Source organism: Lucilia sericata, unplaced genomic scaffold (assembly GCF_015586225.1).
Source record: "Lucilia sericata isolate MDLA Ls3-8-SP2 unplaced genomic scaffold, ASM1558622v1 Contig000048F_arrow, whole genome shotgun sequence".
Lineage (NCBI taxonomy): Eukaryota > Metazoa > Arthropoda > Insecta > Diptera > Calliphoridae > Lucilia > Lucilia sericata.
In genome coordinates, this window is record NW_023994085.1 from 137517 (window position 1) to 260627 (window position 123111).

The 123111-nt window shown below is 32.4% G+C and overlaps 8 protein-coding genes across 12 annotated transcripts; 4 read left to right on the plus strand and 4 right to left on the minus strand.

Moving 5' to 3' along the window:
- Positions 1 to 7472: 7472 nt before the first annotated feature.
- LOC119615934 (protein suppressor 2 of zeste) lies at positions 7473 to 92436 on the minus strand. 2 transcript variants are annotated; one of them, XM_037971989.1, is made up of 5 exons: positions 92056 to 92436; positions 13451 to 13796; positions 12832 to 13346; positions 8724 to 12703; positions 7473 to 7650 (listed from the first exon to the last, which is right to left on the minus strand). In XM_037971989.1, the coding sequence occupies exons 2-4, from the start codon at positions 13668 to 13670 to the stop codon at positions 8738 to 8740; spliced, it is 4701 nt and encodes a 1566-aa protein (XP_037827917.1). In that variant the 5' UTR covers positions 13671 to 13796; positions 92056 to 92436; the 3' UTR covers positions 7473 to 7650; positions 8724 to 8737. The 2 variants fall into 2 exon arrangements, with proteins under 2 accessions (XP_037827917.1, XP_037827916.1); XM_037971988.1 differs by lacking the exon at positions 92056 to 92436 and adding an exon at positions 22180 to 22470.
- On the plus strand, positions 66265 to 76266 carry LOC119615935 (polycomb group protein Psc). Its single transcript, XM_037971990.1, has 5 exons — positions 66265 to 67575; positions 69302 to 70070; positions 70823 to 70913; positions 71798 to 72001; positions 72122 to 76266. Exons 2-5 carry the CDS (start codon positions 69413 to 69415, stop codon positions 75816 to 75818), a joined length of 4650 nt encoding a protein of 1549 aa, XP_037827918.1. The 5' UTR covers positions 66265 to 67575; positions 69302 to 69412; the 3' UTR covers positions 75819 to 76266.
- A 4315-nt stretch (positions 92437 to 96751) lies between the features above and the next one.
- LOC119615919 lies at positions 96752 to 100890 on the minus strand. Its single transcript, XM_037971957.1, has 3 exons — positions 100737 to 100890; positions 97578 to 97799; positions 96752 to 97510 (listed from the first exon to the last, which is right to left on the minus strand). The coding sequence occupies exons 1-3, from the start codon at positions 100738 to 100740 to the stop codon at positions 96879 to 96881; spliced, it is 858 nt and encodes a 285-aa protein (XP_037827885.1). The 5' UTR covers positions 100741 to 100890; the 3' UTR covers positions 96752 to 96878.
- A 1416-nt stretch (positions 100891 to 102306) lies between these two features.
- LOC119615916 lies at positions 102307 to 104861 on the plus strand. The gene is made up of 3 exons (XM_037971950.1): positions 102307 to 102463; positions 102700 to 103182; positions 103248 to 104861. The coding sequence occupies exons 1-3, from the start codon at positions 102460 to 102462 to the stop codon at positions 104531 to 104533; spliced, it is 1773 nt and encodes a 590-aa protein (XP_037827878.1). The 5' UTR covers positions 102307 to 102459; the 3' UTR covers positions 104534 to 104861.
- A 1762-nt stretch (positions 104862 to 106623) lies between these two features.
- On the plus strand, positions 106624 to 107995 carry LOC119615903. The gene is given in 3 exon segments (XM_037971901.1): positions 106624 to 106673; positions 106768 to 107036; positions 107039 to 107995. Coding segments are annotated over 3 exon segments (1146 nt in total). The 5' UTR covers positions 106624 to 106669; the 3' UTR covers positions 107912 to 107995.
- Positions 107996 to 109888: 1893 nt separating this feature from the next.
- Positions 109889 to 117938, plus strand: LOC119615625 (multidrug resistance protein homolog 49-like). Its single transcript, XM_037971637.1, has 11 exons — positions 109889 to 110183; positions 112962 to 113171; positions 113268 to 113461; positions 113529 to 113673; positions 113747 to 113847; positions 113915 to 115464; positions 115525 to 115703; positions 116013 to 116279; positions 116338 to 116783; positions 116848 to 117010; positions 117068 to 117938. The coding sequence occupies exons 2-11, from the start codon at positions 112995 to 112997 to the stop codon at positions 117815 to 117817; spliced, it is 3972 nt and encodes a 1323-aa protein (XP_037827565.1). The 5' UTR covers positions 109889 to 110183; positions 112962 to 112994; the 3' UTR covers positions 117818 to 117938.
- Positions 111946 to 112858, minus strand: LOC119615940 (multidrug resistance protein homolog 49-like). Its single transcript, XM_037971993.1, has 2 exons — positions 112850 to 112858; positions 111946 to 112302 (listed from the first exon to the last, which is right to left on the minus strand). The coding sequence occupies exons 1-2, from the start codon at positions 112856 to 112858 to the stop codon at positions 111946 to 111948; spliced, it is 366 nt and encodes a 121-aa protein (XP_037827921.1).
- Positions 117929 to 122203, minus strand: LOC119615637 (Usher syndrome type-1G protein homolog). Of its 4 annotated transcripts, none has more exons than XM_037971648.1 (6): positions 121797 to 122203; positions 120205 to 120342; positions 119787 to 119930; positions 119483 to 119704; positions 118450 to 119421; positions 117929 to 118387 (listed from the first exon to the last, which is right to left on the minus strand). In XM_037971648.1, the coding sequence occupies exons 2-6, from the start codon at positions 120225 to 120227 to the stop codon at positions 118222 to 118224; spliced, it is 1527 nt and encodes a 508-aa protein (XP_037827576.1). In that variant the 5' UTR covers positions 120228 to 120342; positions 121797 to 122203; the 3' UTR covers positions 117929 to 118221. The 4 variants fall into 4 exon arrangements, with proteins under 4 accessions (XP_037827576.1, XP_037827594.1, XP_037827582.1 ...); XM_037971666.1 differs by having other exon boundaries at positions 122101 to 122190; XM_037971654.1 differs by having other exon boundaries at positions 120205 to 120361; positions 121797 to 122186.
- Positions 122204 to 123111: the final 908 nt, after the last annotated feature.

The following is a 123111-nucleotide window of genomic DNA, read 5'->3' on the forward strand; positions in this document are numbered from 1 at the left end:
GCTTTGGACAAAAAGTGTAATATCAAACTACTACAGGGAGTTCAGCGTACATGCTGCTTGGGTATAAGTGGTGCCATGTGTACTACTTCAACCAAGGCTCTGGAAACGTTGCTAGATATTCCACCCATTGAAACATATATAAGATATGAGGCGGCGCTTACAGCCGAACGGCTCTCTACTTTAGGCGAACTGGCCAAAAACGGTTATAGGACACGTCATCAATGTATACTGGACACATTGGAAGGTTATACACATTCATCAGACGTGCCTGATCGCATACCAGACACTGAATATGTCGGAAACTTTGAAACGCTAATCCCAGATAGAATGTCTTGGTCAAGCGGAGCATTAGAGCAAATACCAGTAGGAATCCGTTGCTACACGGATGGCTCTAAATTAGGGGACAAAGTGGGCCTGGGGTTCTATATAGAAGACCCAGAAACAGAAATATACCACCGTTTACCTAATCATAACACAAGCTTCCAGGCAGAAGTACGAGCAATAACGGAATGTGTAAATTGGATTAGAATAAATATGGCGCCTACAGGGCTTAATATATTTACCGACAGCCAGAAGGCAATTTGTGCGATATCAGGTGATAGAATTAAATCTAAGACCGTATTGGATTGTAAGAAAGCTTTAACTGAATACTCTCCCAGAGGTAAGGTTCATATCATATGGGTACCAGGCCACTCGGTAGTAGTCGGCAACGAAAGGGCGAATGTAATAGCTTTAAAGGGAAGGGAGCTCGATGTAGTTAACCTGACAAACGCAAAACATTCGACGCAACAAAAGCTGAATTAAAAATATGGATGAGAGAATCCCATAAGGCCTCTTGGAATAATGAAACGGTGGGTAGAACCACAAAGATTCTATGGGGTGACCCTGATGAGAGCAAGACGAGAAATCTTCTCAAAACGAGCAAGTCTGAGGTTAGTATGATGGTACGTATTCTGAGTGGACACACAGGATTACGAGCACACCTATACAAAATTGGACGTGCGGATTCAGACGAATGTAGAGCATGTGGAGAGGACAGTGAAACTCTGGAGCACTTTCTTTGCCATTGTCAGGCATTCGTCGAAGTTAGATCCAAGTATCTTGGAAGTGATGTTATTCCGGAAATAACATTCTTAACCAACACCGATTGGAAGATTCTTAGGAATTACGTCCAGGAAACTGAGTTTCTGAACATGGAAAAATAATGCATTCAGTGAACAATTATTTTTTTTTTTTTTTTTTCTTGAATTGGAGCGCACAACAGGCCCGATAGTGGCCTAGGTGTATTTCTTCGGATTTGATGTAGTATACATCCTCCTATCAACCTAACCTAACCTAAGTAGAATTTTATTTGTTGTTTTTATGGACCACTTTATATTTAAATAAAAATTTTAACTAAAATGTTGATCTTAAAGAAAAACGAAATCGTTGTCAAATGTTTTAAAAAATAAATATATTTTCATTAAAAATACAAAATTACACAAATTTTTTTTATTTTCAGCCGGTTATTTTCAGTAAAAGGAATTGCAATCAAGCTTTAGATTGCAATTCCTTTTGCTCATTCAATTTTTAAAATTTTACTCCAGTTTATACAAACCTTTAAATTCCCATGACGCTACAAATTCGAATGGCGAATTCAATCTTCCATAATAGTAATAACAACAAATGTTTATTTATTTTGTATTTTAATTTTGTTTTTATTTGTGTTAAATATCGATAACTGTATTTTTTTTTTTCTAAAGAATAACATGTCAAATGATGCCATACTTTAGTTTTGTTTTTCATTAAATTTAAACATCTAAATTATATTTGATTTTCTGTTATTAATTTTGTATATTGTTTTTAAGTCTAAAGATTTACTAAGTTGGTTTTGTGTATTTATTTGTTTAAATATTTTATTTAAATTAAGTTTTAGAGTTTTTTTTTTTTAATTAAGTTACATACAACATAAATTGTGCTTAAAAAGTTTAAAACTGTGAATTGTTTTTTTTTAATTTTGTATTATTAATATTATTGTTATTGTTGTAAATAGCCTTGTGCTGATTTAATTAATTATAAATATATAGTAGTTATGGTGGAGAGTTTTTAAATAATATTTAAATTATTAAAATTAATAAACAAATTTTGTTAAAACTTAAACAAATTTTTTATATAATACATACATTTTGAAAAACATAGTTTTTTTTTAAAGAAATTTACAGTTTATAGTTAAATTTTATAACTAGAATCTAGATATTTTGGTCTAAAGTTTAAGAGAGAGTTTGAAACTAACAAAATTGCAACTTTCCAGATTTTTAAAATTAGCTTAAAAAAATTAAAACAGTTTTATAAATTAATAGTAATTATTGTTATTTTTTTAAGATATTAAATATTTACAAAATTATGTTGTTTTTCTATACAGGGTTGCCTACATACTATACATCGATATTATAAATACGTTTTAATTGTTTATTTTATATATTTAATGAATATCTTAATGAAATTCTATTTCATTTATTGTAATATTTTTTTAGTTTATTTTTCTCTTACATTTACTTTAGTTTATAATTTTACTTCTCTTTATGTTAATTTTCTACTATTTTTCCATTACAAATAAAATAAATAAAATCTTGAAGTTATAACAAACAAAAAAGTAACGTAAAAAAGTTGAAAAGTACAAAAAAAAACAAGTAATAATAAGAAAACAACCTCAAAACGGGTGGAAACCACGTCACGCACATCACGAAACGTCACGTCATTTCATTTCATTTATTTTTGTTTTATTTTTTTCTTCTTCTGCTTCTTCTACTCTCCATACAATTTCCTACTTTTCTACACTCTTCCTCTCGTCATTCTTTTTTTCTCCACTATTTTACACATAAACAAATAAACATTGGTATGTAAGAGTGTAAAAACAAAATTCAAAAACAAAAAAAAAAAGCAAAAATAATGAAAAAAAAAAACAACAAAAAAATGTTTATAAAAATGTTCATATCTATACCACAAGTGGCTGTGACGACAGCTTGGTGGATGGATATCGAATCAACATTTATTTTGTTTTTGTTTATGTATGGATTTTGCCAGTAGTGGATGAATGCTTCGATGGATGGATGGATGAATGTTGGTAGTGGAACTTTTATTTTCTGAATCTTTTGTTGTTGTAGTTTTTGTTGCTGATTTAAAAGATGTTGTTGATGATTTTAATGACGTCAAAAAAAAACAACAAAAATATTCAAATAATACAATAATACTATGGAAGATTGTGGAACGAGATACTATTGTTACACGTTTTGTGTTTGCATATTCCACAAATATTTCAAATACTTTTGTAGAGTATTTTGTAGTTTGTTTTTTTCTTATTTTTCATTTTAGAAATCATTGAAATCAGTGTTTGTAAACAAATCAATCCAATAAATATGTTAATTAAATTTTCATAATACATTTTAGACACGACATCCATTAGCACAATGGGTCAAAGGAAAGATAAATTGGAAAAAATTTTGTTTCTTTCTTAGAAATTTTTAAAAGAAAATACCTATTTGTTAAAAATTCTTTATAAATATGACAAATTTTGTTAACTACCCAGCAAAAACTTTCAGTGAAAAGCAAGGAATTAAATTTACTTAAACAATAGCATTTTAATTCATTATTTTAACACGCTAATGACAGGGGAGGCTAGTACTTAATGTGCTCGCTTACAAATAGGTAAGTAGTTACTACGATCGCCTATAAATAAGGAGTTTGATAAGTAGTTTTGTTTTTGAGAGAAGCAAATAGCCTATGAGGATACGTTCACTGTGTTTGCTATTAGTTTTTATTAATTTCAGTCATTACTAGACTCCTTATAAGTAATGCAGACTGTATGTAGTAGTGATAAGTAAGTTGTTGAGTAAGTACAAGTCATTAACATGTAGTAGTTATTGAAATTTAAACATTTTTAATAAATCTCAGAGTTTTCCTTAGTTCTGGGACTTTAAGGTGGAAGTAAACAACAAGCGTTATAGGCTTCTGTCAAAAGAAGTTGAAATAGTGTATATTAATTAAACAAGTTACACACTGTAGTTTATAACACGTCTGCCGCGAAAGGTTCAGCAACTTTAAACTTTTAACGCGTCGGCAGCTGATCAGAGTTGTATTTTGTTTTGTGTAGAATAAGAATTTTCACCAACAATGAAAGAAATCAATATTAAAATATAAACAAAAATTTTGACAGTAATAATCTTAAAAAAACATTAAAAGAAAGATGAAAATGACGTGTGTTGTGTAACCTGCAGCTTGTAAAGCGCGAAAAGTTTGAAGAGAGTAAAGCTGGAGGTTCACACTACGCGTTTTCGCGTCAAAGCATTGCATCAAGTTACATGCTACGCTTCTTAAGCGTCAATTTGTTGCTTTATTTATAAGAACTTCGCTTGGTATTAAGTTTCTATTTATATTTTCAAAATTTAACTCGTTTTAGTTTATTAAAATTGATAAATTGTCAATGTTCGTGCGCCGCTTATGACGCTTACACACGTAGAAAGTAGATCTACTTTAAGTATTCTACTCGTCGAGTTTTTGTAACTTGTAGCACACAACAACACTGATTCTACTTTTTGACAGCGGCGTACAATGCGAAGAACGTAGAACGCGTGGTGTGGACCTCCAGCTTTAGAAAGCATTCGAATATATTCAACTTGTCTTTTAAATTAGAGTGAATTCATTGAATTAATTCCCAAGAGAATTCTCTCTTTAGAAAAAGAATATAGAAAGAAAAATATATTTTTTCTAAAAAATCATCTAATTTCAACCCACTGTGTTTTAACTACATGGCAAATGTGAACACAACAACATTTCGCACAGACTCAACAAAAATGCTTCGTAACAAGGCGAAACAAAAAAATTCGTATAGAAAATTTTAACGAACTGTTTAAATAGCAACAAAAATTTTACAACAACACAGAGACAGTAGTACAAATTAAAAAAAAAAAATTAAAATTATATTACACCAACAACAACACAAATATTAAGTACTTGTGCAAGGGAAAATAAACAAAACACCCACTATGTAGTAGTTATAGAGTACACCATGGTAATTGTAAGTGTCGGTATGTTTATTAACTATGTATGTAAGCTATGTAAATATATATATTGTTGTTGTTTTTTCCTTTTTCTCTTTACTTTCATGTATTCTATATAAAAACGCCACTACCAGCAATACAACGTTTTTTTTTTTTTCAACTCAATTTACTGTGATTAACTGCATTTAAAAATTTACTCTATAGAATTTTATTTTCATTATCATTATTACAATTTCTCTTTTTTTCAATTTTATAAATGTTTTTCTCGTTTGGTAAATACAGTGTCTCTCATAAATATTCGAATTTGGGTTAACTATGAAAAGAAACCAAATTTAATAATATATTTTTTGTTGAAAATAAATAAATTAATTTGTTATATTGTCTAGATAGTCCTTAGTTTTGATATCACGCCCCTTAAATTTGAAAACTTTCTATTTACATAAATTAGTTGTGCTTTTTTTTTTTAATAGTCCATAAAACTACTTCACAAAAGTATGCGAATTTTTCCTGTATTTCATATATGATCATATTATACGATACACATATTCTAGAATCGCATGGTTTTATGCTCAATATTGTTTTAAGGGGTTACTATCAACCGCATGGATATATTTTTGACCCATTTGGTCCACAATTTTGGGGGATTTGTGCCCTCTTTTCATGTAATATCATTAAAATGGCGATTTTTGGCTATATTTGTAATGTTTTCACCCTTTTCCAGAGATAAAACCAAAAATTTAACATTGGAATTTAATAGAACCCATAGGGTATCTAAAAATAATATTTTTTGTTATAAGGATCTGTACTTAAACGTTCCAAGATGTATATTTGGTATCGTTTTTCAGTTTCTAATTGAATTATTTGGATCCTAAGTCCCTTTTCGTATCTCTAGGGACTATATTTTCCGACAAAGTTGTCTAGTGTATATTCATGTACATATTGGCACTAATATATTTCAAATTTTCAATATATTATAGCGGTATACAACCCCAAAACATGCCTTAACAAAACGTCATCCTGTATAGTAGATTTCAGTTTTTACTACTCGTAACTTTCACGCTTATGTTGCCCGTTACAATAACACTGTAAGTCCAAAATTTTGGTTTTAATTTGATCATAGTAAATAATATTTAAACACATATCAACATTTTTGAGTTAGATCATAATGATATCGTGCAATGCAGCATGGAGGCCATTGGTATATAAAAATAATTATTTTACTGTTTTGAATGGTGTTTCTTCGAGGCATGTTTTGGTGTTGTACACTTCCACAACACATTGAAAACTTAAAATGTATAAAACTGATATCTAAAATAATAAATACCAGAAAATTTCCTCGAAAATAGTTGATCCTAGTATTATAAAAATGGGCTTAAGTTCCAATATATTAGAATTATGAGAGACACTGTATGTATTTATGTATGGATAAGTTGTATGTGTGGGGTTAATATGCCATATGATGTTGTATGTAGATAAGTGTGTGCACATACTAAATGAATATTGATTGTATTTATTATTGCATTTACATTTTATACGAAGGCGGTATAAAAATGTTTTTTTGGTTTTTAGTTTTTTAAAACATATGGTTACATAATGACAACTGCTAACTGAAATTTTTTGCCCAAAGTGGTAATGATGATGCCAGATAAAATCTTAGTTATACCAAAGAATATTACGACCCGACATTGAAATCTTTTCATGTACGCACATTCTATGTATTAACTATTCTTTGGTTCTACTCAAGTAGTTTAAGAACTTGCGAGATGTTAATATGTGACCAATGATGTTTTAAACTTGATAAAACTATTGTCATAAACCAAATTATTGGCTAAATGTTAAATAAAATTAAAATTTTGAAAGACATTTTTAAACTGCCCTCGTATAGGTAAAGTATTATTGATAAATTTGACAAATTTATTTACATTTATTGATACGAATAAGTTTAGTTATTTACTAATTTGTGTGTGTGTGTGTGTATTTACGAATATGTTAAAAAACCATTTTAAATGATTTTTTCTATTGCACTTTCAATCTTCTTTTTTTGGAAAATTTTAGTTTAAATTCTTACCATTAAAACCATTCTTTGATTGCAATTATTTACTCTCCGGGCAATTTACTGCTGTTGTTGAGCTTATGCCCGTAGTTGCTTGATGTGATGAAATTGTCTGACAAAAATTCCGTTTTTCCATATTTATGCCGTCATTAAGGTAAATTTGCGTTTTTGTTTTCAACTCTCTTCTGTTTCTTTTTGTATTTCTTTATTTAATTTTAATAATAATGATGCTATTTTTCTTTCATACACACTATTGTTTTATCTTCTTTTTTCGTTCCCATAATTTTCTTATTTTTTTTCAGCTTATTTTAGCATATCTATCTGTCTGATGTCAATATGCTGTGGGAATTTATTTGCAAAATTATCGTTGCAATAATTTTTGTTTATGTTATTATTATGCATCTTCAGATGATGCCTGGTGGGGGTTACACACGGTTAGTTTCAACATTGATTCCATATAACATAAGCAAAGCATGAAAACATCGATCGAGTGGGTATTTTAGTTGTTGTTTAGAGGAGAATTACCAGAGTAGAACTTTCAGTAGAAGTAACAGACAGTAACTGTAATAAATGAAGGAGAAAGAGAACAAAAGAAACTGTTATTAAAATAAATTGACAAACCATGAATCGACATGATTAAAGTGATTAGACTTGTACAAGTCTCGCCCATGGCATATATACACACATGTTTCAATTGAATTAACTTCGATAAGAAATGAACTGTCTTGGGAATTAATTTAATGGAATGTAAAGCTAAAGAATGAAAACTTTAAATAACAAACCGACTGCTGCGCGAAATCTGAACCTGACCTCATAATTTTTTTAAAAAAAGAATACGTTTATGGCCATATTTGAGTCCTTATAACAGAACAGAGTTATGTCATTAGAAAGTCCTATGCAATGGCTTCAAAATTAAGTCTAAAACTCTATTCTATATAATGCATTCTTTGAGATATCTTAACCTAAAATTGGAAACAATTATTTTGAGATCAGTGCCCCATTTCTGTAATTCTCGCATCGAGAAAATCTGTCGAAAAATTCATGATCATCTTGTGTAAAACAGGGTGAATATAAGTGGCTCACATGGGTCCACTTAATTCCGCTCCCGTTGTGTTAACACAACGGGGTGAATACAATTTAAAAATTTCTTATTAAATTTTAATGAGTACAGTTTAAAAATAATCAGAGTCACACTGTTAAAAACTGGAAGACTATTATATTTTAAGTTTTTTCTCGATTCGAGAAAATTACAGAAACGAGATACAGATTCGGATTGTAGCTCAATTTATTTTTTAAATTTTGATTTTTTTTTTTTAATTTTTTCTTTTTGTTAAAAGAATGGAATATTCAAAAATTGTTCCAACATATTTTCGGATCTTTATGGTTATGAAGGCGTCAATTATTTTTCCTTCCGAAAAAATGTCGTATCAGTAAATATATATTTCTAAATTTCAATCAAAATCCCCCGATAAGTACAAATCGGTACTATTTATGTATGTGTTTTAATTAAAAATTCAAAGTGTAACCTTTGACCCCGGTATTGAAATGATTGCAGATTTTCGATTTCAGTGAAATATTTTTGTGCCTCCAGTAAAATCCCCACTACTAATACACCCCTTAATCTATCTACTTACCTTTAATAACTCCTTCAAAAACCAGCAGCCGTACCAGCGGTTAATAGAGTAGATGTGGACGTTGACACATTAATCACCGATGTCACTAAATTTTCAACCATTGAGGTCTTCTTAGTGGTTGCATTCATAAAAGCCGGTTTTATTTCAGACACTTCCTCCATCTTCTCTTCGGGTTCCTTTTTAATGTCAAGCACATTCACACTAAGGGGACACGAACTAACCGTAGACGAAGGTTGAGCAGCACTTGCCGCCTCACTTTGTGCTGGTATTTCTGTAGTTTCTTGTTTTATTTCTTTCTTGCTTTCCAACTTATCCGCCAGCGAAGATGAAGTGGATGTTACCAAGGATGTTTCATCGTTGTGTTTGGCTTTGGCTTCTGCTGCCGCTGAGGCCCGCTGATTTAAACTGGCTGCCACTTGATCGATGGAAGGATGTTTTTTGCTGGCATTGCGTGAAGGTGAAGTCGAGGAGGTAGAACAGTTGGGTGAGTGAGGTGATTTAGGTGGTGAAGGTGTTTTCAAAAGTAGAGGTTTATCGAGGTCGGTGAGAGATGTTGCCAAACCGGCAGCAATAGTGACCATGGGTGGAATGATTGTGGCTGGCTGTTGATTGCGAAAAGCCAATGCCGAAGGATTTGGTATATTACGCACTGAGGCGTTTTGTTGTCTGACCAAAGAATTCTGGGTTATTTTCGCCTTTTCATACAAAGACGTTGACGAGGAGGTGGTCGTGGTCGATGTACTAATGGCAATTTTCTCTCTGGCTGTAGCTGATTCCGACAGTAAATGCAAGTTTTGCAAATCATCGGAAATGGGTGAAAGCAGTTCCTGTTTTTTAATAACATGATCCATAGCATTTGCCGAGTTGCTGTTAGGGGAGTTTGTAGTAGTGGTGGTGCTGGTCATATTTTGTTTGATTTTATTTAAAGCCATTTCCAGGGTACTGCCTGATGTGGTTGCTGTAGTTGTATTGGTGGGTATGGGGGTTGTTGTTGCTTTGAAAGCTTGCTTTTCCGTCACACCATTTGTGGAGGTTTTTGTTGAGGCTGATAAATCCAGTATATCTTGGCCTGATTCCCTAGAGGGTAATCTAAATTGTCTTAGACTACTTTTAGCTTTTTCTGTTGCCAACCCATTTGTTGTGGCTACTGGTGTTTTTGTTGTCGCTGTTGCTGTGGCAGCTACTGTTGTCGCTGCTGCAGCTGCAGCCGCTACTGCAGTTGTAGTTGAAGTTGTTTTTTCTATTTTCATTTCTGGTAAATTCGTTGGTTTGACATGAGCCAAGAGAACCTTACTCTGTCGGTAATTCACCATGGAGAGTGGTGAAGAGAGGTAAGCTGTATTCAACATAGGAGTATGGTGTTGAGCTGTTGGTGTTAAGTTTAATGAGGATGAGGAGGATGACGATGATGTGGAGGCAAATGGCAGGACAGTACTGAGAGGAGGTGACTTCACTGCTGTGGGTACCACAGTTAAACTAGAGTTCAACTTGTGCATTGGCATAGGTGGGCCCATTAAAGTTGTCATTGATGTTGTTAACGTAGGTTTTGTTTTGTTGTTATTATTGGCCGTGGTGGCAGAAGGCTTAATATCATTAGTTGTGGCTTTTTTAACTTCCATATCGGTTTTGTTGGCTGCCGCAGTATTTGCGGTGAACGTGTGTTTGGCTGTTGGAACTGGTGTTGCACTGGAGGTCATTGGGTTTTGTAATGTAGACTTTGTTGTACTTTTAGCCGCTGCGGTCGTGGAGTTTACGCTAAATGAACATTTTGGATTGTAGGAGGCGGAGAGTGGAGAGTACAGAGGAATTTCATATGTGGCCTTTGCCGTGGAGGATGTTGGTGTGGCTGGTATTTCAACTTTGGTCATGTGTAGGTTACTGCCGTAGGCACTAACTGTAATTTGATTGGGCTTTTCTAATCTCTGCTGCTTGTTTAGAGGTCCTGAGTTTTTGTTGTCATCTAATGAAATGGACCTTTTGAGTAGATTACCCATGTGCTTGTTAGCCGCACTGGCGATTGAGGTTGGTGTTGAAAGGAACTTTGTTGTGTTTGAGGCCATAAAACGTGGAGGATTAGGAACTACAAAGTGTGGCGTTTTAAATGATGCTGTTGACGTTGATGATGATGTTGGTGGTGTGACTGGCTTTGCAGCTATGGGTTTAGGAGCTATTGGTTTCATATGAGGAGTTTTTGGCTTATCTTTAGAATCTTTTGGCATTGCAACTGGTTTAGGCTTGGCCACAGTCGTTACATTGGGAGAGAAAGTCGAAAAGGTCAGAGGTGTGGTTTTAAATAAACTTGGCGGCAATGGAGGAGAGTGTGGCAACGTTGTTTCCTTTATAGATGATAACGATTTGCTTAAGCCTAAAGAAGTTGAATCAGGTATTATCAAATCCTCATCATCATCGAACTCTTTTGTTAATGGCTTACTGGTGGTATTACTTAAAGCTATTTTGATTTCCAAAGGTTTAGATTTCGCTAAATCTTTTAATTTTTTGCTGTCTTGGGATAATTTGCCATCCAAAGATTTAGATTTTTTGCTTTCAGAAGAACGAGGCTTCGATTTGTCCTTTGAACGTTCATGGCTTTTACTTTCGGGTGACTTGGATTTTTCAAAGTCGTTTTTACTGCTGGGAGATTTGGGCTTCTCAAAGGCCAAAGGATCTGCTATGCGCTCCATACTAAAAGGTGGTGACTTTTTACTCTCCAATTTTAAGGACTTTAAATTTATGGAAGGTGTTAGTTTAACTTTCATTTTTAAACTCTCCTCTGCCGAATGAGATGATATTTCGGCATGCATTTTCTTTCTTTTCGAATCCTTGGATTCGCGAGAATCTTTGGAATGTTTTTTCTTGCGTTTCTTGTGCGAAGAAGACGACGAGGAGGAGGTAATATCTGCACTACAGTTAAAATTAAAATTACCCGTAGAAGAGGAGGTGGTAGATGAGCTTGAGGACATGGGCGAGGCATTTGGTGTGAATTTATCGGGAGTCTCCAGTGTACTGGTTGTTTGTACTTCTATGGGTTTCAAACCAATTTGTTTAACATACGTCTCCAAATCTACCTTATCCACTACGGGTTGAGGTTCATCTAGTGAGAATTTACGTGGACGATGTTGTTTCAACATTAATGTATCCAAACGTATATCAGCCGATTTAGGTTTTTCTATTAATTTCGTTTTTAAACTATTCAATTCAATTTTGAGTTTTGGTACATTTCGAACTTTCTTGGTGGGTGGTGGAGCGGCAGCAGCCATTTCTGTTGCCGAAGAATTCGGAGACTTTTTACTAGCTGTCTTTAGCTGAGACAAAGGTTTCGATTCCCATTCCTCCTGCATTTGATTGTGAGGAATACTTACTACAATATCACATTTTGACGGTTTCTCCTCCTTGATGGCCAGTGGCTTTTCTTTTTTTGTGGATTGTACGGAGTTATTAGCCAAAGTGGTATGGGTATTGGAATAGCTGGTGTTTGTGGTGGATGATGTTATAGCATAATCACAAAAACGTATATCATTGCTACGTAAACTCTTAAAATCACTGGTAGTGGTGGGCATTGCAAAATCATCTGCGGACGATGATTTTTTTGAAACCGATTTTTTACTATCCGTTGGTTTGCGTGATATTGTTACTTTTACAGGTACTTCTAGGCTTGATGATGTGGCATGTGACGTTGAGTGTTTGTTCGAAGAAGATTTCGAAGATTTTACTTTGGTCAGCTGGGTAGGAGATGATGTGGTGGGTGATGAGAGAATGTTAGCTTTCGCTTGCTCTTTATCACCATTCACGTTGATCTGTGTTTTATTTTCAGCAAATGAAACCGTTTTGCTAGAATTTAAAGTCGCCGATGGTGATTTTTCTAAACAAGATTTAGGAGATTTATCTAAAACTTTATCTTCTGATATGAAACTATTATCGGAATTCGAGTTTGTATCTTCATCATATATGAGAATTCTATAAGTAAGTTTTAAGGGTGCATGCTAAAGAAATCAAAGAAAGGGAAAGAATAAAGGCAAATTGTAGAGTGTAACACAAAATTTTTAAATTTTACAAATTATTAATTTATAAAGTTTAATTTCGATATTAAATTAAGGCTAAAGAAACTTACCCTTTGCCATTTATAACAGTAGCCAACATCCATTAAAGTAAAATCACTGGGTAGAACCTCATCCTCGTAAATGATATCGATGCCCACCCGACGATTACAGGGATCTATTTCGAATTTCGAGCATAAAAACCGTTTCAAATGCTGCACTTTAACACTAGCCGGACATTGCAAATAGCGTACTGGTGGCACTGAACCTTCGGGACACTGTTCCGCCAACACCGGATGAAATTCAAGTGACAAACTAATGGGATCGGTAGGTGAGAATAGCTCATCATCACTCTCCAGCAATTCATTTAAGCTCTGTTCTGTGGCCCCTATAAGTTTTCCCTCATTTTTCTTACTATTTACAAATTGCACTAAACGTTCGCGTTCCTTTTGATAGAGACCAGGTACCAGTTTATATATAATCGAACGCAAAACATCATCGGCTTGAAGATTCGCAGTGGTAATGGGTTTGCCACACTGCGGACAATAGCATTCGACAGCCAAATGCCGTGCTATACAACTGCGACAATCTATTTAGAATAACAATTTAGACAAATAATGGTTGTTATATTTGGAGTAGTTTTAAGGAAATTTTTATTAAAATTATTTGGTTTTTAAAGGCCGGACTACTTACAGGTATGAGCGCAAACATCTATAGTTGTGGGATTTATCATGTAACCTTGACACAAATAACAAGTGAACAACTCATTAAATGCGTTGATTTTCGGTTTTGGTGGATAGAATTTATCCATTTTGTATTGTGTTGCACTGGATGTCTGCTGTTTAACTTGTGTCACATTTGTTTGTTGTTGTTGTTGTGTGAAATTTTTACATTCATCTTCTAGAAGTTGCATTTTAGTTTTAAAAGATTTTTGTTGTATTTGTTTTTGGAATTATTTAACTAAAGCCTCTGTTTGGGGAATTGCACAGATCCGTTTTTAAAACGGTTTGTATTTTCTTATTGTATATATTGAGGAGTTCTAAAATTGTTGTAAAGAAAAATAAGGAATATATTCGTTATTTTAGTTTGCGTTTAGAAATATGTTTTTTTTTTATTAAAAATAATTTTTTCACCAAAAACTAGTTTTTCAATCAAAAATAATTTTTTCACCAAAAACTACTTTTTTAATCAAAAATACGCTTTTTCACTAAAAACTCGTTTTTTATCTAAAATCTTTACTTTTTTATTAAAAATTAATTTTTCACCCAATTTGTTTATTCATCAAAAACACTTTTTTTTCACTAAAAAGTAGTTTTCCATCAAAAAAAAAAAAAAAAAATTTATTTTTACCAAAAACTCAGATTTTTCTACCAAAACTATTTTCATCAAAAATTTTAATTTTTTCGCTAAAATTACCGCATTTTGTTTAAAAATCTAGTTTTTTTTACTAAAATTTTGTTTTTCTTTATAAAAATCTCGTTTTACCCAAAAACTAGATAATACTTATTTGAAAAGCTACAACAGGTTACTGATATCAGCAATATCACTGCTTCCATCTTGGAATCAACCTCTTAAGATCAAAAATATTCTGGTTCTTGGACTAAGATTTCGATTTTCGAGAATAAAAATCGTTTTTCATCAAAAGTTTCCTCCCTCTTTTTCATTAAAAGGAGCTCTATAATATATCAACAATATCACGGGAGTCAGCTTAAAATCGATCTCTTGAGACCCGAGCCATGTTGTTTTTGTTTGACTTCCTAATTATGGGAACTATAAAAATATATAAAAGACTGGTGATCGGGAATAATTGATTGTAATTTAATCGAAACATGTTTGAGGTTATGCGTTCCCTGATTTGAGACTGACTTCAGTACTACTTCCTTAAAATACTATTAAAATATAATTAAAACTTGTAATTTTAACTTTAGTGTTAAACCACTTAAAAATAAGTAGTACTTAAGTCCAAACTCTTATGAATTTTTAAAAAGTTTCCCACCAACTTTCAAATAGTATAAAATAACATGAAACAAAGTTATAATTAAGTCATAAATTAACAACAACAACAGCAACAAAAAATTATGTCAAAATGTCATTATTTTAACAACAACCTTTATGACACACGAAATTTTACTGGAAGATACAAATAAGAAAAACAACTCAAAGATAGAGAAAAAGAAACTGAAGATAAAAGAAAAACAACTTAAACTGTAAATCATGAAAAAACCAATTTTTAACAAATACAAACTACAAAGAAAATATTTAAGTAATAACAATTTAAATAAACAAAAAACAAACATTATAAACTGTTTGGAATAAAAAATGCTAATTTGAATTTAACCACCTTTTTGAAAACACACACACACATAAGAAGCTAATATTCTTATAATAATTGTAAACGTGTGTAAATATTCTACTTTTAGTTTAAATTCTCATTTAGTAAAAATAATGATGCAACCTAAATTATGTTAGATTTAAGCTTCCCCCCACAAAAAAAATCTCTTACTTTTTGCGAATTTCAGGTTTCACCAAAATAACGACAAAACCAACAACAACAGCAACAAAATAGAAATAAAAACCCTTTTTACTGCCCCATAAACTTAATGCATTATTACAACAACCACACACACACTTACTCTAACTGCCAAACGAAAATCATCCAAAATACCCCTGTAGTTCGGGGTGGCTGTCTCCAACAAGTAACTTTACCTTAGAAGCTTCACAAACTACAAATAATGCTGTTTTGACTCCAGCAACTGATATGAGTTAAATAACTAATGTAAATTATCTCTAGATTACTTTGGGACAAGTAAAGTGAAAATTAGCTACTCACTAGATTACTGGGGGACACAATATTCAATAGTCAAACACCCCATAAATATTAAAAGGTTACTTTGCCTTTCTTCAAAACTGCTGGTTCTCTATGTAAAACAAAAATATCCAAAAGTTTGCTTGTAACATCTACTAAAACTTTGGTTAGAGTGAGTAGTATTCCTACTATGTGTATATTTTTGGATGATGAGCACCCATAAATCTACCATGTGAGAGCCAAAAAAAAAATCAAAAACTGTAAGAGAGAGAGCGTGTAACATTAAAAGGTAAAACGTGATTTGAAAAATATATCATTTCTACACTTTGTTGAAGTTTTTTCATTTGTTTTACTTTTGCCGCTGACTTGGGCTTCCTCTTCTTTAGTTTCGACCTGTAGTTAGTTGCTGGTTTGAGGCATTATTTCTTTTTTGGGCATTATAGTTATGCTTAAAACAGATTCGCCAGTGTGTGAAATATGAAGAGAAAAAAAAACATGAAAATAAACAGAAATATTCACTGTACATACATCAGTTTAAATCTTCAGGGGAGTTTGGTGTAAGTAACCACTACAGTGGGTATACACAGACTAGGTCTTACTTTCAAAACGTAGGCTTACAGACATTATATCAACATGCATCTTCAAACATTTAAAAGTATTAATCGATCACAGTGTGATTCTCTGTGACCTGATATGATTGTAGAAAGTTATTTGGAGCAATAACTTTCCCAGATGCAAGCTGTTTCAAAATTATCTACTTTCCATGAGAGATCCGGCCAATTTCTCTTCTTTGCCTCAAGAAATAAAGTTGCGGCAAAATGTTCGATAACATAGTAAGATGGACTGAAGTTAGCGTAAACTGCCAGCAATATCTTTTTTCCATACGAGATCTCGACAATTTATTCTTCTTTGCCTCGAGAGATGAAGTTTCGCCATGACCCTAAGAACAAGGAAATTGGTTAAAACTTGTTACTGTGAACAACTCCATACAAAATCCATTAGTTCCTGAGCAGATAGACGCCACAATAGATTTCTGAAGCACTTTGAACTTGATCTGTAAGATATTTGTATAATAATTTCACGAATTTTGAAATGAATCTGCAGCAGAAGAAAGAGGAGTATATTGTGAACCAGGGACGCATATTTATCGAGTAACTTAAGCACAATCTTCCTATAATTTCCTCTGAGAATTCATATCAAAATTAGAGGTTTAAAGGCAAAAGTTCAAATAGTAAAACGATGATTCAGTTGCGACATTACGAATGGATATTTACAGTTTATATATAACCATTATAATCCCAGTCCCAGATAAGGGATTTGATATTGATTACATTGGAGTATGGGGCTCTTTACAGAGTTTGAATGTCTTCTGATTGCCACTAACTTCATGATGGCCAGAGCGATTCCTCTGTGAAAAGTTCAAGCAGATAGCTATGATTAAGTATTATCCGGGTCATGGCTTTAATGCTTCCATTTCAAGCTAGCCAGAGTTAGAAGGCGTCTCAGTCGTATATCCTGAATGATCTTACGGACGTCTCAGGAAATTAGGCAATAACCGCTGAATCATGACTAAAACCGCGGTACTGGGAAGAGCGTTAACAAACCATATCACCTGAAACTTGCTAACGAATCGCCCAGTGGGAGTTAGTGGAACTTATACACATATACATATGTATGAATGTATGTATATTGTTTACATTAAACTTTTTTACCAATAATTCAAACAATAAATTTGATTTTTAATTAATCGTCTAACTTATCAATTCACAATAATAAACAAACTAATATCAAACCTTTCAATACATCAATAATATTTCTATTTACAAAAGTAGCGCGCGCCCTTCTTCTGATTGTTGTTGTTGCTGTTGTTGTTTATTTGATTGTAAGTATTTTATGGTTGGCGCTGCAACACAAAGCAATTGCTATAAATTCCGACTTATAAAAACGTCAATTAAGTGTTGGGTGAGAGATACAATTATATTGTTTGTTGCTTTTGTACTTTGGTACTCTCCATCCATAGTCATACAAAAAACACAATATACAAACGTTTTATGGGCCCTGAGACCGAGACCATATAGAAAACGTGTATGGACAACACGTCACACACACTCACTCATTCATCACAACGTGTTCAATGCCGTGCGCTACGCGATATTCCGTGCTGCGAGTAATTTTTTGTATTAAATATTTGTTAAGCTGCTGGACGGACGGACTTACAGACAGACACTAAAGCGGATAGACAGACACACTGGCATGAATGTTGTTATTATTTTTGTTGACTTTTGGTTTAACACACGCATATTCTCAGTAACACATACACTAAAACACACATTTATTGATACGACAATACGATAATAAGTATCTGTATCTATAGACAACGTTTACACCGGCTTTTGTGGCCTCTTCTTTGGCTGCTTGCTTTAATACTCGCATAGCCGCACACAATAAGTAATGTGCGGATAAACAGCAAAAGAAAAACAATAACAAGAACAAGAACAACATAAACACTAACCGCGAGTCAGTCAAAACAGTGGCAAGAATCGACTATCTGCTTTGTACAAATGCCGACCATAAACAAAAGCAACAACATAAACGGACCGAACAAATGAACGACCAACCAATCTGTTGTAGCAGTAAGTATTTGTATCTTGTATCTGTATCTCTTCGTTGTGGTAGTAGTAGATTTGTGCGGCAGGCTGTTTGAATGGCAGCAGGCAAGTCAAGTGTATTTTGTTTTGTTTGTTACATTTCACATTTCGTTCGTTTCGCTTTAGTTTGTTTTGTTTTTATCGTAATTTTCTTTGATAAATATTTTACACACTTTTTTTTACAAACACGCTTTGATTTTGCATCCCTTTAAATTTTGTTTCATATTTTTTTATTTTCAAGATTTTTATTTGAAAATTTACATTCAAAAGTCAGTTACAATTTACTGGATACACATTTAGCCATTAGAGAGCTTTTTTATTTTTTCTATTTGCTGCGCTACAACAATATTTTGAAATGTGTTTGTTTCTCTTTTTTTTGCAATCTCTATTGCATGTAATACTTGTTTTTTTCGGTTTGCCTCATTTGAGCAAAAAAAAAAAAATATGAACCTCAAAGGTTCATCTCTTCTTTATTCCGAGTTTAATGTATCGTGGATGTCGACTACGGCAGCCACCAAAATTCAACTGAATTGGACAAAACTTAAAGTTTGCCAAAAAAGCGATTTATACACACTCTACATACAGCAAACCATCTGAACACCATCAGCACACAACATATACAATCTCTATTTTTCATATTACACACAAACACTTCCACACTCCCTGCACACTTACACAAAACCTATCCATCCATACATCTATTCATCCATCGAAACAGTTTCTGTGTATCTATTGTAGATTTTTGTATCTATCTGTATTTACGTTTTTTTTTTTTCATTCTATACGACAAACACTAAACAATAACGCGCGCGATTTTTCCTCTAAATTGAGTACTTGCTCCCTCAATTAATGTATTGAGGCAATAAGAGATATCTGAGTTTTCATTGAAAGAGAAAGAGAGAGTGTGCTGTACATTTAATAGAAATTTGTATTTGAAAAAGTGGAGAAGAGAGACAGACGGACAGATAGACAGAACGAGAGATACATTCAATATATATTTTGTAAAAGACCGAAAACTTTCTTCTCTATAAAAGGTTCGACGCACGATGTACTAAATGTGGAGTATTTAGCGTTGCCAGTTGTTGTAAGAGCTTTTGTAATGTGATTGTAAATGGAATTTCTTTTAAAATATCCAAAATTCCCTTGGAAATGCTTTATAGTATATTGGGTTATGTTTTAAAGGATGATGTGTATTACATCAGATCCGCAGCTTTTCAGGGAAAAGAAGTAGCTGGAAAACCCTTATATAGAGATCTGTGAAAATATTTATAATCCAATGTTCAAAAGCTCAGTTTCCTGGACGTAGTTCTTTAGAATTTTCCAAACAGTCTGCCTACAAAATTGTACGAAAATTGGATTTTAGACCCAACATACCGACGATACTCTGTTTTACTAATGTCTGTAGTGACAAGCTAATCAATGGAGAAAAAATCTCTAAAGAGTCTAAAGAAAGCATTTTATAATAGACAGTTATTGTTAGTATTTACAACATGACCCAGACGACATCGTTCATTATTAAAACTCACCGGGGACCTTGAACAATCAAAAACTTCGTGAAAAACCCAGTTGGCCGTAATATCTGCTAAAATGTTCAGTTAGTTGCACCCCTGTCGCGCGAATGTTTGTTTAATTTCGTTTTCTTTCATTAATGTATTGCCAAAAGGATTGGGTTCTAGAAAAATATAGCAATCTTTTAAATGATAGTTCCAAGATTTAAGGTATGATCTTCGAGCATAAGTATCCAGTGCATCGCATTACTTTGTGTAGCTTTCTATGTTATTACTCAGTAAACTTAAACTGATCGCCATGCTTTCCATCACCAAGTTTGATTTTATAACTGATAGCAACATAAATAGGGGTTGTTCACAAAGATTCCGAAACTTTGCAATTCTAACCCTGAAAAAATTATTGCAGTAATGATCGATTGAGGTAATCCCAAAACTACTCAATGGAAGTACATGATCCGTTTAGTAATTCTATGCAATGTAGACATGGAACATGTTTATTTTTTTGATAACAATAAGGTCCATAGCCTGCATTACATAGGACCATGTTGCGGATCATAAATTTCCATAATGCAAGGGAGTTAAATGGAGTATGGTTTTTTAAAATATTTCGATTAGTTTTGGACCAATCGAAGTCCTTTGACGAGTACTCTTTACAAACATGTCTGCAATTGTGCAATTTTTGCAGAGAAGTTGCCCGCAATGCGGTAGCTAATACAATCAGTTCAGTTTTTTAAGACTTTGTTGATGATTTCTGGTTCTTATGTGGATTGTTTCTCAAGTCTGAAAAATCAAGACGCAACTCAGATGCGGCTAATTGACATCGCCTACAGTTAATAACACGATTACCGATCTAATGATGAACATTTCAACGCTATTCTGAAACTTGGATATGGCCCTGTAGCGCCGAAATGACGTTTACATCATTGCACTCTTTCGTAGACCGATGAGTTGTCTATTAGCAAGACAGTCTCTTGAACTTTTTGCACTAACTTTCCAGTAGACGGATGAACCAGTATACAGGATATCGGACAGAGCAAAAGTACGGATGATGCCCCTGACCTTCGAAAGAATTTAAGTTATGTATATTATATAGCTTTGATCGTGGTTGGATGCGGCTCATCTATTTATGTATCGTTGCTTCCCATTTAGCCAGTTACCAAGTTTGTTCTTAAGCTTAAAAGCAGAGTTCCTGTTGATTACTCAGGCCAAAATGTGAACCCTTAAGTCTTGAGGTGCGTATCAGCATTTCCCCATCGGGTTTCCGTGATATCGTGTTCTGAAGATTGAAAAATTAAGTTTTTGGTCATATTTGACACGTTATATATTTTTACATTCAAAATCCGTTGAGTCATCTGAAAGTCCAAGCTGTCATCTTTAAAATAAAGGTTTAATGCGAAGGTCTTCGAAAATTCACTCTCATTGATTTACAAAAACTCATATATAGTTCTTAAAGCTTTAGATTAAGCTATTTCGGAAAGGGGATACAAACTTTATTTAAACCTTTATGGTAAAGTCAATAGATTGGACTTTCACATAATACATATAAAGATATCTTCGCCCTATTATAACGTCTCAAATATGTCTAAAAACGCGGATTTCGAAAATCTTCACATTGATGGAGAAATTCTGAGGTCAGATTCGAACACAATCCTTTAGAAGTTTATTTTGGTGTCTGGATTTCGATTCTGTTTAAATTTTGTTGGCCTGTGTTATCAAGATCATCGAATTTCTCTTTAAATTGTTTCCACACCAGAAAGTTTGTGTAGAATTTATATACTTCTCTTTATAACTGTTAATCCAAACCAAAACACCGGTTACTAGATGTTATACCAGCAACTCTATGGATCTGGCAACCTTAACAGTTTTTAAAGTTTAAATTCCAATACGATTTGACAAGCTACAAACGAAATAGTCCAACACTAATACACAGACAAAAACACTTATGTCACGTGTCTCTGTAATACGAGTACAAATCTTCTAACTCGACTCTCACTTGAAACCGAAGAAAAATAAGAAGAAGAAGAAGAAGGCGAAAACACAAAACAAAAACAACCACCCTAAACCTCCATTGTAAACAAGGCGAAAAACACTAATAATACTCTCGCAATAGAAAAATAAATAAAATTAAATGAAAAAAATTTTAAAAATAAAGTGAAATTTTTGTTAATTTTACTGCTCTCTTTCCAATGTTTTTGTTGTTTTCATGAACAAAATAACCACAAACAAATGTATAGCAAAAAGAACACTTTAAAAAAATTTGTTAATTTTTCAACAATATTGAAATGAATTTCGTTTTAAATTTCATTGTGAAGAAAAACAAGATTAATAGAATTTAAAAATAGAAATTTCTAATTAAAGCTTTAAATTTATTTTTGTTTAACATTTTAAGCCATTACCGGCTTTTGGCTAAAACAAAACTTGAACGTGGTGGGTATGTGAGGGCTTTTGATAAATACTAACTTTTTGATTTATTGATTTTTAACAAAATTCCATACTTTATTGTTGTTTGTTTTATAATTTTTTTATCAAAGCTTTTGTTTTTTATGTGTGTTGTTGCATTTATTATAAATTTGCTTTACTTTTTATTTTAATTTTTGCTCACTTCACTCTTTTTTTTTGGTATAGAAAAAAAAGTACGCAAAAAAATCGATCGGAGAACCACTATACAAAATCGAAACAAAAAAAACTGAGATTTTTGTCAAGTGGCAAAACAACCGAACGTTTTAATAACCGACCGTCAACCGCACATTAGCAGCTCTAGCAAAAGACTAACGGACAATTTGTGCTTTTTCGCCAGTTTGCCTCAATTCTTATTAGACTGACTCTCTCTCTGTTGCTTACGATTTTATTTTGTTTGTTTCATTTGCTCATCACCATTTAGGGGTCTCACCTTCTCTGTCTTTCATATTTCGTTGGATATTTGGTCTCTTGCTAAGAGCGAAATGTCGACAAAATCAAACATGCACACTGCGAAGCACACACACTCACGCTCGCAAACATACACAACGAAACACAACGAGTAAACGAACACACAAGTAATAATAAAAGTGGTGCCTCCCGCCATATCTTAAGCTACTAAGCCTACCCCTTGACATAAATCTACAGTATGATTGGCTGTTTACACACATGCCTTTAACAATCGTGTGTCGACGAAGTCGTAACGAATCGACACGAAATCATTAAGTGTTTTTATTCTTGTTGTTGTTGTTCTTCAACTTCTTCAGCAGGGTGTTGTCTGTCAGTCGTCATTTCGTTCGCATACAGTTTTGTGTGTGCGAGTGTGTGTGAGTATTTGTTTAGCAGTAAAAACGAAGTTGCGTGCATGTTTGTTGTTGTTGTCGTTTGTTTTGTTTTCTTCTTGTTGAAAACAGAGAGAGAGGTGTGGTTGATGTTTGTTCTACTGAAACAAAATGTTCATACGTACTGTTGGCGTTGTTGGAATTTTTTTCTGTATTGTTTTGGTTTTAATGCCCGTTTATTGTTGTTTATCATTAAATGGGCCTTTGGAAAACTACTTTACGTCCGTCTGTGCCTTGTAATAGCAGCCCCTTTTTTAGTGTGGCGTTTTAAATTTTTAATAACATACTGAATGAAAAGAGTTTGTTTCTATTTGCTTCCAACTAAATGAGAAACTAACATACACACTCTTCGTCTCTTTACACTTGGTCAACGAACTTCTAGATTGCTCTCTATATTACACTTTCTCTCCCTCTCTCTTTTGAATTTATTATTTTGTAAAGATTGCTTTTTTCGTAGTGTTTTTTTGTGTGTGTATATTGAAATTCATCGGACGCCTTTTCTGAATTTGCATTTTGTATAACGCAAATAAATGTTGTACGTCTGTTGTCTGGTATTGGCCTTGGCGTTAATTAAAAATATCAATTTTTATTGCTAATGTTGTTGTTGTTGTTTTTTTTTAATATTTTCTTCAAAGCTTGTATGCCTAGTTGTTTGGCTGGCTGGCTGGCTGACAAGCAGACTGCTTAGCTTTTTTGTAGCTCGTGCCAAAGCATACACTTCATATACAAACATGTTTACTTGTCGACTTATTATAGTTTTGATTAATGGATGGATGAATGAATAAATGGTCGAATGAATAAATGGTCGAATGAATAGCTGAGTGTCCAACTAAGCTGATTCATTTAAATATCAGTTCAACACAAATGACTTCTGTTACAAGTCTGTCCAAATGTCTATCTATCGTGCATTATAATTATTTTTTTGCCAGACTTGTTCCATTGGAGACATTAATTGAAAAGGTGCGGTTGTGGTTTAAATTATGCATTATTACTGCTGTTTGTTGTTGTTGTTTATTGTTTCTTTTAATTTCAAAAACTTGTCTCTAAAACAAAATGTATTGAATCGAAATTGTGATTTGAATATTAATATAAACATAAATACGATTTTTGCACAGCACGTGGACACTTCACAGTATGAGTTTAAGCCAAATATGCACATCTTAATGACAGCGTAATATTGTATCTAATAACTTGACTTGCTAGAAAATTAGTCATTTGTTAACGAGCGAGTTTGTTTTTAAGCCATAAAAGGTTGAGTAGCGTAAGGCTATTGGCTATTAATCTATTGCAAACCTTTACGGGAATTATATTAATTATAATTTATATATATAATTATAAATTTATATATATATAAATATATAATTTATAATTTTATAATTTTGTGATAGTAACATTTTTAAGCGTTTTTGCGTTATTTATCTTAGATGAGACAGTATATTAGTAAGAGCATATTTGTTAAAAATACTTTAGTCAGGATGACAGGTAGATTTCCATTTTTTCTCATGTCGTTACCTTCATTTGTCAACATTAGAAGAATTTCACAGGAAAGAATAATAAATGGCAAGATAAAGAATCTAAACATTCTTTACTAAATTATTTTCTTTAAATTCGCTTAATATTATTTAGTATATTTAAAATTTACGGGGGTGTTGAAAAACATGAGCGGGCATATTCAATGTATACAATACTTCATAAGTCATGCGCACTATACTGCAGTTCATTGATCCGTTGCGAGAAGCTTTCTTTTTTTAGTAAGATTCGTGGCATTAGAATTTCTTTTGAGTTTGATATACAGTTTTCTATTGGATCTATTGGAGAAAAACTGCTTATAACACTAGAAACACGTAATATCCTTTTCACTTTGCCGAATATCTAACATTGACTGAAATTCTCTTTTTGAGATCTATGACTGAACCCGAACACTAAGTTGGATACAACATTATCACATTATTTTAATTTTCTTTATATTCTTCCTTGTAGAGACTAGTTGGGTACATAGGCACTTGAAATATTATACAGTTTTTCTATTGCAATCTCAATATATTTTCTTCATAGTAAGGCGAAGGATTACGTCCCAATTAGTCTGTCATCTTTCCTATTGAAGACATTAAAGAGGATTTTGGACGATTACATAAGAACTTGTATGACGAACATGGTTTTTCCATGGATCAACATGCCAATATTAAAGTAAAATCGGTAGAAACCGCACTTCTTAGACTAACATTAATAATAGAGAAATCTCTTGTACAAGGAGAATATCCACTATCATGTTTCCTTGATATATCAGGCACTTATCAAGTCAGAAGCACAACATCAAGACAGTAGCAATTGAGAAGCACTTAATAATACTAGCAGCAATAAAGCTTGGATCATAAACGTACTAAAACATATTCAAGACGTTATGAATGAGGTACTCCTCAAGGTGGAGTTCATTCACCTACGTTATGGATTTTCGTTCTAAACGAGATATTAATATATCTTAAATGACGTGGTGTTGGGACAATGGGAAATAATGTTGTATTTCCAGACATACTCTGAGGTAATGGAATTGACCCTTAGTTACCAAACAAATAGGACTAAATGTGGACTTGATATCAATCCTCAGAAAACAGTGATGATGCTTTTTACAAGGAAAATAATACCTGTTTTGAACTGTCCGAAAATAAAAGGTGAAACTTTGCTTTATCAAAGCAAGCCAAATTTCTAGGAGTAGTTTTTTGGTTATAAACTTAAATAGATTAACCGAAAATACCTACGGTACGATATACTCATGTCAAAACCATATTGGAAAAACATGGGGTCTTTAACTACGTCTTATATATTGGATTTACAAAGCCATAGTCAGACTGATTCTGACATATGCTGATGTTGTTTAGTGGCCTATAATGAACACACGCACACAGGATCCACTTCATCTACACATTAAGGAAGACCTAACCAGAATGAACAACTAATGATACAGGGCACTCTTCACTAATAAGAGACTTTAATTATAATGATAATAATACAGACTATCAAGCTTCCCACATGTGTTGGTATAAAGAGATTATCTCAATCATTCCACCTAGTTATAACTGGCAGTATGGTATTGAGGTATATACAGAAAGTTCCAGAAAATAAAATCTACACGATACTGGAGGAATTGACACCGGCACCGTATTTCTCTGAGGGCTCAGCTGTTGGTCCTGTGAATACGCACATACTTTGGGGTACTTCTTTAAACCTAAACATATTATCTTGAGATAAATTTACCTGAGCGCGACCAGTATTATTTTTATTATACTACAACTCTTTGCGAACTAATACTAATTCTCAGCTATAAATTTTTTACAATTTATACGAAAATAATTTAAGAATTTTCTAAAATTAATCCAACTTGAAGAAAAAAGGAAATATATATTATACGTTTCCATGTACAAAATAATGATTATATTTTATATGTATGAGTATATCAAAAACTGACTTCGCTTAGAAGATTAGGTTAGATTTATCGGAGGATGTACATACCAACATCAAATCCGAAGAAAAACACCTAGTCAACTATCTAGCAACAACAAGAACCTTATCTAGTATTCACAGAATGTATAATCTCCCGATGTTCGGAAACTCGATTTCCTGAACATACATAATTCTTAAGAATTATCCAATTAGTGTTCGTGAGTGATGTTATATCCTGAGTAATATCACTTCGAAGATATTTGTATAAAATTTCGGCGAAAGTCTGACAATGACAAAGAAAGTTCTCCAAAGTATCACTCTACATGTTCTAAATTCGTCTGAAGCCGAATGTTCAATTTTGTATAGTGTTCCCGTAATTCTGTGTGACCATGATTTACAAGCTAAGACTAGCTAGGAATACAATACCATGAGATACGGTTTTCAGTTCTCGTCTACCAAATATAATTTATAAACTAAAACTAGCTAGGAATGAGATAAATTGTTCGGTTCTCGTCGACTTACTATGACTTAGATTAGATCGTTAGTTAGTCGTTTATAACAAATTGAGGGCAAATACGACTACGGATGCTATCTGGTTAGATACATTTATTCCGCCCACTTTAATAACTAATTATGAAAATACGCCATAAATTCATTAGTTCTCAATCGACTATGGCTATGATAGGTAGAAAGTACAATTTAGCGAGAGCTTCGGCTCTCGGTACGCTAACGACTAATTTTGAAGTCATAAGACAATGGATGCAATTCGACTTATTAGTTTAGGGTAGCTACGATCTACAATTCGGCAAGACAAAGTTTTGTCTCTCACTCGATTAACCATTGGTTTCGGCTACACTATTGCTATGAAGTAAAAATTGGACTTCGTCTAGTCATATATATTATACGAGAACAAAGTACATCGGTCCTTCGATTCGTCTTGCATGTTTTCTTTGATCTCTAATAGTAAAATTCACATAAATTATAATTGAAAATATAAACAGTGCTAAGAGGATAGATTGATTGAAATTTGATAACTATAAAAAAGATAGTCGAACAACTACATGTATTTTTGAAACTGAATAGAAGTTAATATTCATAACGAGGTCACTCTTATAATCTTTTAAAATTAACGCCATATAATATTCTAATATCAACTTTTCATATATATTATTTCTGTAATACCTATATAGGGCGGTAACAAAACTCTTCCAATCGTCTACCCAATCATACGCCTTATCTCACTCCAACTATAACCTGAAGATCTAACTTCATAGTCGAGCTGTCTTCTCCATGTATGGGCAGGTCTACCAATACGATAGCCATTGTGGTAATGTCATCTGATGGTTTTCTGAGTTTGTCAGAATGGAAATTTGTTGGGTGGTGTACCAGAGATCAGTGTTCCTTAATCTTTCGGGCCAAAATATGCGCAGGATTTTACGGAGGCAACTATTCACAAAAACCTGAATACTATTGGCGTCCATCTGCTCAGTATTCCACGATTCACAACCATAAAGTAATATGGACTTCACGTTGGAGTTGAAAATTCTATGTTTTGTATTAGTATATAGTTGGGAGGATCGCCACACTCGACTTAACATGCCAAATGCTTGCCTTGTCTTGTATAGGCGCACTTTATGTCCTGGGATGAACCACCGGTTGTCGTAATCGTGCAACCTAGATATACAAAGAAGGTTACATATTCTATTGGCTGATTTGATCACTCTTTCGGACATTTCTTTGACTATTCTAATTTTATCCTGCATATCAGAGTGTCTGTGTGCTAAGAGAAAAATATCGTTCGCGTAGTCGAGGTCCTCCAAACGTCCCTGTAAGCCCCAGCTTATGCCTTGATTGACGTTTGTGGCATTCAGCATAATAGAGTCGAGGACAATGTTTAATGGGGGAGGCGATAATACACAACCCTGTCTTACGTCCTTCTTAACAGCAATTCTGTCTCCCAATTTATTCCCATGTAGCTCTGGGCAAAATGCGTTGGTATAGAGTTTTGCAATAAGCGATATTATTTTAACGTAACGGTGGCCAAACTGCTGCAATACTTTTCATAATGAGAATAAAACTTTTTAAAAAATACACACTCGAATTTATTTAATTCCTTTCAATATACAATAAGAAAGAACAAATTAAATTCGCATTTACTGAAGCAGGCCCGTAATAAGACTTAAATGAATTAAATGAATATATGAACAAATATTTGTACTTGTGGGAGTATTTAAAAAACGTTTATTTCACAAATTCCACATATACATTCTAAAATTTATGTTTAAAACAATATCAGTCCTTGAACAAAATTTCTTTACCCTCCCTTTAAAGTTTTCGCCTTTTTTAGCAAATAATTTCATTTGCAATGTGGAATTTAAAATTAAGTGGCTGTTAAAAGAATTTGCACACCAACGAAAATAAAAAAAAACACAAAAAAAGTTTTTGAAAAATTTATTGCCATTTTTCAAGGGACCCCTCCTTAAAACGCGCATAACAGCCAGACAAATGAAACAACCAACAAACGAGCAACAAAAAAATACTTAGTCAATCGTCGCTTTCCGTTTATTCCATTCATTGTATATCGTTCAGTCATTTTGCTAATGAGGGTGAGTCGTGTTGTTGTTGTTGCCGTCTTTGGACTTTGTTTCGAGCCATAGAGGAGAATGGCGTCAACAAAAAATGCCTTCAATTTAACTTTATTATTATTCAATTATCCCTTAACGCGCTTTTTTATAAAATTTTCCGTGTTTTTATTTAAACTTTTTTGGCGAATTAATGTTCAAGTGCCCTTAATGAAACAATTTAAAATTTCAGTTTTTAGAAAAAAATACTTAAAGCAAAAATTTATTGGTGCTGTTGTAAGTTGTTTTTCATTTAAAATTTATTCGCCAACAGTTGTTTTGCTTTTCAAACTAATTAGATTTTCATTTTGTAGATTGTTGCACAAGTTTGTAGATGATATTGCTGTTGGTGTTGGTGTTGGTATGTTGCTTTGTGTGTTACTTGCTCTGATTAATGGTGTGACGATGAGGAATATTGTCGGTAATTTATGCGCTTTAATTTTTGTTTGCTTGAATGTGTCTGAGTGTGAAAAGCAACAAGATACAAACAAATAAAATTAAATTAAAATAATTAATACTATTCGTTTTTCTTTTAATAAATTGTAAATTAACATATTTACATCGTGTTTCTTTCTTTCTTTTTTGCTTTTGTTTCTTTAATTGAAATTTATACAATGAGAGAAATTTTAGTTTCTCTTTAAGTTGGATTTTCAAATAAGAAATATTTCAAAAGTTTTATATAAGAAACAAATAAATTTGGCAAAATATTTGTTCTGTAATTAGAGTAATCGAGTTTCTTTAATTTATCTCATAATAGATCAAACATTTCCTCAAAACAATTACAACTTTTTATAGATAGTAATATAATCTAGGTCCTTGTAAGATTCTAATACAATTTAGCTATGTCCATCCATCTTTCCACATACATAAGTTCTCTATAGATAAGATTTTGTCGTAATGGAAATGACCAATATATGTACATACATATGTCCAAGATTTGAACTAACATCTATACAAACGGCCTCCTTGGATACTGTATAAACATTCCACAGTGGTATAGAAAATATAAATGGGGAAAACAAAATTATGTATATCTGTAAGTTCCAAACGGATTTAATGGAAATTACCATGCGTAAAGAGGAAGAAATTTAGACCTCATGGGCCTACCGGAGTCGCCGCTAGTTTTTTTGTCTTTATTAAATTATTAAGAACACAGTGGGCATCTAAATAGATGATAGAGATTTTTATATAAATACAAGTAAGAATGTATAGTTGGGCATATGAAATCCCATACCCGTGAGTTTTTTAAAAGATGGATTATTTTTAATAATAAAGCATATAAGTTGTTCTTTAACGTAATTTCCAAATATTTTAATAATTTCTTGACAAAAAAGTTGTTTTCTGAAAGAGGGGTTATATGGGGTCAAGAGTAAATAATATGAATTTTGGGTTTTATGTTTATATTAAAGTTATTTATACAGAATTTCATCGTGATGTTTGATGATTATAAGTGAATTATTGACCTTTGTATGGGGCCTTATTTATACTTATGTATGTAGAACTAAGTTTTGCCGATGTAGAGATACTAGAACATTTAACATAACTATAAGCTCAAAAGCCCTATTTGTGTGTAAGGTTGTTGTAGGTGAAATTATGGATCGATTTGAACCATTTTCCATAGACTTCGTCTTTGACCCTATAGAAGAGTATGTCCCAAATATTGTCAAGGATAGTCGGAGTAAGCCCTATTCGGGAGGTACGGTTGTATGAGGCCTAGGTGAAATAATGTATCGATTTCAACAATTTTCAATAGATTTCGTCTTTGAGCTAATAGAAGAGTATGTGTCAAATTTTATCATATTATCTGGAAAATTTCCGACCTTTAACATGCGCATAAGGTTTACATGGACAGACAGATGGACGGACATAGGCTCCCCACTCTAGTTCGAATCGCACCACAAAAAAGAAATATAATCTTTATGAGAATGTTTACATACTCAATGTATCTTAATTTTGGGACCTTTGGCCACGCCACTAAGAATTATCCGGAATATCCTTAAACACTTCTTATCTTCATGTTTTTTTTTCTGCTTCTCAATTTGTTGTAATTGTAATTGAATAAGCAGATTCAATAAATATATAGATAAAAACTCTATTTAAAAGTCATTGACTAAGTCCCGATTTGTGGTACTAGTGGAATTTTTACTACATATTTCCTTCTAAACTTCTCGTTAATCATTCGTACATCTTTGCGAACTTTCAGTATAATACTTAGTATGGATCATATTTGGGAACTGTTGCTTTAACGAATGAATTAAAACTTTTGGAGGCACGTCATTCAATAAAGAAGGGATGCAGTTTTTTGTTATTGCAGATCGACATACATATTTCATTATAGAAATCCAGTAGCGTATAATTGAAAAAATTTCTGCAGCACTCTACCTTAACACCCGATTCATCTTTGTATCTTAAAGTTAGAAGGTTTAACAGAATAAGGATTATTATAGAAAACGTTTTGGAATGTTAGTAAACATCATTAATTAGAAACCCGTCGGAGGAATTTTATAGTATTTTAAAGCTTTAAACGGTTAATATTTTAAGTAAATTTATAGTACATATCATGAATAAATTCACGAAAATATGAGAAGTAGTGGAAACCAACACTTTATGGCAAATCATAGATATGAGTTTTTTAAAGCTATAGGTATTATCCTTAAAATAAAATCTAAACTAAAACCTTTATTGTTTAGCCACAATTTTGCCAGCCCTTATAAAAGTTCTTTTAAATAAAACTTTTAAATTTCTTAAAAAAATCTCTTCAAATAAATTGAAAACTAATCTTTTCTTATTATTTAAAAGCACAAACAAAAAGAAATAAATAAAAAATAATAATATATGTTAAATACAAGATCCATTAAAAACTCATAGTCAGCATAAAAATTTTGTATAAAAAGAATCAACAACAAATAAAATGTAAAAGAAACCAACAACATAAAATTTTGCTTTTATTTTTATGTTCAAAACCATGTTCTTCAACTCCATCCATCAGCAAAATACAAAAACATAATAAAAAAAAAAACAAAGAAACTTCAAATACACTCGACTCGAGTTCATATATGAATAAAATAAAACGGGAGGGGTACAAAAGGGGGGGGATGTATAAAACTGGCAGTATTGAGACACATGTTTGGCTCCAAAGAACTTAAACCATTTTTTTTCTATACTTATTTCTAAACTTCTGTGTGTATGTGTGAAGGTAAATATGTGTGAGTTTGAGGAAAATATGAAATCCAACCACTGGCAAAACACAAAACTAGATGAACAAACCGAAGTTGAAAAAAAAATACACAAAAGCGCCAAGAGAAATATTTGAGATTGAAGCCACGAAAACAACAAACCATCAGACAATGAAATCGTACGAAGAACAAGACCCAGTGCATAACTTAAGCGACATTTTATTTATACAATTCCAGAGTAACTTTTAAATTTCCTATTGGGTTTGTTTTGCCTTATTTTGAGTTTAAGGTTTAACTACAACAAAAATATATTATGTATTAGGGGGGCTGTGAGAAAAGTTCTGAATGTTTGTTCACCTTTGGCAAAACTGATTAGTTTAAGAATTGGAACACAAATGTGAATTTTGTTGAGTTCGGTTTATAATTAAGCTAAGACCCTATGAAAATCCCTGTTCCGAAAATCAACTTGTACTTATATTTCGGGGTCCGTGAGAACATGTCCTACATATGCCATTGGGGCTATTCTTTACATAACACACCTTTGGATATTCTTATTAAAGATGAGGCCTGTAAATCGGCAATTCGCCTACCGGAAATCGCCAGCCTAAGAACAGGTGACCTGGAAAGTCATATAAGTATTTATATTCAAATTATTCATCAGCGACCCATATACCCGCGTCCATGATTGTGGGTCACCAACAATGGGTTTTGACTGTTCCTTCGAGTATGGTCCTAATTTCTAGAAAGCAATCTCCATAGGAAAATATCCCTCAATCTTTCAGGCGGAAATCTACGCCATCTTCATCTGTGCTAGAGAGTGCGTGAGGAGAAGGTTAAGGGGTCTGAGAACATTTACATAATGTTAGACTGCCAAGCAACACTCAAGGTCTTACTTTCGTATGAAGTTAGGTCGGGTGTTGTGATGGACTGTGTGTCCTTATTGAACGAACTGGGTAAACACGACAAATTAACAATATGTTGGGTACCCCGCCATGAAGGGCATTTTGGCAACGTACGGGCGGACTGCTTAGCAAATAGAGGCACTCATTGCCTACTATTCTTTGGTATACCTCAAGGTTACGCCAGACAAAGATGCGTATCGTGAGTCGAATCGACATTTGCGGACAGACAAAGCGCTTAATCGCGCTATCAAGAGGAAAATCCCAAAAGTTGTTATCGCTTAACAAAAATGATCTCAGAATACTAACGGGACTATTCACGCCACATCGAAGCTATGCAGATTTTGTGGCTGTCCAAAGGAAACCTCAGAACACATATTGTGTAAATGAAGAATCTTAGTTGCTGCAACACTAGCCTCGAAGGATATATTCAAACTCTCACCAAACAAACCGGATATTTTCATACGTGAATAAACCTGCGCAAAAGATCCAAAACAGGGTCGCAGTGCTGGGGCTCTCTCCAATCTAATCATATCTGTACTCATATTAATATCGAGATAATACCATGCAGCAAACATTCAAAGAAGGAGTAAATCATTGTAATATTTCGGAAAGTATCGGTCCAAAATGGACTATGTCCACAAATCATGTTTTGATAGAGTTTATATAAGATTCGGTTTAGACGAAATTAATACGCTTACTTTTTGAAATCTATTTTTCGTTTCGTACAAACGAGGCCGCCCTACTAAACATACTTAAACAAGTATAAAAGTATGCACACTGGGACGAGTTGAGAATTCTGGGGAAACTATAATTTTAAATTAATTTACAGAAGTTTTTACTTTCGTAGTCTTAACAATATTCTTGACCTTATACATAATAATTTTTTAAAGGTTTATTAAACATAATTTCATGAAAAAAAAAACATGAAAAGTTCCAAAAACCTTTGATAAAAGATACGGAATAAGATCCTAAATAACTCCAATTCAACTCTTAGAAAATATATTTTTGTCAGTTTTAAATATCAAAACAATTCCCATCAAATTATAGTTTATTTCACACCATTGTGCAGTGTTTCATTTAATGCATTGTCCCCTCTTTCGACTTCTCTTCGCCCGCCTAAACTTTAGCCACCCATTGTGCATTTTTCTACAGTAGCAGCAGTAACAGTAAAAAATGTGCATAATTTTTTTCCATATATTCTTTATTGGAAAAATAGTACCCTGTGCTGTTAACAGCGCATAAACCCCACTTCTCTACTGGGGAGTCTACACACACACAGATACTCTATCTATGTAGCTGTGTAAGTTCGTAAGTAGTACAAGTAGTCTGCTCTTCATTCGATAGATTACAAAGTTTGTAAAACGGGGGTCTTGGGGATGGGGAAGGTAATGCTGTGTTGTTCAACAAAGTTTGAGGACAAGTATTTGCAAGAGCAAAATTGTTGCCACAATTTTATGGCCAAAGAGAGGAAGAATAGAGTGATAAGTGTAGAGAAAGAGCAACAAAAGTTTATTTTTATATTACATTTTTTCTATTTAATATTCAGTTTAATTTAGTTTTATTTTTTTTCATTTTTTTCTCGTTTCTATTTGTTTAAAATATTGTTGCTGTTTTGCGAAAAAAATATACATACAACAACATTTTATACAAAAGTACGGAAATGAGAACAACAAAACAAAAAAAAAACACTTTTTTGTTTATGAAAACAGATTTCTTTCTATGCGTGGGTCAGCATTAAAAAATGTTTTATTTTTGTGAATAAAATAAACAATTTCAATCTTTAAACAAAAAATTATGAAATTGAAAAATTTACAAAATTTTTTTTAGGTAATTATTTTGAAATTTCGACGTGATTGTCACCAAATCCATATGTAAATAAAATAGATTTAAGTACTTCAGCAATTAAATTCTATTTATTATTAATTAAATATTAAATAAATCCAATATTCCACAAACTGATCTGAATTCAAAAATCATCCTTTTTAAAACTTTTTAAAATGTTTTCTCGTGTTCAATTTTATATTTATATTAATTCTTTTTGGATTTAAACTTATTTAAAACACATTTGTAAATATGTATAAATGACTTTTTAGTCGAAATCCTTAACAAACTGAAATCGTTTGAGCTTTGAAACTTAACATTTTAGAGCCGTTGCGGCACATGTACCTTATCATGGATGATAGTTAAATGAATATAATATAAAAAGAAAACTTCATCGGATGATTGAGATACATAGGCCCGTGTTCAGAAAGAAGAATTTAAAACAATATTTAAAATTTTGTAAGAAAACCACTAACAAAAACTGAGTAATTTTCATTCAAACTTTTAAAAATTGTTTTCTTTGCTCTTAGTCTCCTACGCGTAATCCCTTAAAATTTTGAACATCGCTACCAAAGTGGATTCGAAATAAGAAAGAAAGTGTTACAGTGTTTCACTCTTCTCATCGCATACTCTGCATTTGTAAGATTTTGCTCGTCCTTGTATTACAGCCGTTACTGTAGCACAGGTAAACGAGACTGGAGATATTATACAAGTCAGCAAACACACAAAACATTTTATTTTATTTTTGGAAAATTCATGCAACTCCGGGTAGAGGCAACTGTAAAACGTTTTTTAAATCATTTCCGCTAATTCCAGTCACCCTGGGGGCATGTAACCTTAATGAGGAAAAGAGGTTCTACCAATACCTCTAGTCTGCCGGGACTATAAACTGATGATGATGAAATGTTTCCTGGGCCTTTAGGAATGATTTGATATGGAGTCGAAACAAAGAACCACATAATCTGGTACCATGGGAACCGAAACCCCGGAGGTCAGAGTGTCGGACTTTGTCTTGTCCTAGTTATTGGAGAGATCCCTTTGGGGTACACGTGGTAGCTGTGGTTTAAACCCAAATTCGCGGATACAGAATGTCGGTTAAAAGACTGATGCACGGTAAAGTCTATAATTCGGGATAAGTTCGGTGCTGTTGCCGAAATCAACAGTTACCCCATAGAGAAGCGTTGGCAATGAATTGGTGTTAAATGTATATGATACAAAATGGATGTTGGGTATGAGAACCTTACCCACCCGTACACGTAGAGTGTTTGGATGTTGTTCTCTATGAGTGTGTCGGATGAATGATAAGTGTGCTGGGTTAAATTGTGATGGATGTAAAGTATCTTATACAAACGATACCATTGACTTTTGCTTTCTTGTTCAGGTATGTTTAAGGTTTACTCTGTTCATATCAAATTTACCACAGTGTGTTCTCTGCGAGTAAGAACAAGTCCTCGGCTTATTCGATGGATTCTAGTTTCGGTCTACCAATTACAGGTCTTGTTATCGACTCAACAGAGGACATACAATCTGTAAACGGAAGTGATGTTTTTGCATTTCGAAAATTAAGCAGCATTGGTCAGAGATTAAATAGGTCGAGTGCATGGACTGGCAGAACCATGTACAAAAATTGCCACCGGCGTGTAAGATACACAAAGGGGCGGTGATGAGTCGTCAAGGCAGCTTACCCAGTGGTTGAAAAATTACCTTGGAATAAGGCCAACACGGCTAAAGTACTTGTTCACGTAAAGCACTTCGACATCTTGTCCACATTTGTGGGAAAACTCGTAAACTAATTTACAATAATCCACCTATGAATTTGGATGACTAGACTTAAAATACATATGTACATCGTCCCTGCATTGTTTCCAGAGGCTGTTTGTTTCAACCAAGGCTCTGGAAACTATGCTAGATATTCCAATAATTGAAAAAAATATACATATAAGATATGAGGCGGCACTTACAGCCGAAAGGCTCATAACTTTAAGCGAACTGGCCAAAAGCGGTTATAGGACAAGTCATCAATGTATACTGGACACATTGGAAGGCTATACACAATCATCGGACGTGTCCGATCGCATACCAGAGACAAATATGTCGGAAACTTTGAAACGCTGATCCCAGATAGAATGTCTTAGTCAAGCGGAACTTTAGAGCAAATACCAATAGGAATCCGTTGCCACACGGATGGTTTTAAATTGGAAGACAAAATGGGCATGGATTTTAGCTAATCACAACACTAGCTTCCAGGTAAATGTCCGAGCAATAACGGAATGCGTAAATTGAATTAGAATAAATATGGCGCCCACTGGGCTTAACATATTTACCGACAGCCAGAAGGCATTTAGGGCGATATCAGGTGATAAAGTTAAATCTAAAACCGTATTGGGTTGTAAAAAAGCTCTAACCGAATACTCTCCTAGAGGTAAGGTTCACATCATATGCTTACCAGGCCACTCGGCCTTTAAAGGGAAGGGAACTCGAAGTAGTTAACCTGACGAACGCAAAACCATTTGACGCAACGAGGGCAGTATTAAAATTATGGTTGAGAGAAACCCACAAAGCCTCTGGAATAATGAAACCGTAAAGATCCTATGGGGTGACCATAACGAGAGCAGGACGAAAAGCCTCCTCAAAATGAACAAGTCTGAGGATTACTGGCACACCTATACAAAATTGGACCTGCGGATTCAGACGAATGTAGAGAGGACAGTGAAACTCTGGAGCACTTTCTTTGCCATTGTCAGGCTTTCGCCGAAATTAGATACAAATATCTTGGAAGTGATATTATTCCGGATATAATATCCCTCACTAACACTGATTGGAAAATTCTTAGAAATTTCGTACAGGAATATCGGTCAAGAATACATTTAATGAATACTATATTAGGTTTTACGTTTTTACCAACAAACATTTTCCATGAGAAGGAGCACACAACAGGCCCGATACTGGCCTATGTGTATATCTTCGGATTTGATGTAGATACATCCTCCTATCAAGCTAACCTAACGTAATCACATCGTCCCTGCTCTGATATACATGTATAGTACAATATAGGTTTTAACAAAGGTTTCAGAAAAGCAGAAAACATTTTAATTTGGTTGTATATTTATGATATAGCGTTGCTTTAGGAAAACCTGTCTCTTCATGGACGGTCCATGGACGACCGCTTCTGAATTTATCGTAAAAGTTTAATTACAAATGTCTAAAGCTTCATATAAGTAATACATATCAAGTGCAGGGAAAACGACGTAAGAGTATACAGACTGCTACATACAATTATGTATGTAAATAATTTTTCAATTAGACTTGATGGAAAAATTACCACACTTCCTGTTGAATAATTTAACTTACAACAGAAACTTTAGTTTAAAAGTTGATGGCAGATAATTAGGTTTTACGAGAATATGAAAATAACTTAAATACGTATGTATGTATGTAGTATATTATATAACAGTCAGTAAGTTACAATATTTTTAACATGGAATTTAATAAATGAACACGAAAATTTATTAAAAAAAAAAAAAACGTTTAAAAAACACACACAGGTAAAGAAAGATAAGATTGCTGCCGTTTGAAAGTGTTTCTAAAAGTTTCTGTTTAACAACAAAAGAAAGTTTTTACATGTTGTTTTTTTAATTAATTCCTCCAACAACTTGATGGGTATTTAATTAAAAACATTTAACTATTTCCTATTAATTTACTAAATTTACAAGGGTTTTTTTTGGCTTTTAGTTAGAATCTTTTAAAGAAGTTAGAAATATTCTCAGATAAAATGTTTCCAGTTGGATATCAAACACCCAGACAAAAATAGTTAGTAAAAAAGACAATGAGTAAATTTGTTTTGTTGATACTATACAAACCATACAAAACGTTGCCACCTACTGTGACTGTGATGATGATGATAAAGATAATGGCGAATGATAATAATAAGGCGGCCGATAATGGAAAAAGTAAAAAGTTAAATATGACTATTTGTGTTAGTTCTTTTCGTTTATAAACAAAAAATCCTCTTCTAAACCCCTCAGTAATGATCTGGCGTTTAAAAAAAGTAAAACCCCTAAAAATGTAACTTGTTTTTTTTTCATAAATTTTATGAAGGGATAAATATATTAAATGACTTTAAATCGTTATTAAAGTTTTATTGGTAAACAGTAAAACATAAAAATAAAGCATCCTGTGGCGTAAGAAGATGAGAATGTCACCAACATGTTTGACAATTCTTGACATAACATGACATAGATGTGGGTGATAAAAACAAACAAATAAGTATGTATGTGTATCTATATGCACATAAATATGAATTTGTTAAATATTAAATGCCCTCAAAGAAAAGGGTGTAATATGATACGAAATTGATAATTTCATTACTATTGATTTCACAAAAGCGTTTGAAGGATAAAAAGCTACAATGTTTAGTCAAGCGAAAATTTTATATAAAATGTCTATACAATTTTTGGATTTTGTTTAAAAGTTATCTTAAGGAAATTGTTATGAAAATGGTAGAATGTTATCCTTATAGATAAGTATAAATTGTAAAATTCCGTTAGAAACTTAAACAAAATATTTTATTTAAAATTTTTAATGTAATTTTATCATTATCCTCTCGATGAGAATCGTCTTTAGCTCACCCTGAAGTTGAAAAAGAGAGTTTTGGCCGACAAGACAGATGACTTGATTTAGCCTCCACCTACAGTTATGATTTCTTCTATACACTAATTTTATATAAAAATAAGGAATTTTTTATATAAAATTTGGGACAACTGTTTCAGATAATATAACTTCTCAAATGAGTAAAAGCGATAACTTATACAAACAAAAGGCCATAATAGCGAAGATTATGGGTTCCTAGCTATAATATCATGAGTTTAAGTTAAGCCTGAAAAATGTCAAGAAAGACCTTCGTATAGATGAGAGTAACATTTATATACAAGAAAGATTTCATGAACGTAGAGAAATACGAGGTCATAGGATACCACAAAAATCTTATATTTGGAAGTTGGTAAAATGAAGTATTAAAATATGTAATGGTTCCATAAATTCTATGTCCAATGGTCACTCATACCTCACTTATTAGTTATGGAAATTATTTTTATTTGAAATGAAAGAACAATCAATATGTACATATGTATATGGACTACGAAATCGTTGAAATGTCTGCTGCAAAAACGCTGGCACGGCTAAATAAGTTAAAATCAATATTCACGACACAAATTGGCTAAAATAGCAGAAATTTCGCTAACAATGAAAAAAGTCTGAAAAATTTAAATCGCACCGCAGTTAGGAGGATGTATACTACATCATATCCAAAGAAATAAACATAGGTCATAATCGGACCTGTTGTGCGCTCCTTTTCATGGAAATGTTCACTGAATGTATTATAATTCGATTTTTAGAAACTCAGTTTCCTGGAGGTAATTTCTCAGAATTTTCTAATCAGTGTTCGTGAGGGATGTTATATCCGGAATTATATAACACACAAGGTATTTGGACCTAATTTCGACGAAAGCCTGACAATGACAAAGTCAGTGCTCCACATTCGTCTGAATCCGCACGTCAATTTTTTTATAGTTATGGCCGTAATCCTGTGTGTTCACTCAAAATACGTACCATCATACTTACCTCAGACTTGATCATTTTAAGGAGGCTTCTCCTCTGGCACTCGTTCCATAGGATCTTTGTGTATCTACCTACTTTTTCATTATTCCAAAAGGTCTTATGGGATTCTATTGCCCATATTTTTAATTCATCCCTCGTTGCGTTGAATGGCTTTGCGATTGAGAGGTTAATTACCTAGAGCTCCCTTTCCTCTTTCGTTGCCAACTACTCCAAATTGGCCTGGTACCCATATGATATAAAACTTACCTCTATGGGGAGTATTCGGTTGAAGCTTTCATACAACCCAATACTGGTTTAGATTTAACCATAACACCTGATATAGCCCTAATTGTCCTCTGGCTGTTGGTAAATATGTTAACCGCCGATGGCGCCATATTTATTTTAATCCAATTTACGCATTTCGTTATTCCTCAGACTGGAAGCTAATGTTGTGGTTAGGTAAACGATAGCATATTTCTGCTTTTGGGTCTTCAATATAGAACCCCATGTCCTCCGCGTCCCCCAGTTTAGCAAAGAATTTCTACGTTGACTATGACATTCTATCTGGGATTAGTGTTTCAATGTGTCCAGTATACGTTGACATAACCAATTTTGGTAATCCCAAAACTACTTCCCTACAAACATTATTGGAATAGATCATAATTTTAGCAAAGGGGTAATTTTGGGATTAGGCTGATGTAATGCATGTCTTTACGGGGTCTAACATGTCACATGTCCTAGATGAGAAGGACATAACAATGTTAAACGGCTCACATTTGTTTAATATATTTGTGCAGTCCTTTGCGGAGTTCTCTTTGCACGTGTCTGCGGGGTAGTCTCAATTTTCGCAGAGATTGGAACACCTTATACTGAATTTAACAGATATTCTTACCTCCTCATCTTAGTGTTATTGCAATTCCTGGGAAAAGAACTGATACCAGTACCCAGCGTTGCCACACACAATTTATTTTTCTTACCAAAGTTCTGACAAAAAAACTACTAAAACGTTCCAAAAACTACCAAATTTTTCCTTAGGGACAATTGCTTCTGTCTAGAGTTCCATTATTTTTAAAACTAATATGTAATATCATACAATGATTTGTTCCAAAGAATCAATGGTTTACTTTTAGGTGATTAGACAAAATTTCCAAATACTTTGGTACTATATAGTTATGAAATACATAATTGCTGTTTTCGACCCATCAAAAAAGATTGGAGTATATTAATTTTGTGATTCCGCTTGTAAGGTAGTAGACCCATCAAATTATATATTCATCCATGAATCTGGCTTCTTAGAAAAAAATGAATTAGTGTGGCCTCCAGTAGGTTAGTGGTTTATGTTATAGTCAGACCTGACGTCGTGCGTTCGATTCCCACCTGAGGCATTTGTTAGGAAGTTCTCAACGGGACCGATGCAGGCCTAGAAGTATTCCTTCGGATTTTATGTAACATCCTCATTTCAAACTAACTAGCTTACTAACATTCATGAATCAAAAATGTTGAAATACATAGAAACTTAATATTTTCGTAGAACAAACAATATAAACTTTGCCATAACAAGATCAGAAATGTTTATAAAATAATAAATTAATATCAAAATTATATCATCCTACTAAATTTGGACCAAAATTTAAACCTACCAACCAAACTACCAAAAGTCATTTCAGAGATTTGAAACTACCAATTTTGGTCCAATTGGACCAAAGTGGCAACGCTGCCAGTACCTCTAGTCTACCGGAACTATAAACAGTTGATGCTCAAATGTATGTTTGGCCTTTCCTTGGAATGATTTGACATGTGGTCGAGAACCAGAATCACATAATCTGGTACCACAAGAACCCATAGAATAGAGTTTCGGACTTTGTCATGTCCCGATTATTGGAGAGGTACGTACCTTCGGGGTGCACGTGGTGGCAATAAGTTGATGTAAAGAGTATATGATACGGGATAAATGTAAGGGTATGTGTACCTTACCCACCCGTATACCTAGAGTGAGAGTGTCGGATGAATGAGAAGGGTGTAGGATTGAATGGTAATGGATGTATGGTATCTCATAGAAGTGATACCATTGGATTTTACTTTCTTGTTTGGGTATGTTCAGGGTTTACTCTGTTCATACCAGATTTAACACAGTGTGATCTCTCTGAGTAAGAACGAGTCCTCGGCTTATTTGATGGATTCGTGCTTCGGTCTACCGATTACGTCTCTGGTGCTGTTACCGACTCAACAGAGGCCGTCCCATCTGCGTGGTTGTAAACAGAAGTAATGTTTTTGCATCTCGGAAACTTAGCAACGTGACAGCAATGGTCAGAGATTAAATAGCTCGAGTACTTGAACAAAGATTATTAAATATAAAAACAGTTCTATTTCATATTTGAATGCAGGTTTTAAGACAGGGAAACTCCCTATCACATATAATTTTATTGTGAAATAAATATGTATGAGAAACGCTAAAAATATGATACACAATGTGAAATGTTGATTAATAAAATTCTGCAAATTTTGATATTTATAGTGATTTGCTCTTTCGTGTTAAAACGATTTTTTCTCTTTTCCTCATTTAATTCGAAAACAAACATCATTCACAATTCATAATAGTGATTAACATTTTTAAAATTATTCTGGTATCGTTATCAAATTGTTTTCTAAAAATATTTTTTATAAATTATTTCAAATAACCTACGCATTACAGAAAAAAATTTTCGAATATAAGGGTGGTTGGACAAAAAAAAAATTGAAAATGAAGTTTTATGCGTTTTGAATATAGAACAGTCAAAGAATTCTGGGGTTGAAAATAACAATCAACAAAATTTAATTAAAGTACAAATTTCCGTCCAATTATACAATAATATTTCTGAATAATAATACGAAGAATAAATGTAAAAGATATTAAAGCCCTTAAGTGAAATTTAAATCATTATATAACTGTTTAACTTTTCTAAATAAAAAAGTTAACCATTTGGAATAAGTTTCTTTAGCTTTTCAAAACAACAACAACATAATTTGTGCAAAAAAATATTAATCAAACTTGTGTAACAAAGCAAAATAGAAACTACAACAAAAAAAAAAGGTTAAATATTTTATGATGAAACCAAAAACATGTTCCCACTTTAGCTCTGTAATCAACGAAAAAATCTTTGAAAGACAACTTCCTTGAAATATACAAAGACGAAATGAATTCTTTTGTTATTGTCTCGTTAGAGACACGTCTCTTTGTTCAAGTTCACTCAAATGTAACCTTTGATATAAAATTGCAAAAAAGGAAAAAAAACGAACGAAAAAGGAAAAAAATATTTTAACCCAAAACAACTCATACAGACTCGCACACACACACACACTCTAATAAAACATACTTATACCGGTAACAGGACCTTAGGGAGCATTAAAATACACAGTTTTATATACAAACTACCATAAATGTATAGATGTATATCCTTATGTACAAACATTACCAATACTCTATGAGTGTAATTATGAAAACATACAAGTTTCTCTTGAAATGTATATTTATAAATCCTAACTGAAAGTATGAGTTGCTATGGTTTTAAATGCTTTTCGAAATTTCCTAACCCCTCTATGGTTACTCAGGATACTCATACTTTTTACCTTACTCTCTTCCTCTCTTTATATACTTGTGTATGTGTAGTAAATATATAAATCCTGTATATACTTGTTAAAACCTTTTTTTTTCTACATCAATGTCCTCGATTTATGTTTTCATTTCCTTTTTATGTTTGAGTTTTTGTTGTTGGATACATCTTTCCTTGTAGACGATGAGGGTCGTTTGTTGCCTTCGGCTTTAGTCGTTCCTTTTAAATGCGTAAACGTGTCTACAAAATAAAGTCCAAAAAAATTAACAAACTCAGTATTGTGGAAAAAAAAAACCAGATGAGTTTTAAATTCCTGGAATTATCAATATTATCCTGTAGTGTTATCAACTGCACATTGGGTATTGTTATTGCTGTTGTTGTTGTGGCATGTATATACTATACATTACGTATCTATATCTATCGACATTTTAATTTGTATGAACGACAATCAGAAAAAAAGGTAAGAGAGTTTTTGTTTGTGTTTTTATTTAGTTTGTTTTTTGCTCATTTCAACTAAAAATATGTTCACAGTAGTACGCTTAAGGTAAAATTTGGTTTAAATCTGCTGGAATGAACCTCTGATCAATGTGTCAGTAGGACCGTTGTGGATTCGATTCCCACCAGAAAGAGTTTACAACAGGCCCAATAGTGGCCTTTCGGATATGATGAAACATATTTACATTTTCCATTCAAACTTATGTTTGTACATCAATAGGACTAATTCAAAAACTATTTGACGAAGTAAGATCGAGTTAAATAGATAGTTGAACGCATAGAACCCAGACCAGAGGTTGCAAATGATCTGTACCAGAATTATACTTACTTTCTCCATCCGATTAACGAACTTGAATATGATAAATGATGAATCGAACTATATGTTTGTTGGTATGTTTCCACCGATCACATCTCAGGCCGAGATATCATTTCCATTATTTATGGAAATTCAGGGATTTTAGAGGTATAAAAGTAAGAGTAAGGGCGAAAAAACTCAGCACTAAGTTTTGAGTGTCTGAGAATTAACTATAGAAATCATTGGCATCTGCAAACGGTCAATATAGCGAAATTTGGACTTGTTAATATGTGTTTTGTAAAATATATTTAATTTTTATCACTTAAAATCTTGCAACAGACCCTTATTTATTAACCGTTGTTCTAGAAAGTAGCTATTAGCAAAATCGGCTCATAATTAGAAGATATATGAAGCATTTTAATTCAATTTTTCTTCACTTCACAATTCAGAAATATTTTAACAATTTGTTGCCAAAAAAGGGATTTTCTAAATGAGGGGTTATATGATCCTATCCTTATAAATTCTGTTATAGGGATTTATTTAAACATTAGTTATTTATGCACAATATCAACATGATATTAGTGTTTATAAGTAAATTTTGACGATCAAGTTATTTTCTGAAGGGGACTTTGGATGGGGGATAGGGTCAAATGAGACGAAATAATGGACCGATTTTAACCATTTTCAATAGGATTCGTCCTTGGGTCAAAACAAAATTTCATCAGATTTTCTAGAAAATTGCGACCTGTAGAGTGCTCACAAGGTTTACATGGACACACAGAAAGTGATTCTGAGCCGATTGGTATACTTTAAGGTGAATGTAGAACAAATATTTTTGGGTGTTACAAACATCAGCACAAACGCATAATACCATCCCCACTATAGTGGTGTAGGGTATAATAATATTCCTAAACAAAAAACAGTGATTAAAGTAAACTTTCAGTTTTTGTTGTGATTATAAAAAATAGTTAGTAAAAATTTTAACTTAGCGTTACACGGTTCTTATGGAAAAGCAAACAAGACCCAACAGAACAGCAACTACATACAACAAGCTAACAATAAGTATGCTTTACAACCTTTTTTCAGAGTTCGTAACATCATGTACTCAAACAAATACAATGTATTTACTACATGGTTATGTATTAACAATTACAAAAAGCAAAAATACAAAAGTATGTATAACATTCAAAACGATATATGAAACCCTTAATAAAACCTACAAATGCAGACAGGCATTACATACCTTGTATACATACATATAACATATAGAACGTATGTAGTTATGTATGTATCTACTACTTTTATACCCAATGTATCTTGTAGTTATAAAACTGTCGTTGTTAACAATGCCATGGGGAAAATTTCTACATAAAAGTGAAAAAAACACAAAACAAATTTCAAAAATGAAAATATCTACTTATGTGTTCTATATACATATGTACATAAATATACTTTATATAAGAGCACATTAAATTGAGTATTTGTTATATACCAAGTAAATACATGAAATTATATCTATGAGTATAACTGAAAATAAACAATACACATCCACTAAATGTTTTAAAAACACAAAACAGAAAAGAAAAACCTTTTTTTATGCTGAAACAGACCTTTACAATTAGTGCGGGCTGGTTGGGATTCAGTGAATTTCTACATACTATACATACATACATAGATACTTAATTTACTTTTAGATACAAATATTTGAACGTAGATACTCTCGGTTGTACGTTGCGATACGATACGAATACGATACCAAAGCAACAAACGAAACAAAACAACATTTATTTAAACGTGAATTTTCTATGCCCTAACGACTTTAATACTTTTTGCTTGTTATTATTTGTTGTAGTTGTTCCACGTTTTCCTCCACTCTACTTCTGGCTGCTCGTTCTACCTTTTTGTTTTTGTCGTTTTTGCCATTTCAGTTGTTTAATTTTAACTGATGAGCGGACGGAAGGAAAGATATGTAGGAAGACTTTTGTTGTTGTTGTTGCTATTTTAGTTGATTTTGTTCAACCCAACAACTACCGCATATGGCTTCAGTATACCAGGGAGATGTTATAATGTGTACGAAAAGAACAAAATAAATACATACATATGTATATTAAAAAGTACCTTGGTACTAAAAATAAACATCTTACCCAATTTTTAAGTATTTTTAGAAACAAATTTGTTCTTTGTTTGTTACTATATATTTTCCAAGCGTCATCTAAAATAGGATTTAATTGGTTATTATGTTTTTTAAAAACATTTTATTTATTTGCAATTTTTCCAAAAAGTACCTTTTTTTGCTTTTAGTCCCACAATGTTCATTTACCATCCCTATTTTGTACTAAACTATATTAATATACAAGTAGATACACAATTATACATATATACAAACATACACATAAACCTACATCCAACCATCCCAATGTGCACATACACACATTACAAACATTAAAGTACATAAAATGTATACTTGTCTTTCATATTTGGTATGTTGTTTGAAAATCAACCAGTTTGAAGACACCAAAGTTATAGAATAAAAGATATTTACGGCGTTACTATAATCATTAATGTCGGCTACATTTTGAACACATTTGGGATAGTTACATTGTGTAAAGTCCCTTTAACGATTCGTCTTTTGGACATCAACATTTGCTCAAAATTTCAACTTTGAGTCGTTTTCAAAATTCTTTAAAATTCTACATTTGTATCCAAAAATCAGATCGGCTGTAAAGAATTTGAATGGTTATTTAAAGATCAATTTTGTAACAAGAAAACCAGGGTATTGATAAAAAAATTATTGAGCAAACACAACGTTAGAAGAGCATTTCGGCCGATTTGTGTGCTAAAGTCTTGAAAATAGGTTCAGCGTAATCACAAGCCACCTCCACTCCATCGATGGGACTTTCAGTTCCTTAACTAATCAACAAGTCTTAAACGCTGATATCTTTCTTTTTCCTTGTTAATTCCTAATATTTTTCTCATGATAAAAACATTCTATTGATTTCAACGACACCGCACATGTATACGCTCAATGAAGCCGTTACAAATTATTGAAATGACCAGCTTTGTACTCTAAATGGTGTGATTACTACACAAAATATGAGAACAAGTATAAACGAGTGCGTCGTAGCTCATCTAAATTTAAGGGAGGGTTGACAAATAAAATTAAAAAAATAACTGCCACTGATAACATTTTTATTGATACTAAAAGAAAAAATTAAACAAAGAGTATGAGTGTTTATAACCAAGGGAATTTTGGGTAATCAATGCAGGCTTAAAAATTAATAATAAAATTTAAAAGCTATTAAATGACAATGACAAACGATAAGGCTTTACAATGATTATGAGAAAATGCATTCATTTTGATAAAATAACTACAAGTTTGAACAAATTCAAGGTCAGAATTATACACTAAATTTTGACACTAAATCGAAACATTGTTAGAAACACTGATTTATTATTAGCTCACCCCTCTCTTATCTCTTACAATAATAAAAAAGCAACGTCTCTGTCTAAAGTCAGTAAAATACATACAATCAAACAACACTCATACTTAAAGATACATAAATTGTAATTTCAATAAGTGCCCATAACATAAAGTGTTTCTATGTGACGAATAAACTAAATAACAGGCTGACTGACAGACATTCAACCAACTTAACAACCAACCAGTCAACGTGCCAGCCAAACACGGCTAAACAACTACCAACACCGAAATACAAACGTACGTACGTTCGTAGGTTATAAAAGAAAGCTGGAAAAATAAGGATGATAATTCCAAAAAAAATGAATAAATCCAAAGACAAGGAAGAAAAGACTCAAACTCATTTACTAAATGTAACAGAGCCAAAAGCAAAGAGAAATCCAACAGCAGCAGTAACTGTCTGCCACATTTAAAGAATTGTCAGCAACAGCAGCAACACATGCATAAAATATTCGTAACACAAATAATCCGTAACATAAATGCAAAAATTAAAATTTTAATAAATTTAAAACATATTAAGAAAAATATGAAATTTTATGCAAATTTTATAATTCAATAAGAATTAGGATTTAGATCTAAAAGTAAACTGTTTAGTTATATAGTTACGAAAGTTATTTCAAAATAAATCATGTTAATATAAACAAGGATAATGTCGGTGGAAACAAGCAAACGTTTACAGGATTATTATTATTTCAATCAAGACCTCTATGTTTCCTAATGATCTTCACATTCTATGGCTTGTTGGGAATTTTGGTAAATGTTTTATAAACCAGTAATTCGGATTTAACCATATACATATAAAACATTTAACCAGTTTTACCATAATAAGTACCTAAGACTCACATTCTGAAGAGGTTTTTAAGACAACAAGTAGTGTTTCTCTATTAGACATTCTCGTATTAAGTCCAAAGTTCGTTAAGATTCTTTATTAATCTTGAACTCAACAGAACATATTAGTTTTTTACTATAACTCATTCTCGTATTAAGTCTAAAGATCGCCGCATCCATTCAAACAACAATTTTTAGGTATTAATAACACAGGCCGACAAAATTTGAAAAAAAAACTCGTATGAGAAGCGCCGAATTCAAATCTTTTCTTAATCGCATCTGGGATTTGAGATATTACGTTGTGAAATTTCAGAAAACGCCATAATTGGACATAATTTGAGAAGTTATAACAGCGCCAAAACAATTTTATTTGCAAAATGTTGTATGCCATCTGAAAGCCCATTTTATTAACTTTAAAATAAAGGCTTAACATCTGACATATCTTCCTTATTCTTCGAGATATCTTCATCTAATATTAAGCCTTTATTTTAAAGATGACAGATGGCATTCAATATTTTATAAAAAAGTTGTTTTCGAGCAGTTATAACGTCTCAAAAATGGAAAAATTTTTTTCAAACTTCAGGACACGATATCTCAAATCCCAGATGTGATGGAGAAATTTTGAGACCTTTAGAAAAGTATATTTTGGTCTCAGGGTTAAAAATTTGTCGGCCTGTGTAATTTTTTCCTCTCATTACGCAACATAACTTATTATTCTGATTATTCTTTGTAGAATGAAACTTCACCGTGAAAGCATTCGATCTAATTTTTTTATCAACAGACTTTTAATATAAAGGTTAATATTAAATAAGAATCTGAGAGAACTGCCCTAGAAAAAACCATTCTAAAAATAGTGAACAAATGTGAAAAATAATTAATGCCAAAAGTCTATTAGCTGCTGAATTATACAGAGTAGCTCCCCTGATTCCTTTTTGTATCGACTGGTGGCTAATAGACTTTTGGCTGAATTGGGTGTAAGAAATTTCAAGGCGGAAATCATCCGAGGACTTGTTCTTACTCACAGAGAACATAATGTGGTAAAACTGGTAAAAACAGAGTAAATCCTGAACATACCTCGACAAGGAAAATTCTATAGTATCACTTGTAGAAAATACCTTACATCCATCACCATTCAACCCAGCACACTTCTTATTCAAACGACACAGTTCTAGAGAACAACCTACGACACACTCACTCTAGGTATACGGGTGGGTAGGTTCCGCATACCCCTGCCTTCATACTGTATCATTTAACATCAACTCATTTCCAACGCTTAGACAGTCACTCCTCTGTGGGGTATATGTTGTATCGGCAACATCACCGAACTTATCCAGAAATATACATATTACCGTGCATCAATCTTTTAACCGACATTCACTTCCCGCCAATTTGGGTTCAAACCACAACCACCTCGGGCAGTAACCTTTCCAATAATTTCAAGGAAAAGCCGAGGATACGTTTGATTTCATTCCAAAAAGTTGTGGTTTTACCTTTTTTGAGGAATAATTGCAATTTCGATCGGAATGGAATTCTGTGACAGACCTTATTATTTTCTCGGACGTTTTAAACTGTATTCGTACTGTTGTGAAACTTATCTTGATGAAAAAACCCTTTTGAAGGATACAAAAACGGAGTTTTGTTTGAAGTCCTTTCTCTTCGATGGGTTCGATATCCACCATAGACTCTAATAAACAAGCGCACAAAAGTCCAGATAGTGGCCCATGTTTCTTTTTTTGGATCTTTCCAACTAACCGTAAGTAAGTATGTATGTATATTAGAGGTGTCCAAAAAATGAGAATTTTGCTTGGATTCATTTTGCTTATTTGTGTCTAAAACTGACCAGTGCAAAATTTTTGCCAAATTGGATAACGGGAATCGGTTCCGGAAATCGAATGAAAAGTTTAAAATTGGGTAAATAATCGGACTTATCCGATTGGATTAAAATAAGATAAAGTAAGACCCATCCAAACAAAATCCATATGTTTGTATCTCTCTATTGGTGAGGTTTGTTCGATAATAAAACTGATCAAAGTCAGATGAAGATATCTCGAAGTATTAAGTATTTATTTTAAAGTTGACAGAATGGGCTTTCAGTTAGCATCCAACATTTTATAAATAAAGTTTTTTTTTTTGGCTCTGTTATAAAGGACCAAAAATTGAGTTTTTCAAACTTCAGGACACGATATCTTAAATCTCAGATGTGATGGGGAAAATCTGAGGTCAGATTCGGATTCAACCAGGGTTTCGACTTTTTTCAAATTCGTTCGGCCTGTGTTATTATATTACATGTAAAGTGAATATCATCTAAAATCTAATAAAGCTTTTAAAAAATTGTTTAGGGATTCTAAAGCTGGATTCTTATGAAAACACAAGGTGTGAATTTTCACTCAATCCTCAATAACATATCATGGTAAAGGGGTATATAAAATGATACTAGAATAACCTCAATATACTGAGCTCAGCATTAGCTTGTAAATATATATGTAAGCATTTCATTAGACTGAGTAAATTTGTTTAGTTCAATACCATTCAGTTGACTTCTATATACTATGTATGTACGTATGCTTGTGTGTCTATGTAACTGTGTTAAAGGTACTTAAATGATAAAATATGTATGAAATGCATAGAGTTGCCATCAGCAGTTATTAAACTAAATAAATTTGTATTTCTTAGTTAGAGAAGCAAGTTGTATAGCATTTATAAGTGGACATGGCAACCCTTATATAATGATGGCCCAAATGAGAGCAAGAACGAGTAGGAAATAAAAACATCTGCCGTCAACTTCATCACTTGAAGCATTGAAATAAAATACAGACAACAACAACAGCAACAACGAGAAGAACAAAATATAAAACCTCTTTAATACGATCTGCTTATGGCACATTGTGTGTTGGTTGTCGTTGTTGTAGAAATTCTGGGTTTCACTAATTGACTGTGAGTGTGTGTAAGAGAGTTTGTGACGTCACAAACCTTAAAACAAAATAAAAAAATAACGCACACACAGTTACACTTATACACAGATACACAATCCCAAAAATTAAAAAAAAAATAAACAAAAATAGAAGCTGTTGCTTCTGAGCATAAATGAACGAACAAAAAAATATATAAATAAAATCGTGAGGCATTAATAAGCGACTTGAAGAAAAAAAATTGTAGACTCTACTCACTGGTATTTATTCATCCTTTGGTTGGGTATGAGAGCAATTGTAGCGAAAGAAGTACACGTAACTGTAACCGTGTGTCTGAGTGTTGGATTTAAAGAAAAAGCATGAAAAATAGGAATTACCACCTAAAAAAACGTTGAAAAGAAAATAACACACGTTCTTTCAAACATATTTACAATACTTATGTACATATGTATGTATAGGTACCAGATACAATGATATTATTGTAATGTATGAAATAATTGCCTATAGAAACCCACCATAAACTAATGTATGTTCACAGAGAGAGTGCAGAGGAAAAAAGCGGCAACAGCAACAACAACTGCAAGAAATGTAGAACTGAACTGAACCGAATTGAAAATTCACATTGTGTTAGTCGGCATGCGCTATAAACAACTAGAAAAAAACACAAAGAAGAAGAAACGAAATAAATCAGCAGCCGTTTTATTTATTTTCTTTAAAGATATGCTGTTTTGATGTTTTTGTTGTTCTTGTTGCATTTTCTACATATTATCATTATTATAAACATCATTATTGTAATCAACATCAAGACATTGTGTATGATAATGCTGATAATGATAACACAACAACATATTCTAACGGAGTGTCTAATAAACTAATTGTTAGTGTTGCCATATGGTTACATTTATATTAGAAGTGTTGCCACTAATTAAGATTGTAATGGGCGGATATGGCGCATTGTTTCGACATCCAGACGACTTTACGGCAGATCTTCAGATCTTCTTAAACTCGTCGACTCAAGGTCCTAGATGAGAATCCTGATTGCAACGGAAGTTATCAATCTGACTTCTTTAGCATTCTCCTAATATCTTAGAAGTATTGGTGGGTTTTCATAGAGGTTACACGACTAATAAAATGATTCGAATGAGAGACTGAAAGATTTCATAGTGTTCCAAATGTCCTGCAAGTGTAGTCGAACTGTCGATTATTTTAATGTAATTTCCAGTCAAAAAGTTTGTAAATTCGAAGATTTTGGCCGGAAATAAAATGAAAGGAGACCAGGAAATTCAAAAGGTTTTTCATTAAAAGTTTTGTTTTTGATATTTCTTGGATATGAATTGTATGTACATCCAGCGAGGCTTAACTCATCCGGAAGTTGCATTTCAAGTTCATACAGACATACAAAGATTTTAAGCTTACAGCGTTCAATCCAACATGCGGACCTTGAGAGAGTTTTCAAAGTAAGAGTTCCTTCTAGGAACGAGTGGTATAGCGGTAACATACCGAGTGAAAATACCACTTGGATCTTTACAGAGGGTTCTAAAATTAACTTCAGCCTGGGATCTGGTGTCTTCTGTAAAGAAGTATGGTATAAGTATTTCTCACAACAACAGTAATGTTTTTCAGGCTGAAAGATTTGTGATTATGGAAGCCTGTATATGACCTCAAATATTCGTGGCAATATAGACATTTTTATCCGCTTTCCTATTCAGGCAATGGATGAAAGATCTGGTGGAAAGACTGGGACGACATTACCCTTGTTTGGATCCCTGCACAATGGGACTACTATGGAAATGAACAGGCAGATGTGCTAGCCAGAACGGGATCTCCTCAAAATATCTCTAATGCCGTTAAATAGCAATTCTGTTAGGGCTTATTAAAAGTAATATCATCAATGTACATGGTTCTGCCGGTTCATGTACAAGCACTTTTTTCAAATTGCGATTATGTCAGCCTGAATGATACTATATGATGTCAATATTCGGACCAACATAGAAATTTTGACCCACTTCCCTATTAGTCAGACAATGCAAGAAAAATCTGTCAAGACTGGGTCGACATTAGCCTCTTTTGGATCCCTGCACATAGGGATAGAACGGGATCTGCTCCAATTCCGTTAGGGTCTATCATAAGTAGTATTCTCAGGTTTTTTCTTCAAAAGACTGAAAATAAACGGAATGATTTAGGCACACGTAGAGGGACCAAATTATTGTGGCCTTCTTTCAATGAGAAACGCACTAGACAACTTATAACCCGAAACAGATGGGATATAACTGGACAATGGTAATAACTGGACAATTGGTGCTAGTCAGACATGCAAGTTAGATTGGGATGCGCTTCAATGAATACTGTCGAAGTTGCAAACACAGAGAAAAGGAAAAGACGGTCTTCCATCTTCTATGCGAATGAACTGCTCTAGGCGATAATTTCCTTGGCAATTTCCTCATATCCAAGGTTGGTAAGATATCTGGGTCAAAACTTAATGTACATGCTTCTGCCGGTACATTTGCAAGCACTTTACTAAGGTATTTGAACTATCTAATCTCTGACCATTGCTGCCTCGTTGCTTAACTTCCGAGATACAAAACATCACTTCCGCATATCCCTACATTATCTTGGCAACAAAGCCGAACTTAACGCGAGTTATGGCCTTTACCATGCATCAGTCTTTTAAACGAATCTCTCTTCCCGGAATTTGGGTTTGAACTGCCCTGTAGGCTTTCGGTTCCCGTGGTACCTAATTATGTGGTTCTCTGGTTCGATATCATGTCAAATCATTCCAAGGAAAGACCGAGGATTGATTATCACCAGGTTATAGTCGCGACAGACTAGAGGTACCAACACCAAGATGTGGATCTGCCACGATAACACATTAACCAACCAAACATTTTGTGTAAGCGTGACTATAGTGGACATCTCGCCAGCTATTAAATCTGAAAAGGCAAGTGGATGGTTCCCCAAGCTTTAATTAACAAAAATCTGGCAACAATCACTGAAGCCCACTACTGAACAAACTCATATCTAATGAATCTGCTTGTAAATTAGTACGTGTATATGCTGAAAGAGTGAATGATAGATGACATTAATGTTTGGATGGATAAGAATTGCTCCACAACAACCATTTATATTCTATAAAATATGTATGTATTCCGAGTAGATATATACTTACTACATCTAAGTAAAAATATATTTTGCTAAAAGGCATAACAATTCTTTGAACGTACACATACACCAATACAAAGCCATACTGTCACCGCTACACATGCAATCAGACAAAGCAATTTCAAAGATACTCGCATATACATTTACTCAAACCCATGTTACAGATACAACAGACATTCATCTAAATAAGTACAAGCATTTATTTATCCATTTACTTATGGTATCTTTTAGATGGAAGTATACGGGAAGTCTTAAATACAATTGTTTATAGAATTATTTGATTTGATTTGCTTGTTACTTTTGTTGCTTTATTGCTGCTTTTATTGTTGTTATTGTTTTTTCATTTTTTTTTTTTTTTTTGGATGATAAAAACAGAACTCGTGACACTCGTGGTTTCTGGCCACAAGAATAATGAGGAAAAAGTGGAAGCAACAGCAAAAAGAGAAAAAACGCGCGCATTTAACACATCTTTATAATAATCTATAATGTTTCAGTCTGTGATGATGGTTGTGGATGACGATGAAGATGATAATAATGATGATGGCAATGATTATGCTAACAACTCTGAAATACTGCACAACACAATGATTATGCGAATGAGTGTATTTTATTTTTATATTTATTTTATGTATTCAACTCTTAAAGTTTTTATTACAGTACGAACACTTTCAGATGTTTGTGTATTTGTATCTCATTTTTATATCTCGTACTGCAGGTGAATGTGTTTAACAATAGATGAACGGTTGGATGCCTGAGTGTTGTTTTTGGGATGGATGTAAAGTAATTTGACTAATTAGCGCACAATCATACTTATTTATTATTTCTATTCGTTTTTTTTCTTCGCTGTCTGGGGGACGCCTGTTTTATATGCTTTGTAATTTTGTAAAATCATTTGTAATTCAAATCAATTTGGTGCTGGGAGTTTATAGGAAATTAAACGAATACATTGCTACAAAGTAACTTTTATTTTAAAAAGCTGCCTTAAGCATTGTATTGCAAAATGATACAAAATAAAACAATCGAGTTGTTTCAAAATTTAAAACAACACATACTTTGGTGACAAAAACCCACCCACTGGATGTGTAAAAAAGGCATTTAATTTTTAATCATTTTCAATTTCCATCCATCATCAATCGACTTTGTTAGATTAATATTTAATGGATAATTGGAATTACAAATAGGTACATACTTTACAATAATAATCTCAAGTAGAATAAAAAGTTAGATAATCAAGGCATTACAAATCGAAGCAGATTAAAGACAAATTAAGCTTATAAAACAACGTAAAGTAAATAATTTAAAGATATATCGATGAAAATGTTTGAAAACTTCTTTAAAATTTGTATACAAAATTTAAAAATGAACAAATTTTGAACATTTTGTAGTTTTTTTATTTTTTTTATTAAACAAATCTCAGATTACTTTAATTTTTATAAAAAATATATCAAACATTCCAAAAAATTAAAATACGGGCCATTCTTACACCCATGATCTTTTTCCATCTTTCTGGCATCAAATAACACAGGCCAACGATGAAAAACTTTTTAAATAATTTTCACTAATCCTAGTATTATTTAGTGTGCAGATTCCGAATATGGAAATAAAAAAAGTCATATAACCCACCAATTTTCTACCTACTTGAGTCCAAAATACAAAATTCTCGAATTTTATAGAAGTTGTGAATAGTGGCCTCTTTTGGCTGTACACTTATACTTAAAGTTATAGAAATGCATTCGGGAAAAATTCAACGCGATAGGACCACGTTAACTGGTAGCGCCACGGCTCTAAAGGGGAAAACGATTTTTACAAAAATTGTTTAGATTCTAGCAGCAAATAATTGGAATATATATTTAATTATCGTTCCATTAAGATATAAAACACAAAAATCGGTTAAAAATTGTAAAAGTTATTACAAATTCTTCCGATCATTTAGTGTCGCAAAGCACTTACATATCGTCACCTGAAATGCAAACGGCCCTAACTAACCAAAAATTCAAAATCGATTTTATTGGTGATTCTAATGTATTGCATCAAAACAAATGTCCACACCAAAAATTGGACTCCTCTGACCATAATTATCGATTTTATTGACAGAGAACAAAAGGCCCTATCTACAAAAACATTTAAATATTAAAGGTAAAAAGTCCAATTTATCCATTTTTATATACGCCATTGTCAACTATCATAACAAATGATAGGTTTCACTATTAAACAATTTGTTTATTTACTACAAATAAATCGCGTTGATAGAAACAAACTTTTTAATTTAAATAGTTTTTTGCTTCTCCTGTAAAATTTTAAAAATGTTAGATAGGGCGGTTTGCGTTTTAGGTGACGATATGAAATTTAAAAAAAAAATTAACAAATTTTGGGAAATATTCTAATAAAACCATGTCCTTAAATGTAAAATATATTTGTATTAACTGAAATTTGAGTTTTAATCCTCATTAGATAGCAAAAATCGTATTTGGAGTCATAAAAGGAAAACACTTCAGACGGCAGTTTTAAAAATACAGTTTCTAACTTTTAGCAGATATCAGATTTGTTGGCCAGTGTAATTAGTTTCTACTACAAAAAATAACTGCTTATCTCCTGAAACCAAGAACAAATCAAGCCAGTATTCTGAAGTGAGGTTTATTCCAGAGAAAGCGCTCTGCATCTAGATCTGTTCTGAACTTTAAAGTGAATGAGACAAAATCTCCCGCGCAGGTCGCGTATTTTGAGCGTTTTTCGGCCACTGCTCCCATCAAATGAATCAGTTGCATTCGATACTCGTTCCCTGATTCAGGTCATTTCAACATATCATAATAGATAGGACACTTTTAGTCCAATACAGATCATTAAATAAGCACCTTTGATATTTGGATTTAATGTCAATTCGGCTGGTCGGCTAGCTTCACATCCCTCTCAAGCTTCAGACGGCAGTTTCCAAACTGCAGTTTTATTGTTAAGCAAATTTAAATTTTTTGAGAAAATTTCTATGTGGCTTATGGACAATAAAAAAGGGAATAAAGGAATTAGGTCGAGAATCTCTAGTAAATCATTTCGTTGGTCTGTGTTATCGATTATTTTGAGTTTTTCATTTAAGTAGTAGATTCTTCCTTGAAGTTGAAAGCTTTAACATGATGGGTTCAAAGATCGAGCATGGCTTTTGTTAAAAAATTTATTTAAAATTTAGTTTATTCCTGAATTAATTGTGAAAAATATATATAGTTGTGTACAATGGTTCTTTAATTCCCCAAAAATTTTATACAGATCGGTCTATAAGTAACCATTTTATTTACGTATTTAAAAATGCCCCTCACATTTTAAAATTTGAATTTATTACTTGTTTTATGTTTTAATTTAATTTGCATATTAGGGTTGTTTTGCAGTGATTGTCGATATTTATGAAAACAAATTTCTAAAAATTGTTTTCCTATCGTATTTCTAAGAAACTAAGTTTATAACTGTAAAATTGTTCTTTTATAATTTAAACTCATTATTTGACTACTATGATGTTATTGGAGGCAAGTATTTACCACAAGGGCTTATGTCTAACCAATATTTACATAAAACATTATCAGTCTGTCATTATTAGACTGCTTCTAAATAATGTAATGACAAGTAGTCTCCAGAAACGCTTACAAATAGGCAGTTAAGTAAGTATTTACCACGATGTCTTACTAATAAGGGGTTAAGTAAGTAGTTTCGTTTCACAAGGCTAATAAATAACTACTTATATATAAAGTTATTTGTAAGACATTACTGGGCTCCCTCTAAGTAATGCAGACGGTATGTAATAGTCATTGAAAAGTACGTATTTGCGGCTGCTTTAGTGTTTTTCAATATTTACTTGAGAAAAGGAAAATACTGCAAACAGTTATATCATAAAACGCAACCACCCTAATGTATGTACAATATCAAAATGTAAATAAGTTCATTTCATACTCGTTCTTTTATGTAAATTTAGTTTTTTTACACCACAATGCGATAAATAATGATGCATACAAATATTTTATCATCAAACGGATTTGTTTTTTTATTTTGTTCACAATTAAAGAAAAACAGACACACAACAACAAATAATCTTGTGTCAAGATTTATTTATATATTCGAAGAGTAGTAGTAGTAAGTAGTGCCTGCTGGTACTGAGTACAACTTTTTAAATCTATTGAATTGTTGTTATTACGTATGTGTTCATATTGTTGTTGTTTGTTTTTATTCAAACCCTCTACCAACCTGCGCAATACTCAGCGTAAGTGGTACCAATGTCTATTTGTATGTATTGAAATATACACATACTTACATATTTGTCTATATATTTGTTTGTATGTTTGTCGTGTACTATTTGTTGTGTGAGTACTCATTGTATCACTTGGAATTCTGCAAACAAAAAGCTTTTCGTATGAGAATTGTATGTTACCACCCACACTAAACTACATTGACGTGACTACATTCATATGTGTTAGTAACTGTGTGTTCATTTTTGTTTGAAATTCATAAAGTGAAAATGATTTTTTTGGATTATTTTTTCTTTTGAGTGTGTGTGTTTTTATGATTTTGATTTAAACAAAAAACTGCTAGAATATTTTGTAGAGCAAAAAATGTATTTCGTAGATACACAAGTACTACATACTGAAATGAAACAAATTGTGTTCATTAAAATGTATTTTTTTAGGTAAAAATGCACAATTATCTGTAAGAACGTGTGTATCTAAGAGTGGTTGACTATAGAAAGTGATTAAAATTAAGTCATTAAATATGTATCTAGCTAAAAGTCACGTGTTATGAAATATTTGGTATTATTTTCGTCTAGTGGGTTAGTGGTTAGTGTTCTAGTCAGTTAAACCGGAGGTCGTGGGTTCGATTCCCATCAGAGATACTGGTAAAGGAGTGCACAACAGGCCCGATGGAGGCCTTGCAGTATTTCTTCGGATTTTTTAATAATATCCGAAATACATCCCAACCCTAAAATACAATAAACATTTTAACATCCGCGACTAATATTTTGAACAGTTTCCGTAGCCCGAATATACTACAATTTGGAAAATATACATATGTATGTATGTACATTGGGTGTATGACATCAATATGTGTCTTTAGTAACTTTAAACTTTAATTTCACTTTAAAGAATACATTTCTGTCACTTATTCTCATTTAGTTATAAAATAACGAAGTTCTTTTTGCTTCGAAAACGTTGAAATATTTATCAACAAAGCTTCACATGCGGAAGTTAACTTTTCACCGAAACTCGTGGTTAATGTGTTGAAACGGTTTCAACGTGCGAGAGATGATTCATACGGCTCAAAAGTTTTGATATTGACACAGAAGCCTATTATCACCTGGGCCATTATGAAAACGATCGGCCACATGTTGCAATATATGTTAGAAACTATTAGGAAATAAGTGGTTGACTCACCCGTATTCTTTTTCCTTCTATCATTTGTTTAGATTTAGATTGATTGGATCTCAACCTCAAAAGAATAGAATAGTTCGTTTGGCACAGAATTCATATGATGTCAGAACGATGGGAAATGGTCAATACGTCCATCTTTTCGATGTAAATATAAATATGGCTCTCTATAACAAATTTTTCAGTAAAATCGGTTGAAAACTAAATAATATTTCACTACGGTTCCATAAGAATTCCTCAATTTTATTTCGATTTTCAAAGTTTATGGGTTAGCATTATTGAATACTTATATATTTTCCATTATCTGGACTAAAATATTTTGCAATTTCACAAAATATTGCCAATAATTTTTCTTCCAAAACCCCTAAAAGTACAACTAAGAGTAAAAGTAACGACTTGAAAATCTTCCAAAACAAAGCTTTTAAATTTTATAGAGTCGTATCCTGTCTGCCAATCTTCTAAAGGACTCTTCTTTTAAAGGCATCTACATATTTAGAAAAAATATTTTAAGATTACTCACTGTTTGGGTTGCTCTGAAAAGCCAATAGGGTTTTATTCTAATGAATTTAAAAAATCTTTAATTTCATTCATATTGTTTTTGTTGTTCTATGGATAGTTCTGGGTTGGAGCCTGTGGTTTTTCTTTATAAAATTGCGGTTACTGTATGGATAATAAATACAGCAAATAAAAAAACTATTAACCAGTATTCAAAGTACACAATTACAATTAAATAGAACATGATTCACTTCCGCTGCTCTCTTACACGTTTGCGCCATTAAATGAAGCAACAAACAACAATTAAAATAAATTGCTCCACTTAGAATTAACACGGAATATTTTAAATCTGTAGATGTGTGTATTTAAAACGTGATATTTATAAGAATTTCGTGAATTTAAAAACGTTTTTTTTATTTTAAATTGTTATATTATGGCTAAATTGTTACATACTGCCTTATTCATAAACGTTTATCAAAGGTTTATAGTACACATTTTGTATAACAATTTGATTTATAAATCTTTGATAAAAGTTTATGAATAAAACCCTAATATTGCAAAATAATATTTTATTATCAAACGATAATAGTGAAAAATATATGAATTGCTCTTACATTGTTCATAAGGTTTGAAACTGTAACTTAAAAAATAAAAAGTCTTGGAGGTCGAGTAATGGCAAATCTTACAAATTTCATAGTTTTGAAGATGGCTGATTCTGGTTCGTTAAGAATTTTTAAAACCAACATAGAATTTCCATGGCCGGATGGAAAAACCCAGTAGTCTTCCTTTTATTTTTTGCTTTGCTCAGAGGCCAGTGACGTGATATAGTAGCAATAAGGTTTCTAAAGTGAAGTTTGGACAAATTCATAAGAATAATAAGTCGACCCTACTATCCATACTGAGCCAGATTCTTCTGGACTCTAAACAAGCGAATTTATTTTTACATTTTCTATTAACAATAATGTGAATTTTTTTGAATTATTAATGCATAACAAAAAGGGTTAGTTGATTGCTTCTAAGTCTTTTAATCGGTCCATATTTTTATATAGAAAACTAAAACCTTAGCACACTTCCCTGCAAAAATTGAGACTACTCCTCACACGAGTGTAAAGAGTACTCCTCAAAGGAATAGGAGTGGTCCAAAACTAATATGTCTAATATGTATGTATATCGAAAAAACATACTCCATTTAACATTGTGATGTCCTAGGTGAGGACCACGAAATCCATCAATTCACTTTCATCGGAGTAATTCAAAACTAGTCCCTTGCTGAAATTATGGGAGCACATGACCCGCAACATGGTCCTATGTAATGCAGGCTATGGACCATGTTGTTTTCAAAAATAATAAACATGATTCATTACTGCATTACATAGGACTACTAAAAGGGTCATGTACTTCAATAATGTTTACAGGCGAGTAGTTATTTTATTACCAAAACGGATTATGTACTACAATAATTTTTGCAGGGAATTAGATCAATATAAAATTTCATCGTCAAAACGAGTTACTCCGAGATAAAACGAATGCATGCAAACAACGAAACGCATACACATAACAATTCACTACAGCACTGCGAATGAAACGTAAAACTGTTGAAAGACAAAGATTTGCTGTCGATCAGACAGTTTTTATAACATTCAAGTTGTTCCGCAACTCAAACTTGAATACCGAAAGCAAGGTGGAGCTTTTATTTGGATTTAAAAAATTAATGGTTGAAGCACATAACCAAAACAGCAGAGTTTTCACCATTAGTTCGAAAAAAAATCCTCAATTCGAGCTATATATTCATATAGAAAGCTGGAAGCTTTGGACACTGAGATTAAAGCTATCAAAATGTATCATCGATTTGAGTCAAAACGAAAGCACGCATAACATGAAATGTTTTACGAATAATACATCGCAGTACAGCGACTGAGATGCAAAACCGTCGAAAGCCAAGCAACAGAAATCGGTCTGAACGGGGTTTTCAACACTTCTGCCTGAATTGGGTCTGGAGGTAAGGATTGTCTAAGATCCTCTTCTTACGCCTTCCTTTGTTAAATCGTAAACGTGAACTATAAATGTGACGCTATATCCACTAGATACATTCGAAACTCTAGAGAAACTTTCGATGTGATATACACATTTTGTTGGAATTCTATGGTAATTTTTCTATCAATATGTGGTAACTAATTCATTAGAGTCACACCCAAAAACTTTCAAGTACCTTCGAATATTTACCTTCATTTTATTCCTCCTGGGAACATAGGGTATCTACAATATTGTTCCATCTTGTTCTATCCTGAATTAGTATTTCGACACCATTGAATGACATGTTGATTTCGCAAATCTCCAGCAGCATTGTTCGGCGCCATTTACTCTAAGGACCTCCTTTTCGTATACTGACATGAGAGTTTCATTCCAAGGCATATATTGTGATGCTTTTCAGGGTTTTGCGAAGCTAACCCATTTCTACTTTCTTGTGATAGTTTGCGTTTGAATTTTCGGTGTTTCATTTGATTTCCTCCATAAATCGGTATTACTAATTGTTCATATAATTCGCAAAAATTTATTGATCGTCGTTTGGATATTTCCTATTTTTGCCACTAATGTAAGCTATGTCTCGCTTCACGCATGTTTTGAATAACCGCAACTTTGTGTGTATATCTGTGGTGTTCTCCATCATGTCATGTTCAACCGACCGAAAACAGCTCTATCTTTACCAAATTTATAACTTACATCTTTTTCTACACCGCTTTGTGTTGACATTATGCAGCCTAAACAACAAAAGTTCTCCAGGAATTCAATTTCCATGTTATCAATAGTTTGTCCTGTATAGTGTTGTTCATATGGCCTCTGACTTTGGAGGTTTATTGTCAGACCAACATCTCCACAATGGATGACCAAATCGTGGACCTTGCTCCGCTTATTTCTGTGTCTGTGGGATATAAGACAAACATCATCTGCGAAATCGAAATCTTCAAGATGTCGGTGGAAATTCGAGACAATTCCTTTTGTTTCTTCCATACTTTGGAAATAACGTTGCCAAGAACTACAAAAAACAGATATGATAGAGGACATCATTGCTTTAGATCTACATTTTTAGTAAATGTTCCACTATACTTCCCGTTATGGCGAACTTTTAAGGAATTCCTGGAATTAAATTTCCATGTTGTCAAAGTATAGATTGTCCTGTATGGAGTTGTTCATACACATGAATTTTGTCTTTTGGGATATTTGGCAAAGATCATTTGCGAATTCGAGAACTTCAAAATGTTGGTGTAAATTCCAGACAATTCTTCTTGAAAACATTGGACATAACGTTGCCTAGAACTACTTCAGAGAGCAGAGGTGATAGAGAACATCCCTGCTTTAGACTAACATTTGTAGTAAATGTTCCACTCTAATTCTCGTTATGGCTAACTTTTAAGAAGGTATTGTCATACAAAGGCGTATTATCTTAATTGGGACCCATTTACATCTGACATCTCTCCTTTTGAATTATCAGTGAATATTTATGTGATGTCTGTAGTAAAATCCAGGTGGAAGACTGGCAGTTTTAGTCCCAAGATATCAGATGTATTGCGTAATTATCAGCTAAGTATCTTGACAGAATATGAGGTGTTTTCAAGTTTAAGATTGTGGAAATTGCTCTAGATGAAATAGCCATAAGTGATCTAGTTATACTAAGTGGAACCATCCACAAGGCACGTTAGAACTTTGAAGATTTCTTTTATATAGAATTAATCAAGAAACAGTTGTCTAGTAATGATGTGTTTGGGTCTCAGTTAAGTTCCAATATTTGGTGTTATCACAACTTCTTTGATTTTTGAAGTTGCAGTAAGGGTTATTAAAGTTATGTATATTAAAGTTGAATAGTACCAATTCTGTTTTAGCTGGATTAAAGACAGAATCAAATTTCAAATAACTGCAATTTCCACATCATCCCCATAGGTAACTAGTTTGCAACTCTTTCCCTCTAAGGCTCTTCGCAGTGCTTATTTTATGTTTATTTGAAGAAGTATGATTAGAACTCATAGGGTTTCTTATTTAGACTTTATTAGGTTAATTTATACCAAAAATGGATACCTATTCCTTCACTTCTATATCACGCGTATTTGCCATAAATAACAATATACGAGTGATATATTAAATTCTTTAAAGAATTTGAAAAAAATATCTAACTTTTAAAATCTTAAAAAGGAAACAGTACTTTTAGTAACTTAGTATATAGCTATACATTTTGGGTATGTAAAGGAGATAGAGCTAAAGTTAAAATTCAGTTTAAAGTTCATTGAATCTATGGAACACAAAGGATTTGAGGCAAACAACAATTTGATAGGTTGAGGCAAGGAAGAGCTGAAAACAGTGAGAGCTACAAACACATTTGTCCACCATTTGTCTGAAAAGTTTTCAAAGATTTAAAAAAAAAAACATCAAAACGAAAAACAAGGAAAAGTATTCAAAACTCTAAAGGGAAAGTAGGGGAAGCAGCAAGAGTGCAGCAGTTAGTATATAAAGGATAGGAAAATAAAATAAAAAGCAAATAAAATTAAATACATAAATACAAGTAAATAAACACAAAATACACAAAATCCTCAAAAGCAAATGTTTTTAGTATATAATTCTAGAATATATAATAATTCTAGAAAAGCAACAACGATAGCTGAAAAGCAGATTATATAAAACTCAATTGAACTTTACAGGCATTAGGTAGATACATAGTAGATAGAGGTAGTTAGGTAAAGAGAAGATACATATGAAATGGATGTATGTATGTATATAAAACAACTTCGAGGGTATGTAAGTATGTTTATATATAACAAGTCTGAAGCTATATATGCACATAACGAGAATGTATATATAAAAATCAACTGCAACGAATGCAAAAAAAACCAACAATAACAACAAAAGCAGCAGACTAAAATGAAACAAGCACTCAAACTAAAGCCAGCAGATACAGATACATTCGTAACAAACATACACTCGCAGCACATAAAAGTCTGACAGTCAGTCAGGCAGGCCATTAAAAATACAAGACCTTTTAGTATAAATCCAACAGCGAATACAAACGGTTCGTCGTAAAAACGATAAAAACGCATCTCTACCGACGACAACGTTGCTAATATTCCTCTCCTGGTTGTTGTTTTAAAAAGTATCTGTGTGTTTGATTACATGAGTTTAAGTAAATGTGTGTGCATGAGTGTAACTGGCGCCCTAATAGTGAAACATTAAAACAGAAATAAAGTGAGAAAACTAAAAGAGTACATTTCGTCTTTGACTCCATACGAATGAGTGATAATTGTAAATTAAACTCAATAGTTTACAGTAAAATCAAACAACTCAATTTACCAAAACAAGAGAGTTAAGCAATAAACGAAAGAGATAGCTAACTAAACTCAATCCTCTATAAAACGCCAATAAGTAAAAGAGATAGAAATATCTAGAGGCCACGAAAAAAGTCAATAACTCTGCTAGAGTAAAAATTTTACTCATTTACCTAAATATACTACTGAAAAGTATATAGAAAAAATATACAAACAGTGAGTGGTGTGTACTGTGTTCAGTTAGGTAGACAAACTATATATAAAAAATGCTACTTATATACTAAATATGCAGTACATAAGATACAGGCAAAAAAGCCATTTAACTGAGCATATGTATCTGCTGGCGAGCATATTAACTCAATGCTAAGAAGCATTTCAACGCGAAACGTTGAATTGAAAAGACGTGTACCGGAAAATTTTTACGAAAACTGGATTAAAAAAAATAATTAATTAAGAAAAAATTAAATGTTTATATGAAAAAAAAAAACAAGTTTTTGAATAAAAAAAAATTACTTCCCCCAAAATATAAAAATTATTAATAATATTGCAATGCATTCGTGTAAGAGTGTGTGATATTTTACAAAAAGAGAAAAGAAGTTGAGAAAAATTTTACGAAATAACGTTGAAAACAAAATTGATAATAAATATCTCAGCTTGTAGTGAAAACAAGCTAAAGAATAAATAAACAGCAGCGTGATATACATACAGTTACACAAATACAACAACAACAAAATAATGTAGAAATAACAAACAAAAAAGGAATATAAAATAAATACATGAAAAAAAGAAATATAATCACAAAAAAAGAGAAAATCTCTGTAAAGAAGTGGAAAAAAATTTATACAAAATAAATTACATATTGTGAAAGTTTTTTAATAAAATAAAAAACAAAGTGTTTTAAAATTAAACTACAAAAAAACAAAATCATAATTTGGATTACTTTACACACACTTTTTGGATTACCCTTTAAAATATTGGATTAAACACGCTAAAAACATGGATTTAAATTATTGGATTATTATTTTAAATTTATTATCCCTAAATTTAAAGGTAATTAATTATTTTTTTTTTTTAATTAAATATTTATTTAAAATTATAAAAGTTGCTTAATTGTTTATAATTTCATATTTTCAATGATTTTATCCCTTATTTTATGTTCAGCTTTTTCTCACTCTTACAAATTATTCCCTTTTTCTATATTTGTTGTAATATATCCCTCCATCCACTATATACTATTATTTTTTTTCCTTTCCTTTCTTTTTGCTTTGTTTTCATCGTTTATTTATTTTATTCTTCTTTCAATATTTACCACTACCACCACCATACTTTTACACAGTCATACAAAATATCTACGTTTTTTATATTTTTCCAGCTGTAGTTTTTATCACTAACAAAAATAAACACATTTCAAAATTACAAACAATTCTCTTAACGAAAATCTACAATCACATATATTTTGTATTTCATTCTCTCGGCTTTTTCTCATTTTCTTTTGTTATCGCTCTTGCTGCTAGAAAAATGCTCTCATACAAAAACTATATTAATACAGAGTTGCCAGGAGTTGTTTTTAACCCTATGACAGTTTCATTCCTTATTTTAAAGGAATTTTTAATGATAGAAAACTATTTGACACCGGTCCACTTTATGTACTTTGCTTTGGCAGATATATATATATAGATTTAAATACTCCCAAAATCTTCAAATAATCGTTTCCCTGTTTTAGTTGTAATGGACCAAAAATTTGAATATACGACGCCATCTATCGGATAGTTTTAAAACTTAACAAGATCTTTTCTCATTAGATGTAATAGTTCTCGAGTTTATTGTGTCAGAACTATTCCAAAATCCAAATTCATCATATTCGCTGGAAATTCAAAAAAAGATCTCAAAAAGAAAAGTGTAAATCTGCACTTTTCGTTCACGGAGCTTTAACCCATTTAAAAGTTTGTTAAAAAATTCAAAAACAGTATTTGACTTGTAAGATCTTAATGATCCTCCATTAGACTAGTCTTTGAAACTGTCAAAGATCAACTATAAAATTGCTAAAATCGGAAAGAATTAAGAATTTTGTTAGGTTTTGTTATGTCAGATTAAATCACTACTCTTTCCAGCACTTTCATTACATGTTACAGCACCATTACTCTCCTCTTTCAAATCTCACAAGGGATTCAATATAAAAGATTTATAAAATCCAATCGGCCATCTAATCTTACGAGAAATGATAACTAAGAACTAGTGCCGTAAAAGGGTCCTAGAAAAGATATTTAAAATATTTATTGATGGCTAAATATATCAAAACAACTAGCAAATGTTTACTTTCTAAAGCCTTTATATATCACCAAGTCCAACCAATTGAAATTATATAAGATTTTCCAAATAATTTAAAAAAACAAATCTAGTAGAAAGCAAATTTTGGAGATTTTAGTCTATTATTTAACAAAAAAGGAGATATTAAAATCACCTATAGGAATAATAACCACTAATAAAAACATGGCAACTCTCCGTTTTAAAGACCTATTAAATTTATTAAAGTATTTTTTGTTATAAATGTGTATAAAATTAAAAAAAACCTAAAGCTAATAAAATTTTATAATAAAAAAGCCACAATTTTGAAGTTTAATTACAAAAATTAGCCTTGTTAATCTCATATAGTCCCTATTCTTTCCTATTACACTAACTTTTATCATATTATTTCTTTATTTCTTTTATAATCTGTTTTTTTATAACAAAATTAAGCAAATAAATCTAAAATTTCTTTACAAAACTAATATTTCAGCCTTAAAAATATCAAATTACTTTTTGTGGGCCTAAAACAAAACAAAAGAGCAAAAAAAAGAAACCCAAAGTAAGGAAGACATAACAAAAAAAAAAAAAAAAACAACAAATTATGTCCCCTGTACCGCTACCTGTGACAAATTCTGCCTCAAAAACACAAACAACTGCAACGACTAAAGTGGCAGAAGCAACAACAACCATTTCAACTTTGCCAGTAAAACTAAAAACGGCAACAATAACAGCAACAAACATGGCGAATTCCAATACAACATACAAGCAAATGGAACAGCAAAACAAAAACAGCAGCAACAACAGTAATAACAATAACAATGCGGCTGCTGTAACAAATGTCAATAAAACAAAAACACAAAATCGTCAACAATTGAAAGAAATGTCATCATCAGCCTCTTCAACCTCATCATCTTCCTCTTATTCCTGCTCCTCGTCAAGCTCTAATGCCAAGAATGTCATAACATCTCAATGTGACAGCAGCAGCAGCAACAGTAATAATGACAACAAAAGCATTAAAAACGAATCCAATCAATCCTGTGATACTGTCATTAAAACCGAATTAGAGTCAAACGATCAACAACATCATCAGTTGTTGGCCAATGATAATGGCCAAGATGAAATGGAGAACAATGATTTGCAATTGTCGGCAATGCGCCAACGACCCATTTTAATGAGTTCCGTTAATTCGCACATCATTTGCAGCCTGTGTTTTGGTTACTTGATTGACGCCACAACTATTGTGGAGTGTTTGCATTCATGTAAGTAGTTTTTGTTTATTATTATTTATTATGCTTTTAGTCTCATTTCACATTACATTGCACAACCTTGATTACTTTGCATACCTTGAGGCGCAATGCTGTAGTGTAAATAGAACAAGGACGTCTGACGTTTTTTTCACTCGCTCAACCTTGAATTTATATTTGGTGTCACCTTCAGTTGAAGTTATATTTTGATTTCTTTTCGTTTAACAGGCGTTGTATTCCAAACTAGGGAAGATTCAAAGACTTTACAACTTCAAGAACAAAATTCTAATTGAGGGAATAATTAGAGACTAAGGCTAATTTAGCGTTATATGTACCAATATCAATATTAAATGTCTCAAGAGTCCATTTTATCAAATTTAAAGAAAATACTAAAATGATTTTTGACTCGCATTTCCTACGTAACCAAAGTATGGGTAAAATATCTCATTTTTACAGTTTTTCTACCTAGCCATGTTTGTTCAAAGCCTTTCCCATGTGAGAAAGGGATTTTTCGCCTTATTGCAAATATTACATGTCAAATAATAAAATATTATTTTAATATGAAAATGTATTTAAGTATAAATCAAAAAAAGGGGGTTGAAATGTTAAGTAAATGAAAAACAATTGCAAAAGGATTCTGTGCGTTAAGCCTCTAAAAGGTGTCCTTTTTCACTAACACAATTTTTAGACAATAAAAATAGTTGTTGAAATATGAAAAGATTTTTTTATTATATTTATGAATTTTTTTCCACTTTTTTTAATTCCAGTTTGCCATAGTTGTTTAATCAAACACTTGAGAACGGAGCAGTATTGTCCGCGTTGTGAAATGATGATAAATACCGCAAAACCCAATATAAAGTAAGTATTTCCAAAAAAATAAAGATTGTCTTAAAACTACAAAAAATAATAAAAAAATTCTTATCTGAAAGTACTTGCCGACGGCAATTGAAAAATCTAAATTTATTTCTTCTTCAAATGTCTGTTTTTAATATACAACAACAACAATAACTAAAGAAAAGAACTTAAAATTAATAAAATTCCTAATAAAATAACAACAACATCTTAAAGCCATGACAAACAAGACAACAACTACAACAACCAACAGAGACATTAAACCCCTGAATATAAAAAGAAAAAATACACAGAGTGAAAGACAAGAAAAAACACACGCACAAACCCGATACAAACATTCATCCCTCGTAACACATTTAAACACATTCGATACGATTTATCAAAATAATAATAGTCTAAGAATTTTTGTAATACGAGGCCTAGGTGTAGTTTTAGTGGTGTTATGTTGTATTTGCTGTTTGCCAGAATGCAAACAGCGTGCTAAGTAATGAGCCTTATAATAAAACATCTGCGTCAACATTTCATTACACGTCGTCTACTATTTATACAAACTTTCAAGTCACAACACATATTGATACAAAAAGATAGAGCAGAAAGACCGGCAGCCAGCCAAATAGTTAAACGGACGGACACTTATACAGACTTTTAAAATATATATAGTATTGTTGTTGTTGTTTGTATTTCATGCTAATGTTATTATTACCTGCTTAGTTAGACACACACATTTCTAGCTCCGTCTTTACATTTTCAATTTGTTAAGAGTCATGTTTTACGCTTTAATGAACCATTTGAAAAATGCATAAATGGTTTTTGCAACTTACTCTCAAAATTTCAATTTAAACAAAGGTTTGGATTAAATCTAATTCTATTTTTCCTTTTTATCATTTTAGGCCCGATACAACATTGCAAGCTATTGTTTATAAACTGGTGCCGGGTCTATATGAAAAGGAATTAATGCGCAAGCGTGCCTTTTATAAAGATCGTCCAGAAGAAGCCGCCTTAGCCACACCAGAACAAAGAGGTGACGATACTGAACATTTAATATTCAGTCCCTCGGATTATATGTCCATCTCTTTGGAATATGCGGATATAGAGTAAGTATTTTAGCCTTTCCCCTTCTTTGAGTATATCATCTAACTATTCCAAACTATAAAAACCTTTTTACTAACTTTTGCTCTTCCCTTTTCTTTTTCTCTTTTCGTTTTCCCCATTAGTGAGCACATGAAATCGAACGCTGAATATAGTGAATTATTAAAACCCCGTTATCTCCAGTGCCCGGCCATGTGTACCGTAGCCCATTTGAAAAAGTTAGTCTATGGTAAATTCGAAATTAATTGCAATCGTTTTACCATTGATATCATGTATAAAGTGAAAACTATAGTTTTACTTGATCATTACACCCTTATGGATGTAGCCTATATATACACGTGGAAAAGAGATGCTCCCATGCGTTTTTATTTCCGCGTCAAACAATCGCCGAAACCCTTGATAAGAGTTAAGAAAAATCTCTTAACGCAGCCTAAGAAAGAAATTGTGCCTGTAGTGGAGGAACCAAAATTACATTCCCAAGCCATGTGTATAGTGCATGAGCCCACACCCTCCCTAGCGGCCCCGGTTAGCAGTAATAAAATACTTGAGCCCGAGGAAATCAAGCAAGAAAATGAGTCAGAAGTATCCTCTACCACAGAAATCCCCCCACCATCGGTGCCAGAACAAAAACAATTTGAAATTGTACAACCTCAAAGTCCTTCGATTAGTTCGCATGAGACTTCTCTTACCGATAAGCTGAAAATTACCCTGGTGAATAAAGCTGTAAAGGATAAGTCGTCTTATAGCGATGTCAATTCACCGGCTCGTGTTAAAGTGATGAAGGAGAAAAAAGACAATCACAAAACTTCTCCTTCCACTTCGTCACAGAAAGACGAACGTAAAGTGGAAAATATTAAGCTTAAAATAGATCTGTCAAAACAAAATAGTGTTACAATTATCAACATGTCAGATCCCGAGCGCAAGGAGATAGTTAAGCCTGTTAAGCCCGAAAAAGAATGGAAAGTTAAGACTAAAAAGGACAAAGATAGTAGTCCAAAGTCTTCTCCAAAATCTTCACCTCATAGTGAGCGTAAGAGCAAGACTCCCAGCCCTCTAACAGTGCCTCCACTCACCATTAAGGCAGAACGCATTAGTCCTTTAGCAAAAACAAATTTACCCAGCCCTTTAGAAGAAGAGGATAAGAAATCGCAATTTTTGAAATCCTTCGCTTTGACACCCACTAAAAACATAAAAACCGAGAAATTGGAAACAAAACCTTCCAAAACTTCACTCAAAGAATTTACCCACAGTATTGTAAATAAAACTATTGCCAAGGATCCTTTGCAAATATCTTCGTCTTCGAAACGCAAAAGCAAAGAGCCTGTTAAAGCTGTTGTAAAGAAACCCAAATTATCACCACCATTGGCAACAGAAGATTTTAAAATCAAATTGCCTCCAATAGTGAATACTAAGCCCTCGTCGCCTTCCACCAACAAATCCTTAATGCCTCCACCTCCCGCAGTAACAGCCATGAAACCACCCGCAGCTTTACCCAAGAAGTTACAGAAATCACAACAATCGAAAGTAACTGCAGCTCCACCTGGCTCGTTAACACCACATCCAATGCATGGTGGCAATACTGGCATACAACTGGCGGCTCCTGGCAGTCGTACACCCATTGCTAAAAGATTCCAACCAATTTTGCCTAAAACTCCACGGATTAATCCATTCGCTAATATACCCAGCGATGTCAATAAGATTCTAAAAGATGCTGGCACAGAGATCAAAACAATTCCAAAGGAACCTGTCTCTTCTAAAGTATATGGACCTAAAACTGATGCTGCCCCTGTAATGGGGCCTCCATCTATGCCAGCACCTCCCCCGAAAACTCCAAATCCTACAAATGCTACTTCAAATGCCAGAAACAATGTCAATGTTTCCTCTTCATCTTCGTCTGCTAAGTCGGGAGCTGGTAGCAAAAATAACAGTTATTTGAACTTGGCCTTATTCAATGCCTCCAAATCAAAGGGTAACGAAGTGCCACCTGGTTGCCGTACGCCCATGTACACACCAAATTCACCCATCTACTCGCCTAGCTCACCTCAATATGTGCCTAATTACAACATTCCTACCATGCCCACATACAAATACACCCCAAAACCAAGTAACACTGGTAGTTCGTACTTACAAAATGTGTTAGGCTCAAACAATCAAATGTCTAGCCTCTTCCCCAGCCCACCAGTTAAAAAGGATACAAACTCCAGTGGCAACAATAGCAATAACAATCCTACGAATTTGACTAACAATCGCAGTGAATCTCAAGCACCTAAGCGTGTCTATTCCTTTGCCAGAAGTCCAAGTCCAGTTGAAGATCCTCCCGAAAAGCAATTGAAGGTTAAGTCTTTGTTGAATTCCTGTAATATCAACATACCCTCTTCGCTGTCCATTACAATTACGCGAGAAGACGGAGAAACTTCATGCAATGGTGCTACATATCCCAAACACAAGAGTCCAGTAAACAACTATATAGAGATTCTCAAATTGCCTGATCAGACAGCCGATAACACGGATACCAAGCGCCTATCGCCTCCAATTCAGAACACAAACAATTCTCTTTTCCCTAATCCGCCAGTTAGGAGGGTAGCAACACCACCTCTAAACACAGTAAAACAGAACAACAATTCACCCCAACAAAATGGAAACAACACTAAACAATCTCCTCCTGCAGCAGTACCACAAAACTTGGTAAATCATAAGACGTCTTCAAATAACATGCCCCCTAACATAAACTTATTGACAAAGAATCAAAATGTTTCTAATAAATCCCCTGTGGCGGCAGCAAACAACAAATCTCCGGCCAACCCTCAAAAGTCTCCCATCAATGCAAATGACAAGAAGACTCCAAGCCCCGAGAAACGTCCAAATCCTTCACTAACCGAACAAAAATCACCCAATGGAGGCGACAACTCGGCCAGCAAAAAGTTCAGACACATATTACCCCGTCAAATTGCAGCTATTAATACACAGCCCGAGGTGAATCCAACGAAGTCGACCAATAACACGGGTAATGTCATTGGCACTTACTCTTCACCCACCGGCATTAATGTCAAAATACATTCCAACAACAAAAAGGTACAACCTTGTAAAAAATCCCCTGGAGCACATGCTGCCGGAGCAACAAGCAAACAACAGCCCCAAGCTCCAAATGCTGCTCACAATGGCCTCAAAGCCCCAACAAAATCGCCACAAACTTCAAAAAGCAATAACAGCAAAACAACTTCACCGCCAGTTTTAAATGCCAACAATGCAAGTAAGTTGTCTCCAACCCCAAATATGCCAACGCTACCACCCACCCTTCCACCTGGTCTTACACATCCCATGCAATCAATGCTACCTCCACACTTGGCAGCTGCGGCTGCCTGTCAAAATGCTGCTGCCGGCCAAGCGGAGTTAAGTAAATTGCTCAAGGAAAATCTATTGAGGGCTCAAGTTCAAGCGGCCGTTGCTAATCAATCAAATATATTTTATCCATATGCTGCCAATGCGGCTGCTGCTGCACAATTGGGCCAATTCAATCCCACCATGTACAACTACCAACAGGCTTACATCATGGATCAGTTATCACGCATGCAGAGAGCTGGCAACGAGGCGTTCTCCGAATACATGCAAAAATTAAAGAACAGCATGGATGCCAATAAACCCCCCGCCGAGATGCTTACACAACCTCAACAACAGCAGCAACATCCAACAAAACCAATGCAAAGCACCAAGAAATTGTCTAGTCCCAAATCACTAACCGGCCCCAATAATCCCCCCAACTCCGTTTCAGCTACAGCCATAACAAATCCCACAAAAGACTTTCAAGCTGCAAAAACAAAGTGAAGTTATTTCCCAAACAAAACAACAACAATTTGGGAAAACTTGAACTTGAATATAAGCTACAAAAAAAAAAGGAATCAAATTCCTTTGAAAACACTTATTTAAAATTTATTCAAATACAAAAATGTTTCCTTAATTTTAAAATTATTTTGTATGTAAGTGTTATTTATTTAAAAAAAAAAAGATATTGTTTTTGTTTTTAAAATACATTTGATTATTTTAACAATTGTTTCAGTTTAATAAGTTCAGCAGTTTATTTGAAAACAATTTTAGTTTCATTTTACTAAATTTTATTAATTAAGGTTGAAAAAACAAAAGTATTATTAATGTAAATAGCAACAGAAGTGTACAAAATGTCTGTAAATATTTAAAGAATGAAATTTTATTATTCTAATATTTAAGATTAAGTTTTAAGGAAAACAATTGAATTATTCAATATACATATATTAAAGAAAAGAATGAAATATCATTAAAATAAAACCAAAATATTTTTATAAAAAAATCCCTATGTGTTTTATTATTACACACACATATGTATATTTCATATTCCAACAGCTTTAGGTTTAATCTGTTAGAAATCCCCAGCAGATCGGCGTTTAAATGGAAATGTCTTCATTTCAAATGTCTATAGTCTTCGATGCTGTTTACTGATGATTAAATTCGATGATTTATGTGCGTGTGTGTGCATCCAGGCGACAAATGTTGCCCGAACATTAAAGCAACGTGTATCGTCTTTCCCAAAAACCCAACAAAAACAAAGCTACAACAACAGTATGGAGGAAAAAAAAGAAAATGCTAAAAGGGAAAGAATTTGAGATGGTTACAGCAGAGAAATGAAAAAAAAAAGAAATCCCGCTTAAAATACAACAATAACAAAAGAAAACATGAAAAATGCCTTAACCGGAAATAACAATAATACACACTTACGCACACACATACAGACAACTAACAATGACGTAGACAAGGAACATCATCGCAAACGTAATCATTATCGTCATCATCAAAAAATAAAAAAAAACTCCAACAACAAAAGCACACAAAACTAAACATAAACCTTATGGGTAAGAGAGCATCATCAGCAGCCGCGCCAAAAGAAAAAATCACTCCAACTTCAGATACAAAACGAACCCGAACTTGTCATTATTTTATACACTACATCATACTATATCTTCTTCTATATATGAACGAACAATTTTGGAATAATTGTTGATTCGTTCCCTTTTTTGTTTATTTTAAAAGATTAGAACTTTGTTCAGTGCTTGTAAGAAATATGGTGGTGGGTTTTTTCTCATTTTCAAACTTTTAATGTTTTATACACCTAACCAACCACTTAGTCTGCCTACCATCGATCCATTCGTTCAACCAACCCATTCATTCATTCATTCACTCACTCATTTTAACAACTTACTGACTGACTCTGCCACTAGCATTTACTTTTTTAAATCTACTGTTTTTATTTTAGATTTATTTTCCAAAATACTACAGAAATTTTGTTGTTTCTGGAATATATCGACGATATTTCGTATTTTATTTTACGAATATGGAGACTAAAAGAAAATCCACAAAAAAACTGAAATTGTACCATTAACTTCATGCATTCACAAGCAGTTTTTTCCCTCAGTTTTTGTTGTCGTTGTTGTCTACTTCATATTCCCATTTGAAATTACGCTGTATGCAGCGAGCGATAAACAAAAACTAATACTAAACTGAATACCCTGTAGTTCGGGGTGGCTGTCCCGAACTATTGATTTTATCAAGGACAATTATTAAAATGAAAATCAAAATTTCAAGGCCCCTATACAGACTACAGCCAATCTATTATATTAATTATATTGGGTTAAATGACTACTTTCGATTGAATTTCATAAAAGTGTCCCCGCATTAGATTACTTAGGGTCACTAAAGTGACTGATTGATTTCCCCTTTTAGATTACTTGAGGACACTTAAGTGACAATTTGTTTTCTCTGTATCTTAAAAACAACAAAAGTGTTCAATGATTCAAGCATTCGAGTCGGTGAAGTAATTAGACATTTGGAAAAATTACTTCGACTCCTTGAAATATTGCTGGGTAGTATTAACGTACATATGTTAGTTAGTGTGTTTACTTGTACTTGTGTAAATGGCAATGTTCACAGATGAACTGTAGTTAGAAAAGTTAATGAGGGTTGCCAAAGGCTATGAAATACTTAGATCTGTGACATAGCCTAAGGACAGAAGTTTCAAAATTTTTATATGGGACGTTTTATAAAAGACTGTACTAAATGTGTTGTGATTAATGTAAGGAATATGACACGGATGGGAGAGAAAGCTAGTTTGGTTAAGTGTAAGTTAATTTACGTTGATAGGAGGATGTATACTACATCAAATCCTGTTGAGCGCTCATTTTCATGAAAAACAGCAACTGGAGCGATTGGAGAGCCGTGGTCCTCTCACATGTATGTCAAAGTCATCGAAAATTGCGAAAATTTTGCCATTTGTAAGTGAGAAACAAAAACATCCTTTTCTATTCTCCTCGGTGGACCATTGATGCGTACTTAAAGTACTGTTGAGATTTCGGATTATTTTCCGAAAGTGTTTTTCCAGTATGCATGAAGAGACCTCCAAAACTTTCTAAACGCAGTTTAGTCATATCGTCAGCTTCTTTAAATAACTCAAAATGTTGGAGATAAAAACAATGTGGGAGTTTTTTTTTAGTTCCAATAGGCTTTTGGTGGTTCAATAGTTAATGCAAATTTCTACTAAATTATATCACCGTTTCGAATCGATGAAGAGGTAACGGTAACGCTGACTTCCTTTACTTCCGTAACGGTATTTTGGTTTATGTGGGTAACGGTATTTTAAAATTAACAGTAGTGTCTCCATAGTTGTATATAGAAAATGGTTATTCGATACCAAAACTTTATTTTAGTAAACATTGGCAACTCTACATCGTTAGCTGGCCTTAATGATATTTGAGAGCATGCAAACAAACACTAACGCAGTAAAAAATATGTGTAAATTAGGGTGGTTTCAAAAAATATATATTGGAAGTTCACAAACTAAAAAGGTAATTTAGTTAATCTTAAAGTAGTCACTTAAGCATTTTAAAAAAAGCATTGGATAACAGATTTTTTTTTTTTTTGTTATAAAATTATAAAGAATCAAAAATGTATAGTAATTTTTGTAACAAACTCCAATTTTATTGAGACTCTTTAAAATTTGTTTGGTTACTCCCCTAATGAAAATTCGAACATTAAAAACAAGCTGCAATAACATCTACACGACTCTAACTGCACAGTACAACAACAGCAACAATAAATTCACCAAGAAACTGTAATTATTAACGTCAATGCTAGCAGAGTATCTAAGTAAGTTTCTCACATTTCTACAAAATTAGATACAATACAATCAAGCTTAAACATTAAATTACAGTAAAATGTTAATCATTGTATCTTCAACATTATTAAACATCAATCCAAGAAAGTCAGTCGTTAGTTCAATCTATCTAACCATCTATCCAACATGTTTAGTACATACTACATCCTTATTTATAACGTTATCTATGAACATATGCATGTATGTGTGAGTGTATGTATCTGTATGATTATGTACGAACGAATACATAAAACAGTGAACACTTACAAAACCGAATAGTACGTGGTAATGGAAATCATTGAAGCGTGAAAGAATATTAATGTCTCTTGAATATTGAACATGAACAAAAACAACAGCAACATCAACATCAAGAACACCATATAAATAATTCAGTTCATAATTTTAAAAGCAAATACATACATACAAACAAACGCAGACAGGGAATAAATGAACACCCTAAAAGCATTGAGTAAAAGATACAAAGGGACAGACAAATATGTATTTATGTACATAGATACTTTTATATGTATGTACATAAATACAACAACATTTAGAGAAGCTGCGTGTGTTGTACGTAGAAATATTAATTCAATTTTGAAATTTAATTATCAAACCAAACAGACGACGTCACACAGGCCGACCAGAAGTGTATCCTCAGCACTTCGTACAAAAGAAATGTATTGTTGGGGTTTTTTTATTTGTATGCGAGTGTAGGAAGAATATTGTAGTAAAAAGGAATAAAAACGAAATAACGAAAACAGAATATTCTATGAAATGTATAAGGGTTTGTCAACATCATGATAAAGTATTTTGTAGTATGTACCTATGTATGTATATAACATTTATGTATGTATATAGTACAATACTAAGTAAATAAGCTATTTATATACTTACATATGTTCAAACATACAGCACATTGCCTTGTATACATATTTAAGCTGACACACAAGGATTTCTGCTCAAATGGAAAAAACACTCGTAAACAAAACAAAACAAAAAAACTTAACAGCAGCACTACCACTTGAAATATAAGCGCCCATATAAAAATTTGATAAATAACAATACTTGAGGTATTAAATGGGAAAAAAAAGTGAGAGAGAGGAGTCAGCAGAAATATCAAAATAAACACGAAAAATTTCATGAACACAAACTGAGTAATACAGACAATATAACCAACGAAAATCCAATGCTCATTAAAAAAAAACCCATAAAGGCTCAATGGATTGTTCGCATATTTAATATAGTTTCCCAGTGTTGCCACAAGGTTACATGCTTTCCATTGAACTGCCTCAAAGTTTTGACACTAACGAATCTAATATTTGTTGTTTAAAATACCAGTTGGTTCTAACGGACTTCAGCCAACAGCGAAGTCTGGTATTTTGGCCGATTTACATGATTGAGCAATTAAGACTGGATCCAGAGTACTCTACTCGTGCTTCCACAAATAAAACTGTATGTATGTCAAGTGCGAAAGTGCCTGTTGTTCAAACCTAACCCACAGTGGTCCTTTTTCAACCACAGGGTGAGTTGAACACGATCCACCATCACTCCTTTGTGACTTGCATATAACACATGGCTTTGCCGGTCTATGAACAAGCACTTTTCTCCGGCAACATCACCGTGTGGCAACAATAACTTCTTTCTTAATCACAGGAGTTACACTCTGGACGGGTTAGCATAACTAGAATAAACTCTGATCATGACTAAGAAGGGTATTTGATCGATAAAACATAGGAATACCGGACATCCATCAACATTCAACTCATTCGTTCGACACATTTATATGAGTATACGGGTGAGATTCACATACCCCTGATTTATTTTGTATTAAAATTATTTTGCTTTCAACCAATTCTCAACTTTTATTCCCATAATCACTTCCCTAAGTGAACATGTTGCACAGGAAGAGCACAGAACTTATTCCGAAATATAACTTTTAACCAAGATTCTCTTTTTAAGATTTAGCTTTCAACCACAGTGAACTCCGAAGAGAGCGTTAACAATATCCGGTTACAGAAGGAATTCTTTGGACCCCAACTGACTTCCGTAGTACTAGATTGTTTGGTTCTCTAGTCAGACCCCTAGTCAAAAGATTCCAAGGCATTCGTTCGACACATTAATATGAGTGAGCGGGTGAGATCCTCATACTACTGATTTATTTTGTATTCCAATTCTGTTGCTATAAACTCATTATCAACTTTTATTCCCACAATCACTTCTCTGAGTGATCCTGTTGCCCAGCGACAACACCGAATTTATTCCGAAATATAACTTTTAACCAAGATTCTGCGAAGGAATTCTTCGGACCCAAACTGACTCCCGTAGTACAAGATTGTATGGTTCTAGACAGACCCCGAGTCAAAAGACTCCAAGGAATGGCCGAGGAATCTAATGATTCCTTGAGTTTATAATCCCAACTAGACTATAACTATTGGTAAAACCATTTTTTCCCGGATTGCAGTTACATTAACGTGAGGGCGGTTCGCCAAAATAACATTTCCCGAGAAGAATACTATCCAACAGACGAATGATTAGACTGTAGCGAATATTTATGGCGCTTTTTACCAGAAATCCACGTCACCATAAGTTGTGATAGAGAGTGTTTGAAGCGAAAGATAACAGGTTTAAAATATAAATTCACTGAATACTAGGGCATGGAGACCATTCCGGCATTGGACATTGAGGGTAAAATTTAGGTGCTTGATTGATATCAATTTGGTGATAGTTATGATGACAATCTTAGATAATATGGGACTCGGGGAGTGAGAAAATAATACTTTACTTCCTTCTAAATTAAGACACTTTCTTTTAAATCTTACCATTGCAATGGCCAAGATAACTTTAAATATATAATCCAAGATTTCAATTTTGTTATATTTCGGATTATGGTTATGAAATGTTTGATTGAGGAAGTAATTTCCCAGATATATTTATGTATACTAATATAATAGGCCCTGACAAACATAAAATTTTAACCCTTTTTCAGAAAGTAGATAGATAGATGATTAAATATCATTTTAGGGGCAATGTTTTAAAATTGTATAATCAAACAATCTGGCAACTCTTTGGAGTATTATATAGACGAATGTATGTAATTTAATATTTGACTAAAGGACAGAGACTAAGCATTCATACATACAAACGTACATATGATGCCTGGCCGCATACAGTAAACTAAACACCCAACCATTAATAAGTATAGAAGACCCACAACAGAGACGTCGTCTGCCAGGCTTAAAATAATGTGTGAGTCCAACTGTTAGGTAAATCTATACATACGACTCTGACAACGTTTACATAATATTTTATACGCACTTACGGTTTTCGTTTGTAAGTTTTCAGTTTTTTTGTTCTTGTAAAATATTCGTTTGTAAGTTAGTTGGTTCGGTGGTAAGTAAATGTTGCATGTAGGTTTGTTTGTACACCCATTTGTTCGTTGTTGTTCATCATACAACTTGAAACCGCATCTTTATCGTTTACTCGTAATTCTCGAAGCAGTGTTAAAAAGCGGGGTTGCTTTTAGTATTTTAAAATATATATTTTTTTGTTCGTTTATTCCATCAATTTGCTAGTGTATTGTATGAGTTGTGTTTTGATGAAATACAACCCTGATCCTAAGTTGCATGCATCTACATGCTTTTATATGTATGTTTGTCTGTCCATCTGTATGTAGATTATTTATACTCGTATATAATTATGAGGCCGTTCTTACTTTCCCGTTTTATTGCATTAAAGAATGACGACGACAACTGAGTTACACCCTTAATTAGAGTGTTCGTTAGTGGAAATTATTTTATAACATGAAATTTTATTTATTATTAATAAAAATATAAAAAAAGGGAAATAGAAAGTCATTTACTTGCTTAATCAGAAAAAGTATAAAAGGTAGAAATGATTAAGGTGTTCTTTTGGTCTGGCATGAATCAGGTCTAAGATTTTCTTTGAGGTCGTTTGTATGACGTTGTGGCAGTAACAAAGGGATTGGGGGTTTGGTGTGAATATTTTAAAGGAATCTTGTTTTTAACTTAAGTGTCTCAGGAGGACAAAGTTAATAAAAGATAAAATGTAATTAGTTTTAAATTGAAATTGCTTTCGTCGTTTAGTTTCGTAAAAATTTGTGTGTTTAAAACATGCATATTAATATACATACATAGATATTTACATACATGTGTAAATTTTCAATAATTTGTTTTAAATTATTAAATGTGTATTTCTTTATTTTTATGTTTTATATCAGGTGTATCATTTTAATGGCATATACATTTTATGGCTTGAATAATAAGGATATTTTTATACAAAAAATTTTTATCTTTAGTTGAAATCAGTCAGAATTGGTTATGGTTACAACACAAATGTGGAAACGAAATGTAAGTTTCTTATATATTTGTCTAATAAAAATTATTTTTTCTTATTGATCCTTTCTAGTTCTTATTTGTTTGTCCATTACAATACAATTACAAATTATATTCTAACCTACTTTACCGAGCAGGGTGACTATGACCATACGCCCGTTGTAGTAAAGCAGACCAGAGTCTATGGTGAGAATCGAACCCACAACCCCCAGACTGGCAGGCTAGCACACTAACGGGGCACCAGTGAGCTAGTTGGCTATTCTAATTTGTCAGACCTTGTTGTCAGATTTGACAATGTACTGACAATGAAAAACTGTAAGGAAAACAGAAAAATTCTCAGTTCAGTCGATTTTTAGTAAATTGTAAGACAATAAATTTATCTGCCAACAAAAATATTCAGTTCACACTGTTGTCAGATTGTTCTAGTGCGAAATTGGCCAGATCCGTGGTTAGACATTGCCAGTTCTACTTTTGCTACGCTTTTGTTCGTGTCTTTAAATGCACAGTGTTCTCAGTAGAAATAACAATGGCACAACATTGTCAAATACATACAATTCGCAGATCTGACAATAAAACTTGTCAGACAATAATCTTACAATGATTTGGCAATGGCAACGTAATGTGTTACCGAATGTCTGATGTCTGACAATTGTTTTAAAATATACTGAGAATGTTTTTCTGACAAATTACAAACAATATGAGTTCACACGGTTGTTCTTAATATTTTTCTGACAACATTGTAAGATCTGACAACCATGTTTACAAAGCTTTAGTTTGTTTTTGGATTTGAATTGAAACAAAAACTCAACTTATTGTAATGTTTACAAATTATATACAATTTAATAATGACTTTAAAGTCTTACCCCCATATTTATAAACGCTTAATAAAGTTGTTGATGGTTTATTGTAGGAATTTTGTATGGAAAATGTGTGTAATAAACCTAAAATAAACGATTAGTATCTTTATGAATACGGGGGTTAGATTATAGACTATTTAGATGTTCTAATTCTATCCGTCCCTAAAATAAAATATCGACTTTTTTGAATCTTTCCTAGTTTACAATATTCATTTGAGTTTGAAAAATACTTCGACTTTTCGATAAATTAAAGGACTTCAACTTATTGACAAAAAGTCAATCTTTCGAATGCGTATTTACCAAATCCTAGATCAAAATTTTCAACTGATTTTCTAGATGAAAAATAATTTTTTTTATTATTATTTAATTATGAAGAATCATAAAAATAGAACTTTAGTTTCATTTAAGGCCTATTTTGAACTTAAGTTCTAAAGTTTTTCAAAAAATTAAGTTTTTAAATAAACATATTTCTTAATTTTCCTTGAAAAAATTTTATTTTCCATTAAAAAAATTTATTTTTTACTAAAAATTTTATTGTTTTTAAATGTTTTTCATTATTATTTTTTAAACTTTTTCATAAAAAAAATATTTTTTATCAAAACAATTTTTTTTTATCTGAAACTGAATTTTTTATTAAAAACATATCGAGGGACTATATTCAATAGTCGCTATCTGTCATTTTCATGAAAATGAGATTTTGATGGCAAAATATTCAGCAAACTATCCCGCATCAGTGATATAAATTTCAAAGAAAAAAAATATTTTTTGGCAATTTTATAGCTTTTTTTAAATTTCTCCATCTTAAAAAAAGAAAAATTCTGAATGCAAAACTCTCTATCTTATCCAAAAATTGCTTCAAACTCTATCCCTTTGGATGATTTTATGTTGCAAAACAAGTCTTCTTAATAATTTGGACATGCTGAACACAAATCCGTCAAAATATTTAAAATCGGTCTAATAGTTTTTGAGATATCGCTCATTATGATACTAATTAAATCAATTTTATTGTCGTGTTTAACCATATAACTTTGATTTTGGACCAAAACATTATAATCTGTTGCTTTTTCAACAATTTGGTTTATTTTCCTCCATTAAATTGTATAAAATATAATATATATAATATATAAAATAAAATATAATATTTATTGATTTTAATTCAAATAAAAATTTTATATTTCCATGAAAAACTCTCTATCTGTTGGTTGAATGAATATTTTCGTAGAAAAATAAGCTCTATCTGATATAAATTTGTGAATAATTTTGCAAATAATGCAAAATTTAAAATTCTTTTTATATAAGGGTTTAGTATATGGTCGTAGAAATATATTGTAGAAGAAAAAATTTAAAAATCTTCACTAACTAGCGAAATAAACAGTTTTTTTGCTCTCCTGAAAACTTGTATTATTTTAGATAGGGACTATTGAATATAGTCCCTCGATATATTATATAAAAAATAAAATTTTCCATAAAAAATTTGAAGTTTTCTCAAAAAATATATTTTTTTAAGAAATTAACTTCTTTTAATTTATTTTATAGAAAATAAAGTTTTATCAAAAGAAATATATGTATATATATATATATGTTGCATTAACCAATAACTTTAACTTAAAACTAGACTTTGACAAAATATTAATCCAATTGGATAACATAAATCTAGCCGACGATTAGTTTATATCGGAAGCGGGCAATTTAGTGAGATGACTAGAAAGCCATTTGAACCATTGTAGTAAACGTTAAATGATGATGACTCTCACATTTGGGGAGTGTTGTTATTCTAGTGGTCACTAACAGAACGAAACAAGTATCTAACAAATTTAACTAGGTTATTTAGAGACACAACGTTATGACAGTCCAGCTCATGAAAAAGTACGAAAATATCTCAGCCTGCACTGTTATTGTTATAACTTAACAAATATCGTATCACGGTCCAAGCAAGTCAAGGTCGTTTTCCGTGAACGATATGGTAAGAACATTGTTGATGTTCTGAATAAGTGATAATATTGATTTCCGAATTTTCTGTCTGACTTTCTTTGTTCGATACGGAAATATGCCTTCGCAAAACCGATTTATCCAAGGACAAATATCCTGGAATCTTTTATGAATTGGGCAAAGTGTCGACAATATGGTAAAGAGAATGAATGTAATTGGAATGACAATTCTATACAATACAAAATTCCAAATCAGATTATTAATAACTAGTGGTGACCGGTACGCGTTGCAGACCTTTGTTTAGATATGTGGACTGTATCCGTATAAATCTACATATATACCCCACAAGTTTTTAAAAAAATAATAATGTTAGCACTTTAGGTGTAATTGACTGAAAACTACAACGCCATCTGTTTGACAAATTAGCCTTACAAGAGCATTTCTCACAATTACTGAAACATATATTTGAAATTTTGTCCTATCTGGTGCCGTAGCTCCTGAGTTTAGCGATTTCAAACTACATTACTCTTTTATTTATATTTTTAGTTCATAAAACCTCCCTATATTTTATCACTAAGTAATTTTATATTATTTTGACACTCTATAAAAAGTACGCATCTGTTACATAAAGTCATATTTGACAATTATTTATTTATATACATATACATATATATCTATGTATATAGAAATGAGTAGGTATGTAAATACATATATAAGAATATAGTTTAGATTTATTTGTAAGCGAGTGAGTATTTTTTTAAAATTTTGTAAAAACTCATTTTACAGCTTTAGCAATATGTGAGTGTCTACGAGTATATAATGGGTTAAATGTAAATATTTAGGTAAATATGTATGTATGTAAAAGATTTTATATACATTTTATATTTAAATGTTTATATATCTGTAAGTATGTATGATATTCATATAGATTTTTGTACTCTAATATAAGAAATACGAGTGCAGTACAAAAATTAATTGTTAAACCCTTCTTCCCTGGCATATGTGTTAAGTCTCTTTTAAAAAAGGAATAAATATGATAAGTTAGGAAGATGATTTGGTATACTTAAAGAACTATCTATGCGAAAGATCAGAGAACCAGAGTGTACCTGTAAGCGGACCGGATTCAGATATATAGTATTAAACATTATGCATATATACATTATTTTTAACAGCGTTGTGATTTATGAAGGATAGTTTCTAAACTTTAATATTAAACACTCTGATAATAACATCTATTATTTCACTACTTCCTAGTAATGTAGATGGTATGCAGCAGTCATTGATAGGTATACATACATAACATTCAATAACATAAACCTGTCATTGACAAATGTATTTTTAAGCTTACCATCGTACCGGTTATTCATACAAAAGAAACTTGTACTCTCGGATGAAACGAGCTACATTGAAACACTCATGCATATTTTGTTATGTATGTACATATATATGTATGTATGTATCTTTCCTGTTTGAGCATAAAAGTATGTCGTACTCATTGCTTTTGTTTTTGGATTGTTTGGGGTTTTTTACTTAAAGCTGAAATTATTCTCTTATGTACATATTTGACATTATTAAAGTGGAACCATAACGTACGGTGAACATACACTGTGTTTTTGTTGTTGTTTTTTTAGCTCTGTGACTGATGTCGTCAGTTGTTTTATATGGATTTTATTTTCCTATACCATGCTTAGGTTGCATGATTTGGTTTTATATTCTACATAATAAAACTACAAGAAACAAACATACAACAACAACAAACAATCTCCCAATATCGAACATTCATTCAACCATAAGCAGAGCCGAAAGAAAGAGTTTGAGTGTTTATTTGGAACAGCCGTGTGTGGCATGGCTTAATGATTGAATGATTGGATGTATAACAATAACATAGTGGATACGTTGTGATAAATGAATATGTAAAGAACTTGCAACGACGACAACAACGATAAAAGAAACCATAGAAAACTTACCACCACCATCATCGCTAACCAACAAATTGTATTTATGAATTTCAAATGTAAATCCAAACGAAAATTTTATACAAAAACTTGTGCTATACTTATATAAAGTCTTGTTTTGATGTGTGTTATATGGGGGTTAAAATTCCAAATTTGAGACACACTCACCACATACTCCGGATTGCTGGCTGGCTAATGATTGTACGTCATATACCCACACAATTGTAGATACAATTCCATGTATTTATGCATTTATTCCTACAGTGTATATAAACTGTATTGAGTGTTGGATTTGCAGTTTAATTTTTATGCTGAATTTTCGATTTTTTTATTTTGTTTTCTTTCTTTTTGTTATTTTCTCTTTATATTATTTTCGTCATCATTACCATCATTATTGTATAGTGCATTTCTGACAGGGTTGGAAAATGTGTGGTTCTTCACTTTGTTTTGAACTTTTGCAATAAAATTAAATTTAATTAATTCAATGAAATAAACTGGTTCCAAATTGTTTTTCCTTGCAATAGGGAGGATGTTTTAAGATTCAAACTTGTATCTGCTTCAATTTTGATATCTTTTCTCTGACAGATTTTGTTTCAGTTCTTTCTGAATATCGATTTTTTGGAAAATAAAAATACTTTACATGAACTGATATTAACTTTAGGTTTAATCGAAAGCCGTTCTCAGCCAGAGTTCATTGAGTCTAATCTCTGAAGGTCCATATTTAAAAGTTAGGATATATAAACCATAAAATTTAAAATTTATAACAGTGTTTCAATTAGCTCAAATGTCGATTGTTCCATTATTCTTCCAAATTTCAATAAATATCTGAAAAATAATCGTTATATTTATGTACAAATGGCGTAACCATAAATCTGGTCTAACATAAAGTGTGTTTCTATCTCACGAATGCCTCGGACGATGTTAGTGTTACGCACATCACCGGTCTTTTACGGTGACCAACTTTAAATAGTTATAAGTTCAAAAATCTCAGCTCCAAGACGTCCAATTGACTTTTCCAAGAAGGCCTCTAATACGATGAGAACTTATATTTTCTTTGATGAGCTGCTCTGTCACTTAAAATGAAAATTATAGAAGTGCACTGATTCTACTTCAGTCCATAAAAAGTACGTAATCCTTTTTAATATCGATGGCGATCCATGACTCTATAGTGCTCGTATTGTTGATGTTAATGATGAATCGATTTTAATGGATTATGTTGCACATTTTTTGGTCACAACTCTCACATTCTCGTCGGTATTTTTTGCACAAACTTACGAACAGTATTCGCGGTGGATTCTTTTCAAAAGCATTTCACGAAGCTCTAGTTAGAAATAAATTTGCAATATTTCACAACGCCTGATCGACTGATAGATAATATGACGAATACCTCATTTCACCCCAGAGTATCTTCGTTCTCCCGAATTTAACCTTTAACTACGGACGTTGTTGTAATTTTTAGTATCTTTATATATTGATTTTCCTCCAGACCCTTTTTAGTCATAATAGTTCCATCGTGAGATGAGAATGAGGGGTCGTTGGTGTGAAAATGAACCTACGTCCGGGTACATGTAATTTTTCTTGGAAGATATTTAACCACCACCTCTGTAATAAAATGGAGATTGATGCCTTTGTTGACTACACCCAAAACTTAATTGTAATTGAAATCGTGCTTGTCTCTTTTGTTATCAATCACAAATTTCCATCTCTGCCGCACACAAAACTACTACTGTGTATATACTCTTGTATAAGTGCAAGATATATATATTTTTTTCGAACATTGGTTTTATTGTGTCGATTTCATGGCATTTTCTCTTATTTTTAATTCTCTGAACAGGGATCGTTTCAGACTACTGTGTACACAGTGACGACGACTACAACAACCACCACCATTACGTTAAAATTGTATAAAATGTTTGTTTGCTGTTCGTCGCTTTATCCAACAGAACAGCAAATGGATTTTGTTATATTATTTGAAATACCTTACAATTTTTCATTTTACTTGCAAAGAGGCTGCTACAATTGATGGCTCAACTTTACCGAAAGTAAAGTGTGAGTTTTTATTTTTTGTCAAAAATAAAAAAACATTTACATACTTTACAATGAAAATTTTATAGGTAGTATGATTTCAAATTAATTTTAATGATTACTTAATTAATATCAAAAGCAAATAGGTATTAAAATTTGAATTAGACAAAATTTGTCTTAACTTTAGTAATGTTCAGTAAAATTGTCAAGTTAAACAACAGTCCACTTTATGTAAACATCTTTGAAAAGCTGTTGTGTTTGTGAGAGAGTGAGTGAAGTGAGTTTGAGAATTGAACGTGCTAAAGCAGCAATCTACTCGTACTGTGAAGTATTTCATTTACAACAGAATGTACAAATATACATTACATACTTACATACATACATAGCAACATACAAACACTCATACTTTGAAAACAACAACTACAACAGCATAAACAAGTAAAATTGAAATGCATGAAAGAGTGTCGTAATAACAAAACGTATACAATAACGTCGACAATGTACAGTGACCATGAGGAGGAAAAGATTCGAAGAAAATATAAATATTTATTACCATAAAATAACTATGAAGATTAAAATTGTAATGTATTTTGGTAGAGAAATGCCCGTAATGTAATCCAATATATAACTATTCAAAATATTGTTAAATTATGACGTCTACGAGTTACACAAATTGCACCTTAAGGCAGTATTATTGTTTCTACTGTGTTTCAGCTCAATTCCAATTCCTCAATTGTTCCATTAAAACATTTTCTAGATCTTAACTTTGATTTTGCCACCATCAACTTTCAGGACATCGTCTCTGTTCTAAGTATGAATCATATACTAATGTAGTCAGTAAGCCCATCTGTTTCTTGCAACTTTTAACGAACTGGATTAAATAAACGCTATAGGATGAGGATTCATATTATTTTTTTATCTAGCTATCGGTCTATCTATCTATCTATCTATCTATCTATCTATCTATCTATCTATATCTATCTATCTATCTATCTATCTATCTATCTATCTATCTATCTATCTATCTATCTATCTATCTATCTATCTATCTATCTATCTATCTATCTATCTATCTATCTATCTATCTATCTATCTATCTATCTATCTATCTATCTATCTATCTATCTATCTATCTATCTATCTATCTATCTATCTATTCTATCTATCTATCTATCTATCTATCTATCTATCTATCTATCTATCTATCTATCTATCTATCTATCTATCTATCTATCTATCTATCTATCTATCTATCTATCTATCTATCTATCTATCTATCTATCTATCTATCTATCTATCTATCTATCTATCTATCTATCTATCTATCTATCTATCTATCTATCTATCTATCACTTTTTTCATCGAAAAACCCACTGTGCCCTACGTAATAAACAGCGTAGAATTAAAATTGTACAACAAAATTGTTGGCTGAATAGTTGCTTTGAATGAATGGATGGTTTGGATGGATGTTTCTGTGCTATACTCGTTACACGAGAAAAGAAGGGCAAAAGCAAAAAACAAACAGAAAAAACATAAATTGTACATAACTAGAGAACACAAAACAAGCAACAAAAACACACATTGCCCCAATACTTGCAATAGAGCAAAGGCAGCATATTGTATTATATATAAAACACATACATATGCATAAATACTACAAATGTACATACTCGTTTATGTACAAATGAATCGTTTATGTGAAAAAAACGTTTATGATAAATATAGAAAAAGTAAAATACAATAAACAGCAACAAAATATATACTTACAGCTATTGCATGAATGTGATTGAAGCTCAAACGATTTTTCACTCAAACAAGAGCATAAAAATTGTATTCCACTCATACATATTTACACAAGTTTTTTTTTTTGTTGTATTTCATTGAAAATGTTCTACACAAGTTTTAATTCAACACATTTTTCTGGTTTTCTGTTTTTTCCTCTTTCTTTTCTTATTTTTCCACTTATTACCATATTTTAATGAGGGTTTGTTTTTTCATTTTCACTTTTGAGTGGGCGCGGTAAGAGTTTGAGTAGAAAACACATTTTATTGTATTTCCAAGTTATTCCAACACAATTTATTTTATTATTTTAGTTTAATGTCTATGAAAATCACCATTAACAATAAAAAATATCGACACTGAACAGGAAAAAAAGGGTTTCTTTAACAGTCAATGAACGGTTGCTTGCACTAAACTGAATATAATTATATGTGAAGAAGTTGCGTCTTCTTGTTCTGTGCTGCTTTCTTATTGTCTTTTCTTTGTTGGTGTGTGTGTTTGTATGCACGACAATAACAACAAACATACCGCCTAAAGCCTTCTAAGAGATTATCATTTTTTATTACGATTTTTTGTTGTTATTATTTCTCTTTTTAATACAAAAAGAAAACAAACACACAAATGTATGTATTTTTAAATGGGTGGCACTCTTTGCGTTTGTGAAAAAAGAAACAAAACAAAAATATGCACAATTTTTTTGCTTTTTTTGTTTTCTTTGATTTGTATTGTTTACGGCGCATTACTACAAGAAATTTGCATTTTAAGTGGCAAATAAATAAAATTGCGTTGTTGAATTTATAAAATTCTTTTGATTTCTTATTAATGGTGAAGGTAAAGGAAGTTTTTTGTAGTTTTTGCTGGATTTATTTTATGCGCTTCATACCTATAAAAAATGCAAAAAAAATAATAATTGAAAATAAAAAATGTTGCCAAATCAGCGGTTTAACGAACGCGTGAAATATAAATACATACATATTTTAAAATACCTACATATCATAGTTTTGAAAAATACATACCAATAAATTACTCAATAATTAGGAATTTTGATATGGCAATAGATCCATAATTGATTAAATAATAGGTACCCTGTTTTCATAAAAGCTTAATAAAGTTATTTATGGTTTATTGTACGAATTTTGTATGGCAAATGTGATTAATAAATCAAAAATATACCATAGATAACACAGATCAACAAAATTTTGAAAAATGTCTAAACCAAAGTATACTGTATATACATATATATATAAGTATATTGAACAACACATAATCTTCCATTACATCAAGTTTTCTAGATATCGTGTCTTAAGGTTGCAAAAACTTAATTTTTTGGTGACATTTGAGACGTTATAACAGCGCGAAGACATCTTTATTTATAAAATCTGTTTTGTCATCAGAAAGTCGACTTTCTGACGTCTATAAAATAAAGGATTAACCTTTGTTATATCTTCCTCATACTTTAAAACGACAGATTGAACTTTTAGACTACAGAACAAAACTTTATAAATAAAGATGTCTTTGCGCTGCTATAACGTCTCAAATATGGGAAAAAACATGGATTTTCGATTTTAAGGGCACGATATCTAGAAAACTTGATGTGATGGAGAAATCCTAAGGTCAGATTTGTATTCTTGGCCTATGTAATTTTATGAATACTGGGGTTATTTTTTAACTAACTTTATACTAACGAAAGTTTGCGTAAATTTTACTCCGAAATAATTTTTATCTGTGAAAAAAACTCCGTCTTTGATAAAAGTTATCACTAGAATTCAATCCTGAATTTTGAATATTTATTGATTACGGTGTTAAACTAAAAGTCTAGGAAATGTGACTTAGAAAAAAATTGGTTTTTAGTAAACATTAGCCAAAAAAATTAAATTTTGATCACATAATGCCGACGGTATTTGAAACTTAAGAAATACCTATAGGGTTTTTAGCAACAAAAAATAAAATAAAACATAGAACTGATAGGTAAAAAAAATCTTTAAAATTTTGAATATATTAGAAAGAATAAGATTATACGAATGTCGATTCTTGGATCAAACATTTTCAATGATAGCTTTATTTTGTTAATTATGTCAAGAATTTTGAGTTTCAATGACATTGAACAGACTCTATCTTTAACATAACGTCACAAAATACCTATAATCCATTGTTGTTGAATCACATGTTAAGGACAGCAATTTTAATCGAATCCGAATCTTATTAAAAACTTTGCCTCACTACTGATTGCATACACGTTTGATGTCGGAAATTTTACGAAATTACATACAATTTCACTTTCTCGTTAGAAAAAATTAATTCTTATTGAACACCCCTTCACATCGTTAGGACAACTGTGGGGGTTATTTCTAGACGAGACATACGAAGATGTTATAGAGTTATCGAATGGAAATTACACGGTATATCAAACACTATCTGGTACTGGAACTGTTATGTGCACAATTTCATAGACATATCTTTTGGGAGCAAGTAAGCCTTAAAGTGGAATTACTTATCGAGTGATGATTCAGAAACTTAGTTTGCTGGACGTAGGTAATTCCTTATAATATCGCTCCCAAAATGTTTGGATTCTGATGTGTTTATTCGCTCCATTGTAAAGGAGCGCACAACAGTCCCGATAGTGGCCTAAGTGTACTTATTTCTGATACATTCTCCTTTGAAACTCAACTCAAAATTTTTGACTTACAAAAAAAAAATTCGTTTTGCGGTGTCATGTCCCAGAATCCAAATCTGCAATGTCAAAAAAATTCACTCTTTTAAACGATAACAAGAACTTCTTATACCTAATTTCTACAAAAAAAAATATACAAATATGTTATCGTTAAAAGAAACTCTGAAATCGTTTCCAAAAATGAAACGATTCTTTTGCAAGAATGACAAATTCGCATGAAAAAAGCTTAAAAAAATGTAAACACACAGATATTTTTATGTCCAATATGGCTGAAATTAAAAAATGCATGACACAACCTGTTTGTGTTTGTTGGCCAGCAAAAAATACAAATGCCGACGGAAAGTGTAAGACAAGGAAATTACAAGAGAGAACTTTTGTAAAAGAAAAACTGTTGCTGTGAAAATAAATTTAAAAAATAATTAATAAAAATAAGGAACAAAATAATTAAACAGCAGTTTCTTTAAAAAAACTAAAAAAATAGTTTTTAATTAACAATATAAAATAAAAATAGCTATTTATTAACATTTTATAAACTATTAACAGTTTTATTAGTGTTCTTTATAAACAATAATTAACTTTAATGTTTTTTGTGTAAAATTTGTTATCTGTCAAATAAATAATTTAATCTATTTCGTTAATCTAGACATTTTTCTTTATTTTTTGTATTATTTATGTCATTTAACAAATAAGTACACGAACACACTTCGGCTTTTAGTTTCGCTGTGATTGGTTAATTCCCTATAAAGAGCCCATAGAGTGCTGAATTGAGTATTAAATAAGGGGTGGGGTTTATTGCTTTTCGTTTCTCTTACTTTTTTTGTTTTTCTTTTCACTTTATTTTCGTTGCTCTGCTGATGAAAAAAGAGATTTTTATTTTTATAAAGAGAGAGAGAGAGTGTGTATGAAGCGAATTTTTTTTATGACCAGCACAGCGAATATTGTTTTAAAAGATACAGCGAAAAACTGTTTTTACAATGCAAATAAAAAATGGTGACTATGAAGGAAATGAAAAAAAGTGTACGTACAAGGAAACTATATGAAAAAATTGTATTTTAAAACAATTATTAAATGAAAGTTTAGTAACAAATTAAAGAAATATTGAAAAGAATTGAAGATTTAGAAATGTAATTATGTATGATTAACATGTTTGGATATTGTTTACAAATGGAAGCAGTGCAATTATACTGACTAATGTATGAAGTAGATAAGTCTATGTACGAGTCTTTTGCCTAGTTTATGGACTAGCCTATAGACTAATCTAAACCTAGTAATATATACAATAGTATATTGACTATGAACTAATCGATTGACTAATCTATAAACAACTCTATGGTCTTTAGAAAAGGTCTAGTATATAGATAAGTCTATTGACTTGTCTTTTGCCGATTCTTTCGATTAGTCAATAGAATAACCCACTGCCTATTCTATGAACTAATCTCTTCTCTAGTCTATAGACAAGTCTATGAACTAGTATATAGACTAGTCTTTGTTGCGAGTCAATGGTCTATTGACACGATATCTGAAAACCCTAATGTGATGGAGAAATTGAAGCCAGATTCAGCGTTGCTCAATCCTTTAGAAATGTGAACTTTAGTCCTTGGGTTTCGACATTTTCAAATTTTGATATTCAATGAACTATTCTATGATCTAAACTGAAGGCAAGCCTATGAACTTAACTTCATAGTATAGACTAGTCAGTGTACGCGTTAATATGTGGACTAGTCTTCTGACAACTTTTTGGACAAGTCCATAGAGAAATATTTTGACCAATAAATGAAGTACTTATAACATTTTGTTTGAAAAGTGCAATAGTACTGAATTGTCCATTTCTAATAAACATAAAATGGCATTAAATATCGAGATGTTTGACCACTAATATTGCTCTCATACAGACTTATAACTCAAATTTAATTAAGTCGAAATATATTTTAGAATCATACCTGAACTGAATTTTTATAACAAAAAGTAAATGGACACATATAGTGTTTATTTAAAATTTATCCATTAATGGAATTTTTTTTCAAAAATTTTGTTCTTTATTAAATAAAAGTCATAACAAAAATTATTAATACATTACATTAAATAAAATTAAATTACTGGGGTAAACAAAAACACAAACATTAATTAATAACGAAACCACTTAGGCTCTGACTAAAACTTCATAATCATGAATGCGCACCTCTTGACCACCAAAAGGTATATACAAACAGCCATGAGAGGGATGAATTTTACCGGGAGTCAAACTACCGCACCAATGACCACGACCAATGTACAAGGGCTCACCATCGGCGGTGCGACCGCAAACAATAGCACCAGGTGGTACACTGCCATTGCTATCGGGTACCCAACCATAACCGTAACCAGCTAAGAGTTCGAAATCATATTTGCAATGTTCTTGACCGCCATAGGCTACATAGGCGCAGCCCTTATTGGGTACAACCTTGGCGGGCAATAAGTCACCATCGTGATAGGCACGGCCAACATAAATTGGATCACCATCAGCATCATTGCCGGCAATAATAGTACCAGGTACAATATTACTACCCGAAGAGGAAACCCAAGTTTCTGGTTGTACCAAAACTTCATAGTGTTCGATTTTGTGTTCACCTCCACCATAGGGAATATACAAACAACCATGAGAGGGATGAATTTTACCGGGAGTCAAACTGCCGCACCAATGACCGCGACCCACATACAGGGGCTCACCATCACTAGTTGAACCCACCTGTAAGGCATGGGGTGGTACACTGCCACCACTGCTCGGAATCCAAACTGTAAAAAGATATTTTTTTTGCATAAAATCTTTTTTCAAAAGTTAAGAAAACTTAGTTGAACCTACCATAATGATGACCGGTTAAAATTTCCACATCATGTTTGTTGATTTCCTCACCACCCCAGGCTACATAGGCTTGTTTCTTGTTTGGCACTACTTTGGCGGGCAACATGTCACCATTGTGGTAAGCACGTCCAACATAAATGGGATCACCATCGGAATCGTGACCGGCATGAATGGCGAATGGTGGCAAATCTTCATAAACATTTGTGGCAACCCAGGTGTGATCTGTGTGTGTCGGAGAAAAAAAAATGCACATTTATTTAAAATTTAAAACTTTGTATTTAATATTGTAATGTTCCAGCCTACAATTAATGGAATTTACAAAACTTTAAAATGGCCTATAGATCCATGCAGTTTATTGCTTATATTCAGTAGAAATATTAAAGTTTTATAAAAAACTTTAAGGAACGAAATTTTACTAAAGTTTTCTAAAACTTATGAACAATGTTCATCCCTTAAGGGGAACTATAAACTAGAGTTTATTTGCAATAATTTCAAGTTGTTTTTTTTTATAAAAATCTATTTTTTTATCAATTAATAAGACTGATAACTAAGTGTATTTTTAACTGGTATTTTAAAGAAAAAACTTCATCTGTTAGCTGGAAAATATAATAAAAATATCTATGAAATATTCATAAAATTTAATAATATAAAAACCGCATTAAACACAAACGTTAACTATTTACAGATATTACGGTGGTACCTTTATAAAAAGAAATTACTTTTATAAAATCAAAAGTTTATTTCAGTTCATCATAAACAGTATTAAACATTAATTTCCAAGTTAAAACAAATTGAGAAAGTTTCTTTATTATTGTTACCACCCTAATGACTTGTATTATAACTGTGGTTGATGATTTATGATCTTTGGTAAAAGTTTTGCATTTAAAAAAGCTTGTAATTAATAATAATTTAATCTATTTCGATACCCGGGTTTTAAAAATAAAGTGTTAATATCAATGACTCTAAAGAATTCGTCGATAACTGCAAAAAATATAAAACATATTTTACACATGTTTTTTTAAAATACAATTGGTAATTATTTACACAATATTAATTTGTTTATTGTTAAATTATTTGCAAATAAAAAAACTTTTGTAAGAAGATAAATATTTGTCAAGACATATGAAGGTAAATACATACATATGTATGTAAGTATGTATAAAATTATCTAGAGTGTGTATAGTAGGAAATAAACGATCATAATGAATCATTTTTAGTAACCAACTATAAGATAAGTCATTTAATTGACACATTGTTTTTACAAATAAGCTACCCTATTTAGGAATTGTTAATATGTGGACTTAAAGGTTTAATGTCTTTTGAGAAAGTTTAATGACATTTGAATATGAAAAACAACAAACATTTTAAGTTTTTTTATAACAAAATTAGTTATAAAAAACCTTCAAATTATTATTATCTCCATATGTCTGCATAACAATAAAATTTAATCAATACAATAAATTTATTAATCAGTAGAAAAAATCGTTATTTAAGGTTGAAGTATGAATTTCCAATGAACTAGAAATTCCTGCTGCAACGAAAAGGTTTAATGGAAATATAACGGTTATTGAATAAAAAAATGGCGTTACTAAAGTATTTAATTATAGATCACAATACCCTATAGCAAACAATGTTAAAAAAACTTAAGGTACGTTCACATCTATCAAATATTTGACATAAAATATCAAACCACTAATTGTGGGAAATATTTTTTTGATTTGTAATAGACACAAATAATAAAAACCATTTGATAGTTTATATATACAATCGATTTATTTTTTTTTTTTTTAATTTTTAGACCTACCCCTTATTAAATTTTCGTTAAAAATATGAAATCTGCAACGATTAGACTGAGTTTTGAAAGAGGCCCTTTATGGGGGTTTGGATCAACAATGAATCAAACTCCACAGAGTTTGAAAAAACAAAGTTTTCTTATAATAGATAAATTTTATACTAAAAGCGATATATTCATGAGATTTAATGGTGACTAAAAGGAACTTAAGGGCACTAGGGTCTAATATGAATCGAACTTCATAAAATTTGTTGAATGTATTAAGGCGTATTATGTTAAACTTATTTATGGTGAATTTGATCGCGATACTTATTATAATAATTGCGACTTGTAGTTCGATAAGAAGAACTGCTGTGGAGTTATCATCTCAGAAAGTGATTCTGAGTTGATCAAGGCTGTGATTCTTATCCTTCTTCCAATTTTTCATCGTTATATATGACCCAATTTTTAAAATTGATGTCTTCCGATTTTGATGAAATTTTCATCAGGTTAGTACTATTGGATAGGAGATCAGACACAAATTTTCAGCTCTATCGGTTAAGAACTGCCGGAAACAATAAAGAAATAGATATCCGGCAGTTCTGGACCGATAGAGCTAAAAATTTGTGTCTGGCATACCATCCAATTGGACTAATATTGGTGCAAATTTCATCAAAATCGATTTTTTGAGTTGGGTCACTTTAAATTGAAATGAAATTGCACAAACTATAAGGGTTCCAATGTAACCACATTTTTTTGCAGAGGTCTTGAAATTGATTGTGGTTTAATTCAAATCATTTTCTAATGGAGGTATAGGATTCATTCTAAATTTCAAGTTTCTTAAAAAACGATTTTCTTAAAAAAACATTTTTAATTGTAGTGAATATAAGATTCGTTATTACCGCTTATAACTAACTATCGTATTTGTTTTTGTTTTGACTCGTTACTGATAAATTGATAAAGTTTGAAATAGCTTTATCACAATAACTTAAATTCACTGACTATGGCAGGTACTATAGATAGAAATTCTACAAAGTTCTTTTAGTTATAAAATTAAGACACCTACTAAAGATTAAAATAAAAACTTTTGTAAATGTAAATGTTTAATAAAAAAAAAACTTTAAGGTTTTTCAAATATTACACGAAATAAATGGAACCACATACAATGAGAAAAAACACTGGGTTTAAATTGTAAAAATGTTCTTGTTCGAAAAACATTTGCTAATAATAGTTTAGCAATGATTTCTTGTAAAAATCTTGTAAAATTATCTACATATTTTATTACAACTAAAAAGTGAAAATTTTTATTTACCTTTCAATTACAAAGTTTTCCATTTCATTTAATACACTTTTATTTTCATAAATTTACAATACTTTTTTCCACTTACCCATTGTGATGTTTTTTTTTTTTAATTTATTTATCAGAAAAACTATTAAAATTTTTTAAATATTAAATATAACGTTCTTTAGTCTTTGAGCTTTTAACTGTAACTGAAACGCTTGAGAAGAACAAATTTATTTAACAAGTTTGTTTTTTTATTTCTCTTATCAGCTCCTTCTGCTGATACAATACATTTTTTGTTCTTGTTGTTTTCACAAACACCTGATAAAACACCATTGTTGCCGGTATATACTGGGTGTTGAAGTCATGATACAGTTACGATAAATATGTATATAGTTTTTATAACCTAAATATGAAATGTTTATTATGACATAATGACACCCTGTATCTGTATCTAGACCTTTAATCTTATCATAACTTGTGAAATGGGAAATTTAATAAACATTTTACATTTAAACTTTTAGATCTGACGTGTTTTTTTTTGAGCTATTGTAGTGAGTAATAGAAATCACTATTCCAAACATTTCCATTCAGTTTGTTATAGTTTTGTGCCTGGAAGTTGGTGGGGAAGTACCTACCATTGTCTTTCCATTAAGCTTTTTACACTTATCGAGTAATGTTAAGCGAAAATTCCAAAACTTCCAAAAACTGATATTTGAAAGTTTTTTAATAGAAAATGGGATATAACTGGGGAAGTCCCTTTGAGTTTCTATTACACTTTTTGTCACTTGCAGTGTTAATGGAATGTTAATTCAGAATTTAAAAAAAATCTAAGAAAATTGCCCTATATCTGGAAGTTTTTTTACAATTTCCGAGTCATTACTCGGCGAAAGTTGATTCAAAAATATATACATTTTCGATAATTACTGATGTGTTTTAAAAAGGGTTTCTTAAATATTCCAGTTATTAAAAGTATTGCCTACTAATACCAGCAAAATTGCCGGTTGTTCTCTGTCAGTAGCAATACTCCTGAAGTAACCAATGCCTCCAGCACTTGATCCACCATAACCTTATGGAGCCAATTGCAAGTCCATTGTTTTATTAATCATGTATTATTATGAGTTAAAGTCTTCCAATATTGGTCAATTCTATAGTTTAACTACAATCTATTGATTTTAAAACATTAAAACAGAAAAAAGTTCTTCAGGGCACAAATTCCGACATTCTAAAGCTAACGAAAACTCGATAGAATTTTGACAAATTTTATTAGAATTTTCGAAGGCTTTCCAATGCCAGAATTGGGCAACAGATCAGTATCTCAAACTTAAAAACGAAACAGCTAGAGCAAAGCTTTCAAAAATATGAAAATGAAAGCTAGACAAAAAGCTTTTTCAGAATCAAATTAAAAAACTTATTGGAAATTTTTAAAATTTCTGAAACTGAAATTCTGAAAAACAGTAATTTATTTATTAATATACTCAAAACCCTTTAAACAGAATACCACTGGTTGACTCATTGTCATGGATTTGTTTTTGGAAATTGAGCTTTCTTTATCTTGAACTCTTTCATTTTTATTGGAAGCAACAGTAAAAGTATTTTGTTTTTTTTTTTTTTTTTTGTTAATTTTTCTTTTGTTTTTATTAAATATCGTTGATAAAAAAGAATTGTTTTCGATTATGGACACATGAATCAGCTTTAGCATTTCGCCACTAAATAACAACAAGTTAAGAAGTCAGTCAAGTTAGTCAACGATAACGTACATAAAATATTGCTTTTAAAATATTGTTTTTTTTCCAAAGAAATTGTCTTAAACAAATAAATAGTTATAAATGGGTAAGTTTTTATTTAAACAAAGTCTAAGGCAAACAAAGTTTTAAAATAAAACTAAAGATTAATCAATTATTATAAACAAATAGAACATTTTGGTGTGAGTTTCGAAAAAAAAGAACTTAAATGTGTTTATGTATGATTATAACAAATTAATGTTAAAAAATTTAAAAATTTGCGAATATTCCAGAATTTTTAAAACTTTCAAATCCTGAAAAAATAATAAACTCATTTAATTTTAGCCACTAAATGGTTACATTCGTCACCTTATGCTCCTCTACCGCCTAATGCCGTTGTAGGTGGTTACGATATGGACGGTAGTCCAATATATGTGGGACGTTCATATCATGAAGGTAATCAGCTGCCAGTCAAAGTAATACCCAGTAAAAGAGCTGCCTATATATCATATGCCGGTAGCGAACATTCTAAAACACACTATGAACTATTGGTGGGTGATAATTACAGTTGGCAACCCTGCTTTGGGGCAAATATACCACCGAATGCCATACCAGTGGGTGAGACAGTAAGTGGTAGTGAACCTTTATTTATTGGTCGAGGTCATCATGGCAACAGTTTAGTAGTGGGTAAGATACAGCCCTCACATGCTTGTCTTTATATACCGTTTGCTGGAGAGGAAATTAAATTGGACAAATATGAAATTCTAGTCTATGGAGGTGCGGCCGTGGCACCACATCCAGAAGAGGGTGATTTAATTAAATTTGAAGGTAAGATAACTCAACTAATATTATTGAGTTTGTAACATAAAATATTGATTTCTATTCCGTTTTAGATTACAAATGGTTACCTTCCTCTGCCTATGCTAATATACCAACTAATGCTGTGGTTGGTGGCAATGATGTAGACGGTGATATGATCTATGTTGGTCGTTCTTTTCACGAAGGTGACATGTTAGTGGCCAAAGTTATACCGGCCAAAAAAATAGCCTTTGTTTCCTTTAGAGGCGCCGAACTGCCGAAAGATCATTTTGAGATATTATGTGGTCGCAATTTGGTTTGGCGTCATTGTTACAATCATATTATACCAGAGAAGGCGGTGTTGTGTGGCAAAACCTCCCTGGGGCAACCGGTTTATATAGGTCGTGGTCACTATGAGGGCAGTTTGACAGTTGGTAAAATTTCTTCAGTACACAAAGCTTTGTTTATACCTTTCCGAGGCGTTGAAAGACGTTTGGAGACCTATGAGATCTTGGTGGAGGAAAAGTTGATACCCGGCTGGCAATTACCGGCCTCCACAGATCCATTACCGCCTCCACCGCCCATGACTCTAGAGAAACCTGGTCCTTATCCACCTGTACCAACGCCCAGTCCATATCCCGAAATAAAACCACCTATGACTACACCACTTGATCCACCACCACCCTATGGAGCCGTTTGTATGCCTATGCCAACTCCTTTGCCTAATTATCCAACCAAACCTTGTAATTTTCCAAAGCCTCCAACTAATTATCCACCACCAACACCAGCTTGTAGTTTTCCAAGACCTCCAACTAACTATCCTCAAGTAACACCAGCTGCAACTTATCCCGGACCACCAGAACATTTTCCCAATCCGCCACCACCATGTTATGCTCCCTCAGTTACACATCCCCATAACATATGGGTACCAGCTCATCCCGGTACTACACCAGGTAATGCTGTACATGCTGGCCATGACATCGACATGACCACCATTTATGTCTGTCGTGCTTATCACAGTGGTGATCTTCTACCTGGCAAAGCTATACCAGGACGTTCTAGTGCTTATGTTTCATATCAGGGCCAGGAAATTCAAAAATCTAGCTATGAAATGCTAGTGGGTGAACATTATATCTGGGCACCGGCAGTTAATGGCTTTGCCGTAGGGGCCGTAGAAGCAGGACGTACTGCATGTGGAGAACCTCTTTATGTGGGCAGAGCTCACTATAATGGCAGCTTGACCTGCGGCAAAATTCAGCGTTCTCATAATTGTCTTTACATACCATTTGGAGGTCGTGAAGTAAGAATCGCTCATGGTTATGAAATTTTGGTGGATAGAAATCAACACAATCATGGTTTTACTGCAGCTATGAATTATTAAGGAGACTTTTTTAACATAACCTATAAAATATAAGACTTTTACAGCTAATTTTTGTAAACAAAATAACTTCATAAGTCACGAATTGGATATACAATCAATTTTCCCTATTATGAGGCTTATGTTATTTTTGTATTAAGCTCTTTAATAATAAAACATTGTGACAATATAAAATCCACTTCTCGAGTTAAAAGTTTGAATATTAATTTTTTTTTAATTTTAGTTAATAACAATGTATCACCCGTTATAATATACATACATATAATTATTCATTAGTTTTTTGCATTGTGAAATAAAACCGCAATGAAATTTTGCAGAAATTGTATATTAATAACGAATCAATGAAACATTTGGTACATTTATAGGACTGCTAATCGGAAAAAGTACTCTTACTCATTTAGTACAACATATATAAATTAAAAATATAGAGATTTATATAAAACAAGTAGTATGATGCCGCGGTAGGGTAGTTGGTAGTGTTCTAGCCTGTCAGTCTGGGGGTTTTATTGGTCGATTCCCAACATACGCCCGTTGTAGTGGTCTGCTACACTACAACGGGCCCATGGTCATCATCACCCTGCTCGGTAAAATAGGTTAGAATATAATTTGTAATTGTATTGTAATGGAATAGTAAAAGTCTCGAAAGCATTTCTGATAGAAAGAAACAAAATTTGGGACTCAAAGATTTATGGCGGCTTTAGAAATTTGAACTTACAGTTCACGTTTTACCCGGTTAACCGACTAAATTACATAACTTAAATAGTTATTTGAATAATTGAATACCCTATTTTATATTTCACCATTTTACAACACTGATACTCATTGAAAAGTTGCATTTCGCTGGCTTTTGCAGAATAAGCTTTTCAATTATTTGAATAAAAACAAGCTTTTGATTGGGGTTTTGGATCTATATTTATATTACAAAGTATTAAAAGCAAGAGCTTTTATATATGAAAATTTGCTTCTCGCATTTACTTTCGCATACTGACTTTAGGGGATTCTCTTAATTGAATAAGAAACGCACAACCCTGGTCAGCTGTCGACGCGTCAAAAGTTGAAAGTTGCTAAACCTTTCGCGGCAGACGCGTTACAAACTATAGTGTTTCAATAAAAGTCTTCTAATTCTCTAAAAAAGTCTCAAATAATTTTGTTCACCTAGATTTTGAATTGGAACCACAGTGAATCGATTGCATTGCGTCAGCTTTTACCGAATTTTATTAATTTAATTCAAATAAAAAAAGGGGTTTGTATTGATAAGACCAACAACAAAAGAAAACAAATAAAAAATCTTTAAAATAGAATGATTATGGTAAAGTATAATAAATTTTTTCTACCCCAATTTTTTTTTGTCTCCGTAAAATTTTAAAGGAAGTATATTAGATTGGCTATACTCATGACAAATTCATGGAATACAGACTCTAAACCAATTAATTATGAGCAATTTTGTGTCAAGTGACACAAAACGCATCCCGTTAAGCGACTATAAAGGCCTTAAAGGAACTTTTATAAGTTTTCCTTTGAGCAAAAAAACGACTCATTTAAAAAAAGAAAGATTGAATAAATAGCTATCTAAAGTTGTTTTTTTTTTTGCTAGGGCCAATAGGTGAAAAGTTACACTCATTTGAAAAAAACTCTGTATGACCAAAATATCCAACTTTGACCCCCTCTAACTCCAACAGTTCTTGACCGATAGAGCTGAAAATTTGTGTCTGGACTAGTCACCTGGTACAAATTGATTTTTTAAGTTGGGTCACTTGACATGAAATTGCCCATATATACATATATAACTTTTTCATACAAAAATTATTTTAACCGGGAGAATATCTACCGGTTCAACGATAACCGGAGATTGAGATTAAGATAATGATTAATTTCAAGGGAATTATAATAATACTTTTCCAAAGGAATTATCACACTAAGGATCGATATTTAAATTAAATTAAATTAAAGTAAATTAAATTACAAAGTATGTTACATATTCCTTTTAGGGAATTCCTCTAATTTTGAAATGTACTGATAAGACCTTGCAGTGTTTTCAAACTTTATTTGCCTCAAATATAAAAGCTTTTCTTATCGTAATCAAATAAGAAACGGAAATGTTCAAAACATTGATCATTCATTTCTTTGACTGCATCAAACATGGGTGGGTGAGAAGATAATATATTTCTCAAATTTATTTTTGGATATACATACATATGTATTATATGCATATAATATCTATTGCGTTATAATTTCAGGTATCAAGTGGATTCCATCTTCAATTTCTGATCCTTTTCCAAAAAATGTTTTAGCTGGTGGCTATGAAAGCGACGGCAGTCCGATATACGTGGCACGTTCTTGCCATGAAGACAGTTATCTACCAGTAAAAGTTATACCCTGCAAAAAATCGGCATATTTGTCGTGGCTTGGGGTCGAATACCCCAAAACAAATTATGAGCTATTGGTGGCTGACAATTATAGTTGGCAAAATTACGATAACAAAACTATACCGACAAATGCCATAGTACGGGCAGTGTAAGCAGTAGTGTCGAATCAATATATATTGGCCGAGGACACTATCAAAATAGTTTAACTGTGGGAAACATTTTACCCTCTCATGGTTGTCTTTATATTCCTTTTAATGGCATGGAAATAAAATTATTGAATTTTGAAATTTTAATTTATTGTAAGGAGGAACCGAAGGAATTTAAGTTTCAATTTCATAATTTTAATCGATTTTTAACTAAACCAGTATTACTCGGAGCCGTACCCTTTTGTGAGCCAAATTATTCATGGTATCAACAACCACAATCCCAAGCATCTCAACCGCAAGCTGCGCAACCTCAGCCTGTTGAAATACAACTAGACGATGCAGCGTCCAGTTCAAATTCAAATATTGTATTGCCTGCATCATCAGCAACTGACCTACCAGACTACGACACATGGGTATTTGTACAACATGATCAAATTCCCGCTGACGCAGTACATGCTGGTTACGACATTGATGAAACACCAATGTATGTTGCTCGTGCTTTTCACAATGGAGATTATATACCAGCTAAAGCATTTCCTTCTCATAACTTGGCCTGTATACCATTCGCCGGCCAGGAAATTGTTAAAAGTACTTTTGAGTACTTAACGGGAAAGAACTACATATGGATGCCATCAATTCCGTTTCCTGTCGGTGCTGTTGTGGTGAATCCTATTTCTACAAATGAGCATTTATATGTGGGCTGTACCAATTACAGTGGCAGTTTGCTTTCTGGTAAATTTAAACGTTCAGAAGATCGTCTCTACATAACTTTCGGTCGGCGGGAAATTCCTATTACTAGTTCTTTCGAAATTTTGGTACATAAAAGGAGACATGCCAGTTTACAACTAGCTGTTACCAGTAGCCAATAAACGCTGAAGTACACTTCATTCTTATTAACTCTGTCAGATTTATGGAAACTAATATCAGTATATAAAGGATCATGTATTAAAAATCGCTTTTCTTTTTTTTTTTGTTATTGACTCAAACAATCGTTAATGGTTTTATCAAATCTAAGGTTCCTTAAAAGGGATTTCTGCGTTATTGCTATAATTACGTTAGTGGTCTAGATCTGATGTAACCAGGGACCGTAACTGTTATGACTTATTCTTAAAATTTAGTTCACGACGATCAAAATGGTATACTTGATGTTGTTCTCTGATATTTTCTTTTTTTTTAAACTAACTAATTCTTTCGAAGCATTGCTTGTTTTACATTTCATTTATAAAAAGAGTTTATTCTTTCTAAACTCTGCTATTTAATATGTGTGACTAAAGAGTCAACAAAAACAATACAAATTTCATTGAATAATAACTGAGAATATCTCAATAACTTCATATTTCAGGTGAAAAACAAGTAAGAAAGTATAGTCGGGCGTGACCGACGATATGATACCCTACACCAGTTATGAATATTAAATGTGATTTATTTTTCATAATAATTCATTGTTCAGATACATTTAAGCAATTTATGGATGAAAAACTAATTTTATTAAAGAGGCTTTATATGGGGCTAGGGGCAAATATGGACCTTGCCCGATAAAGTTTAGTGAATATATTTATATTTATATAATATTTATTTGTGCTGAATTTCATCGCGATATTTGTGTTTATAAGTTAATTTTGGACATTCAAGTAATTTCGACTCAGAAAACGATTCTAAGCCGATTGGTATACTTTAAGGTGGGTATAGGACGAATATTTTTGTATGTTACAAATATCAGCACAAACCCAATATACCCTCCCCACTAAAGTGGTGTAGGGTATAATGATACACCACACAACTAACATATTTTTCTTTCGAGATAACATAGTAATGACAATCTATTTCTCTATAGTGTTAAATATGACTGGCATTATTGCCTGATTGTTTGTGCCTAATTTGCTTCTAAACGACTGAATCCACTTTTTGAAACTTGGAACTATGTAAAGGATATAACCTATTTCCAAAGTTTGACTAGAAAGCGACAAAAAGGGGGGGGGGCAAATGCGAAAAAGGGTAAACTTAGTACTTTTGCCCAGAGACCAAAGCATTCTTTTGTAGAATATTGCAGTTTAATCTGTAAACTTTAAAATAAAGCTTTAACGTCTGTTATATCTTCTTCTTTATTCTAGATATCTTAACCTAAATCATTACTATTTTCTTTACTATATTTCGATTTCATTTTACGACAATCGTATCTGTCACAATTTGTAATATTTTTTTTATACTTTTTGAGTTGTTTAAAAATCTTTTGTAATCGCTGAGATATCGTCCGTTGAAGTTTTTGCGGTAAAATAAAGTTAATAGCAAAGTTTTTGACTAAATAGGAAGAAAACAAAAGGCAAATGAAATAACAAATTTTATAAACAACAATGTCTCGTCTCAAATAAGAACAAAAAAAAAACATACATTTTAGAAAATCATATTAACTTTATAAACTCACTTAAAAACCCGGACAACACCGGTTACAAGAATCTATTACTGTATACAGCTGATAAATAAACACGTTTTAGTTCGCTCAACGAAGAGAATAACGAGATAACGAATAAGTCTGAAATATACAACATCACTGCTATAATTTTAATCGTGATAAGAAATCTTACAGCCGTCTCAAAATGTTTTGCAAATTTTTTTCACTTTTTTGTTGATAGCGTAAACAATATTTGTTTATAATAAACAACAATCAAACAAAGATCCCACCAATCAAACCAACTGTTTCAAACAAATATGTATTTAAGTTTATAATCACCACGCTAGATTTCATATAGAAATATTTATTTATTTTTTGTTTTTGCTTTATTTTTATTATTATCATAACGGTTACGGGTACAAATATCATTATTATTACTACAAGCACTTTTAGTATCAAACTCATTATCGTATTTATTGGTCAAATTGTTATATGGCCCTTTCGACGTCTACTTATAAAAAAAAAATTAGAATCTGATGAAATAAAATGCTTGATATTGCGAACTATCAGGCTAAATGGAAAGGTTTAGTAAAATATCAAAATTAGTCGTGTGCGATCTTTGTTCAATTTCGGATGGATTTTTTGGGGTTCTCTGTCAAATAAGTTAAAAGTGGAATTTATATTTATTTTTAAATACATAAATACTTATTCGTAAACGTGCATACTCGTGTTTAAATACATTTTCATTCCTGGTAAATATTTAAATTTATTGCCATAATCATAGACATTTTAACAGAGTTCAATGTTTGGCTCTTTAATATGGATAGAGATCTGAAATATATCATGTGGTATTCATACTATATGCATAACAATATGCAAAAGTGTTTGTTATTTTATAAATCGAATTTAGGAACTCAAGTGTAAACAATTATATTCCTTTTAAATAAAATTTTGATAAAATGAAAGTGACTTTTAATTCATAAAGTGCGAAATTTAAGTGATGAAAATAATTATAATCTACGTACAAGTATGTATTTATATACTTTAATATAATGCTAGTTTCCTGCTGCATTAAAAAAAGCTGTTTAACAAACTTTTTTCTATGGCATTTTAAATTATCTAATATTTGTTAAAAAAAACTGAAATCAAAACAAATCCAACAAACATTTTATTTTCAAACAAATAAAAAATAATTTACAATATAAACTACAGATACAGAACGTTATAACGATATGGGATTTCGATACAAAAGCTTTTTTCGAAACTGTCACTTCCCAAATTAATATGATTTTATGTAAAAATAGGTTCTAAGGAAATATACATTTTTAAGAACACTATGTTAAACTAGATCAAATTCATTGCTTAGTTATCCCCATTATATCAATGTCTGGTTATATTTTATGGTATGTTTAAATTGACAGTTTTCATACAAAAACCAGTAAGAATTTATAGTCGGGCATGGCCGACCATATGATACCCTACACCAGTGATTATGGTACAAATTTTGATTATTTTTTTAATAATAAAGTATTTAATTTCATTTTTACCTTAATTCAGAAATATTTTAACAATTTGTTGACAAAAAAGGTAGTTTCTATAACAGGGGTTATATGGGAGCAGGGGGTCTTATAAATTTTGATATAGGGATTTACGCCTACATCATTTATTTATGCAGAATATCATCGTGATATTAGGGTTTATAAGTGAATTTTGACCATCAAGTCATTTTCTGAAGGGGACTTAGTATGGGGGATAAGGTCAAATGAGGCCCGATCATTACGAAAATCAGCAATATCATTAAGACTTATATAAAACAAAATTTTACCGATTTTTGTAGTGATACAAAACATTTAACGTATTCATGAGCTCAAAAGCCTATTCGGGGGGTACGGTCCTTAGGTTAACAGAAGAGTATGTGCTAAATTGCATCTAATTATCTTGAAAATTGCGACCTGTTAAGCGCTCACTAGGTTTACATGGACACACAGACGGACGGACATAGCCGATTGATATAGGCCCAATATTTTTGGGTGTTACAAACACCAGCACAAACGCTTAGGACCCTCCCCACTATAGTGGTGTAGGGTATAAACATTTTAACCGTCAAAATATCTATAGGTTAAGCGATAACCGAAGGTGGAGTTAACGGGGCTTAGAAGTGTTATTTTTAACGGCATAAGTTATTCTATATAACTTCCGGAATGATTTTTATTTGAAATTGTCAGTTCCTGAACAAGTTCGGAATTAGTCCCTTACAATGGTTGTGAAATCATTTAATACTTAAATAATTGGGGAATAAGTTCTAAGAAATATTCTTCATTATTACTATTCAGCTTCTATTGTCAGCACAGGAACTAGTTCGGTTCTGGAACCATTTCATTTTATAATGATTTCTGTTAAAAACTGTCATCCTTGAAATGAATTCTGAGGAATTTTTTGAGAAAAATACACCTCTATATTGAAGTGGATCTCTTAATCTGGTTTCTGCTTGAAATTCTCCAGATTGGAAAAACTCTAGAAGATGTCATTGGGTTTAATATTTTTCTGTTCCATTGAATCGAAATCTCGAGCACATACTAAATCTAAAACCGCTAATGAAAATATATTCTCCATTATTGATCGCGAATCGAAAATAAATGGATGCCTTGCGACAACACCATCTTTAACGAATACTATGTTATCGGCATTAGTTATGGTCGTTAGACGGTGAGATACTACAAGTGTAGTTCTTCCTGTACTGGCCACTTCTAAGGCATCTTGTAAGCGTTTGTCGGATGTAGGTTCTAGAGCAGAAGTAGCTTCATCTAATAACAGAATGTTCAGAACCCTAACAATGGCTCTAGCAATGGCAATACGTTGCTTTTGCCCACCCTATTGATCGAAAATCGAAAATAAATCTCCTACACGACAAGGGTGATAAACCCCACGAAGTTATAGGCAACATAGAGTTTGAACAAATTTATTTTCGTTATCCAGTACTTTCCAGGAAATGCCTTTAAAAATAAAGCATGGTCAGACAGTGGCATTAGAGGGTTTCATATTTTTATGACTCCTTATGATATGGAGATTATTTTAAAAGCTTTTTGAATTTTTTATGTAAAGATAAGTGCGATATATTTTAATGTATTTGGTACTTTATGATTGTTATTTCCTTGTAACAAGATTTCCGGGTTCTAAAGTTTTTAATAAAATTTGTGCTAATTTTGTCTGTAAGATTAACTATTTCAGATAATTTCATCATACTATATTGACTTGAAGAATATTTGCAAGTCATGGAAAATAAAAATTAAAATACAATAACAACTAAGATATTCAACAAATTCTACACTTAAATTGTAAAGATAAGAAGTTCTCAATTGGCCGCTATAAAACTTTTAACCAACCCATCTATCTATAAAAGATTTACTATATATTATACACTATGCATATTTATCTATATATTTGTAAACATTGTTATAAATACTACGCATTTATATAGAAAAAGTGGAACAGTATTCAAATTTATATTAATTTTTAATACCAATTTTCAGATGAACTTTTAAGAAAAAATCTCATAGTATATAATGGCAACTGGGGAAATTGAAGCACCACCTACTTATAGTAATAATACAAATCCAACATTCTCACAAGCCACAGTAAAAAAAGGCGAAAATGTTTTACCACTACCAAAAGATTTTCAAGTACCGGGAGATACCCCAACAGATACAGATAAAAGCTATAAAATATCATATTTTCAATTGGTAAGTTAAAACCCCTTAATTGTTTAAGAATAAAATAGATATTAAGAAATTATAATTAAATCGAGAAATTATTGATACTGTATGATTTGTTTACAGTTTCGTTATTCAACAGTTGGAGAACGATGTCTTATCGTATTAGGCATAATATTAGCATCCTTGGGCTCAATTGGTATACCTTATTCCATAGTTATATATGGAGAATACTCTTCTTTGCTGATTGATCGTACTGTGGGTGTTGGCACATCATCAAATACTTTTATTTTACAACTTTTTGGAGGCGGCAAAAAATTGTAAATACTTTATTATCATCTCAAATATGACAGACCCTTAATAACCATTTCATAATTCTTTATTTAGAACTAATGCCTCTTATGAAGAAAATATGCAAGCTATAAGAGATGATTCTGCTGCTTTTGGTCTAGGAAGTTTAGCCGGTGCTTTGGCTGAATTAATAGTTTTAGCTATAGCTGTAAATATTTTGAATAGAGTCGCTCTAAATCAGGTAAGAATCTAAACTTTTAATCTGAAGTTTAAAGAGGTAACTCTAAGAATAAATGCTAATGATTTTCTTACAGATCGGTCGTGTTAGAAAACTGTTTTTAGAGGCCATTCTTAGACAAGATATGTCTTGGTTTGATACATCTTCGGGTAATAATTTTGCCAGTAAAATGACCGAGTAAGTAGAATTAAAATTGTGTTTTTAAAATTAGAATATAATTTTTGTTTGGTTTTACTGTCTCTAGGGACTTGGATAAAATGAAAGAGGGCCTTAATGAAAAAATCGCAATTTTTGTATTCCTCATAATGACCTTTGTGTTGGCAATTATAGCGGCATTTTTCTATGGCTGGAAACTAACTTTGGTTGTGATCAGTTGTTGTCCTTTCATCATAATCTCCACAGCAATGGTGGCTAAAATACAAAGCTCCCTAACGCAAAAGGAACTTGAAGCTTATGCAGGAGCTGGTGCCGTTGCCGAAGAGGTCTTTGCTGGTATACGTACCGTGTTTGCCTTCAGTGGTGAACGCAAAGAAGAAGAACGTTTTTCGAAATTATTGGTGCCTGCCGAAAAGATGGGACGTAAGAAAGGTTTGTACTCGGGTATTGGTGCCGGTGCAATGTGGTTCATTATCTACTGCTGTTATGCCATTGCCATGTGGTATGGTGTACAATTGATTGTCGCAGAACGCTATGATGAGGATCGTCATTATACTCCCGCAGTATTGGTGATTATATTATTTGGTGTTATTATGGGTGCCCAGAACTTAGGTTTTTCCTCACCCCATGTAGAAGCATTTGCTACAGCTAGAGGGGCTGGTCAAAATATATTCTCTATTATTGATCGCAAATCGGAAATTGATCCCCTAGATACCAAAGGAGATAAACCGCACGAAGTTATAGGCAATATAGAGTTTGAACAAATATATTTTCGTTATCCAGCACGTCCCGATGTTGAGGTTCTCAAGGGTCTATCTTTAAAAATAAAGCCTGGGCAGACAGTGGCTTTCGTGGGTCCTTCTGGCTGTGGCAAATCCACCACCCTACAGCTAATGCAACGATTTTATGATCCTCTACAGGGAACGGTGAAATTGGATGGCCATGATTTGCGTGATTTAAATGTCGCCTGGTTGCGTTCCCAAATTGGTGTAGTGGGTCAAGAACCTGTACTCTTTGCCACCACCATTGAAGAAAACATACGTTATGGAAAACCAGATTGTTCTATGGCTGATATAGAAAACGCCGCAAGAACTGCCAATTGTCATGATTTTATTATCAAACTACCACAGGGTTATAAAACTATGGTGGGCGAACGTGGTGCCCAAATGTCGGGTGGACAAAAGCAACGCATTGCCATTGCTAGAGCCATTGTTAGAGATCCGAAAATTCTGTTATTAGATGAAGCTACTTCTGCTCTAGATCCTACATCCGAGAAACGCGTACAAGATGCCTTAGAAGTGGCCAGTAAAGGAAGAACTACACTTGTAGTATCTCATCGTCTTTCGACCATAACTAATGCCGATAATATAGTATTCGTTAAAGATGGTGTTGTCGCAGAACAAGGCACCCATAATGAACTAATGGCCAAAAAGGGTCTGTACTACCAACTCGTTAAAATTTCTCAACGTACTGAGGACACGGAAGATGATAATACTGGCAAGTCCTCAAAGAAAGTGGATAGTCAACAACAAAACAGTGATGATGAGGAAGACGATGATGAAGTCAGTGATGTGGAAGAAGACTTGCGCGAAAATAAAAAGGATAATAGTAAAGCAGTTGGTGAAACAACTAAGAAAAGTAAGTGTTAATATTAGGTGGAATTAAAATTTTTTTCTCATATAATTTATTTCTTTATAGAAAAGCGTAAGAGTAAAAAATCGAAAAAGAACGAAGAAGAAAAATACGATATATCCATAACACAATTAATGAAATTAAATGCTCCTGAGTGGCGTTATATTCTAATAGGATGTATTGCTGCAATGTTGCATGGTGCTACATTCCCCATATGGGCCGTTTTGTTTGGCGACTTCTTTGGTGTAAGTTAAATCAAATTCGTACATTTTATATGGAAATGAGCATTTCCAGAGTATTTTAAACTGATTTGACTAGAAACGAAATAAGTTTATTTAAGTTAATACAATGTACTTTAAAGTTGCCATTTTGGAAATTTCAGAAATATATAATTAGCAACTCTTAAAAATCAGTTTGAAAATTCTGAAATATAATCGGACATGGTATGGAATCGATTCTTTCCTCATAAATTCTGTGGACTAAATTGCCTTAATCTCCTTCCTCATTAAACGAGATATTTATAACCTTTCGCTAAATGTCTTTTCTCTTTACAGATCTTATCCGATGAAGATGATGAGTACGTAAAATCCGAATCGATTTTCTTTTCGTATATGTTTCTGGTCATTGGAATAATGGCTGGACTGGGTACTTTAATACAAACTTATGCCTTTAATACGGCTGGTGTTAAAATGACATCGCGTTTAAGAAGCAGAGCTTTTCAAACACTTCTAAAACAGGAAGTAGCATATTTTGATGATGACAAGAATTCGGTGGGTGCTTTATGCTCCCGTCTGGCGGGAGATTGTTCGAATGTTCAAGGAGTATGTAAAATTATATGTAAATAAAACCGAAATTAATGCTACTCCTTCCTTTTCACAGGCTACCGGTGCCAGAATTGGTATTATGTTCCAGGCATTTTCTTCGCTAGCCGTTGGTGTGGTTGTAGCATTTATATATTCATGGAATTTGACACTGGTTACTTTGGTCACTGTGCCATTTGTCTGTCTATCGATTTATTTAGAGGCTAAAGTTATGGAATCTAGTGCTATGGCGGAAAAGGCCGCCATTGAAAAGGCTTCACAAGTGGCAGTAGAAGCCATTTCAAATGTACGTACAGTTACCAGTTTAGGACAGGAGAGAAATGTCTTGGAACGTTATTCCGCCCACATTGATCTGGTAGAAAAAGCCTGTATCAAGAAATTAAGATTTAGAGGCTTTGTGTTTGGTCTGGGACAAGCAGCGCCATTTTTTGCTTACGGTTTATCGCTGTATTATGGTGGCACTTTGGTGGCCAATGGTGAAATCGACTTTGAGAATATTATAAAGTAAATATAAACTTATTAGCAAAATATTTAGGGTTTAATGATTAATTTGTTAATATACATTTAGGGTTTCGGAGGCTTTAATCTTTGGCTCTTGGATGTTGGGCCAGGCTCTGGCATTTGCTCCCAATGTTAGTGAGGCAGTTATATCGGCTGGTCGTCTAATGAAACTTTTCGATCGTATACCCAATATGCACAATCCACAAGATAAACCCTTTAATACTGCAGATGTAAGTTTGAATAATTCCAATTTTGCAATTAATTTTAATTAATATGCTTGATTTCAGAAAACTGAGGGTAATATTACTTATGAAAATGTGGACTTTGAATATCCTGGACGAAAAGGTATACCTATTTTACAGAACTTTAATTTGGAAATAGAAAAGGGCACAACAGTAGCTTTGGTGGGGCCTTCAGGCTCGGGAAAGTCTACTTGCGTGCAATTGCTGCTACGTTATTACGATCCTGTTAGTGGTGCTGTCAACTTGAGTAAAACACCCACCACGGAATTCTCATTCGATACTTTACGCTCTAAAATGGGTCTAGTATCACAGGAGCCGGTACTCTTCGATCGCACGATAGCTGAAAATATAGCATATGGCAACAACTTCCGCGATAACATACCCATGGCCGAAATCATAGAAGCAGCCAAGAAGTCAAATATACACAATTTCATTACATCTCTGCCGCAGGGTTATGCCACCTCACTGGGTAGCAAAGGTACGCAGTTGTCAGGTGGACAAAAACAACGTATTGCCATAGCTCGTGCAATGGTACGGAATCCTAAAATCCTTATCTTAGATGAAGCTACTTCAGCTTTGGACATGGAAAGTGAAAAAGTTGTACAAGAAGCCTTAGATGTGGCACGTAGTGGACGTACTTGTGTAACAATTGCCCATCGTTTAACAACAGTTCGCGATGCCGATTTGATTTGTGTGTTAAAGAAGGGTGTTGTCATCGAACAAGGTACCCATGATGAATTAATGGCTCAGCGAGGAATGTATTATGATTTGTACATGATGCAGCAAGTTTCATAAAACAAGTATTATAGTTTTAAATAATCTATTATATATAATTGTTTAAAATTAATTGTGATATATTTTTTCTTCTAAGACGAACAAACTTTTAAAAATATTGAAATAAATTTTGCGAATTTCGAATTAAATACATTTTTAGAGATAAATTAAGGCCAGGTAACGGTAATAACAATATCTTCGCAGTTGTGGGTTTATGCTAATATTTCAGCAAAGTGAGCTCCGACTTTCAAATGCAAATTTCTCGAAAAGGTATCTGTTGTTTTTCGTTTTAATATCAACTTTATAATTTTTTTAATTTTGTACAATACTGTAAAATACAAACTGTTAGCGATATCACTAATTGAGTGAGCGGTTACTTAAAAGGCAGTAAATATAATTAAATTATTGAAAATTCGTTAAAATTTCTATAAATGAGAATCCTTCATTATACCAGGATTGGCCAAGGCATTTTTCCGCTCTTGTATAGCAAAGCTTAACTTGCGGAAGGGACCCAATGGTAGACCAAGAGATTTTAAATCAGCTTCGGTTAACAGCAACAAAGTATCCAAATCAATTTGTTGCTTTTGAAAACTGCAAAGAAAAAATTACATTACAATGAAAGATGCCACAGATGTTCTTTTAGTAAATCTTACATAGGTAAATATTCCTCCAAACCCCAGACACAGAGAAAACGTTGTATTGGTCCTCCAGCTACATCTTGATCGTCATCATCATCACTGTAAGCTTCGGCACCATCGGAATCAGAATCAGTTAGATTTAAAAATGATCTTTGCTTGCCCGAACGCGATTTGGAGCTAATTGAATTGGTACGAGTCGAAGGTTGTGTTGTGGTATCTTGATCCATGTTGTAGGCATCAGTGTTTAGCTGGCTAAGAGCCGCCGTTACAGATCTACGAAAAGCGATACTACCCAACATTGGACGATCAAACAAACCAGTGGGTCTTTGTAAAGTCATTTCAGATCTCAAGTGATCACTAGACTCATTGTCAGCCAAAATATCGGGTTGTGAAAATGATCTTGAAAGAGTACCATAGCCTGCTTTGCCATTGATATGATCTGTATCAGAATTACATGCCTCTTCTACCTCAAATAGGCCACTTATTTTGCCACGTTTGCCGTTGTCCTCATTCGAACTAAAAGTGCCCACATAGAGAACTTCAGAATCTCTTTGTACGCCACTTAATGAAGTAATAGTACGCCGGCCATCCGGTTCAATTTCTCCAATTTTGAAACCGCTGTCTATGTTAGAACATCCTTTCATTTTCGATACTGTATTTCCCTTGCGACTGGCAACAGAACCACCACAACTACCCGAACCTGTTTGCACCAATTCACTAAATTTAACACCACCTCCGGCATTAGTTGAGCCATTTGTAGGACCTGGTGATACTTCTTTGGTAACTTTATGCAGATTTCCTTGACTCGACCAAATTTTCTGCTTTAGTGTTGATAACATTTTGCCCGATTTACCAGCATTGTTGGGTGAAATAGAAGATTTTAGTTCTTTAAAATCTTGATCCTGTTTCTGTTGACGTTTCATATATTCCTTAATGCGTTTTTCACAATTCTTTTCGGCAACTTCTTTCATAGCTTTAGCTTTTTTTCTGCAAAAATTTAATATTAAATTAGTAACGCTGATTTTTTAATTGCTCAATTTAATTATACCTGTCGTTTGCCTCAAAGTTGGCTGTAGCCGCATCCAAATAACGTAAAATTTCATCTCGATTATTAATAGCTGCCAAATCTTTGGCACTATGTTTGTCTATATCCAAAGCGTAGATGTTGACACCAAATTTTACCAAAAAATCCACACAACGCAAATGTCCCTTAGCCGATGCTAAATGTAGGGCTGTGTTACCAAACTGATCACATTTATCGGGGTCACCACTAAAAAGGAATAGAAATTTGTTAGTAAAAGTTTATAAGTAATGAGAATAAAGTTATTTTAATAAAATATGTTATGACTTACCCTCTACCACATAATAAGCGCAATGCTTCTAAATGTCCTTCAAATGAGGCCCACAAAACGGGTGTCATAGAATCATCATCTTTTGAATTAGCGTCTTTACGTGTGGCTTCTTTTAAAACATCTAAAAGACCATCTTTAGCTGCCCTACAAATGAAAATATGTACATATTTATAAAAATACTTCTTCTTAAATGAATTCAAGATTCTAACTTCCAAAGAATTTGAGGTTTCAAATCTTAATAAACATTGATTGATAAATCGAAATCTAACGGCATGCGTGATTAATATTTAAAGATTTTCAAATAGCGTATATCGAAATTTCTGTTAAAAGGCCTGTTTCTAATCACTTAATTGGATCATTTCCATAACTCTTAAAAGTGTATTCTTTAATACATTAAAAACGTAAAAGAGATACTTACTTGTGAAAACGATCGGAAGACATTCTTATGATCGTGCTAAAGCACAAACTGCCAACTACAACAATACTAGTAATAGCAGCAACCAAAAACCTGTAGCAATTTAGTACTCCACCAGCAGAGTAACACTTTCCTTTTTAACTGCAAATATCAACAAACTCTAAATGAAATGAATGTCTCCACATATGTACGATCAAGACAGACGCAGAGAGACAATAAAACAGCAGCAACTACAACTACAACAGCAGCTCATTAATAGGCCAAAACTTAAAAAAACCTTGTTTTTAACATCAGTGGCACGTTTAGCCAGTCAGACAGTCATTCATTCAGTCAGTTAGTTCTGTTTATTTGTAAATTTAATACAACTTGCACGTTTTCTTATTTTGTTTACTTGGTTTTTGTTGTAGTGAATAATTTAGGTTGACACTCGTATCCAATTCTTGATAAAGACTCACAAACACTATTTTTAAACCGAAAATTTAAAAATATTTGAATTGCGTGCTTTTTTAAAAACAAAACGAAGACCGACCCGTTCAACAATCAAGTACTCGAACATGTTGCATTCAAATATTGTTGCTTACTAATGCTGAAGTTGTTATTGTTTTTATGTTGCTTCTTTTTATTGTTTTGGATGTTCAGTGAACTATTAATATTGTTACAACTACTATAAGCCACATACAACATGTAATGCCAGCATTATTTGTAAATTTTGTATGTTGGCATCGAAACAGTGGTTCTTAAACATTTTTCCCAATGCTCAGGTTATTACTTTAACGAAGTTCGCATGAAAGTTAAACAAACTGCTAACAGTTTTCTCAGATTTAGACTAATGAATATGTTAGTGATTCTGGGATCGAATTTGAGTTAAATTTCTGCTGAGAAGATGATATCAGGGCAGACAGAAGAAGGCAGTTAATGCGTATCAATGTCAATAGGAAAATCTCCTTAATTCTTGTTTGATACTAATGTGTATTGTGATCAGCGTTACCGTCGTATGACTTAAGTCTAAATTTAACCCTTTTTCATGTGCTTTGCACTTTCTGTGACCCTTTTTTAAAATGAACTAAATTAGCTACTTTTTGTCATTTCATGCCACTTTTGGACCCTTTTCGAACGAAATCACTTTTTTAATCAATTTCGAAACTAAAACCTAAAATTATAATCATTGAGTATTGATTACAATTGTGATCATATCTCCGATATTGATGGAACGATTTCGCGAGTTTTTGAGCGACTTTCCGAAACTTTACAAAGGTAACACTGATTGTGGTTTTTCGATACCTTTCGATACAACTAAGGCTTCGTAGATAGAAGTTTATTGTCGGTGACTCAATAACGCCGAAAGTCTCATCTTTATTTTCTCATCCATTAAGATTGTGACCCTTTTTTTTGAAATATCGTCCGTTAGAGTTTTGAATCAAAATACATACATAACATTATCGGTTACTTAATTTAATATCTGAAAAGCAAATTTTCAAGTTTTATACATTTCAAAACGTTTAGAACCTCTGTTTTAGCATTTCATGTCATGTTAATGGTAAATTTTTACTCTACTCTACATACTACATTTGTATGTATGTTAGTTAGTATCTTACGAATACGATGAAATTTACTCAACCATTACTATGGTTATTTTTACCACTCTAGCATTTCTAGAGGTCTTTGTTTGTAATTTTATTTGTTTTGTTATTTTGATGGGACAAGTTCAAAGTGTCATCATAACGTTAATTTATTTCCATGGAACTAAAATTTGTTTTTCTTTTATAATTTTTCTTTCTATTTGTTTTATTATTGTTTCTTGCAAAACTTGTAATGCCACAGATCGTGAGCTTGGAACACTTGAACACTTTCGAATTTAATTTTGTTTTTCTTTATTATTAAATAAAGAGACACACACACTTTATTTTCAACATGTACAAGGTTTGAATATAATGTTGGTTTGCAACGAAGCGCGCGTTTTCCCGGTCTAACTTCTTTTGATGAAGAGTGAAAGAACTTGACTAAATTCAAAGTTGGCTTATTGCATGGGTTTAAGCCAAATATGTTCGTTATTTGTTTGTTGTACTCAATTATTTTTGAAATTAAATGAAAAAGTTATGAAAAGAGTGATTATGCGAGAGAAGAGCGTAATAATTGAACTCGGCTCTTTGAGGATGAAGAGTTGTGGGGTGTTTAAGATGGTTCCTATCACAAATTAATGTTGTTCTAACATGTTCCCATAATGTTCTAATTGTATCTTAAAAGTTGTTATCATTTTGATAAGAATTTTTTGAATGATTCACAAAAAAAACGTTGTTACTTTTCAAGAAACTACTTTTATTTGAAATCTAAATAAATTACAAAAATACTTTGTTACAAAAGTTATTATCTAAAATATTATTAAAAAAATAATAATTTTCAAACTTCTAGTACTATTTAAAAAAAGACTTTTTTTACTTAATTGAGCAAATATATAAATTAAAAATTGTTTAGATTTAACAGGAAAGTACTGCTAATGATAACCGATACCTAAAATTGAACGAAAGATTTGAAATCTTGTAATATTTTTTTATATTTTCATTTTTGAAATCGATTTTTAGGAACGTGCATTTTTTGAAAACAACGCAAACAATATTTCTTCTGGGCCTATTAATATTCGTCTCCGTTCTCTCAATTTGTCTACACTATGTGATATTCGAAAGGAATAGCAGTCAATAATGTACCGATTTACACGGAATTTATTACAATTTGAAATTTAAAAGATATTAGGATCTTAAATTGAATTCCAGAGAAGGCCTAATTTTCATGAACTTATTTTCGTTAGAGTCTTTAATCTATCGTATTTTTAACTACATACTTCTCAAAATTTGCCATAATTGCTATTTAAATTCCACACTTATAGACGTCTAAATATTTCTAAGGGTGTAAATA

Bases quoted from the DNA above. Each gene is read 5' to 3' on its own strand.
- LOC119615637 (XM_037971648.1), bottom strand. From the start codon at position 120,227: ATGTCTTCCGATCGTTTTCACAA. The intron at 119,931-120,204 runs GTAAGTATCTCT...TTTCATTTGTAG, and splicing joins TCTTCCGATCGTTTTCACAA to GGCAGCTAAAGATGGTCTTT. The intron at 119,705-119,786 runs GTAAGTCATAAC...ATTCCTTTTTAG, and splicing joins CGCTTATTATGTGGTAGAGG to TGGTGACCCCGATAAATGTG.
- LOC119615935 (XM_037971990.1), top strand. From the start codon at position 69,413: ATGTCCCCTGTACCGCTACCTGTGACAAATTCTGCCTCAAAAACACAA. The intron at 70,914-71,797 runs GTAAGTATTTCC...TTATCATTTTAG, and splicing joins ACCGCAAAACCCAATATAAA to GCCCGATACAACATTGCAAG. The intron at 72,002-72,121 runs GTAAGTATTTTA...TTTCCCCATTAG, and splicing joins TTGGAATATGCGGATATAGA to TGAGCACATGAAATCGAACG.
- LOC119615919 (XM_037971957.1), bottom strand. The intron at 97,511-97,577 runs GTAGGTTCAACT...ATCTTTTTACAG, and splicing joins TTTAACCGGTCATCATTATG to TTTGGATTCCGAGCAGTGGT.
- LOC119615934 (XM_037971989.1), bottom strand. From the start codon at position 13,670: ATGCAACTTCTAGAAGATGAATGTAAAAATTTCACACAACAACAACAA. The intron at 13,347-13,450 runs GTAAGTAGTCCG...TATTCTAAATAG, and splicing joins AGATGTTTGCGCTCATACCT to ATTGTCGCAGTTGTATAGCA. The intron at 12,704-12,831 runs GTAAGTTTCTTT...TGATTTCTTTAG, and splicing joins ACTGTTATAAATGGCAAAGG to CATGCACCCTTAAAACTTAC.
- LOC119615625 (XM_037971637.1), top strand. From the start codon at position 112,995: ATGGCAACTGGGGAAATTGAAGCACCACCTACTTATAGTAATAATACA. The intron at 113,172-113,267 runs GTAAGTTAAAAC...ATTTGTTTACAG, and splicing joins AAATATCATATTTTCAATTG to TTTCGTTATTCAACAGTTGG. The intron at 117,011-117,067 runs GTAAGTTTGAAT...GCTTGATTTCAG, and splicing joins AACCCTTTAATACTGCAGAT to AAAACTGAGGGTAATATTAC.
- LOC119615916 (XM_037971950.1), top strand. The intron at 103,183-103,247 runs GTAAGATAACTC...ATTCCGTTTTAG, and splicing joins TGATTTAATTAAATTTGAAG to ATTACAAATGGTTACCTTCC.